This window comes from Rhinolophus sinicus, chromosome 16 (genome assembly GCF_057876585.1).
Source record: "Rhinolophus sinicus isolate RSI-liver-muscle chromosome 16, RSI-T2T, whole genome shotgun sequence".
In the NCBI taxonomy this organism is placed as follows: Eukaryota; Metazoa; Chordata; class Mammalia; order Chiroptera; family Rhinolophidae; genus Rhinolophus; species Rhinolophus sinicus.
Window position 1 is genome coordinate 87,864,490 of NC_142516.1, and position 144,179 is coordinate 88,008,668.

Here is a 144,179-nt window from a genome sequence, read left to right on the forward strand (position 1 = left end):
CAAGGCTGTCTAACCACAGAAACTCCCATCAGGCCCAGGAAAATTCCCTTTATTAACTGGTATCAGCCAAGTCCACACTTATTCAACTTAACAGAAGTTGGAAGAGCTTCAGGGAGAAATGAAGCAAGATGTGAGTTTTACCTGCTGTTCTCCAGACAGGAAATTCAAAAAGTCTCGGTCAGTCACACACTTGCTAGGGATGTGTAAGCAAATGAAGGAAAGTTTAGACGAAAAAAAAGCAGAAAGAAGTTCAGAGCCCCAGAAGCACACACAGCCAGCCAAGAAGATAAGAAAGAAGTGACAGACAGTGAAGTGTATACATACAAGCCTGGGAGGCTTGGGCTGTGCTGAAAGTGTGTCCCACTTCACAGACTAGGTATATTTTTGTTAACTTTATTTTAAAAGTATAGCTCTTTTACCCCAAATTCTCTTTGATGTGCAATGGAAATGTTGAGAGTGTCGGTGTCCCCATCTGGAGAGAGGGTTGACACAGGTTGGTCTAAGACACTGGGCCCTGTCCCCATCTGCAACAGGGACCCTGCAGACCCATGAGCCTTGCTCCTTCCGGGAAGTCCATTATGTCTGAGAGTCTCCATGTGACCATCGCTCACATCACCTCTGAACCCAGTGTCACGCCCACAGGTCCAGTCATTCAGTTCTCTTCCAACCCCCTCAGTGTGGATGTGAGGAATGCCCTCGCCGCGCTGGGCTGCATCACAGCCTTCACAAGAAGGAAGAGCCATCTCTTATATCATATGTCTCTCAAGACTTCCAACCTGGTGAACTGTATGTTCTACCTTAGAAATTCCACAAGGTTCATATTTTATTAACACATATTCATTTAAAAGGAAGGACACCTAGAGAATATGTCCCAGCACTTTTCAAACTTTTACTCTGCAAAGCCATTTAGTTCAATAAACAACCTTCAGGCCAAAAGTAGACACAACAAGAAAACAGCAGTTACCAGAGGGTAACGAGGGTGGGGGGGTGGGAGATGAGGGTAAGGGGCATCAAATAATATGGTGATGGAAGGAGAACTGACTCTGGGTAGTGAACACACAATGGGATTTATAGATGATGTAATACAGAATTGTACACCTAAAATCTATGTAATTTTACTAACAATTGTCACCCCAATAAATTTAAAAAATAAATTAAAAAAATAAAAATAAATAAATAAAAAGAAAACAGCAGTGGTTCCCACAGTTCTCCTTCCTCACCCCTAGTTGTGAGTTATCTATTTCCTGGTCTCCATAACAAGGCCAACAAAAAGGGAGCAGTAAGTAGAAAGATAGCTATGCAGGCAGTAAGCCCTCGAAACACTCACTGAGGACTGGCCACCAGGACATGACCAAGCAGGAGAGCAAGTAGGGGAGGCTACCTGGGCAATGAGCACACTGGTGACTAAGAGTTAGAAAGGACTTCGGCAGTGGTGGTTCAAGCAGCAGGATCAAGATGGGTCAAAGTCAGAGTGGTGGTCATGTCCTGGAGGTGGCAAGAGGATGACAAGGACAAGAAAAAGAAATATCAACCTCCCGTACCAACTAGAATGGGGAAAAAGAAGAAGAAAACAAAGGGACCAGATTCTGCCAGCAAACTGCCACTTGTGACACTTCGCACGATAATCACTGCTAAAGATGACCTCCGTGGTGCTGATGCCAAGGCAATCTGTACAGAAGCTGGTCTGATGGCCTTGAGAGAACATAGAATGAAGACTTCTAAAACATCTAAAGAAAATGTTCTTTATAAAAAAACAGGAAGGCACTCCTGAGGGGCTCTATCTCTAGTGAACCACAGTTGCCTTCAAGGAAATGGTTGGGGTTCCTGACCCTTTAGAGGGGTGAGGTTGGGAATTGATGTTCCAGTTAATCTTCATGAGCAAAACCTCCTGTGTACTGTGTACCTTTCTGAACATGGTGCGCAGTGCTCTCTTCCCAATAAAGCATATTCTTTCTCAAAAAAAAAAAAAGAAAGAAGGAAGGAAGGAAAGAAGGAAGGAAGGAAGGAAGGAAGGAAGGAAGGAAGGAAGGAAGGAAGGAAGGAAGGAAGGAGAGAGAGAGAGACAGAGAGAGAGAGAGGAGTTAGAATATATTCTTCAATAATCAGGATGACCAAAACTAATGAAGATATTTTCCCTGCTACATTATCCAATAAGCATGGTTGTATGTCTAGATATTTGAAATATGGTATAGCAATTAGGATTCTCCAATGAAACAAAACAAGTAGGAGAGATGGGAGAAGGAGAGGGAGAGGGGGAGGGGGAGGGGAAGAGGAGAATTGGTGGGAATAGGGAGGTGGATGAGGATAGGGACGGGGAGGAGAAGGGAAAGGGAGAGGGAGAGGGGGATGAGAGATGGGGAGGGGCATGGAGAGAGGGAGAGGGAGAGATGAGGGGTGGAGGGAGAGAGAGATTTAGTTTAAAGGGCCCATGCAACTCTGTGATTATGGGGCAAGTCAGAAATTGGTAGGGCATCCCAGAAGCTGGAAACTTGGGCAAGAGTTGATGTCCCAGTCTTGAGGCACGATTCCTTCTTATCCAGGAAACCTCAGTTTTTGTTCTTAAGGCCTTTAGCATGATTGGATGAGACCCACCCACATTTCAAGGACAATCTCCTTTACTACTTGAAGCCAACTGATTGTAGGTGGTAGTCACATCTACAAAACACCTTCACAGCAATATCTGGACTGGTTTGTTCACCAATCAACTGGCACCAAAGCAAGCCAAGTTGACACAAAATTAACCATCATATAAGCAAAGAGTCATTTTTTCTTTCAAAGGAAAGTGACCTAAGAAAGATGGGTGGGGAGATCTCCAGGGAAAGGGGTGTACCTAGGGAAAGGGAAAGAAACAGAAGCAGGTGAAGAGGGGACAGGGGATGGTACTTTATACTAAGTTCATGTGTTTCCTTCATAAAGGAAACAGAGAAAGTCAGTGGTGTCGATAGATTTCTCAGGTGCTAAGAGGTCAACAAGGCCCATTTCATGCACTTAATGGATACTCCTTCTTCGCGGCTAAGCAACATTGTCAGAGTAAAACATTGAGTAACCTTCCATCTCTGTTGCCTGTTTCACTTTCAAAACAAAGATGGCCTTCCAACCAAGCTGCTTTATATTTTCCATGATGGTGTTTGACCTCTGATTTCTCAGCCCCTTTAATTTGATCACAGTGAACAAACCACAGAGCACCTGAGCGGCTGTTTTGTGCGGCAGAAATGAAGGGTGAGTTGTAGGGTCACTTGGAAAATGAGTGGATGGTGGGCAGACCGTGAAGAGGCAGGCAATGCATTCATCCTTTAAAACCAATGTGGAGAAATTTCATCCAGTCCAGGCAAACTTAAATAGAAGCTACTGGAATACATATGTTCCTAAAAAGAAAAGCTGCATTACAATACAAATACCTTTATTATCCCAAATTAGCTGCGAAATTCCCTTTAGAGATTTGACAGGAGGTGAAAAAGGGGACTTCTTCCAACATCACAGAAAAGAAAAACCCCAGGATAAGAATATTCATACAATACAATTTTGTTTCCTAATACATTCACACAGTCTTTTAATACCCAACAATTACAGGGAAGGATAAGAATGAAAGTTGCTGCGGGAAATGAGAATGAAAAGCAAGAGAATTCACACAAACATTAAAAGATAAAAGAATCCTAGTTAAAGTCCCTTAGGACTCCGACCTTCTGGGGGTCAGCATGAGGGGGTGTCAGCAGGATGAAATTTATTTCAGGGTTCATCCTTGTGTGTGGGACACCTTTGTCCTTGGCTTACTAGTCAACATACTTTTAATTAATTCAAACTGTATGTGAAAGGCAATGGGCAGCTGCTGATTGGGGCCTAAAGATAAATAACAAATGGCCGTGTCTTCCAATATCTTATAATGTAGTAAACATTCACTTACTTTTTCTGAACAGTCTTATAGCTTTTTTAGAGTCTTCTATGTTCCCCAGAAAACTGACTGGTTAGAAAAAAAAAAGGCATAAATGATGTCTATACAAGACCCCTACTTATGTTACAGTGTTATAAAGATCAGCCCACACTGAGGATGGTCCAGTCCTGCCTTAACATGAGCCCATCCGATTCACCTCAGGGCTAAGTAGAAGACACTATATTGGCCTCTGTGGATTGCATAAAAAGAAAGTGGAACGCATCTGTTGACCTCAGACAGCGTGCACTGCGGTGGAGAACACAGACGTGCACATAAACAATGGTGAGCAGCAAGGAGATACAAGCGGAGTGGGACAGGGACTAGGAGAAAGGCTACCACCACACTGGAAGCTGGGGAAGTTCTTGTGGAAAATGGAAGCAGGAAACTAACACTGGCTGAGATCATGATATGCGTGCAGACTGATGCGTGCAGACCGCTGCTGATGCTACGACTTAAAAAGGACTTGAATGTCACTGAGTAAAAGTGTTCCAGGCAAAAAGAACAGACCAAACAAAGGTGGCAGACAGAGTGGGAGGGGGCAAGATGTCATGAATATACTGGGCTCACTAATGGCAGCGAACTCTGCCTCGTGCTAATCACAGAAGGCTCTCTCTACAGCCTCCCTGAGCTTCAGTTTCCTCATGGGTAAATTGTAGATGTGTAAAGGCCTTTGTCAAATGCTGATGATTCAATGAGATGTTCACATACTGCCTGACCCCTTTAAGTGCTGTATGTTTGTTTCAAAACAAAAGCCATGTTTTGTTTTGTTTTTTTGGTCTGTTATTGTTGTTGTTGCTGTTGTTGTTGTTGTTTTTATTAGGTTGTTTTATTAAAGCATGCTGCTAACAGGTTTTTTAGCTAGCCAATCACACTCCTCTAATTAGTTCCTATCTGCTCCTGTGCAGTATTCAATGGGCCTGTTTAGCCTCTGTCTGCAGTTGGCGTATCAAGTGTCCGTGGGCATTATCACGGTCCACACAGTTCCAAACTCACAGCTATTCCCTCATAGTCCCAACATGAGCCTCGTGTACAAGTGCTCCAGAATACTTGCTAACTGTCACCACTGCCTGCTGGACAATTATAAGAGAGGCTGAGAGGGGCCTCCAGGAGCTGCTAGCCATACTGCTTTCCTTGAAAGTAAAAATCTCTATGTGAAAATTACTGAAATGCTACAGACTAAGTTACGTGAGGTGTTAACAAGGTCTCTGAAACCTTCAAAATGCCTCCTAGGCTAATGTCCAAACCCACATTAGGAGGCTCTGCCAGCAGAAGAAGGAGCTGTGTTGAGCTGCTGAAATGGCTCATGGGACTGCTACAGCAACAAGGCAAGACGGACAGTGCAATCCACCAAATGCTGTCACTTTCACAGCATTTGCCCCAAAGCCTGGATTTAAAAAAAAAAAAAAAAAAAAAAAAAAAAAGTACTTTACTAAACAATCTATTTATGTGGTTGAATAAAGGTAGATGTCAACCAGCCATAAATAGGTTTTAAAATAATAAAAAGATATGGTGTCTGATGACTTTGAAAATATGTCTAACGCCATGTTTTGTTTTGTTTTTTGTTCTGTTATTGTTATTGTTGTTTTTATTAAGTTTATTGGGGTGACATTAGTTCACATTATATAAGTTTCAAGTGAACAATTCGATAACACATCACCTGTATGTTGCACTGTATGCTCATCACCCAGAGTCTAGCCTCCTTCTGTCACCACAGAATTGGACCCCTCTACCCTCTTCATCCTCTACCCACTCCCTTCCCCTATGGTAACCACTAAACTGTTGTCTGTGTCTATGAGTTTGTTTGGTTTTTTGTTGTTTGGTTGTTTGGTTGGTTGGTTGGTTGGTTGTAAAGCAACGTTTTTAAATTTTTAAAAAATTTAAACTCTCTGCTGATTAAAAAGAACAATAAAAACTCCTCTATCCATTCCAAAGTTGAACATATTTACCTTTTCTCTGAAACTCCATGAATAGTCTGCACCCATTCGCACCATTCCCCCTCATACACATAAGTGGGTTTCCTATGCAATGATAGTACATATGTACACAGATACACAGACAGATATTATATAAACCGGGCTTTTCCCATATACATTTACATTGACTTTTCTCCAACTGCACAAAGTGAGAGGTGTCATGAAAGTGAAGTAGTGTTTGCGTGGTAGGAGGTGACACATACTGGACAATACTGTCTTCAGCATACTCAGATGCCATGGGCCCTTGAAAGAAAGATTAAAAAGTTCCCCAAAAACATGGTAGGTGGCATCTTCCAGCTTCAAGACCTCACCTAAATTGACAGTAAAGAAATGAAGGGATTATAAACCAACAATGATGCAGGAAAGGAGAGGGAGGAGAGAGTGCAGCAAATTTAGAGGAGTGAGAAGCAGTGAAGAAGGTGAACTGACAGGCCAGCACACGGCACCACAAACAAGAAAGAGAGCATGTGAGCCACCGAGCTCAGGAGGGTGGTCACCCAGGCAGAACTCCAGAAATATCAGGACTGAGAAGGATAGTGCCTAGGAATCAGAGCAGATGGCCCCCAACTCACAAAGCATTGATTCATGATGGTGCCAGGCACCCCAGAATCTGCAGTACGACCCTCCCACAATGCTGGGCAGAGGTAGCCAGGTGATTCTGCCCAAGTGCCAGCTAATGCAAGTGAGCACATGTAAGGTGGGCTGGGCTCAGCTGGGACATCTGGAGGTTAGATGTATCCAAAACATTTTCAACTTACGATATTTTCAACTTACAATAGGTTTATCAGGATGTAACGCCATTGTAAGTTGGGGAGCATCTGTGCAGTCAAACCAGGAAAGCAGAGGATAGAGGGGAGAGTTCTGGGGAGGAAAATGAGGAAATGATTGGAAGTTATTTTAAGGAGGACTCAATTCCACATACTTTGATTTCCAAGCAGGAAAATATCTCCAGGCAAAAACGTCTAGAACTTCACCCTGAAACATCTGACCACTGCAGGAGAAAGGACGATATATTCCAGTACACAGAAGTCCCCCAACAAAGTGCCCCTTCATTTGGGGTTGGGGGAGGTGTCCAGGGAAAATTAGACTGAACAGGTGATTACATAGATTGGGAAAATTTGGTTAAAACTGAGAATGTGATAAAGGCAAAAGGACAAAAGTAAAAGAAGTAAGAAACTCCAGTAAAAAAAAACAAAAGGATGAACAAGAAAGAAAATATAGGGCTTTATTTGGTTCTGCTTTGAATAGTATTTGCATATTCACAACAATGAACTACGTGTATATTAATTTTCAACTTAGATACTTAACCTATAGAGAATGAATGGATGAGATATTTATACAGAACAAGATTAAAACATTATTAATCTTGATATTTTTAGAAGTAAGAAAGAAATGACAGAAGTTAAGAGGCAAACGAGAAAAAAGAGCTGAAGGAGAAGTCAGGGTGCAAACACCAGGGTGCAAACAGGGGCAGCCCTAGGACGTGCGACCTGGCCGTCACACAGAGCCCCATGTCTGCAGGGCCTCAGGCACGGTTTAATGCTCTTTCAATATTCATAATAACTTTTAAACAAGGATCCCTAAAAATTATGTAAGGAATCCTGGGGCTGAGTGCAAAATTAAAAGCTGACATAAACACAGTACTTAATAAAAGTACACGCTAAGGTCTACTTATACTTCTTACACTTACAAAGCATCCGACAATGAAGGTGTGTTCTGGCCATATTAAGATATTGGGAGGAAGGTGAGGAGACGTGTACATTACCTAAATCCTTATCTTCCCCGTCAAAATACAGTACAAACATGATATTTAGGAGTTGGCAATACCTCACAGAAGAAACAACTGAGACTCAAGTAGAGGCTCCTGAGGAGGGCGGGCCAGGAACCACTGCTTCTTATTAGAGGTCCTGATACGCTTTGTTTTATTTTTTCAACCTTGGGCTTATATTACTTTCATTTTTAAATTAACTTTTAAAGGATAATTTAAGAATCATAATATAGCAAAGATACATTCTATGAACATATTGTAAAATACAATTCTATTAAGCAACTAACCATATATATAAACTTTCTAATTTATTTAATACAAATGTTACATAATTTATGTCTTAGAACATGTATGACATAGTTTTTGCCCTCAAGGCACCACTCATGTTATAAATCACATTATCTCAGCCAATCAAGGTCAAGGCTACACGGAAGAAATTAGCAAAGCTGAGTTGCTTATAGTGGTCACATTTGCTTTAAAGGGCAATTTGTCCCATTTTACCATAACATTGTTTTCAAAAGGCAGGCATTTGCAAATACCTGTATGCTTTTCAGCAACTGGTCCCTGTTTTGGTGAAGGACAAAAGTAGAGCTCTTATACTCTGAAAACTACCTACTTACTTATCATTATACTAAATAAAAATGGGGGCAGTGGGAGACATGAGGACACAAATAAGGACTCGGACCCATCAGCTGCTGTCCATGACATTTCCCACTACCAGATGCAAGCACAACAGGACTTAATTTTCAGCAAGGATGAGTGACCTTTCACAAGTGGTTACAATAACCACTTTGTGAATGTAGATTCAAAATATGAAAGCAAAGTGTCTGGAAAGGAAAGGCTTGGGTGGCACTATGAACACCCATGCCATGCACAGAAAGTGGAGTGGGCACTGCACAAGCACCCCGTCCTGGACACTCACCTCAGACCAAAGTGTCACAGAAGCCATACACACCCCTGCTCCCAGGTGCAACAATCACACAGGTTAACCAACTCTTAAAAGCTCTACAAGCTCCATCAAACTCCCCTTCCCAGCACAAGGTTTTAAAAAGAACAAAAAAAAGAAGACATACAGATGGCCAAGAGACACATGAAATGATGCTCAACGTCACTAATCATCAGGGAGATGCAAATCAAAATCACAATGAGATAGCTGGTCAAGATGGCACAGTAGGTAATCACTGTGCTTACCTTCTCTCATGACCACATCAAAACTACAGACCCATCACAGAGAATCACCTGAAATCTTGCTGAACCTAGTCCTACCACTAAGGACATACAGAAGAAGCTACTTTGCGACTGGTTGGAGGGACAGTGATACAGACCAGGCTGGTCCCACATCAGCATGTGACCATTAAAAATTGGGAGGGATATCTCAGCTGCGGAGGACCCCCAGAGAAGCAAGGAGTCCCAGTCCCTTCCCAGCCCAGGGTTCCAGGGTTGAGTTCTGGAACCCATGAGTTCTGGTTGTGAAAACCAGTGGAGATTGTGGCTGAGTGAGACAGACGGTGGCTGGATTCCTAGGCGCTCCTCTTAAACGGCCCATGCACAGACTTACTCAATGATGGAATCACAGGTTCTGAGTTCCAGCACTACAGCAACAGCTAGAGATTTGATAGGGACGTACGGTGGTATGGAACTGAGTTATCAGGCTTCAGGACGGGGCTGGAGGGGCAGCTTTCTCCCAAACAGAGGAGCTGGTGGAAACCATTGCTTCTTTGTTGAGCTCTCCCTCTTCCTTGCATGCAGACACAGGCAGCTGCCATATCTGAATCTCCATCATGCTGGCTAACACCTTTCATCCACCCTACCCTAGGGATTCCCTGAGACCATGCCCCCATACCCCTTCAGGTACACCCAAGCCACTTCCAGTGGAACCCAGACAAGCAGCATTTGGCTTGAGCATGTCTGATACCTCTGGCTGAGCAGTCCTAAGCCTAGCACTAATTGCAGCCAGCCCTGATTCATGGCTTGGCATCTTGAGGCACCTCCAAGCATGGTGCAGGCTGTTTCCAAGGACAACACACCTAAGGAGCAGATTGGGCAGTCACCAGATCCCTGCTGAGTCAGATCATGCCCTTTAGGGTCAGCCCCTGCACCACAACTCCTCCACTATAGTCATGGCCAGTCCTCACAACAAATGGGCCCAAGGGTCAATCCCGCCCATTGACATGCAAACAGCTACCAAGGCTCAACTACAAGAGAAGGGAACACAAAACCCACACAAAAGACACACCTGGAGTGCATGGCTCAGGTGACCAGGAAGACTGTGCCACTGAGCCCCACAGCATACTTACTACATAAGGCCACTCTACTAAGACCGGGAGACACAGCAGCCCTACCTAATGCATAGAAACTAACACAGGGAGGCAGCCAAAATGGGGAGACAAAGAAACATCTCCCAAATAAAAGAACAGAAGAAAGCTCCAGAAAAAGAACTAAGCAAAATGGAGACAAGTAATCTACCAGACACAGAGTTCCAAACACTGGTTATAAGGATGCTCAGTGATCTCAGGGAGAACTTCAACAAAGAGATAGGAAATTTAAAAAATGGACATAGAAAATGTAAAAAAGAACCAGTCAGAAATAAAGACTACAATAACTGAAATGAAGAATACATTACAGGGAATCAACAGTAAATTAGATGAAGCAGAGGATCAAATCAGCAATTGAGAAGATAAGGTAATAAAAAACAAACCATCAGAATAGCAAAAAGAAAAAAGAATCCAAAAAAATGAAAGTGCAAGGGGCCTCTGGAACAACATCAAACATAACAACATTCACATCATAGGGGTACCAGAAGGAGAAGAGAGACAGCAAGGAATTGAAAACCTATTTGAAGAAATAATGATGAAAAACTTCCCTAATATGATGAAGGAAATGGATATTCAAGCCCAGGAAGCAGAGAGAGTCCCAAACAAGATGAACCCAAAGAGGCCCACACCAAGACATGTCATAATTACAATGCCAAAAGTTAAAAACAAAGAGAGAATCTTAAAATCAGGAAGAGAAAAGCACTTAGTTACCTACAAAGGAGCTCCCATGAGACTCTCCGTTGATTTCTCAACAAATACTTTGCAGGTCAGAAGAGACTGGCAGGAAATATTCAAAGTGCTGAAAACCAAGGTCCTACAACCAAGATTACTCTACCCAGCAAAGCCATCATTTAGAATCGAAGGACAAATAAGAAGCTTCCCAGACAAAAAAAAAAAGCTAAAGGAGATCATCACCACCAAACCAGTATTACAAGGAATCTTAGAGGGATTTCTTTAAGACCAAAAAATAAAAAAATATGAATAATAAAACGGCAATAACTATATATCTATTAACAATTACTTTTAATGTAAATGGATTAAGTGCTCCAATCAAAAGATAGGGTGGTTGAATGGACAAGAAAACAAGACCCTTACATATGCTGCCTACAAGAGACTCACTTCAGATTGAAAGACACAGACTGAAAGTAAAGGGATGGAAAAAGATATTTCATGAAAATAGAAACAAACAAAAACCTGGGGTAGCAATACTTATACTACACAAAATAGACTTTAAAACAAAGACAAGGGACCCAGTAATCCCACTTCTGGGTATTTATCCGAACAAACCCAAAACACTATTTCAAGGGGACATGCTCATCCATATGTTCATTGCAACACTGTTTACAACGGCCAAGATGTGGAGGCAGCCTGGTTGTCCGTCGGTGAATGAATGAATAAAGAAGAGGTGGTACATATATGCAGTGGAATAATACTCAGCCATGAAAATGAAGGAAATCTTGCCATCTGAGACAACACGGATGGACCTAGAGGGTATTGTGCAGAGTGTAAGTCAGACAGCAAAAGACAAATGTCACATGATTTGACTAATAAGTGGGATCTAAAGAACAAAAGAAACAAACAAAACAGAAACAAACTCAGATACAGAGAAGAAACTGATGGTTACCAGGTGTGAGGGGGCTGAGGGCTGGGTGAGAAAGGTGAAGGGATTAAGTACAAATTGGTAGTTACAAAATAGTTATGGGGATGTAAAGTACAGCTTTGGGAATATAGTCAATAATATTTTAATAAATCTATAGTGCCAGGGGGATAACTTCATAAACTACTGGGGTTGCCAAAAAACATATACAAGTGGACACTTTGGTCAACGGTGCTCAAGCATTAGTTTGCCATAATCAAAAGCATCTGGACGCTGATGGTAACCACTCCGAGCACCTCTTGTAATTGCAGATGTCAAATATGACTTGTATTCATCTTTTGTCATCGGCATATATCGAGTATTACAATTTTAAGTTTTCCTTTCTTAGTATGTATACATTTTTTTGGCACCCTCTGTATATAAATGTCTAACCACTACACTGTACACCTGAAATTAATATAATATTGAATGTCAACTGTAAGTGAAAAATTTTTTTTTTTAATTTAAAAAACAAAAGGACAAAGAGATCCTGGCATGAGAACCAACGCCCACTAGGCACGTAAACCAAAACTTGGTGTCTCCCAGGTTTTGCTCAGTGACTGTCTTTTTGTAAGTTGTCTGACTGCTGCGATGACCACATTCCCTCAGTGTGAGAGAGTTCTCATTATCGATCACATGATGACCCCTGGTGTTGTTTTAACCTAGTTGATGTCACAGCCACTCAATGATGTCACAGAACATAGGCCTACGATCGGGCCACAGGCAACAGAAGCCAGGTGGGGGCGGGGGTTGAAAAGAAAGTACGACAGCACACATTCTTCCAGACTCTGGTGGCCTTTGAAGTTTGGAGACCTGCCACATACCTCAATGTGAAGGACATTTTTTGAGGACATAAGTTGGAGAAAGAGGAAAGCCTTGGTGTCTGGTTATTCCAGAGGAAGCCAATCCTGTCCCAACTAAATGGCAGTTTCTGGGCAAAATAAAAGGCCTGCCCCTCAAGCAGTGGGTCAGTGCCATGCAGCCTGACTGCACATGCCCAGAGCATGGAAGGAAGGTGACAACCACACAACAGGACACATGGCAGGAAGCAAGCGGGGGAGGAGGGCAGCTGGCCGAGTCTCTCACCTGGAGTCACTGACTGAGTAGGAGGACAGGCACCAAAGCAACGTCAGAACCAAAACAAAGGCGGACACGGCAGGACGAGGCACAGGAGGTGGCCACCTGCAAAGGCTGCAGGAACACGAGGCAACAGGGTCACTTCGGGCTCTGGAAGGAGAAGGTGGAACATTAGAGAACAGAAGAGATGGGCTGAGACGTAAGTTGACTTTCTTACTTACCTCCCCCTGAACTGTGGTGCTCAGTCACTTCTTTGGCTTTTAACCTTTCACTTGGAAATAATTTCATACAAGTTGCAAAAATAGTACCAAGGACTGCCACACACCCTTTACTCAGGTTCACAATTTAACACTTTTCCACTTTTGCTTTATCATTTCCCTTCTACATATATTCATTTGCTGCCTGGAAAGCAGAAGAAATGTTACTATTTATCAGAAAGCAGTGGAGAAATAAAACAGGTAATCCTCAAAAAAAAGGTAGCAGAAAAAAATGTTTTCATATTTTTATATGTTATATACCACATAACATAGCCATTATATTTTTCCTGAACCTTTGGACAGTGGGTTGCTGATCTCTGCCTCTTCACCCGAAACCCCTTCATCACGCATTTTCCAAAGACAAGGACACTCTCTTCCATTACAATAAACAATTCAAAGCTCAGAAAAGTTAACTTTATTTGATAGGGTTGTATCATCCACAGCCCATATTTAGATTTCACCAGTTGTTCCAATACCATCTGGTACATCAGTTTTACCCCAATCCAGAATTCAGTGTAGGACCATGCATTGCACTTAGTTGTCATGCCTCTTTAATCCCGTTGATTCTAGAAAGTTCCTCCACCTTTCCTGCTCTTTCACAACATTGGCACATTTGAAGATTTCAGGCCTGTTGTCCCTCAGCTGGCATTAGGTTCAGCTCATGCGTTTGGGGCAAGAATGATAGGTAAGAGGTGCTTTACGTGCTCACAACAGGAGCTGCATGAGTGAGCTTGTCCTGTGATCGGTGATGCTTGGATTGCTGGGTTCATGTGGGGTCCCCCGGCTTCTTCACTGTAAAGTTACCATCTGCACCTTTGTAATTAATGAGCAATCTGTGGGAAAGACTTTAGGACAATGTAAGTACCTGGTTCCTCTCCCAACTTCCATTCAGTAGTTTCAGCATTGTGAGTGGTTCTGGCCTGAATCCATCCTCATTCTGATGGGTATACACGGTGGCTTTCCAGCTCCAGGCTTTCACTTTCTACTTTAAGGAAGAGCTTTCCTTTCTTCCCCATTTATCTACCTATCACCACTGTGGACTCGGGGTTTCTTACACAGGGTTCAATGAACGACAAACCTTTCCTGTCATCTTTCATTTTGATGTTCAGATTGCCCCTCACTTGGCCAGTGAGAGCTGCTCCGGTCTGTCCCCATTTCCCTGTGACATGTCCCCATCACTTTGTGAGCACATCCTACATGCTGACACAACGAGCTGTCCAGCTGTCGCAGACGCCCCTGTATTATCCCTCCCCGGCCCCAAAACCAGACATTGCTCCAAGGAGTGCTAGTTTATTTTGTGGAGCATAATATTTAGAAACCAAGATGTAAACACACAGTGTACTCACATATTACCAGTTTGTAATGGGGGAGCATTCGAGGTAAATAGAGGTCTGGGGGGTGGGCTTTACAGAAGGAGTTTCTAACCACTTAGATGCAATTTAGTCATATTTTAGCAAGTCTGGGGGAAGTGGTGTCCACAGAGTCCCTGTTTTCTTTTCCAACAGATGTTGCCGTGATGGCCAGGCAGAGGCTCAGTGGTCCTTGCGTCCCTGGTGTGGCCACCATGGCAGAAACACCTGCAATCTGGCTGTAGCTGGCCACTCCTCTGACCATGCACTTAGCCTCCGTGCTCGTCAGGAACAGGGAACCGGCCCACTGGCTGTCCCGTCCATCTGCTTTTGGCGAGGATGCTGTAACCCAACACGCGCAGCACACTTGTGCTGTACCCACGGAGCCCACCGACACCGTGAACTCAGGCTCTGAGCACCATGGTCACACGCCAAGTCAGCCATGGCAAACATGCCCCTGTGCTCTGAAAACTTCTCCCACACTCCCCACCAATCTTCTTCCAGCCTTTCTGGGTCAACCTCCAAATCTAGCTGCTTCCCAACTCCTGCTGCCACTGGCTAAACCTCACCACATAAACCCAAATGTTCAGTGACATGTCATTTCAGCAAACACAGTACAAGTAATTTGGGGGGATGTGCATGGAGTAAGCCAATCTCACGAGTGGGGTTGGCTGATGTTGCTGCTGCCGCTTCACAAACGTGGGAGGACGGGTCTAGACTTCAGCAGCCAGGGGACATGGGGACAAGAAAATATTCATTCTATACAGCGAAGTCCAGCAAGCACTGTAAAAATTTTGCTTCAATAAATTGCATCTCATGCCATTTTAATTTCTAAAATTCTTCTCGCAACTTAGGGCAGGAAGGCTTCGATGGGAAACTGTTTCACTGAGACCTCTTACAGACGTCCTGCCTATTAATTCAAAAGAAACTGAAATGAAGACTCAGCTTGTCACAGATTGCTGTCTTAGGTCCATAGAGAGATTTCTACCAGTGTGGTAATGATTTTCATCACTCAATGATGAAATTGTTTCATATTCTCTTATCTTTTGCTCCTCAATTTTCTACAGTGTAAATGTGTTACTGTTGTCAGAGACTCAAAAGATAATAGTAGACATGGGTTTCCAGACAATGAAAAAACAAAAGAACTGGTCATTTCCAGTGCAGTTGAGACTCACTGCAGGCTGGTCCAGGATGCTTGTGGGGATGGCACTTACCAAGGCCAGTGACAGATTCCACAGCTGAACGTGAATATTGTAGACAGATGAAACTTCTTAAACAGCAACTACACAAGAACTCACCAGTCTTACACTCAACAGTTTTAGTTTTGAAAGACTACTTTACCTTGTCGGACCCCAAGAAGACATCAGCTCCCTTGGGACCCTGGGGGCCTGAGCCTCCGCTTGCCTGTGGATAAGGGTCCCCGCCGAGTGCCACAAGGAGCAGGAAGAGGGTGCCACACACGATGGTGCTGCTCTGGCTGCACCAAGTGCCCCAGACAGCCCCTTGCACTGTTCTGTGTCACCACATCAGAGAGACACAGTCATTCGACCAATGTTTCCTCAAGACCTGCCAGGCTCCCTGCTAAGCATCAGATACAAAGGTCATGGCATATGGTCCCTGTCCCCAGGCTCTGAGCAGAAAGCACAGGATGAGGAAAGCAGTACACTTAAAGAAGAGAGGGCTTTCTGAGGGAAAGCTCTTTACAAGAGACAGAAAAGAATGAATGAAAAAAGGAAGGGAGGGAGAGGAAAAGGAAGGAGGAAGGGAGGGAGGAAGGGAGAGGGAGGGAAGGAGGGAGGGGAGAGGTGGAAGAAAAGAAGGAGGGAGGGACAGGGAAGGAGGGAGGAGGGAAAGATGGAGGGAGGAAGAAAGGAAGGAGGGAGGGAGGAGGGGGAAGAGGGACTGAGGAGGGAAAGAGGAAGGGAGGAAGGAGGGAGGAAAGAGGGAAAGAGGGAGGGAGGAAGCAGAGAAGGAGGGACAGGGAAGGAGGAGGGAGGAGGGAAAGAGGGATAGAGGGAGGAGGGAAGGAGAGAGGAAGGAGGAAGGGAGGAGGAGGGAGGGAGGAGGGGAGAAAGAGGGAGGGAGGAAGAAGGGAAGGAGAGAGGGAGGAGGGAAAGGGAGGGAGGAAGGATGGAAGGAGAGAGGGAGGAGGGAAAGAGGGAGGGAGGAAGGATGGAAGGAGGGAGAAAGGAGGGAGAGAGGAGGGAGGGAGGGGCACGGAGGACGGAGGGAAAGACGAGGGAGACCCCACACTTGTCGGTCCCATGCATGGTGCCGACTTGTGCTTTGTGTAGGTGAAGGGCAGCCTCTCTCTCCCCACCAGATGGACACCACCTGATACATGTCTTTTTCTGTCCCCCAGAGTATAGAACAACTCCCGCATCCAGTTTAATACATATCTGGCGAAGGAATGAATTAATTGACATTTTGAAGTGATCATTTGGAAGAATAGACCAAGTAACTCAACATACGGAATGCTATTGATATCACCCTCCCATGCTTTCTCTACCCTGCAAATCATACTACACACACACACACCCAGCAGGCACCTTACCACTGACACAAATAAAATCCTTAGAATAGGCATTAGGGCAAAGGGACTACACCTGGATCATGATTTTGCAGCACAGTGTGCCAGTATCAGATACCCTCCTGCGTTTGGACCCTACAGACAGGTCCTGGAAGCACTGGGAACAGAAAGCGTGTCTGTGGTGTTGCTTGGCCCCATTGCCCATCTGTCCTCTATACCCGCCAAATGACCCTGGCTAAGTGGCGTTACTGGCCCTCACTGTAAATTGGGGCTCACTGTGAGGCAGTGTGGGAAGCTGGCCTTGGCAAGCGTGTTCCTGTCACAGTTCTTGTCATACTTACGTCTCCGACTGTGCCCAGCCCCGTACCCACCACACTGAGAGCCCAGAGACATCACCCATCTACTAATTGAAGCCAGCCCTGTTCCCAACAGTGCCCTTCAAACATGACTTGTGGAGACACTCATTTGATCACCAGTACTTACCATGAGCACTTAGCAGGTGGCTGGTGTTGTGCTGGGCACTGAGAAGCAGTGTCAACAGGCCCACTCGACACCTGCCACCAGGAAGCTACCAGGGTGGGGGCACAGGGGTATCCACTGCAGTGGGGACAGTGCGGGGTGCTTAGTGACACCGGGAGGGACCTGGACAAAGAGCTCCTGGAGACGAAGGCTGCATGGGACCCCGTCAGGCGAACAGTGGGAAGGCTGCTCCCGATAGATGGGGAAGCAGGTGCCAAGGCCCACAGGTCACTGTGCTGCCTCAGGGTGCAGGACAGTCGTGCCAGGTAGCCAGATGGGCTGCGGCCCCCTGAGCCCACAGGGGAGCTATGCCATGGAGGTGGAGGGAGAACAAGTGCATCAGGTTAGAGCCGCAGGACGGATGCATCACGGGACGAGAGCCCAGGACAGGAGCAGAGCCCAGGACCAGTGAGGTGCTGCTGTGCTGAGTCCAGCAGGCCCTCAGGATGGCTCGACAAGGGCAGCGGCCACGGGGCAAAGGGACAGGAGATGGAACTCAGAGATGTTTAGGAGGAAAACCATGGAGTTTGTGGCATGGGGTGACAAAGAGGACAGTGTCAAGGATGACACCCAGGGTCCCTGAGACAGGGAGAACAGGCGTAGGAGCAAATCTGGAGGAGAGACCATGAGTCCTGCTTGGGGCCTGCTGAGAAGGCCCATCCCCCGGGCTGTGGCCGTGGACATGGCGCCTGGATGCGGAGGAGGTGACATTGGTGCTCAGAGATGAGGTCTGGGCTTGCTAGGACACAGGCGGCGGTGACTGGCTCCTGGGAGTGATGAAGGGGCAGGCTGTGCACATGCCTTCAGGATACTAGCAGAATAGGAACAGAAAAAAAAGATTCTGAAAGAACTTCACATTTTCTATTTCAAACTGTGCAAGAGACTTGTCCTCTGTCCTCGTGGGGAAGTTCAGTGCTGGCTCGAGCCACTGTTACGTCTGCTTTGCGGTTTGAAATGCATCTGCATTTGGGTTTCTTGGGCCAGGGAGGGACAGCCATCAGCTCGCTCAGGGCCCTAAGGATGCTGGTCCAGCTCTGAACACAGACATCATCCCTGTGACCACAGAGCCACCATGAGAAACACGGGCTCCAGAAAACAGAGGGGTGGCCCTCTGCACAGGTGCTCACTGGGTCCGCAGGTGACAGCATAGCCAGGAGCCAGGTGGGTGATGGTGGCACTTCCCGAGCCCCCACCTTCAGGATTTTGCAGGTGCCACCTATTTAGTTGACTCTGTAATTCAGAGTATGCGGTCTGGGTGCTGACATGTTAATTCATGCCTCTTTAACGTAGAATTTCCCCATTTAAAGCTGAGGTTTCTGAGGCCACATCTAAAACGAAGTCCAGACCTGGATGGGTCTTAAGGACAGAGGCCCACACCCTCCTGGTCGGGGGCTGCTCTCCTGGCAACTGCCCAGCCACACCACACAGGTGGCCCACTGCCTCCGCCCGCTTGTGTCACAGAGCCACAGGGGAGCCACCACTTCTCCTCTGTGCCCGTGGCCTGGATGGCGCTCAGACCTTACCCACTACCCCATCTCGAGGCCACTCTGGCTCTACAGGGGCAAGCTGTTTATAAAACTTCTGAAAAGTTGAGGTGAGGGCCGACTTCCACGTAACCTTCAGTGTTTACTCAGTGGCAGCCCACCGTGGCTAAGGGTCAGCATGGTGGCAGGGGAGGGCCCCGCGCCCATGAAGCTGCCTCTCCATGCGGGCGTTCTCAGGAAAGTGCACCCTGGGCCCTCGTCAACAGGCTGTCCTCTGTGGGTGTCCGCGTCCTCGGAGCACAGTGAGAAGCAGAGTCCCCGCCAGCTCAGTGCATTAGCAGTGCTCTGGAGCCCCTCACTGAGATGGTGTCGGGAGAGGGGGTGGGGAATTCTGCTTGCCTGACGAGTGGAGTTACTGCTTAACCAAGCCATGCTCAGCATGAGTGATAAGAGACCAGAAAGTCAGAAACAGTTTTCTTCCTTGGAAGTTAGCAATTAACTTATAAAAAGCACAGAGATTTGCTGGGCTGATTGGACAAAGGTTCTAGAAGGTGGCACTCACCTTTCACTCACCCCATGTCAGCAACTTGCCATGTTGCAAGGAGAAAGACCCAGGGCACCTAACTGAAGTGACCTGCGTGGACTGCACATCTCCTGGCATGACGAACATGAGTGACACCCCAGGGTCCACGGGCAGTTCTCCCCTCGTCAAGCTCAGCACACCCAAAGAGGCCGCCTCGTGCCCTGCACAGCCACCCACCATGTGTGCGTGCTCCCTGAGGCTGCCGTGGCGTGCCCTGAGGCCTACTGGGAAGGAAGGCCACCTCTGGGTCGCTCTTCACATGAGAAGTCCCAAACCCACACGGGGATAGTCTCATTCAAGTTGAATTCTCGAGAACCAAAGGGTAAACTCTTTTCTGGTATGGTCTTCTTCTAAGCGACCGTGGAGGTCTTGAACTTCAGGCACTGTGACAGTGGGTGACACAACATGCAGAAGAGCAACAGACAACGGGGAGTATGGTCACAGCGCACCCTTCAGAGATGTGTATATTCACTCACCTCAACGCATGGCCTTGGAAAACACCACAAACTCATGGTGAGAAGCGAGCTATTGGCCAGTGGTGCAAAGGGCCCCACCAGGCAGGCGTGGCACCAGCTGGCCGCGAGAGGGCATGTGCTTAGGCACAATGCACGAGGCATGGTGTGAGGTGCGGTGAGCCAGATTGCTTCAAGGACCCCGGCACACTTTTCTCTCCTCCTATGTTTAAAATTGTGTTTTGGGCTCTGCTGTCACTGGGGGTGTGAACTCTCCATGTGTCTCCATTATCTTTCCATTCACTTGCTTCCTGAGGCATGGCTTCAACACAGAACACATTCACTGGGGACTAGACCACCCTGGTCAGGACTCTGTGACAGCACTTGTGCCTCTCTGTCTGTTTAGGTGAGTTCCAGGTTCCCACACTTATTTTTAAAAAAGGACATCATAACAGGGAGTTTTATGGACTTGGTGAGAAGTCTGGGGAAGTCCCACAGTCTGACCAAGGACATTATCAGAGTGCTGTGGGCAAAAACTCAGGCGCACATAAAACCTAGATGAAGGAGCCACTGTAATTGCAGTGTGTCTGACGGCCCCAGCTGCTGAGAGCCACACACACCTCACCTTTGCACTCCCCCCACTTCCTCTCCATGTGCTTCCAGATGAAATTAAATATTTGGGAACCTGCAGAAGACACATTTGTGGCATTTATCTTGAAAAGCAATCAACCAACCTTCTAAAAGAAAGAGTTGCCACCTCTTTCGCATTGGCTGACTACCAACACTAAATTTCTGGTTCTGTTTGATGGTCTTCAAGTGCCCCGTGTGGGGGGCATATGTCGCCCACCTGAGAACTGTCATATCTGTCAACACCTCCAAGCCATCTCAGCTGATTCAGGCAAATACTTGGAGCACCAGGATAAAGTCACAACATTCCAGTAGTTGATTCAGCTTTAACTAAACCAGTGGACTTGATATTTGAAGTCATGAAAATACGACCAGGGTCACCTATTGACATGGAACTCAAGACCATCCACCCAAAAACAGCTGCAAAACAGTTACATCATAAAGCCCTTCCCTTGTCCCTGGTGTGAGGGACATGCATTGTCCCATACCAACTACATACGTGTACATGGACCAAGACAGATGGACAACAGGTCCCCAAAACTCACTTTACCCAATGGGAAGCTTTCTGACTCTTCAGCCTAGTTCTAAAGCTCCCACAGAACGAGCATAGCTGGCAATGGTCCTTCCAGTTGCCCCTCCTGGTTTCAGAAGAATTGGTGTGATCTTCCAGTGTACATGCCATACCCTCCACCACACATGTGCCTAAGCACACATGGTCATGTACACATGCATATGTGTACACACACACACACCACATATACATGCATGTGTACATGCTACACACACACGTGCTTATATATACACATATGGACATGTGCATATGTACATGCATGTGTGTACATCACACACATGTATACACACCACACACATATACACATATATATACATACACCATGCACACATATATACACACACCACACACACACATATAAATATATACACACCACATACACAGAAACACACACCATACACACACATATTCACACGCACATGCACACACAGCCCCACTCCAGGCCCAGCACTCCCTAAACCTCCCTGAGTCCCTGGCCAGTGACACAAACAGTTCCTCCAGTTGGCACATGTTTCTGCTCCTTGCCCGGATCCCCATCTGCTCAGCTTCTCCCAGTGCACCCCACCCTGTCTCCAGACAAGTGCTTTCCCTCAGGCCACAGGTCTAAGTGGATTTCCGGCTCTGAAGTCTGGCTTGCATTTTTCTACTAAATATATCATTCCTGTCTTGTTTTTTTTGTTTTGTTTTTGTTTTTTTGTGTGGTTTTTCCAATTCTCTGAGTTCTTGGGTTATACAGGCGTATCTGTCATCTTAGTCAACTGCCTGTCAGTCTCCTTTTGCCATTGGTCTCCTCAATATAAATCTGTACACAAATGCACGATAACTTACAAATGCAGCCCAGCAACAACCACCATCCCAGAACCCCAGTCTCTCCTCAAACACGACCCCTCTCAAGGAACCCCAAGGAGTGTTTGGGGCCACAGCCCCTCGGTGCCCCCACAGAGCCTGTCCCCTCCCTGCCCCACCATTCCTGCTCCAACCATGCTCTACCACCCACGGCTCTGAGGGCCCTGAAGCAGCCACGCTGTGCGAGCTCACAGCACACTAACCCTGCCACGGCCACCGCAGACTGCACCGCTGGGGACATATTCCCAGCTGTCTGCACAAAAGCTGTCCCTGTGGACGGCAGAGATGTGGGTTCCAAGGGACCACCCCTACCCCATCCCCCACCAGCCACCAAATACAGCCTCACTTCAATGGCAATAGAAGCCACTGGACAGGCCTGCCCCATCCCTGCCAAGGGAGGAGCGTGTCCCCGTCGCCGTTGTGGGCACTGTCTTTGCTGTGGGGCTCAGCAGTGAGTGCCCCTGAGGCCTAGGGTGCAGAGACTAGCAAGGCAGCATCTCCTCCGTGTGTCCCCATCTGCGCGTGGAGCCCAGACACTAATCTGGGGCAGGCTCCTGCACATGTGAGCAGACACCATATGGTCTGGAAGCTGGTGTCCCCCGCCCCGAGCAGCCGCCCAAGTCCCCATGCAGCTCCCAAGCAGGGCCCATTGCTCCAGTCTCAGGCTTCACTGAGATGGATGTGTTGTGGGACACCGGCCTGGCCACCCAGACACGCTTTCTCCCACACTTTTCTCGCCATCATACTTTAAAGTATGTTCCCAGCCTCTGACACAGTGATTTTCTAAGGGTGAAGGCATGTGTTGAAAACGCGAGTGAAATTAATGAGGCAAAGAGGCGACATCTGAAACAAGCAGGGATGCTTTTCACCAACTCCGATCAGCCATGCTTCCCAAAGGAAGCCTGGTACCGCGGAGCCCAGCTCCACCACGCACCCCGGGAAAGCACTGGCATCACGGGCCGGCTGGTGCTTGTTAAACACTACAGAGCCCCAGGCCCTGTTCATGTGGGGCTGCTCCCCCGTGTGCTTGCTCTCTGAGCGCACGTTACAGATGAAGGTACTGATCCAAGGAAGCACGAGCCCCAGGGACACAGCTAATGGTGGCTCAGATCCGCCCGTGCTCTGTCACAGAACCGCAGCTTTCCTCAGCACCAGGAGGTGTGCTAGGAGAATGGGGGCGACGCAGCAATACCTAGGGACTAGGAAGGCTATTCCGGAAGAGGTGACTGCCACTTTGTGGCACCATATCTGTCCTAACGGAAGCATGTCGGCCCCTGGCTAGGCCTGTAAGTGTGCATCCCGCTGGTCTCAAGAGTTAAAACCTCCCACGGGGACAGTCTGCAGCTCACCCTCCATATCAGGTCCTTGGCACCTGTCACATCATGAAATCTCCAGATCACTTAAGATCAAGCAACATATGGAACAGCTCAAAAATACTCTACAAATTCATACAATGTGGGGAGAGACCTCTGCAACTCCTGGCAGTAGCATCTTCCTGCTGCCCGAGCAGAAAGGGAACTCCAAGTTAATTTTAAAAACTCAGTCTTCTAGTGGTTACCAGAGGGTAAGGGGGGTGGGGGGTGGGAGATGAGGGTAAGGGGGATCAAATATATGGTGATGGAAGGAGAACTGACTTTGGGTGGTGAACACACAATGGGATTTATAGATGATGTAATACAGAATTGTACACCTGAAACCTATGTAATTTTACTAACAATTGTCACCCCAATAAATTTAAAAAATAAATTATAAAAAAACTCAGTCTTCGATGAGAGCTAAATAAAGACATCCCTGCCCCATCCCTTCCCACTCTGGCGGAGTGCTGGGGCCACATCCCATCCCAGCGATCACAATCCGACCCTTTAGCCTCTGGTCCCATCCAAAAGTCTAAACTAAAATACATGAGATTTTTCACAGAGTTGATCAGTTCCACCCAAAAGCTGCTGGTTCTGCAGTTCTAATGCCTTCACCAAACAGAACAGGAAACAGTTGCTGACATGACTGTGATAAGGACTATATGAGATAGAAAATATGAGTGTTTTTAATATTTTCAAGGATGTAATCCTCACAATTAAACAACATGTACCCAATTAGTTACTTCAAACCATGCCCCCTTCTATGTAGTTTTATCACATTTACTATCTCTACAACTAAATATCCAGTGGATGTGCAAGGAAAATTATATATATTCTCTGGATCCATTATACTAAAAAAAAAAACAACAAAAAAAACAGTTGTTTCATCCAAGTTTTTCTGGTTCTTAGGTGCTGGAGGACAGAAAGAAATGTATGGATCTCCATGAATATTTCTATTTAAAATGAACTCTAGCCACCAACAAACTCACTTAGCATTTCTCTTTAATCCTCCTTTCCCTTCCTAAACCCTCTCTCTGTTACACAATCTGTGTAACCACTCAGAGCAGGGTGCAGCCAGCATCACATACAGCATTTCACAGACTCCTGTTTTTCTCATATTCGTCCAATTTCTGATCCCCACTCAACCAGGGAGAGATAGAAAGAAAGATAGAAGGCACTAAAGAAAGACTCTATTAATTTTACAGCCATTCAATTAAACTCTTCCTCCTGCAGCTTCTAAGTTCTCATCTGGCCATCTGGGAGCAAGTGCCAAGACACAACCCTAAGACAACAAGCACAAGGCTTGCTTGCATTTTGCAAAGAGCTGGAAACCAAATACATGTTTATCACCGGTAAATTCCATGAGTGCCCTAATTAAACATCATATGATTCTATACGTATATTCCAGCCCTGATTTGGCAGTGGGAAGAAGGAGAACACTTTCTTCCTCCCCTCCACCTTTCCTATGCCCAATGTTAAAATTCTGTTTAATTTAAATCAACAACACCAAAGATTTTTTTAGACATAATGTAACATATTGGTTACAGCACAAATTCTGGAGCCAGAACTCCTGAGTCAGAATCCTGGCCATGTCACTTACTAACTGTGTATATAACCTTGTGCAAATTATTTCACATATGTGTGCCTCAGTTTCCTCAGCTATCAAATGGGGGTATTACAGGATATCTACATCATAGAAGCCATGAAGATGAAATAAGTCATCCTTTGTAAAGCCCGAAGTCCATGTGTGGAGACAGGCAAGGGGCCATATATCTGTGGACTCTCAGCCCATCCCTAAACAAGCACACACACAGACACCCACACACAGAGACACACAAACACACACAGACACACAGACATACAAACACACACATACACACACACAGAGATACACACACACACAGAAATAGACACACAAACACACACAGACACACAGACATATAAATACACACATACGCACACAGAGATACACACACACAGACACACACACACAGAAATAAATAGACACACAAACACACACAGACACACAAACATGCAGACACACACGCACACAAACACACAAACAAAAACACATACACAGACACACAGACACACAGAGACACACGCACACACACATACAAACACACACACACAGAGACACACGCAGACACACACACACACTTCCTTTCCACCATCTTTCCAATTCAATTATACGGGAATTTATCTTTGACCACTTTTCAGAGATTATATTCTTATATCAGTGTAAATGCTATTCACAGATTATCCATGTTATATTACTTTCCTTTGCTGACACAATGATTTGCTTTCCCTGGAAACACTTTTTTCCTTTACTTATTTTACTTTTAACACTCTCTCCCTTTACTTACACTTCTATGTTCTTATTAATTCAATTGCAAATTCTCCTCTCACTCAGGAAACCTCCTCACAGCACATCCAAGTGCAAGTGTGCATTGTCTCCTCCCCTCTTCTTTTTGACCTGGTTGTACATGTTTTTTTAACAGCATCGTCTCATGGTCCACTTAGCAGTGCTACCGGAGGGAGGAGAGCCGAGTGTGGACATTCGCGCTACCGTCCTTGCCTAGAAGCCCAGAATCATTTAACACAGCCTACACCTAATACCTTTACCAAATGACGGCTTCATCGGGGTTGAGGCCCTTGGGAAACTGAAAGGAGGAGGAAGAGATGCTGCTGAAAATAGAGATGAGGGATCCGTTTTCAGAGCCCCTGGTTTTAAATTTCCTAACCTGAGCTCTGGATTGATCTGAAGGGTCTAGTGGGAGTGAGCCTGTCTGAAGGAAGATGGCCATGCTTGCAGGAAACATGGGCACAGCCTCACACACAGCACTGATCTTGCCTCTTTGCCCTTGGCCACCACTGTTTCCTGAGGTCACCTTCAGGCAGACTTCCCTGTGGTGTGGCATTCCTCAGACTACCGCTACATGTACCTGTGTCTTCTGTCTAATAAAGAGCTCATGAGGAACTGTTTCTCTATACTCTGTGAACCAACTTCTTCTCTTTCCAAGCATATCCATGTTTATCACTAGATGACACATTGTTGGTGCCCCAATTCCACAGCCCTCAAATGACCCAGGGTCCAAGTCTGGTCCTAGGATACTTGTAAGGTAGGGAGAGTGTGCCACAGAGAGGACCCCATTCTTCTTTCTGGCAACTTTCTTCCCATTCAGGGCTCGCTCCCAGCCACAAGTCCTGGCCTGCATGTATTAGGAAGAGCACTGGCTGAGTAAGAAAAGTCTGGACTCCTTCAACTACCCATGGGCAAGTGATCAAACTTCTCTTAAGCATTTACCTACTTGCCAACTGGACATAACCATGCTTGCCTTCAAGACTATTATGATATTTATAGTTAATAAATACAGAATTTCTGTTTCTAACAACATTAATGATTTAATAACCTGAAAACATACCCACTATAATACAATTTAAGATACTAAATATGAAATTACTTTTGAATGCCTATCTGGGTTCTCAAAAAAAGGGGGGAAGAGGGGAGCTCCCCAAAGGCCAGAAGTGAAGAGGGAAACAAAAACCAGAGTGAGAACTGTGTGAGCCCCACTGTGACAGCAAAGAGCACTGGAGGGAGGAGCAATCTCAGGTACCCAGAGGAGCCTGCAGGTGAAATCAAAACTCACACATGAAGATACAACTCTCAAAGAGAACTCAGAGAAACAGTTGACTAGGGGACAACTCACCCCCAGAACAGACAGAGAAAGAGAGAAAGCATTTCTATCTCTGATTGGGTTTTAAAAATAAGGCCCCTCTGGGAATTCAAGCCCCAGGTTAGGTCTCTCAGAAGCTAGGAGATCATGAAATCTTGGACCACCTGGAAAACCAAAGCACAACTTCTCTGATTCTCAAACCCCAGTTCATACCAGCATACGAAGAAAGAAACCACCATCAATGGGAGTCAGCAGACAAAATAAACAGCAGGATTCAATTCTTAAGAACTTCTGATAATAGAACTATTGTATAAAGAGGAAAAAATAAAATTTTAAATAATTTAAGACAAAAGCAAAACGTAAGAATCATAAGATGCTATTTTTGAAAAGGAATAGGCAGGCTTAACTATACATAGAGCTTATAGCAATAAAAAGTAAAATTGATTAAAATAAAATATCCCAGTGATGAGTTCAAGACACTATTAGAACAAAAAAAGGAATTTAGGTGACGTCATAAAAATAGCAGAGTGAGATGAGACTTTTGAGCTCTCCACTGGAATTTACAACAAATTGAACAACTATAACTCCACAAAGGACTCCCTGCGCAGCAGTCAGGCAAGACGAAGAGTCTCACTACTGAATTCACCTAAAGGTGGGCAAATTGCATGAGCAGGGGAGGAGGGAAGGGAGAAGTGCGGAGACGGAGCAGAGCAGGCACAGGACGCCGACCTAGCTCAGTGGTCTGAGCTCGCTGCTTCCCGGAACTACTGCAGCTGCGGGAGAGGGAAGAACTCGGACTGCTAGGGTCTGTTTATGACCCACGGGGCTAAAGGAACAGCATATAACACGGCTGAACCCAACGCTCATGGCAGAGACCTCAGAGAAAAAACTGAGGGAAGAAGGCTGAAAATGGTGGTTTAAGCCCTCACTGCCGAGCAGAGAACGGAAGCCTTAGGCACTGAGAATAGCAACCCCCTGCCTACCCTCCCAGAGCTCACCTGGCCCCCACCTGCCCAGTGCTAGAAACGGAACAGTAGCAGTGTCAGATCAAAAGAACAGAATATTTGCAGTTCTGAGAACTGTAGTCTGGAGACACAGATTCAAGCAGGACCGTCTGTGGTGGTGGTCGCCGCCATTGCTCTGGGCCACCTGTCACAACTGACCCAGCCCCTCTACCCATCTATTTGGGTGGATCCCTGCAGGAATAAACAGAGCTGCTGAAGTACAGGTTCTGAATCTGGTGCAGGAAGAGCTCTGGAACCTCAGAAGCTCTCCACATGCCCCCACAGAGGCAGTACCCTATGACCCAGGGAAACTGTTCACAGAGGAGAAGCCTGCCTTCACGGAATCCCCCCATTGTCTGAGACGCAAGAATAGTGAAGAGATAACATGCCGCTACAGTGTGAGAGACAAAAGGCTGCAGTCAGAGAGAAAATAAAACATTCTGCCAACACTGACTAGAAAACAAAAGAAACACCTCTTTCTATCAACCTGTTCCAGAACCCAAACCTGTAGATGTCTAGGAAGAGAAATAATAAATCATTATTTACCATGAATAACCAACACAGCAAGACAACTCAGACAGAAAATGAAAAGTCTCCAGAAAATGAACTGAAATATATGGAAATATGTGACTTAAATGACAGAGATTTTCAAGATTGCAATTAAAAAAAAAAAAAAACTCAATGAGATGCAAGAAAACACAGACAGGCAGTTTAATGAACTCAGAAACACAAACAATAACATGAACATTTTACCAAAGAGATTGAAATTTTAAAAAGAACCAATAGAATTTCTGGAGATGAAGAACTCAATAAAAGAAATGAAGAATAAAATAGCCAGCTTAGGTAATAGAGATGAACAGATGGAGGAAAGAATCAGTGACATCGAAGATAGAAATCTGGAAATGACACAGATGGATGAAGAATGAGACTTGAGACTTAAAAGAAATGAAACAACTCTACAAGAACTTTCTGACTCCATCAGAAAGAGCAATATAAGAATAATGGGCATACCAGAAGGATAAGAAAGAGAGAACGGAACAGAGAATATATTCAAACAAATAGTCGATGAGAACTTCCCAAACTTGTGGCAAGAACTAGGTCCTCGAATCCAAGAAGCAAATAGAACACCTAATTACCTCAACCCCAACAGGCCTTCTCCAAAGCACATTGTATTGAAGCTGTCAAAAATCAATGACAAAGAAACAATCCTCAAGGCACCCAGGGAAAAGAAGACAGTAATCTACAAAGGAAAGCCCATTAGAATATCATCAGATTTTTCAGCAGAAACTCTAACAGGCAGGAGGGAGTGGAACCAAATATTCAAACTATTGAAAGAGAGAAATTATGAGCCAAGAATAATATATCCATCAAAGATATCCTTTAGATATGAAGGAGGAATAAAGACCTTTCCAGACATACAGAAGCAGAGGGAATATTCTAACACATGACCTGCACTACAAGAAATACTAACAGAGGCTATTTGACCAGCATGAATTGGGATAATGTGTGACAACCAAACATAAAAGGGGGGGAGAGTAAAGACCTGAACCAGAATATGGCAATGGAGAAAGTAAGCATGCTGAAGAGAATGGAATACTCTAAATATCAAACTTTCCTTTACATAAACTTAATGGTAACCACTCAAAAAAAAAAAAAAAAATCCACAACTGAAATATATAATGTAATAGAAGAGGAAAAACAGGGGAAAATCACAGAATACCATCACACAGAAATAACAGACAACAGCAAAAAGGCAAAGAAACAATGGAGAAACAGTCTTACCAGAAAACTAAAGATACAATGATAGGAAATCTCACATATCAATTATCACCCAAAAAGTAAATGGACTGAACTCACCAACAAAAAAACACAGAGTAGCAGAATGGATCAAAAAACTAAACCAAATCATATGCTGCCTCAGCTACAAGGACAAACATACACTCAAAGTGAAAGGGAGGAAACTGACACTCCAAGCAAATGGTATCCAGAGAAAATCAGGTGTAGCCATACTGATATCAGATGAAACAGACTTCAAGATAAAAAAGGTAACAAGAGACAAAGATGGACATTTCATAATGATAAAGGGGACTATACAACAAGAAGACATAATAATCATGAATATTTATGCCCCAAATCAGGGAGCATTGAAATATACCAAGCAACTAGTAACATAACTAAAGGGAGAAATAGACCAAAACACAATTATACTAGGGGACCTAAATACATCCTTGACAGCTATGGATAGATCATCGAAACAGAAAATAAACAAAGAAATAGCAGCCTTAAATGACACATTAGATGAAATGGACACAACTGACATTTATAGAGCACTTCATCCTAAAACATCAGGCTATACATTTTTTTCTAGTGCACATGGAACATCTCAAGGATAGACCATATACTGGGACATAAAACTAGCCTCAGCAAATTTAGGAAGATTGAAATTATACCAAGCATATTCTCTGATCACAATGCTTTGAAATTGGATATCAACTACAAAAAGAAAGCAGGAAAACCCACAAATGTGTGGAGATTAAACAACATACTTTTAAAGAACGACCAAGTAAAAGAAGAAATAGGAGAGATCAAAAGATACATAGAAACAAATGACAATGATATTACATAATTTGGGGGATGCAGCGAAAGCAGTTTTAAGAGGGAAATTTATATCATTACAGGCCTATCTCAAGAAATAAGAAAAATCCCAAATAAATAACCTCATGTTACACCTTAGAGAACTAGAAAAAGAAGAACAAATGAAACCCAAGGTCAACAGAAGAAAGGAAATAATAAAAATCAGAGCAGAACTCAATGAAATAGAGAACAAAAAGACAACAGAAAAGATTAATGTGAAAAAGAGCTGGTTCTTTAAAAAGATTAATAAAATTGACAAACCCTTGGCTAGACTCACTAAGATTAAAAAAAAAAAAAAGACACTAATAAAATCAGAAATGAAAGAAGGGAAGTTATCACGGATGCCACAGAAATACAAAGGATCATCCAAGAATACTATGAAGGACTATATGCCACCAAATTCAATAACCTAGAAGAAATGGACAAGTTCAAAGAAACATATAGTCTTCCTCGGCTGAACCATGAAGAACTGGAAAATATACATAGACCAATCATCAGTAAGGAAGTTGAATCAGTCATCCAAGACCTTCCCAAAAGCCAAAGTCCGGGACCAGATTGTTTCACTAGTGAATTCTACCAAACCTTCAAAGAGGATCTAATACCTGTCCTACTCAAACTCTTCCAAAAAAATTGAAGAAGAGACAGTACGCCCTAACTCATTTTATTAGGTCAACATTGCCCTGATACCAAAACCTGATAAGGATAACACAAAAAAAGTAAACTACAGACCAAAGTCTCTGATGAATACAGATTCAAAAATCCTAAACAAAATTCTAGCAAATCGAATGCAACAATACGTTAAAAAGATTATTCATCACGATCAAGTGGGGTCACCCCAGGGGCACAAGGATTGTTCAACATACGCAAATCCATCAATGTGATATATCACATAAACAAAACAAAGGACAAAAGTCATATGATTATATCAATTGATGCAGAAAAAACGTTTGACAAGAAAAAACATACATTTATGATTAAAACACTTAATAAAATATGCATAGAAGGAAAATAACATAATAAAGGCCATATTATGACAAACCCTCAGCTAATATAATTAATGGTGAAAAACTGAAGCCCTTTGCTCTACGTTCAGGAACACAACAGGGCTGTCCCCTATCACCTCTGCTTTTCAACATAGTGTTGGAAGTCCTTGCCAGAGCAATCAGGCAAGAGAAAGAAACAAAAGGCATCCAAATTGGGAATGATGAAGTTAAATTGTCACTCTTTGCAGATGACATGATGTTATATATAGAAAACCCTAAAGACTCCACCAAAAGGCTATTAGAAACAATAAACGAATACAGTAAAGTTCCCAGCTACAAAATCAACGTACAAAAGTCCATTGCATTCCTATATGCTAATAATGAAATATCAGAAAAGGAAATAAAAAAAATTCCTTTTGCAATTGCAAAAAAAGAAGAAAATACCTAGGAATAAACTTAACCAAGGATGTGAAAGATCTATATGCTGACAACTATGAGACATTTTTAAAATATATTGAAGAAGACACAAAGAAATGGAAAGACATTCCATGCTCATGGATTGGAAGAATCAACATAGATAAAAAGGCCATATTACCCAAAGCAATATACAGTATTAATGCAATCCCCATCAAAATCCCAATGGCATTTTTTAAAGAAATAGAACAAAAAATCATCAGATTTGTATGGAATCACAAAAGACCCCAAATAGCCAAAGCAATAATAAGAAAAAAGAACAATGCTGGAGGTATCACACTCCCTGACTTTAGTTTGTACTACAGGGCAACAATAATCAAAACAGCATGGTATAGGCAGAAAAACAGACACATATACCAATGGCATAGAATTGAGAATCCAGAAATTAAACCACATAAATATGGACAGACAATTTTTCACAAAGAAGCAAAAAACATACAATGGAAAAGAGACAGCCTCTTTAATAAATGGTGCTGGGAGAATTTGAAAGTCACGTGCAAAAGAATGAAACTGGACTGCTATCTGTCACTATGTACCAAAATTAATTCAAAATGGAGCAAAGACTTAAGCATAAGACCTGAAACAATAAACTGCATAGAAGAAAACATGGCTACTAAACTTATGGACTTTGGGATCAAAGAGCATTTTATGAATTTGACTCCAAAGGCAAGAGAAGTAAAAGCTGAAATAAATGAATGGGACTATATCACACTTAAAAGCTTCTGCACAGCAAAAGAAACCATTGACAAAATAAAGAGGCCACCAACTGAATGGGAGAAGATTTTTGCAAACAGTGCCTCCGATAAGGGGCTAATATCCAAAATATACAAGGAACTCACGCAACTCAACAACAAAAAAATAAACAATCCAATTGAAAAATGGGCAGAGGTCGTGAAGAGACATTTCTCCAAAGAGGACATACAAATGGCAAATAGACATATGAAAAAATGCTCAACATCACTAATCATCAGAGAAATGCAAATCAAAACCACAATGAGATATCACCTCACCCCAGTTAGAACGGCTATCATCAACCAGACAAATAGTAACAAGTGTTGGAGAGACTGTGGAGAAAAAGGAACCCTCATACCCTATTGGTGAAAATACAGACTTGTGCAGCTGCTATAGAAGGTAGTATGGAGGTTCCTCAAAAAATTAAGAATAGAATTACCATATGACCCAGCAATCCCTCTCCTGGGTATCTACCCAAAAAATCTGAAAACATTTATACATAAAGACAAGTGTGCACCAGTGTTCACTGCAGCTTTATTTACAGTGGCCAAGACATGGAAACAACCAAAATGTCCTTCGATAGATGAATGGATAAAGAAGTTGTGGTATATATACACAATGGAATATTTTCGGCAGTAAGAAAAGATGAAATAGGACCATTTGTAGCAACATGGATGGATGTTGAGCTTATAATGCTAAGCGAAATAAGTCAGACAGAAAAAGCAGAGAACCGTATGATTTCACTGATACATGGTATATGAACCAAAAACAACAAAAGAACAAGACAAACAAATGAGAAACAAAAACTCATAGACTCAGACAATATTTTAGTGGTTACCAGAGGGTAAAGGAGGGGGGGGTGGGTGTTGTGGATAAAGGGGATAGAATATATGGTAAAGGACGGAGAACTGACTCTGGGTGGTGAACACACAATGTGATTTATAGATGATGTAATACAGAATTGCACACCTGAAATCTATGTAACTTGACTAACAACCACACCAATAAACTTTAATTTAAAAAGAAAAGAGAGAGAGAGAGACTATTAGACAAAGCTGAAGGAAGAATTAGTAAATTGAAGATGAACATGAGGATATTATACAGAATACAGTACAGGAAGAGAAAAAGAGATGAAAATACATGGAGGATAAAATGTCCAACAAATATCAAACTAAAATTCTACAAGGAATGGAGACTGCTATTAAAAGAGACATTGTCTGAAAATGAGGTACCTAAGGTACTTAATACATTAGACTCCTCATAAATAGTACGATTTTCTTTTTAGTCTTATATTTATGGAATGCTGCAGCTCAAACACTATTAACAACAAGAGCTCAGAGATTTCTCTAGACCTTCTACAATGTGGTATATTCATGGAATATCATAAATGGAAAGAACCCTAGAGGTGACCTAATCATACAACTTAATGGATCAACCTGAGTTGTGATCCCAGCTCTGTCACTTATTAGCAACGCATATTGCTTAACACTCTGAGCTTCAATTTATTCAGCCATAAAATGGGAATAAAAACAACTAATCTTCAAAAGAATTGCTGTCAAGATCAAAAGAAAAATGCATATAAAACACTTAAGAGAGGCTGGCACAGAGTGAGCATCCAACAAATGAAAGATGTTGATATTTCTCATCATTAGTTTTCACTTTAAATAAGAAAAATGAAGCCTGGAAAAGTTAAATACTTTCTGAGGATCACACAGTGTATTAGCAATAGACCAAGAATTAGAATCCAACCCTCTCAATCCATATTCCTCTGCCTTTTCTGACACTCCACTGCCTCTCAAACACAGAGATTACGGACCTTGTGGCTGCTTTTGAAAGAGCCAGAGGGTCCAAGATGTTTTCTCCCTGGCTTAAGATGACACATAATGTGTGAGGACACAATACATTTTCAAGACATGCACAAATGAATATTTGATGATGAAATGACAGGTCTCTGGGGAAGACATTTCAAGCAGAGGAGTGAGGAGCAAATCCAACACTTCAAGGGAAGATCAATGGCAACTCTGCTTCACAGAGCGCTGAGGTGAACACAAGCACTGTCCCTGGCTCTGACGATCCCAGGGCATAAGCGCACTCAGGAATATTAGGGACACAGGTGCCTCACCTGTGGCATATTGCAAATAGACTCGAGCACAACTGGAAAAATCAGTCGATATCAATTTCACAGAGATTTGTGTGTTTAAGTAGCACACAAATCAAATTTGAAATTGTTTTTCTGCCAATACCATGTTGTTTTGATGTTGGAGAGGCTGTGGAGAAAAAAGAACCCTCATACACTGTTGGTGGGAATGCAGACTGGTGCAGCCGTTATGGAAGGCAGTGTGGAGGTTCCTCAAAAAATTACGAATAGAATTGCCGTATGACCCAGCAATCCCTCTCCTGGGTATCTACCCAAAAAATCTGAAAACATTCAGAGATAAAGACACGTGTGCTCCAATGTTCACTGCAGCTTTGTTTGCGGTGGCCAAGACATGGAAACAACCAAAATGTCCTTCGATAGATGAATGGATAAAGAAGTTGTGGTATATATACACAATGGAATACTATTCGGCAGTAAGAAAAGATGATATAGGAACATTTGTGACAACATGGATGGATCTTGAGAGAGTAATGCTGAGCGAAACAAGTCAGACAGAAAAAGCAGAGAACCATGTGATTTCACTGATATGTGGTATATAAACCAAAAACAACAAAAGAACAAGACAAACAAATGAGAAACAGAAACTCATAGACACAGACAATAGTTTAGTGGTTGCCAGAGGGTAAGGGGGGTGGGGGGTGGGGGGTGGGAGATGAGGGTAAGGGGGATCGAATATATGGTGATGGAAGGAGAACTGACTCTGGGTAATGAACACACAATGGGATTTATAGATGATGTAATACAGAATTGTACACCTGAAATCTATGTAATTTTACTAACAATTGTCACCCCAATAAATTTAATAAAAAAAAAAATTTGAAATTGTTTATGGTCAGAAGTAAAGGTTTTTGCTGTGACCAAGAGAGTTTGCAAATGTGATGTCATTTGTGCAACCAGGAGACCCAACAAATGCTGCCTACAAGAGACTCACTTTAGATGTAAGGACACAGAGAGACTGAAAGAAATGATGGAAAAACATTCATGCAAATGCAAACCAAAAGAAAGCAGGGGTAGCTATACTTATATCAGACAATACAGACTTTGATACAAAGACTATAATAAAAGACAAAGAAGGTTTGTTGCATAATGATAAAAGAGTCAATTTAACTAAAGGATTTAACACATGAATATTTATACACTCAACATAGGAACACCAAAATATACACAGCAAATATTAACAGACCTAAAGGAAGAAATAGACAGCGACACAATAATAGGAGGGGACTTCAATACCCCACTTTGATCAACAGATAGATCATCCAGACAGAAAATCAATAAGGAAACATGGACATAAATTACACATTAGACCAGACAGAGGTACAGATATTTACAGACCATTTCATCAAAGAGCAGCAGTATACACATTCTACTCAAGCCATATGGAACATTCTCCAGGATAGACCACATGTCAGGCCATAAAACAAGTCAATAAATTTAAGAAGATTCAAATCAAATAAAGCATCTTTTCTGACCACAATGATATGAAACTAGAAATCAATTACAAAAGGAAAATGAAATTTCACAACTATGTGGAGATTAAACAACACACTCCTGAACAACCAATGGGTCAAAGAAGAAATCAAAAATGAAATTTAAAAATATCTTGAGACAAATAAAAATGGAAATACAACATATCAAACATAGAATGCTGCAGAAGCAGTTCTAAGTGGGACGTTCACAGCAATAAATGTCTGTGTTAAGAAACAAGGAAGATCTCAAATAACTGAAATTTAGGCCTCAGGGAACTAGAAAAGAAGAACAAACAAAATCCAAAGTTACTAGAAGGAAGGAAATAACAAAGATCAGATCAGAAATACATGAAATAAAGACTAAAAAGACAATAAAAAGATCAATGAAATTAAGAGCTGTTTTTATGAAAAGATAAATAAAATTGACAAACCTTTAGCTAGATTCACTAACTAAAAAAAGACTCAAATAAATTAAATCAGAAATGTAAGAGGAGACAATACATTTGATAACACACAAATACTAAGGATTATAAGAGACTACTATAAGCAATTATATGCAAACAAATCAGATAACCTATAAGAAATGGGTAAATTCCTAGGATCATACAACCTACCAAGACTGAATCAGGAAGAAAATCTGTACAGTAAGGAGATTGAATCAGTCATCATAAACCTCCCAGAATGGGAGAATATATTTGCAAATCATATATTTGATAAGGGATTAATATCCAGAATATGCAAAGAACTCCTACAACTCAACAATAAATCAAATAAGCTGATTAAGAAATGAGCAAAGGTCTTAAATAGACATTTCTCCAAAGATGATATACAAATAGCCAATAAGCATATAAAAATTATGCTCAACATCATTGATCATCTGAGAAATGCAAATCAAAACCACAATGAAAAACCACTTCACACCCTTAGGATAGCTACTACCAAAAATTAAAAACAAAAAAAAAAAAAACAGAAAACAACAAGTGCTGACAAGGATGTGGAGAAACTGGAACCCTTGTGCACTATCGGTGTCACTGTAAAATGGTGCAGCCGCTATGGAGGTTCCTCAAAAAATTACAACTGGGGCTACCATAGGACCCAGCAGTCCCACTTCTGGGTATTTAACAACAACAACAAAACAAACAAAAAAAGTTGAAAGCAAGGTCTCAAAGAGACATTTGCACACCCATGTTCATAGCAGCACTATTGACAATTGTCAAGGGGTAGAAGCAACCCATGTGTTCAACAGATGGATGGATAAACAAAATGTGGTGTAGACATACAATAAAGTGTTAATTCAGCCTTAAGATAAGAAGGAAATCCTGTCACCTTCTTACATCATGTGTGGACCGTGAGGTCATTATTCTCAGTGAAATAAGTCAGTCACAGAAGAACAAATACTGTGTGATCCCACTTACATCAGGCAATTAAAGTTGTCAGATTCATAAGGACAGGAATTAGTATGGTGGTCTCCAGAGGCTGGGGGCAAGGGTTAAGGGACTGCTTAACAAATATAAAGTTTGAGTTTTACAAGAGGAAAAAGATCTGGAGACCTGTTTAAAACAACATGAAGATGCTTACCACCACTGAACTGCACACTCAAAAATGGTTAAGATGCTACATCCTATATTATGTTTTTTTAATCACAATTTTTTTTTAAGTGGAAGAAAGAGTCCAAATCAGAGTGATGCCCTCCAAGGACCCCACTGGCCCTACTGGTTCTGAAGATGGAAGCACAGGCACAGACAGACTGGGGTTGGTCTCTCAGACTCGCTGGGGGCCAGTGGACACTGAGTGGAAGAGCTAAGAACATGTTTAACTGCCATCAACTCAAAAACACCTACTGAGCTCCCCTTGTGTGTCAGACAGTGCATCAGGTGTCCCGTCTTCCCTGCCCTTGGAAAAGCCCTGGTGTCTACGTTGGCTCAGGCTGCTATAAGAAATACCACAGGCAGGGAGGGCTCAACAACAGACACATTCCTCACAGTTCCGGAGGACAAGTCCACAGTGAGTGTGCCTGCATGGCCGGTTCTGCTGAGAGTCCTCTTCCAGGCTATAGTCGTGCGGCAGACAGAGGAGGCTCTGACCTCTCTCCTTGTATGAGGACACCAATCCCACCATGGGGCCCATCCTCATGGCTTCATCTAAACCCAGTCACCTCCCAAAGGCCCCAGCTCCTGATACCACCACACCAGGGTTATGCAAAAATATTTCTAACTCCACTGGGTTGGATCTTTTGGTCCAAAACAACACCCGCCATAGGGTCAACATGAGAATGTTAAAGACAAAGAAGGTAATGAAGACAGGACAAGGTGTGAATCCAAGCGCCTACCTCCTGGCCCCCACAGGTATGCAGATAGCAAGGCCTGATCTATAACACTGTTTCAAGACACTTTCCTTTTGCACCCTCTCTTATAAAACCAGTAGCGTGTGTCGTTGTTGTTGTTGTTGTTGTTGTTTTATCATTTACCATGTCTAGTAGGTATCTCTCTGTTCTATGAAATACACTTACAAACGCTCTGTAGTTCTGATGCGCTGAAGGTGACGGATGTGCTTCAGTCCAGCTCACTGTCTAGGTGCAGGCTCACTCTCAGTGAGCTGCCACATCTGCCTCACCAGCTTTTTATTTAAAAAGCACTTTTCCGAGCCCTCCCCATGAGTCGGAATCTACACACGTGGGGCCCAGGAATACGTTTTAAACAAAGTTCCTGTGTTAGTTTGCTCAGGCTGCCGTGACAAAGTTCCACAAACCAGGTGGCTTAACACAACAAAAAGTTGTTGCCTCACAGTTCTGGATCTGTAAGTCTGAAGTCGGTGTGCCAGCAGGCTGGGTTCCCTCTGACAGCTCTGGAGAGACGCTGGCCTCGGCTTCTAGGTCGTCCCTCCAGTCTCTGCCTCCATCGCCACATGACCATCTTCCTTCCACATCTGCATCTTCACATGACTTTTCCCTATGTCCATGTCCAGATTTCCCTCTTCTTAGAAGGACACCAGTCCTTCTAGGGCCCACCCTCATCCAGTTATCACCTCATCCTAACTTGATCACATCTGCAAAGACCCTAGTTCCAATGTAACTGAGGTTCGGACATCAACACATACTTCGGGGGAACACAATTCAACCCATGAAAGTTCCCAAGTGAGTTTTATGCACATGAAACATGGAGCCTCTAGGAACTTTGGTGGCAGAGCCCATAAAAGGCCCATTAAGGCACAAGTCTCCCACAGCTACACAGCACCTGACAGGCTGGGGCTCTGCTTACCTGGTGTGATCCTGGGGGACAATCAGGGGGCAGGAGCTAAACCCCTGGGAACTCTCTCTGTGGAACACTCACATGGGCCTGGGGCCCCACCTTGCAGATCAACCCACCCAGCTTTCCAGCAGTGTGCACCGTTCAGTTTTCTAAAGGAAGGGTCACAAAAAATCCATCAGAAAAGACATCTTATGTTCACCTTAAGACTGAAACCAGAGGCAGAGCTCTTCCTCACAATGAAATATGCCTGCACTATGGATCTTAGTCTGCAAGTCTACCTGTCGCACAGACTAACGTGGACCCCTCGTCTGTGTGTACAGTAACAGGTTCAGGGAATGAATGATTTTTCAGGCTCTGGCGTCAAATCAGCAATTACTAAGAGACCTTAGACCATGTGCACAAGCCTCAGTGTCCTCAACTGTGAAATGGGTATGACAACAGTACTATCTGCTAGTTAAATGAGATAATACGTGGAAAGCTCTTGTCACATCATCAACGTTTAATCCACATGAGTTTTTCTTTCTATGCCCGTTATCACCATAGCTGCTGTTGACACACTTATGTGAACTTGACTTTGGGAGCTCCAGCACTTGGCACCATTCCTCCATATGACCATGTAACTTGAAACCAATAAATGTTCTGAGCCAAAACTCTCCTCTGGTGTCAATGAATCAAGTCAAAACAATCCTGCGGCTACAAAGTGTGTTTGGGAGAAGACTACTTGATAAACCAAAGTACTAATATGTCTCCTTGGGGACGAGAGGGGAACGGCTGGGTCTTGGACCACATATTCATTTTACTCTCAATCGCCTACTTAGAATTGCTATTTATTGAAAAGTTTTATTAAATGTCCCATGAAACGTGATATGATTTACTCATACATATTAAAATAAAATAGCAACATTTCTTTTTAAAAAAAGAGACTCCTCAGGATCTCTCACCTCCCCCAAATCAGTAGAACCCAATGAACACATTGCCAGGTTAAAAGGAAGAAGTCGGAATAAAACAGAACATTGCCAGTGTGATCAATAAACATGAAGTTGCAGAGGTTTGGGGTTTGTTTGTTTTCTGATCTGAAATCTCGTGGGTCAGACGTTTGTGAAATTCATTTAGAATGAAAGTGGAAGTGGCCCTCGGCATTTCCCACAGAGGCTGCTGTGGGTGCTATTACTGTGTTGACTCAGCACACCACGAGTCACATCAAATCTGACTCGTGAGATGAAGAGCCAAGGTCTCCCAGAAGCCTTGTGTCTCATCCTTTTAATGCTGCCATCCACGTCATGGCACTGTAGCCTCTGGCATCAGAACAACACAACAGGACTGGAATCACGTCTTTCTTGAGCAGAGGCATCACCTCGGCTGCTCCCTACCCACATTCGATGACCCACTTTCTGTCGGAGCCAGATGAAAGCTGGTTACACAACACCAGATGTTTATTTCATGGTGGGTGTCTGCCACAGGCCATGCCCCTGATGGAACTGAGGCTGCTCTCAGTGCTGACGCTCTGCAAGCAGGTTGCAGGCTCACAAGGGGGTTAAATGGCTGCTCGGCCAGCTCTCCAGTCCACAGCCCATTGTGGGCTGCAGGCAAGCAGAGCAGGGGTGTGGGTTTCCCGCCATTTTAAGTTTATCACAGAACACTGAGTAGGCCATACATGCAGTCAATACCAATAGTGGTCCTGGAGACAGAGGTGGGCAGCAGTGCTGTGAGCATCACGCTCCCCACCCCTGCTGCCTGTGTCCCTGCCCCCACCTGCCTCAACTCAGTGACCCTGGGACAGCTACTGAGACCCGGTTCCAATTTGCCGTGATTCAGGCAAACACGCAAAAGGTGGAGAATCCACTGAAGTAAATCCACTTGGAGGCATTTCTGTGCCTGCTACATGCTGGGTATCGATTCTGTTGAGTCATGGGTATCCAAGAGAACAAGCAGCTATCAGCGTCATGCCACAGTGCGTTACGGAGGGCATGGGTGAGCCTCAGAGCACAGAGGGACCAGAAAAGGAGAAAGAATGGGTGTAGGGAGAGAGATGAAGCTGGAACTGAGACCCGAGGAGGGCAGGAGCATGGTATCCAACCCAGGGTAGGCGGCAGGAGGGCTCAGGATGGGGGTGGGGGCTGCACAGAGACCTCGGGGTGCTCCCAGTGCCAGAGTGGAGTGGGCTCACGCCACCCCAAGGAGAGTGGACTTGGCCCTGAAGACAGTGGAGAGTTTACTCAAGATGGGGGCCACACTGTCATAGAAAACTCCCGAGCACTGAGGGCAAGTAGGAGGAGGAAGGGGACAGAGGGTGTCAGCTCGTCCTGAGGCCACAGTGTGGGCAGACAGGGCTGAGTTCTGGAGAAACTTGGATGAGCTCTTGGGGACCAGCTGCATTGCAGTGAGCATCCTGCTAAGCTCTGGGGGGTCAAAGGTGACTAGGTAATATTTAAGCAGGAGGTGACTACGTCCACATCACTGTTTTCCTGTTCTGAGGAGCTTTAGGACGTGGTCTGTGAGAGGGAGGCAGAAATGCTTACAAATTCCAGCAATGCTCCCAACGCTTCCCACATGCAGCACATATAAATATTGTCTCTGCTATGCAGCTGTTCCTTCCAGCACCTGGCTCTGTTTGTCACCCTCCCCCCTGCAGAGTCACCCTCTGCCTCCGCTTGCTTCTGGCTGCTCTGAGCTCAGCAGCTTTCCTCCAGGCCACGTTGTGAGACCTGAGTGGCAGGGGGACTGAGGGCTGGTCCTCTGCCTGCCTCGCCCTCAGCCCCTCATTCAGGCCCTGCTCTGTCCTGCAGGGAATGACTTCTCCCACCAGTCCCCAAACACGGGACCCACTAAAGCTGTTACCACAGATGCTGACCCCCCACTAACTGACAGGTTCACGGGTCCCTATGCTTTGCTGATATGCGTAGCTTTAGTTGTTGGTGCAGCTGGAGTAGAGCCTAATGGTCAGGTCCATTCCCTCGGGCAGCACCTACTGAGTGCATGTCATCACCCTGGTACAGTGTATGCAGGATGCAGACAGGTGCATCGGACCGTGTGCAGGTGTGGGTACTGAGGCCTTCACAGAGGGCTGTGTGACACGAGGCAGCGAGAGGCAACGGTGGGCAGGGGAGACCTGCCCGGCACAGACATCGGCCCATGGGCATCGGGCACACTGCTAATCACTGATGTGCAATTTTCAGTGGCCACATGTTCAGGAACTTTCAAAAGCAGTGTGCAGCCAGGAGTAGTGTGAAATCAGCCGTGATAAGAGTGTTTACACCATGGAAATCAACAAACCCTGCACACTGGGCCTCCCCATCCCTCCCCTCACCCACCCCCACTCCCACCCCCTTCTTCTCTCTAGTTCTGGGTGCAGCAGGGAGACTCCAGGATGGCAGCTAACACCAGAATGGAGGCTGGCAGAGTCTGTGCCAAACCTGGGGTGCTTAAAGCTTGATGCTGTGAATGGCAGAGGACTGGGATGTGGGGGGCCATCTAGCTTCTTGCCCCCTTAACTTCAACCATAGAAGTGGGGGTTCCATACCCTGGCGATGGATGGTGAATAAGGCATGATTGCACGGGATTAGGCTGCTGCATCACAGCCCAAGAGGAAACGGGAGCAAGGTGGGAAGGAGGGCCCAACCAGGGTCTCTGCCTCAGCCTCTGTCTATGCCTCGGTTTCCCCATCTGTAAGATGGGGTGCTGTCATCTGCTCAAGGACCTTCAGAACTAACCAATATAATGCCTGGAGCACCACGACCGCCAGAGCAGAGAAAGTCCTTACCAGAGATCAGGAGAATGTCAGGTGGTCCCTCCTCTCTGAAAATCCCAGTCATTCTTATGCCATGATAAGACTGGACTTCCAAAAGTTCCCTAACCAAGAGCCCCAAAGCATCTCAACCTCAGATCCTCCTGGGAAAGTCCTGAGGGTACAGACGCAGATGTCCTGAGGAGAACCCTTGGAAGCTCCTTGGGGCTCCAGGTGCAGGTCAGTATGACCCCTCAAGGGGGTGGGTAGTGGAAGGTTCTAGGTGGGGATGGTCCTTTTATTTAGAGGGTTTAAATCTGGGACTTGGGAGATCTTTGCAATAAACGTGTGTGCCTCTTTACAAAGTAGTGTAAACCAATAACAGACTCCAATTAATGCTACTTTTAAAAGGCTTTAAATAACTTTTTCAATGCAAAATAACCCACTGGAGCAGAGTTAATTCATTTTATGGGACAGCTGAACCTCTAGGGCCCCAAGAACCACACTCAACCAGGAAAGGGAGCCACGTCTGCCACCACATACCGTGTTTCCCTGAAAATAAGACGGGATCTTATATTAATTTTTGTTCCAAAAGACACATTAGGGCTTATGCTCAGGGGATGTCATCCTGAAAAATCATGCTAAGGCTTATTTTCCAGTTAGGTCTTATTTTCGGGGAAACATGGTAGCAACTACCATGTTTCCTCAAAAATAATACCTAGTTGGACAATCAACTTTAATGCATCTTTTGGAGCAAAAATTAATATAAGACCTGGTATTATATTACATATTACATTATATTATATTATACCTGGTATTATATTATTATTATATTATATTGTATTATATTATACCCAGTCTTATATTATAGTAAAATAAGATCGGGTCTTATATTAATTTTTGCTCCAAAAGATGCATTAGAGCTGATTGTCTGGCTAGGTCTTATTTCTGGGGAAACACGGTAACCTGCGAGGTGAGACCCATAGGTCCAGGACATGGTCCTGACCAACAGGACAGTGTCGTGGGGCTTCCTTCTCTTGGGGACAGTGGCGGGCATTGTCCAGAGAGAACGTCCTGTGTTCTTCAGCGTGTAGGCTTCATGGACCCAAACAAGCCCTTCCTCTGAGCCTCCCCGACCTGCTGACCCTGAGATAAGTTCTGTGGATGTGTTTGCCTGATAAGTTAATGTTACAGGCTTCACACCGGTGACCTCAAACCCACAATGAAATCAACAGTGGTTCAAGCTCCATAGCCATTCACTGCCTTTTAATTAAAATTCCAAGTTGGTGTTTTGTTTTCAAGGGACCCATGACGCACGGCGTGCTGCTGGGAGGGACGCCTGGCTGCAGGTTCACACCCCAAAGCTGGGGTCAGCCCGCTGTGGCAGGTAGCAAGCATTTCCAACAACTTTCGGAGCGTTTTCCAGACGTAAATAGCCTCCACGGCGTGATCCACTCCAGCAAGAACAGCACAAAGCTGGGCGCCTGACGGCGGGTGCCTGGCTTCCGTGGGAGCGGCGTCAGCAGGCCACTCAGCGGGGCAGGCTGTTCCGGCTACATTTAACATCCATTGATCAGACTGCAAACAGTGCTCTTTAGGAAAGCCACATAACTCAGAGAAGGGACGATCACTGAAATGGATGGAGAAATCACTGTGATCAATACCTGTGTAAGCCCCTGCCATCCCACCTGTTGTCCTGGTTAACAAAGGTGGATACTGAGCACACTCCCTCCCAGAGGAAACCATCCTCCCAGAGGAGCCGCGGGCACCATAGCCCCAGACTACCTGACCAGCCACTCCCGGAATCAGAGAGGAAAGAGCCCTATCAGCCAGCAGGCTCCCGGGATTTTTTACCAGATTCTCAATTCCATGTCATTTTGTTCTTTCTCATAGCAGAATCATTAAATATAGAAGCAAATGTGATTTCACATTTACTCCTTAGCAGAATTTCCCATAAAGCCATGGCACCAGAGACTTGTCTGTTGGTCCTGGTCCTGAGGTCAGTTGGTTGGAAAGCTCGTATTGAGAATGAATGTGAATGGAGGACAGCAAGCTGGTCCACGTGAGAAGCAGTCTGGCCAGGCATGTGTCCCTGGAAAGGAGGACAGACTGACCATGACTCTAGCTGCTCCTGGCTCCTCATGGAGCCACTGATTCTGCAGCCGGCACACAGTGACAAGGACGCGAGCAGACCCAGTACCAGCTCAATCGCTGTTCGTGTGGCTGTAAACAAAACCTTCCAGCTCGCAGCCTTTGTGTCCTCGCGTGTCAGATGCAGGTAATCAGAACAGCTGCCAGGAGTTTTTAGGAAAATAAAAGGAAGAAATACAGGTCCAGGCACTTACCTGGAACCTGGCACGTAGTGAGTGCTCAGGAGATGTTAGCTATTATCATGCTAGATGCTGGTGACTCCCCAAAGGACAAAAGGGTAATGGAAATGGGGCCCAATTGAGGATGCTGACTTTTGAGCTCCGCCTGACGTCCTTACAGCCGGAGGACGCCGCACAGAGAGGACCACACACAGCTGTGCTCCCCATGCCACTGGGAGAACCATGGCTCACACCAGTATGAATGGAGGGCCTCCAGAGCCTGAAGCGTTTCGTGAGCAGGCATCATGCCTGTGCCTTTGTCTCCCATCTTACAAAACGGGATACAGTCTTCAGGCCTCTGGTGAAAGATTACAATGAAATAAATCCAGTCCACTAATTGACTGGTCTTAACGTGGCTCGTTTCCATTTTTCATGGTAAAAATGTGGATATTAGTCATGGCACACAATTTTCAGAAATAAACTGAGCCTGAGGAGATGTCAGTGTAATTGGGACAAAGCAAAGGCCTTTTGTGCTTTGAATAATAACACAAAGAGACTCAAAATAAGTGTGTGTGTTTTTCCACCTTAAAACTTAGCATGTTTTAACCACTTCAGAACACACAGCAAGCTGTAGCTGTTGAATGAAACAGTGCTTAGTAGTGAGGAGAAGGGTCCTTTGCCGACAGTAGGCAGGACCATCCCCTAATATGCTAAGATCTAAGGAAAGAAGACGAGGGTGCCTGAGCTCCACAGGACAGTGGGACTGGCTGGTATGGGAAGCAACATGGATGGTGGAGGCCACCCTCCAACCCTAACTCTTCGCTTTGTGCTGTGTGAGTCACTCTGAGCAAATCACGTAACCTCTGCACGCTTTAGTTTCGTTATCTGTATAATTGCCAATAATGAGGCCTAACGCCAAGGTTTCTGTGGGATTAAATGAGGGAACACGTTTAACGGAGCTGGCACTTAGTCGGCATGGGTATAAAAGTGCTTCCTCCCTGGGGAACAGGCTGGAGCCCACCCGGTGAGTGAGGAGTTTAGAGCAAGGCCAAGCACAGGTGTTCCTGCCTCATCTGCACCCCAGATCTTCACACGGATGAACCTGGATTATTAGAAACATCAAACCAGTACCTGAATGACTTCTGCCCTTACCACTCTACTAAATTCTGCAAAACTTTCTAATCTGCACAGCAGTGGCCTTTGGCCGTGATTCCCTCTCCTCCCTTCTCTGCAGCATTTGACTCTGGCTGGTTTCCAGCTTGAAATTCTTTGTCCTTTGGTTCCTGTGCTGCGCTGCTGCTCCGGGTTTTCTCCCGCCTGTCCAATGCTTCCCCTCCACGTCTGCATTACGGCCTCCACTTGTCCTTCTGCCCAACATGCTTAGACCTCTTCTCTATTGTCCCCCCTCAGACTCATGCATTTCTATGGCACCAACTCTCTGTAAAACCATGGCTCCCATATCTGTATCTATGGCCCTGACAAGTTTTCCAAACTCTGCAATGAGGCTGAACACCCACATATCTGCAGGGGCTGGGCAGGTAATACAAACAACAGGCTGCACTAGAGGTGACAGGGAGTAGCACGCACTCCACTCCCAATTCTAGCCAGTTGTCTTGCAAGAATGAGGGCTCAGTGATTCTAAATCTTAAGATTTTCCTAAAGTCAGATATACAGATTTTAATAAGCAATTAATTAACAATTCAATATTTTAATTGTGCAGGCTGACCCATTCAAGGCCATCAAAATGCACCTGAAGGTCCATGAATGTGCCACGTTATTCTTAACTACTCATTTTAAGCCTCACTGGAACCTCAAATTTAACATATTCAAACCCACCACCATCTTCCCTAAACCAGCTCCCCTTACCGGTCTCTAATTCAAACACTGCCAATCCCGTTCTCCCAGCACCTGGCTTTGAAGCCATCAGTCATCATCAATGTTTTCTTCACTTTCCTCTCAACTGACCAGCTCTCTGCTATGTTATCTTTGCAATGAGCCTTGAATGTCTACCCTCCTCTCTATTCCCAATGGCACATTAATTCCCCACCACAGTGCTGCAGCAGACATATTGGTCTCTCCACATTTATCCATCTATGCACTACTGACAGATCAATCTTCCCCAAATCCTCCTGTTCACATAACTCCCTCCTCAAAGCTTCACAGCTTCCCACAGCCTCGGAAGTTTGGTGTCCTCCTCAACTCAGCATTCAAGGCCCCACACAACCTAGGGCCGATGCCACTAGGTGTCCTTCAGCAGCCCTGCTGTCCTCCTTCTGTGGTAAAGGAGGTTTGCTGGGAATATGAACACCTGAAATAATGAGTACATTGCTCAGGATCCCATGCAGCGAGGTGTGGTCATGTGACTAAGCCCAGCCAATGGAATGAATGGAAACTCTACATAGTAGTTTCTAAGATCCCTCTCTAAGAGATAGAACACACATGCCCTTCACCCCCTTCTTCATCCCGTTCTCCATCCTGTCTAGAATATGATACTATAATCTTGGACCATCAACTAAAGGCCCACACTGTGGAGTAACAAGAAAGAAGGAACCCAGGTCCTGACACAGGGAGGTTCACAGCAGCCCTGGAGACCACTGGAGTGTACATATTTATGCATTGTTTAAGCTGTTGTCACTGTCGGTTTTCTGCCAATCTCAGCCAAACCTAATCTTCACTAATACAGATCCCACCTAACATACCTCTCCCCACTGTCCTAACCTTATCTCGTCCATCACTCAAACCAGTTACATGTTGTTCCCCAACACTCATCTACTTTCCTACCTCTCCACCTTCTCTCACAAGGCACCTGATTGCTTTTCTATTGTTGAAATGCTATCCCTCTCTCAAGACCCACATCAACTCTCATATTTCACTTCCATAAAATCATTCATCCTCGCAACAGCATGTGATTTCTCTAAGTCCCACCAGCATTTCATTTATTCCTCTCACATTATATTTATCAAAATACATACATGCACACACCCACATGCACACACCCACATGCACTCACACCCATGCACTCACACATACATGCATGCAAACACATGCACACACTCATGCATGTACACAATACATCCATGCACACCCACATGCATGCACTCATGTATGCACGCACAGCACATGCATACGTGTGCACACAACATACCCACATACCTGAATGCACAGGTGCATGCATGCACATGCACACTCACACATGCATGCACATGTATGTGTGTAACACATATCCACATGTACATGCATGTACATGCATGGATGCATGCACGCAACACATACAATGAACACAATGCATGTATGCACCTATATGCATGTAACACGTGTACATGTGTGCAATGCATGCACACACGTGCACATACAGGCACGCGTATGCATGTGCACGTGCATGCACACACACATGCATGCACACATACACACTGCCAGCATTATGCCCAAACATTGCTGGTCCTATGACACTGAACAGAATGGGCCCGTGATACAACCTGTCTAAATGAATTGAGAAAACATCACCCGTAAGAGAACAAATGGTTGAGGACTGTGTACAGTAGTCACCTCCCAGGTCTTGGGATACCTGGGGACAGGGCAGTTTTGTGGGCAGGCTCTGTACACCTCAGCTGAGCTGTTGTTTGAGGCACCAGCTGACAGAGCCATCTCTACGTCCTTCTTAGAGCCACATCACCCCCAAATCTAGGGGCCAAACAATCGCATCACATCCCGACTTTGTCCATGGCTCTCCCTCTGCCTTGCTCCTTTCCAACCAACCCCTGGCCAAGGGCAGCCCCAGCATTAATCACATAGTCAATGGGCCACTTGACTTTATATTTGATCAGAAACACATTTTAAAACTTCCAACTTGGGCATAGCCTCTATTGCACCTAAGTGCCACAAACCCTTCTAGATTTTTCTTTTGGAACCTGTCTCTGAATGACAATAAGAATAGCTTGGCTTGGCAGAGGGTCCAGGTTAGGATGACATGACATATGGCCCTTTTGGATGCAAGCCACACTGTCAGATTATCCAGGTGGCTGGTCCTTGCGCCTGTGAGCTGCTTACCTGAGAACCCTATTACCTCCTCACCACAGACCTCTGGCAAAGGATGACATTTGAGTATAAATAGCAAAGAAAGTAGTTGGAAGAGAAGACAGAAACATCCCCTGTCCAAGCGCCAGGCCACTCCGAGACTGAGCCTTCAGGGAGGCAGTGCCCACTTCCGAGTGAGCCCATTGCTTCTCTCCCAAGCAACATATGTTCTCTCGGGCCCCTCACAGCTCTTCAGCCGGCTGTGCAGGAGGTTTGCACCATCTCTGAAAAGACAGGCTTCTTACCCAGCTTCTGCCCCCAACTGCATGTCTTAGGGTTTCTAAGCACAGTTGAGCGTTGAGGGAGCACAGACGTGAAGGAGAGAGTATCCACATCCCAGGCTGGATGCAAGAGATTCCTGCACAGGGAGGACGAGGCTGAGCAGGGAGGGAGGGACAGGGGAAGGAAGCGGAGAATGGGAGGCCTTGGTCTCTGTAAGTTGAAAGACAAGCTTCCCGCTATGGCACCTGAAGGTCTTCGTGTCCCTGGCTCCCTGTCTGCTCCTGGCCATTGAGCCCACTGTCACTGCAGACACAGAGAGCATTCCTCTGGGCGCTTCAGACAAAGACCTTGGCTTGGACCTTGGGTTGTTTCTTAACAGGTCCTTTGCTTTTACTATGTTTTCTATTTTATGTTCTACTTCAAGTCTTTATTACTATTCACTTATCATTTCATCTTTTATTTACTTTGTTTTAGTGGGAACAAGAAGCAACTGCTTACAGTGTCAGGCACCATAGGGTGGTGCCTGTAAAATGTATTAGACCCAGATCAACAAGCCTTTTCTGCGAAAGGCCAGGTAGGACGTGTGCTTAGACTTCAGGCCATGTGGTCTCTGTCACAACCACCTGCTGTAGTAGTTGTAATGTGAGAGCAGCCATAGACAATACATAAACAAATGAGCAGCTCTGTTTTCCAATAAAACTTTATTTATAAAAACAGTCAGCAAGCAGATTGGAACTGAGCTATAGTTTGCCAACTCCTGCCTTAGATACAGAGCTGAGCCAGAAACAGAGAACCCAAGAAATGAGCAAGTGAGGGAACTCATGTCATCAGCCTTTCACCAGACACACACTCCTGTTCCCAACTTTCTGAGACTCACGGAATCTCTTTGCTCACATCTGAGCCTCTTAGGAACCATATTTTTGATCTTCAGTTATCCCCCAGAACCCTACTAATCAGACCATGGACTGGCCTGTTTCATTCTCATCCATTACCAGCACGGACCCCACACATGCCCTAGTTTTCATTTCCACCGAACGCCAGACCATGGGTCTATTTCTGGACAAAATACTAACGGAAGCATGAAAGGACACAGCAATAAAATGTTCCCCATGGTATCACAAAAGAAGACACAAAAGTGACATGTGAGCCAGGTCTTTGCCAGGCACAGAAGGAAAAAAGTAAATTCCAGGTAAAAGAAATTACTAAGTAGAAAACCAGCATGATAAGATTTTGATTTTTGAAAGATAAATGACTACAATATGGAAGGACAGAAGAGGGTGGGACCAGAGTAAAGGAGACAAAACAATGGGCCATTACAAGAGCCCAGGCAAATTAGGATGAAAACCCCAGTGACAGCAGGGGCAGTAGAGCTGGTGTTACAAACTCCATGTTTGTCTCCTGGACTCTGTTTATATCCCCCCCAAAATTCATGTGTTGAAATCTTAACCCCCAATGTGCTGGTTATTAGATGGCGGGGTCTTTGGGGGGTGATTAGGTCATGAGGATGGATCCCTCATAATCGGATCAGTGTCCTTATAAGAAGAGATTAGAAGGTTTGCTTCCTGTCTGCTCTCTCCACTATGTGAGAGAGAACAAAATGAGTCGAGAGGCCAGCAGTCTACAAACCAGGGAGAGGACTCTCACCCAACACTCATCTCCTGGCACCTTGATCTTGGACTTTCCAACCTCCAGAACTGTGAGAAATAAATGTTTGCTGTTTAAGCCACCCAGTCTGTGGTGTTTTGTTATAGCAGCCGAACTAAGAGAGCTGGAAAGTTATTTAATGTGAACACTTTCTATCTTAATATTAAAGGAATTAATAGGGGTGGTGGGAGAGAAGAAAAGGGGGTTAAAAATAGGTTAGAGGTCTCTACATTTAGGAGGTAACTTACAGATGTCCATGTGTGTCTTACTTTAATTGGTAGTACATTAAATAATGCTAGATTTTCCAATCAATAGCATCTTGCATTTTATGTAATATGGTGAACGTGTTTAAAACACAATAGAAAATCAAATGACTCATGTTAGTACAGAGGAAGCAAAACCATTGTTGGTGTGTGTTGTTAATCAGATTTTTAAATCTTTTATCTTAAGGAAACTTTTAGAGATGATGAAGTGCTTCTTTACAAAAAGCGAATCAAACTCACTTATGTGTTCAGTGCACATAAGTCCTTTCTGAAGGGACCACAAAGGGCTGGGGCGCTCACTTGGTGGTGATTCGGCAGCAGTGTAAAAGAATACATCAAAATCAAAGAATAAAAACCGAAGAGACTTCTGCAAAAACAGAATGGAGTTCTTGAAAAGAAACTTACCTAAGAAATGAAAGAGAATATATAGGAAAAGAAAATATGACAGTAAGAGGTATGGAAGTTTAGTTCAGGAATTTAGCAAGCAGGTAAATTCAGTACCTGACTGAATTCTTGTGACTCGTGACCAAACAACTCTATGATCTGAGTGTAGTCAAATAGGTCTTTTGTTGTTGTTCAAACCGGACTGTGTGAGTTATCTAATAAACAGTGGGTCATGTGAACATGTTAACTGCCTGAGTCTGCAAGAGTGCTAGGAACCTTGAAAGGGGCCTAGGGACAAGAAACACAAACCTGTCTGAGAAGGAATTGTTTCCCTGTTTCCTGGTTGTACTTCTAGACGAAGGCAGCCACCTCCTGATGATGATACCTGACTCCGATCGTGTCTGCTCCAATGCTTCCTAGGTCAGTCACACTGCTTCTTAAGGACGACTTTCATGTCACTCTCATGTGCCAAAACCCTCATGGCTCCCTAGTGTGTCACAAGTATTGTCCAAACATTTCTGCCTGATGGGTACGGCCCCTGAACAGGTGGGTATGGTTGACACTACCTCCCACTGCTCCTCTCCTGTGTCCTCTGCTATCAAAAGCTAATTTCAGCCCATCCTCTGTAGACTTCTCTGAAACACTCCTTTTAAAACTCCTGCCCACCAAGTTCCACTCTTTCATAGAGGCTTCCCCAGCTGCAGTCACTGGGCCAGCCAAGGTTCCTGCCACACCTGGAGTTCCCCTACGACGGAAACCTTTGTGTCCCCAATCCTGGTGACATATATTTCAAGGGGTTCCTTCTGCATACGTGACAATGTTCTATATGCTTTGGTCAAAGCTAATTGGGTTAGTGTGAGCTCCTAATCTAGGCCAGACAGTCAACAGACTGGCCAGATGCCGATGACTTTGAAAGGTGCAAAAACTGCTTAAATAAGGATGAGGAGGTGTAGGTAGACCAGTGAGGCCCTCTCTCTTGGCAATCTTAACAGGAAGAGGAGAGAGAGGGGGGAGAAGACGAGAAGGGGGGAGAGAGGAAGAGGAACTGACAGAGAGAGAGAGAGAGAGAGAGAGAGAGAGAGAGAGAGAACTTAACATCAGTGACTGGTCAAGTTATATGTTAACAGTAGAGCCTTAGACAAGAATCAGAATTCCTACTGCTTCCAGGCCACAAGTCTGCCTGTTACTGGAGCAGCTTGGGTCCAGTACAACTTCACAAGTCCAGTTCCTATGGAGCAGCTGTCACTGAATTTGTTTTCTCTAAGAACCCTGTCTTTGTACCTTTCCCTGGAACCATGTGCAGTCTGAAGGAGTCCTGAGATTGCTGTCGCCCATGTATGTCCATAGGGGTTAGGAAATGAGTATTAATTCCACAAAAGAACCTAATGCACAGAGTGACCTTCATCAGTCCCTGTTTCCTGAACATGTACAGTATTTCTAGCCTGAACCATACAATTTGGCACTTACACATGTCTTCTCAAGGTCACTAATTTTGCATATGGTTTAATTTTGCTTCCCAACAGATCACACACTTCCTCAGGGCAGGGTCATGGCTCATGTTTCTTTTTTTATCTCTCATGCCCTGTATGACCTTGACTAAGTTATTTAACCTCTCCAAGTATCAGTATTCTCATTTTCAAAACTGGCATAACAATAGTACCTACTTTAAAGATTGTAAAGAATACAGAAGAACATATCTATAAAGTGCTGGGCATAGTTCCTGGCACATGAGTGTTCAGTAAGTGCTGGTGGAGGCAGTGATGGCAATGGTGGTAAGGCTGCTGATGGTGGCACTGGTGCTGATGGTAGTGATGCTGTTGGTGGTGGTGGTGCTGATGATAGTGATGTTGTTAATAATGGTAGTGGTGATGGTGATGGTGGTGGCGATTGTGGCACTGGTGCTGATGGTGGTAGTGGTGGTGGTGATAGTGGTGGTGGTGATAGTGGTGGAGGTGGTGGTGGTGATTGTTGCAAGGATGATAGTGATTGTGATGGTGGTGATTGTGATGGTGGTGGTGGTTGTGATTGTTGGTGATGATGGTGGTGGTGCTGATGGTAGTAATGTTGGTAGTGATGGTGGTGGTGATGGTGGTGATGGTGATTGTGGTGCTGGTGCTGATGGTAGTGATGATGGTGGTAATGATGGTGCTGGTGTTAATGGTGGTGGTGGTGGTGGTGGTGATGGCAGTGGTGATGGTGATTGTGATGGTGGTGCTGGTAGTAGTGATGTTGGTGGTGCTGATGGCAGTACATAATGCACATCATACAGTTTTGAATATGTGGTAGATAATTTAGGAATATCCACTGATATGTGACTATATGAGTTATAAAAGAGAATAAGAGATAGAAACGAACAGAAGTGAAAACCAACATTTGTGAAGCACCTGCTCAGATATCAAGCACAGTGAAAAAACATATTATCTCAACTTATACCTCACAACAACTCATTGGCAGGAACTCTAACTTAAAAGATGAGAAAAATTAGGATCATATAAATTAAATGACTTGCCCAATTTTACAAAACTAATTAATGGCACGGCCTGGGTTCAAGACCGTGTGACAGCAGTAGCGGGAACATTTTCCGTTGCACAGTGCTATGGCGCAGACACGCCTGTGAGAAACTGACAGACGGCCTCCAGGGAAGCCCACAGTGTTTTTCCAAGGCAGTAATGGCTTCAAAGTACAGACTTAATTTCTTCAAAAAGGCCACATTTATGCACACTAAACATACCATTTGCACCCTAGTTTTTCCCATTGAACTCCATTTTCCATATACATGATTGAGTCTTAAGTAAACAGGAGAAATAAAGTTGAATTACTCCATTTCAACTCTGACCTAAAAAGGAGGAGGAAAAAGAAAAGTGAGGCATCAAGAAGTGGAGCTACCGCAGGTGGCAATTGGCCATTACGATCCACTTCAAGTAACGCTCCTTTTAGAAATGTCCTCAGAGACTGGCTAATTCTACCCCTCGGAATTAAAATTTAAAAGGTCTGCTGTCAGGGCCTGTCTTACTGAGCTTTGCATTCTGACTGTAGTTCGGGTAACTCTCGAAGCTGCTTTCTGAGCAGTGAGTTGAGGGAGGAGGGGGAGTGATGACATTTATTAAGTGCCCACTACCTCCAGAAAATTAGCCTTCATTCACTCATTTAAAGACCTCAGTGGTCCTCTGAGGTTCCACGATTTGTCAGGATGAGGCAGTGAGGCCCAGACAGTGCTAGCAGTGATGCCTCAGTGTGTCACCGCTGACACTGTACTTCATCCCAGCACGCTCTGCAACAGTGCAACCCTCTGTGACCGCCGCCTGCCTCTCCTGCCCCCTGGTTAGATGCGCTGGCTCCCCGAGAGCAAAAGCTTGTGGTCAGGCTGGCTGGGATTCAAACCCAGCTGTGCCACCTCCTGCTGGGTGACTTCCCCATACTTACCTAACATCTCTGAGCCTCAGTTGCCTCAGTCCACGGAACTGAATGATGATGAGTACTGAATAGGAGAAAGTAAGTCTTGTAGCACACAACCTCGCACAGCCAGTCCTCGCACGGCAGTTAGTGCCCATAACTATACTACCAGATTTGCTCTGTTTTAGGGGCTCTGTTCTCGATTTCTCTTCCTCGAACTCTTGGTGCTGATTCCTGACTAAAAGCTAGAAGCTAGTAAAACCGTTGTAGAAATTGCAAAGCCCGTTCTATCATCCAGCAACCACTAAGGCCCCATGAGAGCCAGCAGGGTGATGGTGAGTTAGTAGAGCTGATACAGCAGCAAAAGGGCTAATGTAGTGTTGGGCTTTGTTCCCAATGGTTCCATCAGCAACAATGGAGGTGAGAGTCCCACTTTAATAGCCTCTCTTGAACTGCCACCCCCCCTGGAAACTTACATTAAATTCCGGGCACTTCAATACCATAAAGATGTAGAAAAGCTGAAGGGACTTCAGAGAAGAGTAATAAAAATGATGGGGAGGTTGGGAGAATTGATTTACTAGGGAAGATTAAAATAACTAACTATGCACAGCACGTCTGGGTGGTGACTGGTGAGGGGCAAAGGGGAAAACATAGCAGCCTATAAATAATGGAAACACGTAAACACCCGCGGGAAGAGCTGTTTAGCTGGTACAAGGAGGCACAGCCCCGTAATGAGGGTGAGATGAAGAAAAGGACAATTTATGAAGGATGTTGGAAAAGTTGTGTTGGGAGTTTTTTCAGACAGAGAGAGAGAGAGAGAGAGAGAGAGAGAGAGAGAGAGAGAGAGAGAGAGAGAGAGAGAAATAAAGGTACCGGGGAGTAATGTTTCAATTGAGCAGGAGGAAATCTTATTTTTCTAAATCATGTTGATTTCCAGTCCACCCTGAATGCCTACTGCCCTAACCTATATTTCACTTTATTGTCATCCCTCCCTCCCCAGCAGCCTGCACACTCAGAGAAAGTGCAAATGCATTTGTCATGCTCACTGTTGACCCAGTGAAGTGCCCACCTCGTTATCATTGTCCCATAAATACTGGCCGAAGGAAAGACTGAATCAATGACCAGTACGCAAAGAAATAAGATGAAGTGAAGTATTTGCTACCCAAAACAAAGGATAATGATGGTGATATTAAAGTACCAAAGACTTAGCAGGGTCATTGCCGTGGGCTGTACAATATAGAATTTTAGGGTTATAGCAGGGCCATTAAAAGTCTTGTATTTCAGTGATTCTTAACTTTATTTTTCCAGAGCAGTTCATGTGTGCAGCTATGTTTATGCACAATTTCCAGTACACTAATAGAATTCCATCCCTTTCTTTCCACCATAAGAAATGCTCATCAGAATGCAACAAAATGAGAGTGCCATCGTCACATGGATCACCGTGAAGCCACTCTAATCTATTAAAAACAGAAGGTAAAGAATTCACAGGCTGTGCTTGGTAGCCTTCCCTGAGCACCCTTATGTGTTGCACACCCACAGCCCGTCCCCTTGTTGCACACCAGCCTCCATGTGGGCAGGGGTGCCCAGCCCTGACACCAGCCACACATTCAGGCGCTCCAGTGCTCACACCTGGTTGTATACAACATTGTATACAATGTTGAGATAGAACAGACAGGACTGTCCTTCCAGCTCAGCACTGCTGTGAACCGGCTAGTTGGAGTGACGTGCCCCAGGCAACTCAACTCATCCCACAGCCAAAATGACAGGGAGTCCCACTGTGTATGTACTGAGCTTACCAGGTACCATTCTTAGCATGTTACATTATTTACCAATGAGGAAACTGACGCTTAAATAACTGTCTCAAGCACGTGGCAGAGCTAAGGCTAGGCCCACCAAGCCGGCTACAGAGCCCACCTGCCTGCCTGCCACAGCCCGGGTCCCTGTGCAGCAGCTTGCCGAGCAAAGCTACTGGTAAATACAGGGTTTTTTCTTTGTCAGTTTAGCCCATGCTCACAAGTTGTGATTATGAAAGCTGGAGCAAAGGCCAGACACCCTGGATGCATAAATGGGTTTCTGAAAAAGTCAGCTTCAAAGACTGAAGTCCACCCATGGAATCCCAATGCCTCATTAACACCCACAGTAAAACACTAAATACATTCCAGGGAGAAAGCAAGGAGATGGAGTCCTTTTGCCAAAGTCCTCCGTAAACGGAAGGGCGCCGGGCCCCAAGCACTTTGCAGGCGCTGGCTGCTCCCAGAGCCCGGGGCACAGAAACAACCCATTTCACTGCAGCGTGCTGTGCAGCTGGGCCAGCGAGGGAGAGTCTTGTGAGTAAAGACCCTGAAGCAGGCGACTGGGACAGAAGTGAGCCTCAGAGTGTGGCCAGCAGGGGAGCAGGGGAGCAGGGCACTGCGAGAAGGAACAGCATGAACAGAGGCAGAGTCAAGAAACAGCATCTGGGGAGCCGCTAGAGTTTCAGGGGCACTGAGCAGAGAATGAAGGAGCGAGGCCCAGGCAGACCAGGGTACAGCGACCTGGGAAGGTGCATGGGACTTCATCCTGCAGGCTGAGAGGGCCATGGAAGGGCCTCACGTGGAGAGGGCCGTACTGCGACACGTCACTAAGAGTGCACAACTCGGTACCCAGCAAGTTCAGAACATGAAGTCTAACATTTTAGGGGACAAACTCAGACCCCCTCTGATCTTAGAGCCACCAAACCCGGCCTGCACTGGTCTGAGCCATAGGTGGGCTTCACTGACCAGCTTACTAGGGTCAAGTATTTTGAGCAGCGACATTAACGTGTTGGATGGTGAAGTGCTACCCAGATCCTGCAGGGATCATGTGTGGCATGTACACCATGTCACGTTCCTCATCTGGAACATTCCAGGGCAGGGGCCAGGGTGGAGATGGGAACCCAGACCAGCTGTGACATTGTGTCCAAACAATGAGGAAGAGGCTGAACTGGGGCACGCTGGGAGGGAGAGAGAAGGGAACGATTAGGAAAGTGACTGGAAGATAAATCCACAGGATTTGGTGACTGTGACGTACACGCTTGGGGCAGGGACATAGACTCCCGAGCTTCCTGCTGGGCACCCTCTTGGGTGATGGTGTCACCTCTGACATGGTACTAGCAGAAAGCAGAGCAGGATCAGGGAGTAAAGCAGTAGTTCCATTTGAACATACTGAGTTTGAAATTCCAAGGACACATCCAGAAAGAGCCGTCCAACAGGGAGTTGGACACACAAGTCGTAAGCGCAGGGGCGACATCTGGCAATGCACAGGGCAGATCAAAATTTCATAGACTGAACCCGAGAAGAGGCAGTTCAGAATGCTTCCCACTGAGCCAGGAGAGAGGAGCAGGGACGTCCGGCCTTGTGCTTCAGACAGTCCCTAAAGAAGGTTGTCGTGCAGTTGAGGTGGATTCAATTCAAGCACATAAGATAGCAATAAAGTAGAAGCATGTTGTCTGCTCTTTTTTATTGAGTTAAGAGGTGGGAGGATGTGGCTTTGTACGTCTTCTGAACTTGGTACAAGAACAAGTTACAGAATCTTGTAAGCTGACTTTTTATTAAATATCGGCAGATATAACAACATGACAATCATGTAGCCTCCCACCAGCACATTTTTGTTCATGCTTGCATACACAGTTTTAGTCTTTTCTAGATAATCTCCAGAATGGTTTCAAAAGTCCTCTATAAAATGCAGGTGTGGTCTCCAGCAATAAGCTACCAAATTCTAAACCGGGAGAATGTGTAACAATGCACTTGGGAAAGAGCCACTAGCGAGGGGGCTTTATTCCCAAATGCAGTTCTCGGTGGGAAACTAAGCAACAGGATTACCAAAGATTGCAAAGACCAACAATTCTCTCAGAGAATGGAGATGACAGCATTGCTTATGGTCTATTTTCTTTTTTGTCTTTAGAATTTGTTACTTAAGTTAACAAAACTGTTGTGAAGGACCCAGCAGAAGGCTGCTAGAGATAAAGAACCTAGGGGCCCTTTCTTAGGAAATGAAGAGATCTCATCATACAGTGTCAGTAATGTCCTTGCTTATTTCTCTCTGAACAGCCCAAGTAGGTGGCGGGATGCTCTACTCCACAAGGAACTGGGGTTTCCTCTCCCTCACATCCCCACCATCCCACTAGCCCCCAGGACACTCACTGGCTTGTCTGCATGTTGTGTCTCAAGGTCATACGTGTTCCAACTCCCAGGAAGGAGAAAGATGGGGGAGTGCATGTGTGATGTTTGAGGTCCATTCTCAAATGCCATGAATCTTTTCTGCTTGTACTCCGTGTCTAGACATTTATCAGGTGGTCAACCCAGCTGCAAGGGAGCTTGGGAAATGCAGTCTCTAGCTGGGTCGTGATGGGAAGAAAGGAAAAAAGGACCTAAATTGAAAGCCTGTGGACCTCACCCAGTGAGCCCAAGGACAAGTTAAGCCCAGGCAGGTCCTGCCCCAGGATTCCTGGTCCACCCGTCTGGCCATAGCTCCTCTGCATGGAGAAGTATAAGTAGACTTAGAATACTGAACAGAGGGACTGGGTGTTTTATGGGGATACATAAGAGGAAATTAGATGTTTCGTCTTCTAAGTTAGACTATTTCTCATTCCCAATGAAAAATGAACCAAATCAAGTCACTTCCCTTCTCTAGCTTTTACTTGTTTCCAATTCAAACAAAAGAAGCTAGTGCTGGGCCATCGCTTCCATTCTCTGGGATGTGGTGAAGGTAAGTAAAATGCTGTCTGCCCCCTGCTTTGCATTCAAGGGACACAGAGCTTGCAAAGGACATTCTAGAATGCACATTGCACAGCTAAGGCAGAGTCAGGAGGAGCACACAGAAACCCATTATGATGGCAGGAAAATGCTAGGTGGGAGTTTCCAAAAAGTAGTCATTGTAGTGGACGGCACCCATTGTGACATAATGTGATGTGCAGGAGAAAAGCGAAGGCCAGGGTCAGGAAGCCTGGCACAAACTTAGCACGAACCAGCTAGTTTATCTGTAAAACGGATAATCAGTCCCTCATGTACTTTTAAGGACTCAGATGTAAGGTGTGTAAGGAGAGCTGAAACCTGATGAGTGCTTACTGGATAAAAACATGTGTGTAGGGCCCTATTCAATCCTGACAACCTTGCAGATGGAAGGGGAGAGGACCGAGCTAAGGCACAAAGAGGTACGTAGCTTTGTCCCAGGCTGCAGTTATAAGAAATGGTGGGGCTGGGATTCTAATCCAGGCAACCTGATTACAAAGTCCATACTTTTAAACACTGTTAAACAGCTTGGAGAAGAATGAGCATTTAAGAAATGTTGAAGAGTGACACTAATGTTAACTTCCACTACTCTTAAAATACTGATCAGTCTCATTTATCTTCCACCCCGTGAGAAAACGCAAATAAATAGTCTTCGTAAACTAGCATTACCCAACATGAACTAACATCAGTACAAATGATGACTATTTCAATGGGTCCAGCCTCCTTTTTATGTAGTTAAGCACCACAGTTCCCATGCAGTTGACATACGATGCTATACCCTGCAAGGCACAAAATGGCCTGATTCCTATGGAGACAGAGCATCGCTGAATTATTTACTGTCTTCCAAATGAAAAATTCACATTCTAGTTAAAGAAAACAAAAAGACGGCTTTGATTGGACTTCCTCTCCTTTATATAGAACTTGTTTTCAGACCATGAATCCATAATACTACGGTCTTATCCTTCTTGTCATATCTTAAATACAAAATCCTACAGTCCCAAGAATGGGCAATGCCGTCATTGGATTACATGTTGTATTAATTCTTTTCTCTAACCTCTCGTGAACTTCATAGCATAGTCTGAATTCTGGCATTTGCTGCAAATGCTCAGCCCTTTCTAAGAGCAGTAACTAATCAAATGGGCTTATAATTTGTTCATACATTTGTCACACAGCCCTTAATATAGCTCCCAGAGTGTGCTCAGGAACCACTGGGTGTGGTTCCCAATTTAGCCTCGTGACAAACTATCACGTGTTTGAGATAAAAACAGCTAAACAGGAATTCTGAAACTTAATTCCTGTTCTGAACTAAAAATACAGAACTAATCATCATGAAGCATGCCAAAAAAGGTATCCTATGTATTGCATATATGTCTCCATTTTGTTTTTTTGTTTTACTTCCACGTGTCCTCTATTGCATGTTGTAAGTCAAGCCATTCTTTCCTATGAAGTGTGCTGTCCCCACATGAAGGTTTAGCTTAGGATCAGGGTGGAGGACCCCGCCATCACCCACCAGTAAATGCCCTCCTGTCCCCAGAGTCACCTGCGTCTCTGGCCAAGGACTCCAGTCTACAGAGCTGAGCTTTAGAAAATGGTAGTCAAGAACAGATGTCCTAATATGTCCCCCTCCTCTGAATGCTCCACATCCCTGCTTTTCAGCAAACTGAAGTGTCTCTTCCTTGATGGAAAAGCAGAAGTCCAGGGACCTGACTTGCATTTGGGCTCCCTGACTGCCAGGATCACACCAGCATCCATTCTCTCATTGTATCTATACAACAGCTCTGGAAATCAATATTGTTTGTAATCATTTCATATAATAGCTTTTAAAGTTTTGATGTGGTATAATTGGCACACAATAAATTGCACAAAGTGTATAATTTGATAACTCTGACATATTTCTATACCCAGTAAATCAAGATCAGTAACATACCCACCCCCCAAAGTCCCTTCATGCCCCTTGGGAAGCCCCACTCTGCCCGTCCTACTCCTCTCCTGGCAACCACTGATCTACTGTCTATAACTTTTCATTAGATTTAATGTTTAAGAACTTTATTTAATTGGAAACATACAGCACGTACTCCTTTTTGTCTAGCTCCTTTCATTCAGCACAATTATTCTGAGATTCATCAATGCTGCAGTATGTCGCAATAATTCATTTGATTTCATTGCTGAGCAGTATCCACTGGATAGTTGTACCATGGTTTATTCATTCACCTGTAGCATGCTTTTGGGCTTTGCCCAATCTGGCTCTTATTTTAAAAGCTGCATATGTCTCTGTATGAACATATGCTTCTATTTTTACCGTGTACATGCACAGGATTGGAATGGCTGATCATATAGTAGACAATGTCTAACATTTTAAGAAACTGCCAAAATATTTTCCTGAGAGGTTGTACAATATTACCTTCCTACCAGCTGCATATGAGAGTTCCAGTTCCTCCAAATCTTCACCAACATTTGAATGGTCAATTTTTAAAATTTAGTCATTTTAACAGGTATCCCCTTGTGGTTTTATTTTGCATTTCCCTAATGAGCAATAATGTTGAGGATCTTTTTCAGGTACTTATTTGCCATTCATATATTTGTCGGTTTACTATTTTGCACATTTTCTTGAGCCTTGAGAGTTCTTTATACATTCTGGATATAAGTCCCTCAGCATGTAAGTCTGGACATAATTTGCAAATCTGCTCTGACAGCCTGTGGCTTTTCTTTTCATTCTCTTAATGGTACCTTTGATAGAGATTGTGTTCTTTCTGTGTTATGTCTGAGAAATCTTTACCCAAAGTCACAGATATCTTCTCCTATGTTGAATTCTAAAAGTTTTATAGTTTTTGGCATGATGTTTAGGTCTATAATTGATTTTGAGTTAATTTCTGTATACGGTACTAGTGCAGATTTAATTTTTTGAATATGGATATCCAATTGTTCCCTACCATTTGTTGAAAGGCTGTCCTTTCTCCACTGAATCCCCTTTGCACTTTTGTCAGTAATTAGTTCTCCATGCTGGTGAGGCTGAGGGGCAACAGGAACTCTCACTCACTGCAGGTGGGGATGCAGATGGGCAGCAACTGGGAAGACAGTTTGGCAGTTTCTTATAAAACTAAACATACTCTTGCTGTACGATACAGCATTCATGTTCCTTGGTATTTACCCAAAGGAGTTAAAAATGTACGTCTTGAGTGACGTATCCCGGAACATGGGAATGGAGAAAGCAAGCATGATGCAGAAAATGGAATACTCTAAATATCAAACTTTCTTTTACATAAACTTAAGGGTAACCGCTCAAAAAAAAAACCCAGAACTGAAATATATACTGTAATAAAAGAAGAAACAGAGGGAAACATCATAGAATATCACCACACAGAAATAACAGACAACAACAAAAAGGCAAAGAAACAATGGAGACACAGTCTTACCAGAATACTAAAGATAGAATGATAGGAAATCCTCACATATCAATAATCACCCTAAATGTAAATGGACTGAACTCACCAATAAAAAGGCACAGAGTAGCAGATTGGATCAAAAAACTAAACCCAACCATATGCTGTCTCCAAGAGACACATCTCAGCTACAAGGACAAGCACAGACTCAAAGTGAAAGGGTGGAAATTGACACTCCAAGCAAATGGTACCCAGAAAAAATCAGGTGTAGCCACACTGATATCAGATGAAACAGACTTCAGGGTGAAAAAGGTAACAAAAAGCAAAGATAGACATTTCATAATGGTAAAGGGAACTATACAACAAGAAGACATAACAGCCCAATCAGGGATCACCGAAATATACCAAGCAACTACTAACAGAACTAAAGGGAGAAATTGACCAAAGCACAATTAGACTAGGGGACCTAAATACATCATTGACCGCTATGGAGATAGATCATACAAACAGAAAATAAATAATGAAATAGCAGCCCTAAATGACACATTAGATGAAATGGACTTGGATGACATTTAGAGCACTTCATCCTAAAACATCAGACTATACATTTTTTTCTAGTGTACATGGAACATTCTCAAGGATAGACCATATATTGGGACATAAAACTAGCCTCAGCAAATTTAAGAAGATTGAAATCATACCAAGCATAATCTCTGATCACAAGGCTTTGAAGGTGGATATCAATTACAAAAAGAAAGCAGGAAAAACCACATACACTTGGAGATTAAACAACATACTCTTAAAGAATGACCGGGTCAAAGAAGAAATTAGAGGAGAGATCAAAAGATACATAGAAACAAATGACAATGAAAATACATCCTACCAAAATTTTTGGGATGCAGCGAAAGCAGTTTTAAGAGGGAAATTTATATTATTACAGGCCTATCTCAAGAAACAAGTAAAATCCCAAATAAATAACCTCATATTACACCTTAAAGAACTAGAAAAAGAAGAACAAATGAAACCCAAGGTCAGCAGAAGACAGGAAATAATAAAAATCAGAGCAGAACTAAATGAAATAGAGAACAAAAAGACAATAGAAAAAATTAATGTGACAAAGGGCTGGTTCTTTGAAAAGATTGACAAACCCTTGGCTAGGCTCACTAAGATAAAAAGAGAGAAGACACTAATAAAATCAGAAATAAAAAGGGGAAGTTATACGGATGCCACAGAAATACAAAGGATCATCCAAGAATACTATGAAGGACTATATACCACCAAATTCAATAACCTAGAAGAAATGGAAAAGTTCTTAGAAATACATAGCCTTCCTAGGCTGAACCATGAAGAACTGGAAAATCTAAACAGACCGATCACCAGTAATGAAATTGAATCAGTCATCCAAAACCTTCCCAAAAGCAAAAGTCCGGGACCAGATGGCTTCACTAGTAAATTCTACCAAACCTTCAAAGAAGATCTAATACCAATCCTGCTCAAACTCTTCCAAAAAACTGAAGAAGAGACAGTACTCCCTAACTCATTTTATGAGGCCAACATTACCCTGATACCAAAACCTGGTAAGGACAACACAAAAAAAACTACAGACCAATATGTCTGATGAATACAGATGCAAAAATACTAAATAAAATTCTAGCATATCGAATTCAACAATATATTAAAAAGATTATTCATCTCGACCAAGTGGGGTTCATCCCAGGGGCACAAGGATGGTTCAACATCCGCAAATCCATCAATGTGATACATCACATAAACAAAATAAAGGATAAAAATCATATGATTATATCAATTGATGCAGAAAAAGCATTTGACAAGATACAACATCCATTTATGATTAAAACACTTAATAAAATAGGTATAGAAGGAAAATACCTTAACATAATAAAATGTCTGATAATTTTGGCGTTTTTGTATCATTTTTCTTATACTTTAGGTATAAGACAAACCCTCAGCTAATCTCATAATTTAACGGTGAAAAACTGAAGCCCTTTGCTCTACGTTCAGGAACACGACAGGGCTGTCCCCTATCACCTCTGCTTTTCAACATAGTGTTGGAAGTCCTTGCCAGAGCAATCAGGCAAGACAAAGAAATAAAAGGCATTCCAATTGGGAATAACGAAGTTAAATTGTCACTCTTTGTAGATGACAAGATGCTATATATAGAAAACCCTAAAGACTCCACCAAAAAGCTATTAGAAACAATCAATGAATACAGTAAAGTTGCTGGCTACATAATCAACGTACAAAAGTCCATTTCATTCCTGTATACTAACAATGAAATCTCAGAAAAAGAAATTTAAAAAAAAAAACAATTCCTTTTGCAATTGCAGCAGAAAGAATAAAACACCTAGGAATAAACTTAACCAAGGATGTGAAAGACCTGTATGTTGAAAACTATCAGACATTTTTAAAAGAAATTGAAGAAGACACAAAGAAATGGAAAGACATTCTGTGCTCATGGATTGGAAGACTCAACATAGTTAAAATGGCCATATTACCCAAAGCAATATACAGATTAATGCAATCCCCATCAAAATCCCAATGGCATTTTTTAAAGAAATAGAACAAAAAATCATCAGATTTGTATGGAACCACAAAAGACCCCGAATAGCCAAAGCAATCTTAAGAAAAAAGAACAATGTTGGAGGTATCACACTCCCTGACTTTAGCTTGTACTACAGGGCAACAAAAATCAAAACAGCATAGTATTGGCAGAAAAACAGACATGTATACCAATGGAATAGAACTGAGAACCCGGAAATAAAAACAAATAAATATGGACAGATAATTTTTCACAAAGAAGCAAAAAATGTACAACGGAGCAAAGACAGCCTCTTCAATAAATGGTGCTGGCAGAATGGATAGCCACGTGCAAAAGAATGAAACTGGACTGCTATCTGTCACTATGTACCAAAATTAATTCAAAATGGATCAAAGACTTAAGCATAAGATGTGAAACAATAAACTGCATAGAAGAAAACATAGGTACTAAACTTATGGACCTTGTGTTTAAAGAGCATTTCATGAACTTGACTCCAAACGCTAGGGAAGTAAAAGCTAAAATAAATGAATGGGACTATATCAAACCTAAAAGCTTCTGCACAGAAAAGAAACCATCAACAAAATAAAGAGGCAACCAACTTAATGGGAAAAGATTTATGCAAATAGTGCCTCCGATACAGGGCTAATATCCAAAACATACAAGGAACTCATGCAACTCAACAACAAAAAAACAAACAACCCAATTGAAAAATGGGGCAGAGGACCTGAAGAGACATTTCTCCAAAGAGGACATACAAATGGCAAATAGACATATGAAAAAATGCTCAACGTCACTAATCATCAGAGAAATGCAAATAAAAACCACCAGGAGATATCACCTCACCCCGGTTAGAATGGCTATCATCAACAAGACAAATAGTAACAAGTGTTGGAGAGGCTGTGGGGAAAAAGGAACCCTCATACACTGTTGGTGGGAATGCAGACTGGTGCAGCCGTTATGGAAGGCAGTGTGGAGGTTCCTCAAAAAATTACGAATAGAATTACCATATGACCCAGCAATCCCTTTCCTGGGTATCTACCAAAAAAATCTGAAAACATTTATACATGAAAACAAGTGTGCTCCAGTGTTTATTGCAGCTTTACTTACAATGGCCAAGACATGGAAACAACCAAAATGTCCTTCTATAGATGAATGGATAAAGAAGTTGTGGTATATATACACAATGGAATACTATTCGGCGGTAAGAAAAGATGATATAGGACCATTTGTAACAACATGGATGGATCTTCAGAGTATAATGCTAAGCGAAATAAGTCAGACAGAAAAAGCAAAGAACCATATGATTTCACTGATATGTGGTATATGAACCAAGAACAAGAGAACAAGACAAACAAATGAGAAACAAAAACTCATAGACACAGACAATAGTTTAGTGGTTACCAGAGGGTAAAGGGGGTGGGGGGTGGGAGATGAGGGTAAGGGGGATCAAATATATGGTGATGGAAGGAGAACTGACTCTGGGTGGTGAACACACAATGGGATTTATAGATGATGTAATACAGAATTGTACACATGAAATCTATGTAACTTTACTAACAATTGTCACCCCAGTAAACTTTAATTTAAAAAAAAAAGTATGTCCTCACAAAAACCTGCACATGGATATTTATAGCTTTATTCATAATTGCCAAAACTTGGAATCAACCAACATGTCCTTCAGGAGATGATGGATAAACTGTTTGCCATCTAGACAAAGGAGTATTATCCAGCACTAAAAAGAAATGAGCTATCTGCCATGTTATTTTTATTTCAATATCTGATTACCCACTAAGATTATGTAAAAATACCATTGATTTTTAAATAGCCGTGCATATGGATTTTACATAATTGCATAGATACTGTACTATACTTTAAATAGTGTCTTTTTGTTTACATTGATTCTGACAAGAAATCCACTGTCATCCTTAACTGGCTGCTTTTAAGATTTTCTCTTATCACTGGTTGTCAGCAATATGCTTAGGATGTGCCTTGGTGTAGTTTTGTTCATTTTGTTTTGGCGTTTTTGTATCATTTTTCTTATGCTTTAGGTTCATTGAGCATCTTGAATCTGTGGTTTTATAGTTTTTATCAAATTTCAAAATTTTGTGGCCACTATTTATTTAAATACTTTTTGTCTTCTCTCTCTCCTCTCTTTGGGGGACTCCAATCACATTTATGTTAAGTTTCTTGAAGTTTTCCCACAGCTCAATGATGCTATGTTCAATTTTTTTAATTCCCTTTTCTCTCTGTCATCCATTTTAGATAGTTTCTATTGCTAAAATTTTGAGTGTATGCGTCTTTCTTTTGCAGTATCTACACTGCCAGTAATCCCATCCAATGAATTTTTAATCTCACACATTGTACTTTTCACGTCTAGAAGTTAAACTTGAATATTTTCTTGTGTCTTCAATGTCTCAAACTTTTTTAAAATGTAGAATATAGTTATAATAACTGTTTCAATGTATTTTTTTGTTCATTCTAACATGTTTGTCAGTTCTGGGCCAGATTAAATTGAATGATTTGTTTTTTTCTTCTCATGGGCTGTATTTTCCTGTTCTTTACATGTCTGGTGATTTTTGACTGGATGTCAAACATTGTGTGTTTTATATTTCTGGGTGCTAGATATTATTTATTCCCATAAATATTATTGAGCTTTGTTCTAAGATAAAGTTATGTTTACTTGAAAATACTTGATCCCTTTTTGGTGTTTCTTTTGAAATGTCAGGTAGGACTGGAACAGTGTTTAGTCTAAGGCTAATTATTCTCCACAACTGAGGCAAGACCCTTCCACCCAATGAATGCTCTGTGAATTTGGAGGTTTTCTAGCTTGGCTGTTAGGAATAGGCACTATTTCTGGCCCTTTGTGAGCCCCAAGTACTGCTACCTCTCATCCTTTAGGGCGTTTCTTTCCCTATCTTCAAGTAGTTCCCTTATCCTCATGTACTAATCAGTGCACAGCCCCTTTCTAGAGAGCAGTAACTAATCAAATATATTCATAAATTAAATATATATATATATATATATATATTCATAAATTGTTCATACATTTGTCACATGCTCCTTAATATAGTTCCTTGAGTGTGCTTAGAACCACTGGGTGTGGTTCCCAAATAAGATAGCCTCATGACAAGCCATCACATGTTGCTGAGATAAAAACAGTCACACAGGAATTTTCAAACTTAACTACTGTTCTGAACTAAAAATACAAACTAATCATTATAAAATATGCCCAAAAGGTATGCTAAATTACATCATATTGATTTCATGCATGTTTTGTGTTTCAGAGACATTCTTCAATTCAAAGTTAAAGCAAGACGGAGTTCCTCTGGGAACAATTTTAAGCATTCAGTTGAATGAGAACCAAGTGACAACACTCCATTATTTAAAATACTGGCTTTAAAGATATGGTACTCTGCTTTAAACCCATAGTAGTCCTCGTCTTCTGAAAGAAGTGATATTTTATACAAAAAAGAAGAAAAATTTATGACAATTAGTTCATGACGTTTTCACAAGGGGTAGGCATAAGTCAAGTGGGTCAAAATATATTTATACTATATATAAAGACAATTTTAAACAGTTCTGTTCCTGCTTTTATAATCCCTGAAATATGGTATATATCAATAATTGCTTGCTGAATAAATTAATGAGTTTCAATGAAAAGTTCTCTTCACTTGAATTTTGGTCTAAAGACCAATTTTAAAAGGTTTCTTTTTTTTAAAGTACCAAATGCGACCCATGACTATAAAAAAAATAACTTTTATTTATCCAAACTACAATATTTATTATTTTTATTTTATTTTTCCTATAATCTATTCTGCTATTTGTGGGGGGTGGGGGGAACTACATATGCCCAAGTGTCTACAGCAACCAGCAGATTAGGATACAGAACAACTTACTTGGATATTTCAAGATACTGGTGCATTTGGGGATACATTTAGGACCACGTGGAACACAAAATGGGGCCATGGCTCATAGATATGGGCTAGATGTAACTGGACTATATTTTCAGTCAGGTTAATCCATGTACTTCAACAAGAAGCATTGCTAATACAACTCCTCCACTTAATAATCTGTATTTAAAAGAAATAAGCATTTAGCATCTGGAAACAAAAGAAAACTTTGAGACGAGGGTAGTAGAACTTAGCCTTCCTGCATAGGAAACATGCCAGAAGAAAGAAAGAGGAAGCACATATAAAGGCGCATTAGAATCACCACAAAAGTTAAAATTGCTTCTTTAAAGCAGATTATCAGAAGAAATGGCCTGATTTCTAATTGTGCACCCACTTACCAAGAGACATTCATGACTTGAGTGTATCTCTAAGTGGCACTTCAGACTCTGGGTGAATAGAAACGTCATGAAACTGTTCTGCCCTTAGGTTCTATGCAACCAGGGACAGTCATGATGTATCTTCTGAAGGATGGAGAGCATCTTTTCTTGCCATGATGCCCTGCTTTGAATCCTGCCCTAATTCAATTAGCCTTTATTTCCTAAACCAAGCTTAAGATCATAAAACTCTTCTGGGGAAACTCTAAAGACTATCCATCGCATTCTGTCTATCCATCACATGTGCCAAACTTTTCTACTCTTTAATTGTGAGATCAGGGCAGGGAGACCCATGAGTGTGGAAAGTCACGGTACCCCTATAACTGGAAGAGGAAATCAAAGTAAGCCACAAGGAAGCCAGGAACTGACTAATGGCAAATTTGTAATCCTAGTAAAGAAAAACAAAATGAAAAGTTTTACCCTCTAACCAACATGCATAATTTCATCTCTCTGGTATTAAAGTCATGGTTATGCACCCATTTATATTTCAATGACATGGATTCTATGGGGGATGAGGTATTTTCCAAAGCTTCATTAGTTTGTTTGGCATCACTGAGTTCTGGTACCCTTAAAAGACATCACAAATCTATAATTGACACATTTTCGGAATTCCATTTCCTCTTCTTTTGGATTTTCCCAAGAAGGGGAGAATGGAGCAGCCTCCATTCTGTTTATTCATTTCCTACCAAGAAGGAGCTCATCTATTAAATCTGTATCCTCAAATTTGAGAACCCCTTTAAAAATGCTGTCCTATTAAAACAATAGGATTTGAATGGGCTGCATCCAACTGAGTTTTCATGTACCTGTATATGCATGTAAGTTGAGTTGAAGACAGGTGAAGTTCATGGAAAATTGCTAACAGTGTCCTAATTGCCTTATGATGTGGGCACCCAAGTCCCACAGCATTTTAAACAGGTACTGTGTATTTATAAAATCATTCACTAGAATCTAGCCTGGTGCTGAAGTACCAAGATCAGAATGTTGTCTGTTTTTTTCTCTACTACCGTGTTTCCCCAAAAATAAAACCAGGTCTTACATTAATTTTTGCTCCAAAAGACACATTAGGACTTATGTTCAGGGGATGTCATCCTGAAAAATCATGCTAGAGCTTATTTTCTGGTTAGGTCTTATTTTTGTGAAAACACGGTATATCCTCAGCCCTGCTGCAGGATATGTAGCAGTTGTTCAACACACATTTATAGAAAGAATGAAGTGGATATGTTAAAAATCATGTTGTGTTTTCACCTCTTTTATAGTCCTAGGTTCTAATTGCTATTATGTGTGGACTTTGCCTATGACATGAGGTAAATGTGAGGGGAAAAATTAAAGTGAGTAATATCAACAAAAGCAAAGAGAGTCAGCTTCATCTGGATAGAAACCAAGAGTAACAAACAGCATGCTGGGCCTGGCTATGGTGTAAGTCCAGGGCAACAGAGCTGGCCTAACTTGAAGATGGTTCTGACCATCTCATGAATCACTGCCCCTCCAAGGGGTAGGAAACCCTCCAGGACCAATGCTGGCCAATCAGGCTCAGTCACAGTCATCCAAAAAAATATCAGGAAAACATACAATGTGCCCAAATTCTCCAAGGACAAAGCACTCTCTTGACACATTTAGAAAGCCAGAGACTACAGCTCTCTTCTGAAACTTCTACTCACCCTTCACATGTCACTTAGCCATCACAACCTTGGGCCTCATAAGTCTGTATCAGGTGTAACTTATGTCCCACAGCCCCTGGCACCCGCCTAATCGCTGTCTTTATCACACTCTACTAGGATTCGTTTGTTTAAACCCTGTGGGTGCCATCAGGACTGTGCCTTTCTCTTTATTGCTGGTGCTAGTTCCACACAATAAAATGAAGGAAAGAGGAATGGAAAAATAGGAAGAAGAGGAGCAAGACGGCAGGAGGGAGAATTTGGTCAACTACAGAGTACAGGGATGTGCAGAGTACGGCTTCCTTCTGAACGAGCAGTTTTAACTCTATCTTCACAGACTAGGGAAAGCCCTCTTTATATTATTCAGAAAAAGAAACCCCACAAAGCTGTCACTTACCAACCCCATATATATGCATACACTAGAAGCCAGAGGCAACAGCCAGGTGGAGCTTACAGAATGTTTAGCAACATCCCACAAAATGGTTAGGAAAAAAGCCTGCGTGAGTGTCTTTAAAAATAAGTTTCTACAAATTGGGCCATGCACACTGTTAACACTTGTCCTTCCCCTGTGCAATGAGGGCAGAACCACTTGTTCAGTTCTGAACTTTTTATCCTAAGTCCTTAGTTCCCAGTAGCAAATGTTCCTGGCTAAGTCCACTACTAACAATGGGGATCATAACCAAAACCACAAACACTGTTAGAAGGATGTTCAGAAGGGGGCAGAGGGAAAAAAGTAAGAGCCTGTCACAAGCACAGCTTGCCAAGCACTACTGAAATGTGGTGGTTCATTCTACAAACCTAAGTCCCAGAATTTTAGGCTATGTAGTGAAGGAGATAGGCACAGTTAATCCTTAGAATTCCTCCCTGTTCCACTTTTAACAACAAAATGTAGTTTTTAAAATGTGTGATGTCGGGAGGTCCAAGATGGCGGCAGCATAGGCGACCCCTGACCTCGTCCCCTCCGGCGAGCAAGCTCAAATACACACGTATGCGGGTAGCGAGTTCGCCTGCCAAGACTACCAAGCCCTGGATGAATAGCTCTGGAGACTGAATAGAGAAGCTGGGAAGACAGGGAGCTCGGGAACTCTCCAGCCGGAGGGACCGGTGGCGCCATTGTTACATCCCCTCCACCTCGCTAGGGCTGTAGGAGCTCTACTGGGCTTTGGCCTTCCTGCAGGATCACCGCAGAGCAGTCACAGCCACAAGGCCTGGAGCCTTTCGGCTTCCAACAAAGGCAGCAGGAACATCAGCGCCACCACACACACCTGGCCTTCCTGCTGGAAGCTGCTCCAGCCTGCAGGTAGTACTCCGACCACCGGAAGTGCCTGCTCAGCTCCAGGGGCCAGAAATGCCTGCTCGTGAACAACGGGCCGGAAGTGCCTGTTCAGCCCAGGTGCAGGAAGTGCCTGTTGGGCTCCAGGCGCCGAAGTGTCTGCTTGCACGGTAAGCACTGCAAGTGTGGTTTCCACCCCAGGCGCAAGAAGTGTCAGCTTGTGCACCACGTGCCAGAAGTGCCTGTTTGCACACTAAGCACTAGAAGTGCCTGCTTGTGCTCTAAGCTTGGAAGGGCCTACTCATGTCTGTGGCCCCAGAAATGCTTGCTCCGCTCCAAGTGGCTTTCCCAACTTGCCTAGCACATAGAGCTTACTCAGAGGTCTCTTCTATATAGGCAACTTTCCATACAAAAAACCAGAAAGAGACGATATAGACATGGCTGGGGAGCCATGGGAGCTCTCTAGGGTTAAAGGGGATGGTGAGCACCACTATTTAAGTCCCCCTCCCCCTCCATAGGGTGGATGGGGACTCTGTCCAGGTGATCTGGCCTAACTGCAAGATCGCCACAGCCTGTTCCTGGTCACATCACCTGAGTCCCTTTCAGCCCAAACAAAGGGAACAGGCAGATCAACAGGGCCTTACAACATACACCTGGCCTCCCTACCTGGAGCTGCTCCCATTCCATGGAGAATCCCCAGACACCCTCTTGGCTCCTACCAGCCTGCCAAATCCTACTATACACACAGTCTACACAGGGTCCACTTCTACATAAGGCCACTTTCCCAAGACTGAAAGAGACAGTTATTTTGTCTAAATCATATAAACACACATAGAAAGTTAAACGGAATGAAAAGACAAAAGAATATCTTTCAAATGATAGAAAAAGAAAAATCCCCAGAAAGAAAAAAAAACCCTAAGGAAACAGAAATAAGTCATTTGATAAACAATTCAAAGAAATGGTCATAAGGATGCTCACCAAATTTGAGAGTGAAATAGAGGAACTTAGGAGAACTTCAGTAAAGAGTTGGAAAATGTGAGAAAAAAAATCAAGCAGACTTGAAGAATACAATACCTGAAATGAAAAACACCTTAGAAGGAATCAACAGCACATTAGGGAACACAGGAAATGAGTCAGCAACCTGGAAGACAGACAAGTAGAAATCAACCAATCAGAACATCAGAAAGAAACAATGATTTTAAAAAATGAGGACAGTTTAAGGGACCTCTGGGATAACATCAAGCACCCAAACATGCACATTATAGGGATCCCAGAAGGAGAAGAAAGAGTGAAAGGAACAGAAATGGTATTTAAAGAAATAATGGCTAAAAACGTAGTCCTAACTCGGGAAACAGACATCCAGGTCCAGGAAGTAGAGAGAGTTCCAAACAAAATGAACCCAAAGAGGCCCACATTGAGACATACTGTATTAAAATGGCAAAAGTTAAAGACAAAGAGACAATCTTGAAGGCAGCAAGAGGAAAACAACAAGTTATACACAAAGGAGACCCCATAGGCTATCAGCTGAGTTCTCAGCAGCAGCTTTACAGGCCAGAAGGGAGGGGCGGACATCTTTATAGTGCTGAAAGAAAGGAACCTACAACTGAGAATGATAACCAAAAGGTTATCATTCAGAATTGAAAGAAAGAGTTTGTGGGACAGCAAAAAGGACAGGAATTCATCACCATTAAAGCAGCTTTACAAGAAATATTAAAGGGTCTTTTTTATGTAGAAAAGGGAAGGCCATAACCAGAAATAAGAAAATAGGGTGGCCGGATGGGTCAGTTGGTTAGAGCGTGAGCTCTGAAGGTTAAAGGAAAAAAAGTATAAAACTCAACTCAAACCACAATAAGTAGCTAGGAGATACACCACGCAAAAAGATCTAAAATATGATGACAATAATATAAAGCATGGAGTCCTTATAGAATATATTTGAACTTAAACATCTATCAGCTTAAAATAGACTGCTAAGAATGATATACCTAAATATCACGATAATCACAAACCAAAAATCTATGAAAGATATACAAAAAGCAAAGTGAAAGGAACCTAAACAAAACACTAAAGAAAAACAGCAAACCACAAGGGAAAGATCAAGAGAAGACAGGAACAGAGGACAACTATAAAAACAACCTAAAAACAATTAACAAAATGGCAATAAGTACATACTTATCGATAATTACTTTAAATAGATTAAATGCTCCTATCAAAAGTCATACTTGCAAATGATACACTCAATAAGGGTTAATTTCCAAAATATATGAAGAACTCAAACAAGTTAACACCAAAAGCGCAAAAAAAAAAAAAAAATCCAATTAAAAAATGGACAGAGGACCTGAATAGGCATTTCTCCATAGAGGACATACAGATGACCAATAGACATATGAAAAGATGTTCAACATCACTAATCATTAGGGAAATGCAAATTAAAACCCAATGAGATATCACCTCACACCTGTCAGAATGGCTATCATCAATAAATCAACAAACAAGTATTGGCAGGATGTGGGAAAAAAGGAGAGCCTTGTGCACTATTGGTGGGATGGCAAACTGGTGCAGCCACTATGGAAAACAGTACGGAGTTTCCCACAAATTAAAAATAGAACTACCATATAACCTAGCAATTCCACTTCTGGGTATTTATTTGAAGAAAGGCAAAACACTAATCCAGGAAGATATATGCACCCCTATGTTCACTGCAGCGTTATTTACTATGGCCAAGATATGGAAACAATCTAAATGTCCACTGACAGATGAATGGATAAAGAAGATGTGGTACATATATACAATGGAACATTACTCAGCCATAAAAAGGAATGAAATCTTACTTAGCAACAACATGGATGGACCTAGAGGGTACTACGCTAAGTGAAATGTCAGACAGAGAAAGACAAATACCATGTGATCTCACTTATATGTGGAATCTAAAAAAATAAATGAACAGAAACAGATTCATAAATGGGAATAAAAATAAAATAAAATTAAGTTAATCTAGACAATGTATGTCCTAAATTGGCTAGGAGTGTTTTGAGGCCTAAGGGATATGTTTTTTAAAATTTTATGGTAATGCCAAAATAATATGTTCTAACACCATAGTTTGTTCTCAGAAACTTTACCCAAACTCAAAATAATTGAGGTGGCAAAAAAATTTTTTTAAATAAACTGTGCAATGTCTGTGGACACACATGGGTATTACATAATGTAGATAACATATATACACACACATACCCTTGAGAGGAGCTTGGTGGCCAACACATCTTTTGAATCTATCTGGCGTATTTCCCCCACCCCCACCATTTCATTGCTCTATCGTGCAAGTGACCGCAAACAGTGGATCTAAATTTGGCACAATTCAAGGTCAAATAATGCAGCAAACAGAATTTGACCTCAAACTATACGGCTTTGTCCATTCACTCATCTGTGTAGACGTGCACACACACTGCATTTTGTTTGCTGCGTGTTCACAGACCTCCATCCTTGAAGGTTACCTGCTTCTCCAGCTAGTGTTTCCAGAAAAAAAGACATCTGGATGTGTTTGTTCCTCTCCCTCCATCCCCTAACCCCACCCCTCAATATACACACAACAGCTGTAAGAGCAAGAGCATGTTTTTAAAATTCCATTGGTTCATGTAGGCACATATTTTGAAGCAGCTCCAAAATGGACATCAAGTAAAAAATACCAGTTTTCAAAAGTCTGTAATTATATATTTACACAAATTACATAATCCTGCATGTATTTACATACAATTACAGATTATCAAGGAAATCACACAAAGTCGTAGTGTTAATGAGATGAAATAGAATGAAAATACCATAAACTGAAGCCATTCATTTATCTACATGACAAGACCTGGCAGGGAGAGGTCCCCCAACTCTGACTTGGCATGTCCTTCCACACTGCCTGGGATATGCACATGGCAGATGGGGGGGTGGTTCAGTCATGCCTGTTTAGTCTCTGACCAAGGTGCATGTGTTGGCACCAAAAACATAGTGATTGGACTGCCTGAGCATCTGCTCACGAAAACCGGGACCACCCCTTCCACAGTAGCTCAGGGCTGCCATCCAAAGGGCTCTGGGTCTCTTAGGACAAGAACCCATGCAAAGCCACAAGCTGGGGGTAACTCGCTGTACTGCCCAGCAGGGCAGTGCCCACCTGAACTTTGAGCCACCTACTCTCCCAGAACATTTCAGTACATAAATTGCATAAGTCAAAATTTATTTATTTACAGACCATTACAGTTTATTGTATCAATTGCCAAAAGCATGTAACATTTGTTTTTCTTTAAAAAAAAAAAAAAAAAAAGTTACCAAAAAAACATAACTCCAAAAGTAGACACTAAAGTAGCATTTTCTAGGAATGCATGAACATTTTAGTCTTTTTCACAAATTGTTTTCTTTCTTTTAGGCTGATTAGCACCTCATGCTACTTTAAGATTACTTTTGGCTGTCTCCTAAATTCAATTTTTCAGTGCTAAATATTATACCTATGACATCCCAGAAACTTGATTCTTCCCTGTGGTCAGATGTTTAACGTTTTTCAGCCAAAAATATTAAATGCCTTTTGGAAAAATTAAAGCCTGAATATGTGCACATTTTAGCAGCAGCAAAGGGTTAAATAATAAATAAGATTACTACATCTTGGAATTAAATGCAGTTTCTGTTTAGAAAGTGGGGGAAAAAAAGAAAAAGAAAATAAATGAAGAGAACATTCTGACCTTTATCATAAATCAACTATTTTACCTTACTTCAGTCCCCTCCCCCCAAATTAGTTCTTAATTCCAAATGTTAGACTTAGTTTTCCCTTAATGTACATCGGCAGGAGGGCTCTGCTGTGTACTCCAACTTGGACCTCAGAAGGGCCACATATGTTCATGGCAATAAGTCATGGGCTTCTACTCCAAAACAACTTTAACTCACCAGTGACATACTTTTATTTTTTCATAGAGAATGTGCATCAGAGCAAAACAAAGTTGGAATATTAAATTTTAAAATTAGCTACATAAATCCCAACACACTTTTTAACTGTCACTTTCAATTTCCCAACATAACTGGCTAGAAACTGTTCTATGTGGTATGAGAATTTGTTATAAATTCCTTTTTCTTAAATATTGCTTTACGAATTTGGCTCTTTTCTCCTTAGTATATAATAAGAAATAGTCTCCCTTGCCCAAGGGCAAGTTGCAAAATTATTGCTACTAAAGAAATATGTATTCTTATGCTTTTCAGCAGAAAATGTTATAAAAGCCTTGTAAAAGATATTCTATATAGTAACCTCCCCTCTAAAAAAAACTGAGCTCTTGTGAAGACTTTTTTAAAAACAAAACACAAGTCAACAAGTATAATACTTTCCCCCTCATTGTCATTATTTGATGATTTATTAGTTTCATTTGTGAGTTTTACTTGGGTGCTATTACCACGCATTTTGACAGTTCATACCAAAAGCAATTTTCCATAAAAGATGTTACAATGACCCCTACGGTACTTGCATAATTTCATGTTTGATAACCAAATGCACAAATAAAAAGTTTACAAGAATGATCCTACTAATCTGATTCTTGTCTCTTAAAACAACAATCTGTGCTATGTAAGCTTTTTTTCTTTTTCCTTTTTGAGAATTCTAAATCAGTACAATGTTTGATATTCATCCTGTTGTTCTGGCGAGCAACTAAAATAAAAGCATGGCTACTGCTTGGCTTTGGTATATTTTGCGATAGATTTAAAGAAGTAGGATATACACAAACCTTTACGTTTTCCAACTGTGAAGTTACAATGATGGCGTAAGTCACTTAGGAGAGAGGAAATAGTACAGACACAGAATAAAAGTTTGAGACCCAGTTTGTCTTTAATCCTCTGGGATAAGCTATGAAACAAGCAGTCTGAAGAGTGAATACTCGGTGTCATGAATGATGTGCATAAGTTTACAATAAGATGGGCACAAGAAAGATTGTCGCCTTCTGCATGTTAGAGGGTCATTAGAATTTCTCATGTCCATGCAACGTTATATTTACTTGCATGAATTTACCACAGGTTGGTAGCAGACTTTGCCATTTAATGCTTACAGAGCCTAAAGCTTCCAAAATGCCTATCTGGCCTGTACATATTTCATTAAAAATAAACTCTATATAATAAATAAATATATAAAATAAATAAAATGTTGCCTTTGGAATTTCTATAAATAAATTTAACTTTTTTTTTCTTTTTCTTTTTTCTTTTCTTTCTTTTTTTTTTTTCTTTCTTTCTTTTTTTTTTTTACACTAAGAGGTCTTTACTTTAAATTCACTGGGATGGCACCAGTGAGAATTAACTGAAAATGTCTCTTAAGTGAGACTGCACCCTCCATGCCTTTGAAAATGCAGCGTGCCCTTGCCGGGCACCAGCCAAGGTCCTGATGAGTCGAAGTGTGGCGGCTGTGCTGACATAGGGTGAAGGACAACTGATCGGACATGTGAAAGCGTGTCTATTCCCCAGCATGCATCAGGCCGTCGTCCTCTCTGTGTCCTCCTCTCTTCAATTTCCCTGCGGCTCATCCACTCACACACTCACACCCCCGCTCTCAGTCTCCTCTTCTCACAATAAATCAAGCCAATGAGTACAGGCCAGCCTCCCAGAGGGCAGGCCCATAAGTGCAGAATAAAATCAGCGTGTTCCCATCCAAGCCTCCATCCTACGTTATGCATGCGACAAAGTTTGGCAACAGTGGAGCTGATGTGATGACACAGCTAATCAATAAGAACCCACCGCATGGAACCTTTATAGTGGTTACTTTTTTAAGGGCTCAAGTGAAGAAATTGTCTTTGTCAACTTTGGCTTAGAATATCCTTATATAGTTCAGGTACTTTGTCAGGGTCCACTGGTCTAGGTAAAAAATGTGTGAATTTCTGGTGCCGTTTAGTCCTCGTTCCTTCTCTTGGGGTCCCGTCTTTATTTAACGCAACATAGTATCGCCTTCCAGTGTCCACGTGTTTATACAGATTTGAAGAGTAGGTATTATACCAGTTTTCTTCAAACTGTTCTCTGAATACACACTCTTGGGTTAGTTTTTCCTGTTAAAAAAAAAAAAAAAGAAGAAGAAGCAAATAAATATTTTACAAAATTAGCTATTTTTTGTATTTGAAGCAATACTCAATTGCTACTCTGGCAATAAAATAGATTTTAACACATTTTAACACATTTTGCAAACACTGCTTAACTCTGTAATTTTTTTTTCAGTACCTAATATTTATTTAGCATTTTGCAGATTACTAAATGCCATCACAGATACTAATTTTTTTTATTTTATTTTTATATTAGTTTCAGGTGTACAGAACAACATAATGATTAGATATTTACACCCCTCACAAAGTGATAACCGTCCCCCCCAAGCCTACCAACCCTCTGACACTGTACATAGCTATTACAATTTCATAGATTGTATAGATGCCTGAACACTGCGCTGTACACCTGAAGCTAATGTAGAATAATATTGAATCTCAACTATTTTATGTATATATATATAATATATATATATATATATATATATATATATATATATATATATATATATATATATATAAAATCAGATACTTCTGATTACGGTGAACTTATATATCAGGGCTGCCAAAATAATGTATACAAGTAGACACTTTGGTCAGCGTTGCTCAAGCAGTAGTTTGCCGTAATCAGAAGTGCCTGGACGCTGATGGTAACCACTTTGAGCACCTCTTGTAATTGCAGACACCAAACGTGACTTGTATTCATCTTTATCAGTATATATTGAGTATCACCATTTTAATACAGTTTTCCCTTCTTAAAATGTGTATACAACTTTTGGCACCATATATATATATATATATATATATATATATATATATATACACATATATATATATACACACACACATATATATGTATGTATATATATATATATATAAATATAAATATAAAATTAAAAATTAGTATCTGTGATGGCATTTAGTAAGCTGCAAAATGCTAAATATATATACATGTCATGGGATGTAAAAATACCGTGTTTCCCTGAAAATAAGACCTAGCCAATCAGCTCTGATGCATCTTTAGGAGCAAAATTAATATAAGACCCTGTCCTATATTAGATTATGTTATGTTATATTATATTATACCTGGTCTTATAGTAAAATAAGATAGGGTATTATATTATATTATACCCAGTCTTACATTATATTAAAATAAGACCAGGTCTTACATTAATTTTTGCTCCAAAAGACACATTAGAGCTGATTGTCCAGCTAGGTCTTATTTTCGGGGAAACATGGTACAGCATAGTAAATAATACAGTTAACTCTATAAATGTAACACATTCGAATTTTTTGTTCAGAATAACTAAAGCACAAAAGATTCCAAATGTTTTCATGTTAGACTTTTCTGCAGGCCAATAATCGGAATGAGTGAAACAGGCAAAGGACACCTAACTGGATGAGTTGTCCTCATATTTACCCTAACACTTAGGATGGTGACCATCCTGGCGGGGGGAGCCCTGGCTGAAGCCAAGGTTCAGATAACTGCTTCACTTTTTATATATTTTTCATAAAGTACTTACTACATAGACCAGCATCAGCAACATAACAAGTGATTGTCAGATGTCATCTGCCCTTTGAGCAATGGCATTTGCGTCCTACTCTATAGGCATGGATTTTGAACATCAGTGTACACAGAATCACCTCCAATGCTTTCTTTAAATGCAGACTTCCAATCCCCAATCCTTTACAATTCTGATCCTAAAAGTCTAAAAATACGTATTTGTAACAGGCCCTTGGGGGAATTCTGCTGCAGGTCATCTCGGTCCACATTTTAGGACATAATGCCTTCTGTAGTGACTGAGTAAGTCTCCCTGAGCACAGAGAAGTAAAAACAAATATTCTAGCCCTCCCATTTCCCTGAACATCAATGGAAGGGCCTCCCACCCCCAGCCCGCCCTGCAACTTAACAAGCCACATTCTCAGGCACACACATACCTAAAGAAAAGCTGAACTCATTCCTACATTCCCAAAGCAAAGAGGTTCCACACTGTCATAAATGTGGTGCTTCTCCCTGCCCTGAGTCCCACGTGGCCCCACCGCCTGGGGCTGCTGGTCATTGAGAGGAGGCAACAGACTGACTAGCTTCTGCATGCTTCTCACCACTCCACTGACGCTTCCTAGGTGGAACTTTTAAAAAATAAACCCTAAAATAACTTTTCCCCTTGTTCATGCCCACCTGGCCCTTACATAAATAAGAAAACAGAGTAACAAACACATGTCCACACACAGTCAAAACACAGAAGAGATCAGGGCATTTGACGTGCTTCCATTTCTGTCATTCAGGCCCAGAGGACAGATAGCAAACTATACATTGCCAAAAATACAGCCATCCTTTTTTACATGCACACACCTGAGGACTCAACTTAGGACACTGAGTTCACAAGTACTGGCTGGCAGAACCCATCCTCTCCAACTGCAGGAGAGCAAAGGAGGAGAGAAAGGGGGAGCATTGGGCAAAATCTATCACCCAACGTAAGACCACCTTCTCCCCATCTCTTGTTTAATTAACTGAAGGCTTCCAACCTACTCCAGAGCTCACACGGGCATGCATTTCCAGACAGGTGCCCCCCAGGTGATCAGCAAGCACTGAGTGGCTTTGTAACAAAACGTTATCTCATTAGACAACTTTTTACTGAGTAGAAAAGGAAAAACAAAAATTAAAAATAATGCATCTGACAAGGAGTGAAATGACAGGCAAACTGGACTGCTGACGTTGGGCATATGGGGCCAAGAGAAGTTGTCCGTGCTGCCCTCCACAGCACAACTCCATGTGGGGTGCCAGCAGAAGCGTCCCCCAGGAGGAGGGGTGCCCAGTGGAGAGGCTCCCTTCGCCTCTGCTACACGTGAACCCAGAGGCACCCTATTCCCAGCAGCCACCCTGCATCCTCTGAGCAGGGGAGATTCCCCTGACGGTGACTCCCTTTCACCTCTGTTAAAACTGGCGAAATAAACTGGTGTGTTAAAGATACTAATGGCTATTTGGTCTTTACATCCATATGTAGAATAAATATTGTCCTCACAGGCAACATTATTCCTGGCTAACAATGGCTGGTTTGCGGTAATTAAGTAAATTTTCTAAACAAATGTTCACTTTTTTCTTAACTTAACAAAATGGACCAAAGTACAGGGTTGTATACTGAACCTTTAGTTCTACAAAGGACGTGAAAAATGAATTCAAATTGAGCTTTCTTTTCTCAGCAGGAAATAGTATAAGCTGACTCTTCCCTTGAAAAACAGCCTGCTTCCTCCTCCTGTTGGAACATGAGTTGTGCATAAGCTTGTATTTGCTTTGTATACATGTCACACCTAGAGGACAGTGGCCTGTCTCTGTGTGGTCACACACACAGGTGACCACAGCAGGAGACGGCTGCTATGTACAGTGGTGAGGAGTGGGGCTCTGGAACCCGAGGCCCACACGAACCCCAATGTGGACCCTCGCTGGCCATGGGCATCCCAGGGCTTATTAACGTCCCCATCCATAGAGCAGGTGAGAAAGAAGCATCTGGAGACAAAAATGCACGCAGAACACCACCGGGCCCCCCAGGATGCTCTAGACAGCTTGTACACAGCACAGCCTGTCAAGATTGGACAGGCCCTTAGAAAACAGCCAGTGCAACTTTGTCTGTCAAAAACGTGGGACAGGGAGACCCAGGTGGGAAATGATTTGCCCCCACCACCACCACCACTACCCGTCTAGGTCACAGGAACTCATATGGTAATGAAGTCACTAGAAGTTTCTGGGGCCCCTACTGAGACACATTGAGAAACCTGGCCCTTCCCTTTTTCTTCACTAAGCAACATGATGCCTCCAAACGCACTGGGTCTTCTGTCCCTGGAGCCTTCTGATGCTGCTTCCCAAAGGCTGGGAACTGGGGGGCTGCACAGGAGACAGGTTGGGGTACATCACCCCTCACCTAGCACTCACTCATGCTTCCTTCCTTCTTTGCCTCAAAATGTAGGCTTTTAAAACACCATTTTGCAGGAGCAATGTGTGGAGATGAAAAAAACACAGATAATGAACAAAATCCTACAGTGGTAGGTATATTGCAATCTAACAATGAAACACATTCATTTTCAGTATTTAAGAAAGAGTCTCATTTTATATGTTTTGGGGGTTTTTTTCAGTATATGAAAAAAAAACTTTTTAAAAAAAGGTTGAACAAGCTAAGAAATTGAACTAGTCTGTTCACTGCTCAGTAAACACTATTTCCCCTAGCAGGCTATTTTAGCATCGTTTATACACATATAACTTTCTAGGCAACCCAAAAAATAAAGTGAATTATTTCATATAAAACAGTATAATCTAATATCGGCATTTTTTGTGATTGTTAAGAGTTCAACTGCCTCATACATGGGAGGGTTGTAACTTCAGTTAACAAGTTAAATGAGATTGTTACAGACATTACATTGCAAAACCACTGGGATCTTTCAGCTCCTGTAATTATTACACAATGGGTATAACGCCACTCAGATAAGCTTATATACCTTAAAAATTTTAACAATCATTAAAAATTAAAGACCCTGTTACTTTTCTAGACCAGGTATATGCTTTTAAATAATTTCTTCCTATTTGGGATATGTCAATATGTGGTTTTTGTTTTACACAGATCCATAAAGTACAAGATTTACAAAGTAAATAATCTCTTTAATCATACTGTGGTACCTAGTGTTAAAATTTTTAGATGAGGTGGATTTATTTATGGTATGTATTTGTACTCCAAAGTGATTTTTCTAAATTAAAAATAAATAAATGAAAGCAAATTGGGACCACAGAAAATATATTAACCTTTAATTCTTATATATATGCAGAGGAGAAAAAACAGTTTCTGCCTTCACATGAACTATATACACTTTAGAATTGTAGAACTCAGATGTTTTAAAACTCACCACACGTTTCCAATGCAGACACTTTATAGAGTATTCCACTATAAAGTGATCAATTCGTGTTTTATTGTATTTCCACATTTTAATTTTTGTTTTAGATTATTTAACTATAGCTGTTTATAGCATACCTATCTTTGAACTGTTGGATTATACCACTAGGCTTGGGTGGAGAATATGGGTTTAATTCAAAAGTCTACTAAAGCCTATGGTTTGGAACAAAATCTGGCGAACGTTAGCAACTATGGAAACCCCTTTTCACTTTATATCATCAAATTCTGAGCAGTGGGAAAAAATTGAAATTAAAACTTTAAAACTTTTACCTTTCCTATTAAAACTAAAGTATGAAACAATAATGTGAAAATTATAGTACACCCCAGAGCATGTTTAGAAATGTTGTAAGACTCATACGGACACTAATTTAAAATATTACATAATTGGAAAATGTGTAATCCACATGAGCTCAATTCAATGTGCCCAATTCATATCGATAACCATTTAAAAACTGAAATCGGAATTCTTCAAAATTCGAGACTCAGTGGTTCTCATTGAAAACGTATAAACTTATATCATGTTGCTATTTTCAAACATGATTTCCATATTTGCTTATATATGCAAATACATGGCTTTAAACACATTGAAATGGTCGTACTGACTCAACTCAAGGGCTTGCTTCAGCTGTTTCAGGAACTACCACGACACATCAGCCCGAGTCTGAGCTGCACGGAACCTGACAGGACTGTAGAGTTCCGAACGCATTGTAAGTTAATGATTTGATGTCATCAGTCGTTCTCACATCCACCGCTTATTACAGTCATGGCGTTTAAACCTCCCTTAACCACAATTATTTGAACATGTGTTCTCTTCCTCATTAATAATCTAGCAGTAAAGTCTTAATGGGAGTTGTTGCAAGGATCAGGGTGATTAAATATAATGACTAAAGGGCCATTAATAAGAAGCCAGGGCTTTTAACTCTTCTCTCCTGGGAGAAGTCCCCAAGTAGATAGAAAGCAACACACACGCAGAGAACAGGCGGGCGGCACTATTTCCTGTTTTATTAGAAGCTCCAGTTCAGATCCAAACCGCCTTGTGCCCTCAGTGCAGCTCACCTTCAGACCCACCTCTCAAAACAACTTTAAAACTCCCACTATCCCAGATGGGCCCGTTAAGGATTGCCACCAGAACTGTGGGACAACTGAGTCAGTCGTGTCTGACCAAGGAAAACAAAGTGAAGCAAGTAGGCAGAAAAGTTTTCTTTTTGTTGCATCAAAATATATAGAAAATTAAGAATTCCTATTGTCTCCACTCCTCCTCCACCAAAGCAAACAACTAACCAAGCAAATAACAACAACAACAGAAACAAAACAAAATAAAACAAAACGGAAACACCTTCCCTACAGAAGCTGCTCACTTAGGTATCTGGGGACTCAAAGTTGGGGCCCAGTCTGAATCTAGGGGCACACACAGACCTCTCCAGCCTTGGGGCACCAACGCTGCCAAGGACAAAACCTGCCAGATGTACCACGGGCCTGGCCAGACACCTTAGGGGCCTTCCTAAGAAGCTGCCTACAGACATGGGCATATGCTTAGCATATCACAAAAGCTCATAAACTTAAGATTCATTTTCAGAGAGTCCCACGGGGAAAAATAACCTTACTCAAGGTATAACAGAATTCAAATTTGAGAAGTTCAATATTCACTTTAAGAACTAGTTTCGCTTGTGTCAGTGTGTAGACAATGAACATTTCATTCTTCCACAGAGAACCCTATAGGAAAAATTTACAATATTTTTTTTGGGATCTTAGAACACCAAATTAAAAAGAAATCACATGTAACATATCTTACCATAGACAATTATCTGATAACAGTAGTGTGTCATCCAGTGACCACTTAAAACGCACACCAAAGATATGCAAAAAATGAAAAAACGTCAAACTAAGTATTACTCTATGTAAAAACTGAGTCGGATGCCTCTGAAGAATCAGGATGACAATGGAGGAAATGTGGGAAGTTAAAAGGCTGATAGGCGACGTTAAGGAAATAAGGAATCAAGAAAAGGATATTATACAAAGACAGTTGAATCTAACTACTTTGTTTCCATGATAATCATCATGTATATACTGTAGTGGGTGAAATAGAAAAAGAAAAATGTACCAAAGATATTTCTATAATAGACAAAGCAGGTTAAATTCGGGACTTAGTTTGTGGAAATATGATTAGAGAAACTGAAAAAATAACAAATATAAAGACAGGATAAGCCCTAAAACAATTTTTAAAGAACTAGAAAACTCCCAGAATTTCCTTTGCTAAAGAAGGCCAAACTACACACACACAAACACTCACACACACACACACACACACACACACACACACACACACACAAAACCTGGTCACTGAGGGTGGGCTGATTAACTATGCTGGGCCTCAATTTCCTTCTCTGGAAAATGAAGGAATTGGACGAAGAAATTTCTAAGGTCTCTTTCATTTTTAGATTCCAGTGATTCAGTCTTGGAACATGAAAATGTGGAAAGCAGAGCTATCCACAATAACTCCAGGACACGTTGAACAGGAAATGGAGAAAGAAACTGCAGTGGAATTGGAAAACAGGGAAAGACACCAAATAAAATGTGCTGCAACAGTCACCACAGCAGAAGGGATGGGGCCACTGGTCAGAATGCAGCCAAAGAAATGAGGGCGCTTCTTCCAGGAAGGAAGAAGGGCAGAGAAGAAGATTTTGGCACAAGGCACCCTTTCTCTCTCATCCCTGGGAGACCATTAGGGCGATCCCCTCCTGGAAAGTGTCTTGCCTACTACTTCCTGGTGTCTCAGGGCCTGCCACTGTCTTCTTCCCAGTGTTGGCTTCCATAAACATGGCCCATTAATGAACCTGACCAACAAACCCTACATCATGAGCTCCCCCACGAGGGTTAAGGGAGTCAAAGACATGGTAATAGAAGGAGACTGGACTTCCAGTGGAGAGCACATGATAGAGTGTACAGAGGTCATATAATAAGTTGCATACCTGAAATGTTATTAACCAATGTTACCCCAATAAATTTAACTTAAAATAAATAAATAAAATTAATCTTGATAAGTGGGCTTTATGGTTAACACCTTAAAATATAATTTGAGGGCCGGCCCGGTGGCTCAGGCGGTTAGAGCTCCATGCTCCTAACTCCGAAGGCTGCTGGTTCGATTTCCACATGGGCAGTGGGCTCTCAACCACAAGGTTGCTGGTTCAACTCCTTGAGTCCCGCAAGGGATGGTGGTACAACTAAGATTGAACACGGCACCTTGAGCTGAGCTGCCGCTGAGCTCCCAGATGGCTCAGTTGGTTGGAGTGCATCCTTTCAACCACAAGGTTGCCGGTTCGATTCCCGCAAGGGATGATGGGCTGTGCCCCCCGCAACTAGCAACGGCAACTGGACCTGGAGCTGAGCTATGCCCTCCACAACTGAGACTGAAAGGACAACAACTTGACTTGGAAAAAAGGCCTGGAAGTACACACTGTTCCCCAATAAAGTCCTGTTCCCCTTCCCCAATAAAATCTTTAAAAAAAAAAAAAAATAGAGTTGCAATGATGCCATATGACTTCCAAAGGTAGATTATAAAAAATATATATATATAATTCGAGGGCTGCCATATTTTGACCAGAAGGACATTTTTTATTTTTATAGACTATTTCATAAATCTTTGTCTCAGAATTCAAACTTGCAGGAAACATAATTTCTGTGCCTCTCCCACCCATTAAGAGTATCGGAAATTGCACAGGACAGCATTCCCATCATTGCCACACATGAAGAACACTAAGGGAACAGCTGTTACTGAGCAGCCACAGTGAGCCAAGCACTGTGCTGGTCAATTTACAGGCACCACTTCCTCTAATCTTCATGGTAACACTGTGATGTGGCTTCATCAGCCCTGTCTCATAGTCACAGCTCAGCAAGTTTGAGTAGACTGTCCAAGGTCGCATAGATAGTAGGCAACAGAGCTGGGATTCTAAGCCCTATGTTTCCACTACTCCATGCTTTAATTCCAAATTCAACCTGTTCAGAAGGCAAGTACAGTCGAGTTAGACTTGACTACTCCATCAAAACACATCAAACTGAAAATCAACTTGAAAGAGAAGAAGGAAAAATAATACAACCGAGAGAAAATTATCTGAACCATACAATTCATACGGAAAATAGGTGGATTGATAGATGGATGAATGGATAGGATGGGATGAGTGGAAGGATGAAATGGATGGATAGACAGATAGATGGGATGGATGATAAATGGATGAAGAATGTATGAATAGATGGGATAGATGTGTGGGTAGATGGATGGATTGATGGGTAGATGGGTAGATGGCTGGATGGATGGATGGCTGGATGGATGGATGGATGGATGGATGGATGGATGGATGGATGGATGGACGGATGGATGGATGGATGGATATGTAGGTGGATGGATATGGGGAAGGAAGGAAACAAGGACCTAGAGAATACAAAGAAATCTAGAACTGTGAGCAGACAGCAACTGTTGAGAATGCACAGTGCAACATGTCAGCTAAATAGGCAAACATTGCTCAATGCCAAAGCAAGGCAAACACAAAATGCACCACAGGGAGAGGGGTGTCTTTGTCATGACATTGGCAAGTCTCTTCTTGGAATACTGAATTGAGCTTTGAGCACTTCATCACAAAGGAAAAGCAAATCACATGGGAAATTTCAATGAAGAATTACAACACTACAAAAGAAACAGATTAAAAAAGAAGGAGATCAACTAATGTCAGGATTTGAAGCATTTACAAGAGGACAAAGGAAGACAACTCTGTGTGTGTCTCTCCCACTTCATACTGTAACCTTTCAGTCCTGCAGAGGAGCCCACTGCAGCAGGGGTGTCAGGAACGCAATCATTTTTCTCAGTGCCTGCTGAGATGCTGTTGAGGCCACCAGGTCAACAGACTGACAAATAATGTCTTTGCACAAGTACAAGTCAGTCCCTGACATGGGGAGAGTGGGAGGATGAGGTGGCCAGGCCCTTGCAGAAGCTGCCCCCAGTGCAGTAAGTGACTACTGCAGCTCCAGTGGGGCTCAAGTGCAACTCAGGCCAGGACACAGAGCAACTTAGCAGTACCATCCTTGAAGGCTAATGATAATGACAGGCGAGAACCCTCCCAATGTCAGCAGTGTAGCCTCTTGCAGCAGCTCAGAAAACAGAAGCACAGGCAGGACTGTGGCAGAGAGGCAGAAGTAAAGATAACAGAATCAGGAGACAGGTAGCAGCCCCATGTTTCCAAACCCTGGAGCAAAGCTGCCTTCACACAAGCTTTTTTCTCTGAGAACACCTGCCTACTCTTCTCCACCCCTTCTGTGAATGATGCTGACATTCCCTCCAGCTCCCTCCTCCAAGCTCGCCAAGCCCTTTTTGTATATAATGCCATTATAACATTTATCATACCAAATGATAATTCTTGGTTTGCATACTGACTCCCCAACAAAGTTGCATGTTCTTCTTGAATCAGTTTTAAGATCACCCACAAGAGGAGGTGCCATTTGCATTTGTGCATCAGCCAATCTCATTATTCGTGGCAGTTCTGCTCTGTAGGGTCCCCAGGAACACTGAGTTAGGAAACATGGAACCATTGCTGCTGAGGGAAACACAGGGTGAGGCTCCTGCCAGCCACTAGCCATAATGCTTTTGTCAAACACTCAGTACACAACCCTGTTTTACGTATGCTTCTGTTTAACTTAATGTTGATTCATCACCGAGGAACTCACAACCAACGTTGCTGAAAGGAATGTACCTAACATGCATGCTTGCTCCACAAGGGGACATCACAGCCTTCCTGACCCAGGGGCACCAGACAGCATGCAGTCCAATGCTTTGGGGCATTTTAAACTGCAAAACCACCAACAAAAAGCACAAAAATGTGAAGGGGGAAAAAAAAGAAAAAACTGGCACTAAACAGATCCCAAAAAGGACACCTGTTTACAGTGTGAGTTGGAACAAGGCAGTGTCACCTGGTCAGACCTCAAAAGTAAAATTAGATCATGCCCCTCTGACGACTCACACTTTGCTTCTCTGTGTGCCTGTGAAGGACCACAGAAGTACCGTGGGGAATTACAAACAAATTTTAGCAAGTAGACCTGCAAATAATGAGATCAACCATATCTCTAGCACTAAAGCACCTGGCACATGTGAGCAGGAGGTGGTTTCAGTGTTGCCTGCTGACCTTGTGAGAGCAAGTGAGCAAGTGTGAGCATGCAAGTGAGTGGACGGAAGAGTGACAAGTGGAGAGCACGTGGCAGGTCTGCACGTGGCTGCCCACAGCTCTCATTGGAGGAACTCAGGAAGACTGATCGACTTAAGAGCAGCAGGAAGCTCTGTGACTGAAACAGGCCTCCACCGAGGAGCAGTCAGGGTTCTGCGTGACCAGCAGTCCACTCGAGAAAAGGGGACAACCCTGGAGAGGTGAGGTGAAGGACCAGCAAGGAAACGTGGTCATGGGAGCTCAGGAAGGGGCAGAAGGAGTGGGAGAGCTTCGAGACAGGGACTTGGTGCTTTTATTGTCCTGAACACTGTTTCCAACTGCTTGTGCTCACGTTCCCAACTGAGAGATGCACTGGGCTTCATAGGCACAGTGAGACGCAGGACTAGGAAACCCGAGTCCACATGCTCAGCGCTTTATAAATGAAATGCTGCCGCACACACATGCTGCTCTTCTCAAGTGTATACATGAACTGCTCTGTAAAACACTGATGAATTCACAGGAGTTTTGGCCATAATGTATTTTTTTAATCAAAAGACACAAGTACAATCACTATCAGGTGGGGCTCCCTGACACCCTTAATCAGAAAGGGAGCCTTCTACTCCAAATGGTCAGGTCACTCTGGTCTCCACGTCCACGCTTCCAGCCTCAAACACCTATTCAGAAATTAGGTGCTTGTAAGCCAGGGTCTGCCTGGTCTTCCTTTTATAGAAAAAATAAACAGGTGATTTGGGACCCCACTGACAACACAGTCACACATTCAATATTTATTAAGTGCCAACTGCATGCAAGATACTGTTTGAAGGACTGGCATTCCACGGGAAACAAAAGTGACCACGTCCCCACCTTAACAGGGTCCCTCCCATTTGTGACATGGATGCTCTACTAGGGGCACTGAAGAACTGAGTGCCCATCGGGGTTCCACCGCAAGAAACAGCTGTGGCAAGTGCCACTCTCTCAAGCTCTGCTCATGAGACTTCTCTGGCAGTGGGCTCCGAACACTCAGCAGTGTGGGGCAGGAGGTGTGACAAAACCCAGGGCAGGAGGAGAGGGGCATCAGGATTGTGTGTGAAAACCACGCCCATCTGGAGGAAGGTCCTGCTCCGGGACTCCTGATCTTGAGACCTGGTACCCAGAACACCCTCCTGCTGCCAAACGGGCACAACCTATGAAAACTAAATCCTCTGCAGAGCCTGTGAGCACTCCAGACTTTTGTCCTGTGCCTTTGGCAATTACTGACTCGGACATTTCAAACATGCTTCAGACAATTAGTAAATGCAGCTAAATAGTATATACTTAACTAAAGTTAAATAAATAGATACATTTTTAAAAAGATGATTTCCACTCACTAACTAATGGCCAGGAGCATAGATGCTAAGGACTGCTAAACAGACTACTAAGTGAAAACTAGGCCACTAGAAAGAAAAAAAAAAATTGTCTCAAAATCATATCTGGGAAGGAAATACTGAATTCTGCTCTAATGCATTGTTCATTCTGGCAAAAAAAAAATATTGTTTTATTCACAAAAATGGATGGCCATTCTTATACGTGTGTGTTCGGCATGGTTTGCTAATTCACCTACATTCAAATCATAGTTTGTCACTTGCTATCTGGGTGACCGTAAGGCAATAAGTAAACACTCACTGTCCTCATCTCTAAATAAGGACACTGCATAGACTAAATCAAATAGTATGGTAGAAGGTGCTCTCTAGGTGCTGCCCTCTTTGTCATCCAAGCTGGTACCTGATCCTTTGAAAACTGGCAATGTGCCTCTGCAGCATAAGCGGTGCTCTCGTTCCCCAAATCTGCAGAAAACCAACCATTCTGAGGATGCCTGCTATTGAGTAGATTACTAGCCAAATGATCCTTTGCATTTCCTTCATATGAATTACATTCTTTGGAGACTCTGCATACAGGACATGCCTGAATGTCCACCATCAAAGTCATCTGAGCAGACACACAGCACAACAAATGGCTAAGTCTGGTTGTGCTCGCTGCATGTTATGCTGTCCTGTTCCATAAACGCACAAGCTTATTCTGCCTGTTCAAAAGTTGCTCCCAGTGGCTACTGCAGCATGCCTGATGGAGACACGAAGGCCTCCCATGAACCACCAGGGTTGAGCTACCCGCCCCCGTACACCACTGACCCTCTCCTAAGGCTTTTCACACCCACTGAGGTGTTTTCCAAACTGGCATCTGCAGATCCCGGGGGAGACAAAGGATCTAATCTGGGGGCTACAGGTTTTCTACAGGAATGTTTTCACTTTGTCTTCTCATTTCATGAAAAAGCTATTAACAAATGAGCATTTCAAGGCCGTTCTGCCAACCAGCCAGGAGTGCAGTGTGCTTCAAATTACTCTCAGCGCCAAATCACGATGCGTTCACCCTCAGAGCTGAGAGGTGACAACATAATGGAATGTTATTCGGTCTCCCAATCACTCCAACAGGATGACATGGGGAGAACATCTTCCACAGGGGCCCTGGAGAACAGGTGTAGTGAGCTCAAGGCAGGCTGGGCCAGCTTGAGGGCCACCCCAACGTAAAGCAGTGTCTTAGCCTCAGTGAGATAACAGCAGCCACCTCAGTAAACCTATCAAGCCAGTGTGGCTTTTACTGGTCTTATAATTTAGTGTGGATTTTAATATAGTAAATATGTTTTGAATTGCAGTTGCCAGGGAGGCATAAGGAATTTGTGTTTGTACATATGCAAATAATATAATGAAAGCATTTAAGTCAACATGTGGTTCTAAGGACGTGATATACTTTACATTTTCTTCTTAAAGAGGTCGATATATTCCTTCAGTCTGGGACAGCTGGATCTACAGGGTCTCCCCACACTATGGAAACACCACTCAAGGAGCTTGTAGGCTCATGTATATCTACCCACAGAGACAGCTGCCTCAACGAATGGATTTTTTTAAGTTTATACATATTGGAATTGCAGTCAAAACTCACCACACCTTGGTTATTGATTACATGGATTCACATAAACGGGGCCTGATTGCGTCTCTGGAAATGTAACCACCAAATCCACTAGTAAACGCCTGTTTCACAAGCGTCTCTCTCAGGATGATAGTTGGGTTCCTGCAGGGCCCAGCTTGAGTCCCCGCTCTGCCACCTACAAGTTCTGGGCCTCTGGGCCTCTGAGCAAGTCACGCAAGCTCTCTCACTTTCAGTTTCAATAGTTAAATGGGATAACCCCTGTGGATACATGGGATGCTGTAAGCTGACATCCACATACGAAGTACTGTATCAATGCATGAAATTCAAATACTGCAGGACGGCATGTGCAGGGTCTGCCAGGCTGAGTAGCTGGGTCCCCAAACACCATATGCCAACTGCACAGACATGCACTGTTGGGCCTCCAAGAAACAGAAAGATTATAAAGACAGAGACTCAGACTCCAAAAAACATAATCTACTGGGTAAGACCAACATGAATTAAAATTCTGGGCAGAATGAAGTGACTGCTATAAAAGAGATACAAACCAGAAATCTGCATGTTGTCCTTTTGTATCAATTTTGCAGATTCCATGCTCAACTTACCTATATGATCACAATTTTAGTGATAGTGCTTTGTATTGATGAAAGGGTCAAATATCTATCCTCAAATGCAAGCTTTTTGAAGGAAATTAATTTTTTCATTGCATTTATTTTTAGTGAGGCATTTATCATAGTTAATTGTTCTTGATGTTTTGAAGTACCTTGATAACCCTCAGATAATTTAGATTAACACTCTAAAAGTAACTGAGCCTTACTTAGAGTCCCCTTGATAAGAACAAAAGTGACAGATATAAACTAACACTTTAATCCTGTAGCCAAGTATGCACGTGTGTGTGTATGTGTGTGTGCATGAGCGAGAGGGAGACAGAAAGACAGATAGAGAGAGACAGGTCTAATACCCTGCCCAAACTTCACCCAAGCAGGATATCCTAATCTTTACATTTGAAGGCTTATGTGCCCTAAGTTGTCAGCCCTTCCTTTCCCTAGACTCCTATTCATCCCTCAAGGCCCAGTTTAAATGTTACATCCAATTTGCCCAAGCAGTTATTTAAACACTCTTCTAGGCCCCAAGACATTCCTACATTCCTCTAACATAGTGCATTTTACATTACACTGAATTATTTATAAGTATATTTCTCCTACCAGATTTTTTTTTTTTTAATTAAATTTATTGGGGTGACAATTGTTAGTAAAATTACATAGATTTCAGGTGTACAATTCTGTATTACATCATCTATAAATCCCATTGTGTGTTCATCACCCAGAGTCACTTCTTCCATCACCATATATTCGATTCCCCTTACCCTCACCTCCCCCCCCACCCCCCTTACCCTCTGGCAACCACTAAACTATTGTCCGTGTCTATGAGTTTCTGTTTCTCATTTGTTTGTCTTGTTCTTTTGTTGTTTTTGGTTTATATACCACATATCAGTGAAATCACATGGTTCTCTGCTTTTTCTGTCTGACTTGTTTCGCTCAGCATTACTCTCTCAAGATCCATCCATGTTGTCACAAATGTTCCTATATCATCTTTTCTCACTGCCGAATAGTATTCCATTGTGTATATGTACCACAACTTCTTTATCCATTCATCTATCGAAGGACATTTTGGTTGTTTCCATGTCTTGGCCACCGTAAACAAAGCTGCAATAAACATTGGCGCACATGTGTCTTTATCTCTAAATGTTTTCAGATTTTTTGGATAGATACCCAGGAGAGGGATTGCTGGGTCATATGGCAATTCTATTCGTAATTCTTTGAGGAACCTCCACACTGCCTTCCATAACGGCTGCACCAGTCTGCATTCCCACCAACAGTGTATGAGGGTTCCTTTTTCTCCACAGCCTCTCCAACATTTGTTTCTATTTGTCTTGTTGATGATAGCCATTCTGACTGGGGTGAGGTGATATCTCATTGTGGTTTTGATTTGCATTTCTCTGATGATTAGTGATGTTGAGCATTTTTTCATATGTTTATTTGCCATTTGTATGTCCTCTTTGGAGAAATGTCTCTTCAAGTCCTCTGCCCATTTTTCAATTGGGTTGTTTGTTTTTTTGTTGTTGAGTTGCATGAGTTCCTTGTATATTCTGGATACTAGCCTCTTATCGGAGGCACTGTTTGCAAAAATCTTCTCCCATTCAGTTGGTTGCCTCTTTATTTTGTCAATGGTTTCTTTCGCTGTGCAGAAGCTTTTGAGTTTCATATAGTCCCATTCGTTTATTTTAGCTTTTACTTCCATTGCCTTTGGAGTCAAGTTCATAAAATGCTCTTTGAACCCAAGGTCCATAAGTTTAGTACCTATGTTTCCTTCTATGCAGTTTATTGTGTCAGGTCTTATGCTTAAGTCTTTGATCCATTTTGAATTAACTTTGGTACATGGTGACAAATAGCAGTCCAGTTTCATTCTTTTGCACGTGGCTATCCAATTCTCCCAGCACCATTTATTGAAGAGGCTGTCTTTGCTCCATTGTATGTTTTTAGCTTCTTTGTCAAAAATTATCTGTCCATATTTATGTGGTTTTATTTCTGGGTTCTCAATTCTATTCCATTGGTCTATGTGTCTGTTTTTCTGCCAATACCACGCTGTTTTGATTATTGTGGCCCTGTAGTACAGGCCAAAGTCAGGAAGTGTGATACCTCCATTATAGTTCTTTTTTCTTAAGATTGCTTTGGCTATTCGGGGTCTTTTGTGGTTCCAAACAAATCTGATGATTTTTTGTTCTATTTCTTTAAAATATACCATTGGGATTTTGATGGGGATTGCATTGAATCTGTATATTGCTTTGGGTAATATGGCCATTTTAACTATGTTGATTCTTCCTATCCATGAGCACGGAATGTCTTTCCATTTCTTCGTGTCTTCTTCAATTTCTTTCAAAAATGTCTTATAGTTTTCAGCATATAGGTCTTTCACATCCTTGGTTAAGTTTATTCCTAGGTATTTTATTCTTTTTGCTGCAATTGCAAAAGGAATTGTTTTTTGTATTTCTTTTTCTGAGATTTCATTGTTAGTATATAGGAAGGCAATGGACTTTTGTGTGTTGATTTTGTAGCCAGCAACTTTACTGTATTCGTTGATTGTTTCTAATAGCTTTTTGGTGGAGTCTTTAGGGTTTTCTATATATAGCAGCATGTCATCTGCAAAGAGTGATAATTTAACTTCTTCATTCCCAATTTGGATGCCTTTTATTTCTTTCTCTTGCCTGATTGCTCTGGCAAGGACTTCCAACACTATGTTGAAAAGCAGAGGTGATAGGGGACAGCCCTGTCGTGTTCCTGAACGTAGAGCAAAGGGCTTCAGTTTTTCTCCATTAATTATGAGATTAGCAGAGGGCTTGTCATATATGGCCTTTATTATGTTAAGGTATTTTCCTTCTATACCCATTTTATTAAGTGTTTTAATCATAAATGGATGTTGTATCTTGTCAAATGCTTTTTCTGCATCAATTGATAGAATCATATGATTTTTGTCCTTTATTTTGTTTATGTGATGTATCACATTGATGGATTTGCGTATGTTGAACCATCCTTGTGCCCCGGGGATGAACCCCACTTGGTCGTGATGAATAATCTTTTTAATGCATTGTTGTATTCGATTTGCTAGAATTTTATTTAGGATTTTTGCATCGGTATTCATCAGAGATATTGGTCTGTAGTTGTCTTTTTTTGTGCTGTCCTTACCAGGTTTTGGTATCAGGGTAATGTTGGCCTCATAAAATGAGTTAGGGAGTACTGTCTCTTCTTCAATTTTTTGGAAGAGTTTGTGCAGAATTGGTATTAGATCCTCTTTGAAGGTTTGGTAGAATTCACTAGTGAAGCCATCTGGTCCCGGACTTTTGCTTTTGGGAAGGTTTTGGATGACTGATTCAATTTCGTTACTGGTGATTGGTCTGTTTAGATTTTCCAGTTCTTCATGGTTCAGCCTTGGAAGGCTATATGTTTCTAAGAACTTGTCCATTTCTTCTAGGTTGTTGAATTTGGTGGCATATAATCCTTCATAGTATTCTTGGATGATCCTTTGTATTTCTGTGGTGTCCGTGATAACTTCCCCTTTTACGTTTCTGATTTTGTTAATCAGTGTCTTCTCTCTTTTTATCTTAGTAAGTCTAGCCAAGGGTTTGTCAATTTTGTTAATCTTTTCAAAGAACCAGCTCTTTGTCACATTAATTTTTTCTATTGTCTTTTTGTTCTCTATTTCATTTAGTTCTGCTCTAATTTTTATTATTTCCTTTCTTCTGCTGACCTTGGGTTTTACTTGTTCTTCTTTTTCTAGTTCTTTAAGGTGTAACATGAGGTTATTTATTTGAGAGTTTTCTTGTTTCTTGAGATAGGCCTGTAATGAGATAAATTTCCCTCTTAAAACTGCTTTCGCTGCATCCCAAAAATTTTGGTAGGATGTATTGTCATTGTCATTTGTTTCTATGTATCTTTTGATCTCTTCTCTAATTTCTTCTTTGACCCAGTCCTTCTTTAAAAGTATGTTGTTTAATCTCCATGTATTTGTGTTTTTTCCTGCTTTCTTTTTACAGTTGATATCCAATTTCAAAGCCTTGTGATCAGAGAATATGCATGGTATGATTTCAATCTTCTTAAATTTGTTGAGACTGATTTTATGTCCCAATATATGGTCTATCCTTGAGAATGTTCCGTGTACACTAGAAAAGAATGTATAGTCTGATGTTTTAGGATGAAGTGCTCTATAAATGTCAATTATGTCCATTTCATCTAATGTGTCATTTAGGGCTACTATTTCGTTATTTATTTTCTGTTTGGATGATCTATCCATAGCTGTCAATGATGTATTTAAGTCCCCTAGTATAATTGTGTTTTGGTCAGTTTCTCCCTTTAGTTCTGTTAGTAGTTGCTTGGTGTATTTCGGTGCTCCCTGATTGGGGGCATAAATATTGATGACTGTTATGTCTTCTTGTTGTAGAGTCCCCTTCACCATTATGAAATGTCCATCTTTATCTCTTGTTATCTTTTTCACCTTGAAGTCTGTTTCATCTGATATCATTATGGCTACACCTGATTTTCTCTGGGTACCATTTGCTTGGAGTGTCAATTTCCACCCTTTCACTTTGAGTCTATGCTTGTCCTTGTAGCTGAGATGTGTCTCTTGGAGACAGCATATGGTTGGGTTTAGTTTTTGATCCAATCTGCTACTCTGTGTCTTTTTATTGGTGAGTTCAGTCCATTTACATTTAGGGTGATTATTGATATGTGAGGATTTCCTGTCATTCTATCTTTAGTTTTCTGGTAAGGCTGTGTCTCCATTGTTTCTTTGCCTTTTTGTTGTTGTCTATTATTTCTGTGTGGTGGTATTCTATGATGTTTCCCTCTGTTTCTTCTTTTATTTCAGTATATATTTCAATTCTGGATTTATTTTGAGTGGTTACCCTTAAGTTTATGTAAAAGAAAGTTTGATATTTAGAGTATTCCATTTTCTTCAGCACGCTTACTTTCTCCATTCCCATATTCCAGTTCAGGCCTTTACTCTCCCCCTTTTTGAGTTTTGGTTGCCACAAATTGTCCCTGTTGATGGTGGTCGAATAGCCTCCTTTAGTATTTCTTGTAGTGCAGGTCGTGTATTAGAAAATTCCCTCAGCTTCTGTATGTCTGGAAAGGTCTTTATTCCTCCTTCATATCTAAAGGATATCTTTGCTGGATATATTATTCTTGGCTCATGATTTCTCTCTTTCAATAGTTTGAATATTTGGTTCTACTCCCTCCTGGCTTGTAGAGTTTCTGCTGAAAAATCTAATGATAATCTAATGGGCTTTCCTTTGTATGTTACCGTCTTCTTTTCCCTGGCTGCCTTGAGGATTCTTTCTTTGTCGTTGTTTTTAGACAGCTTCAGTACAATGTGCCTTGGAGAAGGCCTGTTGGGATTGAGGTAACTAGGTGTTCTATTTGCTTCTTGGATTCGAGGGTCCAGTTCTGTCCACAAATTTGGGAAGTTCTCATCGACAATTTGTTTGAATATATTCTCTGTTCCCTTCTGTCTTTCTTCTCCTTCTGGTATGCCCATTATTCTTATATTGCTCTTTCTGATGGAGTCAGAAAGTTCTTGTAGAGTTATTTCATTTCTTTTAAGTCTCAAGTCTCTTTCTTCTTCTATCTGTGTCATTTCCAGGTTTCTATCTTCGATGTCACTGATTCTTTCCTCCATCTGGTCAACTCTACTACCTGAGCTGGTTATTTCATTCTTAATTTCTTCTATTGAGTTCTTAATCTCCAGAAATTCTATTTGCTTCTTTTTTAAGATTTCAATCTCTTTCGTAAAATGCTCATACTGTTCTTTGATTGAGTTTCTGAGTTCATTTAACTGCCTATCTGTGTTTTCTTGTATCTCGTTGAGTTTTTTCAGAACTGCAATCTTGAATTCTCTGTCATTTAAGTCACATATTTCTGTATCTTTAAGTCCCTTCTCTGGAGATTTTTCACTTTCTTTCTGAGCTATCTTGTTGCCTTGGTTATTCATGGCGATTACTGGTTTACTATTTCTCTTCCTAGACATCTACAGGAGTGACTTCTGCAACAGGTTGATAGGAAGCGGTCTTTCTTTTGTTTGCCAGTACTTGTTGGTAGAATGTTTTATTATTTCTCCAACTGCAACTTATTTTTCTTCTCCCACACGGTAGTGCTATTTTCTCTGCACTATTCCAACTTCTCACACAATGGGGGGATTCCCTGGGAGACGGGCTTCTCCTCTATTTATAGTTCGTCTAGGTCACAGGGCGCAGTGTCCCGGGGGGGTATGCGGAGAGCTTTTGATGTTCCAAAGCTCTTCCAGCTCCTGATTCAGAGCCCGTATGTTTCAGCAGTTCTGTTTACTCCTGCAGGGATCCGCCCAGATAGGTGGGGTCAGGGGCGGGGTGAGTTGTGAGAGGTGGCCCAGAGCAATGGCGGCGACCACCACCACAGCCGGTCCTGCTTCCACAGGTCTCTCCCCTTTGCCGGAACTAGTTGGGCTGTGAATTTGTGTCTGCGGTACACAGTTCTCAAAATAGCAAATTTTCTGTTGTTTTGATCTGACACTACTACTGTTTCGCTTCTAGCACCGGGCAGGTGGGGGCGGGGCGAGCTCTGGGAGGGGAGGGAGGGGGCGGCTAGTCTCAGTGCCTAAGGCTCCGTTCTCTGCTCGGCAGTGCGGCTTAAACTACCGTTTTCAGCCTTTTTCCCTCAGTCTTTTCTCCGAGGTCTCTGCCGTGAGCGTTGGGTTCAGCCGTGTTATATGCTGTCCCCTCAGCCCCGTGGGCCACAAGCGGAGCCCTAGCAGTCCGAGTTCTTCCCTCTCCCGCAGCTGCGGTAATTCCGGGAAGCAGCGAGCTCGGCGCACTGAGCGAGGTCTGCGTTCTGCGCCCGCGCGGCTCCGTCTCCGCGCACTTCTCCCTTTCCTCCTCCCTCCACTCGCGCGAATCTCCCACCTGTAGGTGATTTCAGTCGTCTCCTACCAGATTTTGAGGTATTTGTTGCATTGTTTTGTACTTAGCGCAGTACTAGGCACAAAGTAGGTATAAATGTTTGTAAATGAATGAGTGAATGAATGAATTAGCACATGATACAATAATTAAACTCCACCCCAGAGCTAGAATTACTCAGGTTTTCATTAAATCACATCATGATACACATTAGCAATATAGTTTTTCCTACTTTCACTTTCTAATAGGACATCAGAATCCTATACATATATTTTTCGGAAGAAATATTACTTCATTCACAACCAACCTTTTAGCTCTATTCCCAAGATAAACCTGGAGACAAAAAAAAAAAAAAACTACATAGATGAAAAAAGAAATAATCCCCATTTCCAAAATACACTTTAAATTAATTTTTGCTACAGTTACACATTCATTTACTTTATACAAGCAACTGCTATTTATACAGATCTCCTATATACCTTCTTTCTTAATAAGATAAGTCTTTTCAAGGTTTCCTCAATGTTGAGAAGCACACCTTCTCCACTTTAGTTTCCTGAGTTTCACACAACTTCACAGGTAAAAATTATTTAAGCTACAATTCTGAGTTTACTAATAGATTTAGAATTAGCACCTGTTTCTTTCCTTTCCTTCTCTGAGTCTCATCATAATGAAATGTGATATTTGGTTACTTCCCATTCCCAGGTGTAGTCACCACAGGCCCAGTGGGAACATGGTCCCTGGACACAGAGGAGCATGGACATCACACTCACTCTTCCCCTCTCTTGCATTAGGTACAGACCAGAGGGAAAGCCCAGGGAGCTCTCCTCCCAGCTATACATGCAGGAGCCAAATAGCTCACCGCACCATTTTGTGTGCACAGCAGCACCACAGACCAGGCACACACCACTCAAGAGTGAAGCTGGAAAATCCAAACCCTAAACTTTGGAGATACAGAATCGGAAGAGACATGGCAGACAGCTAAGTCAAGCTCATCATGTCACAGACGAAGAGAACAAAGGCCAGCATCTCTCTGGAGGCTGAGAAAGAGCAAGACCCAGGTCTCCAGACACCTGTGGCTGGGTTCTCACCACTGTACTATTTTTCTTTCCAGGCTCAGCTGGGTCTCCCTCGGGCTGGACACATCAGGGATAACACATCACTGTCCAATTCAGCCTGGGAACAGAAGACAGAGATTCTGCCTTCCAGCAGACTCCTAAGTATACACTGACCATACAAGCAAAGATACAGCAAGGTCCAAACCTGTATGTTTAATGAAGCACAGAAAGAAATCACAGTGTTTAATTCATTTCAATCCAAAGAGCATCAATGGAGCACCATCCACACACAAGGGTCATTGCTGTGTGTCAGGCATCATTAAAAAGAAGCAACTGGCACTCTGAGCTCCAGTGCTAGGGCAAAGGCTAGAAAAGTGCCAGGGACATAGGGGAGGAACTGAGTTGTCTGGCTTCAGAGCAAGGGCAAGAGGGGCTGCTTTCTCCCAGACAGATTGTTGCTTTGTTGAGCCCTTCCCCTTCCCAGTGTGCAGACACAGGCACCACAATAGCTCAGTCTCCATCAATCTGGCTAACACCGTTCACCCCACCCTGGTGATGTCCTGTGACCCCACCCCACCCAACTTGCATGGTGACCCAAGCTGCTTCCAGTGACTTTTCCATACAAATGGCTGTCTTGGCTTATGCTGCAGCTTTCCTAAAACCTCTCAAAGGTTCACAAACCCAAAGCAGCATCTGGCCTCAGTGTGTCCTGTACCTCAGCTAAGCAGCCCTAAGCCCAGTACTCACCACAGCTGGTCTCGGTATGTGGCTTGGCTTCTTGAGGCACCCCCAAGCCCAGCATGGGTGACAGCCATATTTGGATTGCTTTGAAGCTCATGCCTGGTGGCCCTGGGCAGGACACAGGTTGTGGCTGAACTTGGCCTGTGGTGGGGCCCCTCCCAGTGGCCCTGGGAACTGGCACACCAAGAGGCCAGCTTCAGACTCAGCCAGAGCATCACCCAGCAGCCTCCAAGAATGACACACCAAAAAGGCAGACTGGGCAGGCACCAGAGCCCTGCTAAAGTGAATCCTGCTCTGTAGGGACAGCCCTTGAACAACAGCTTCTCCACTATAGTCATAGCCAGTCCTCACAACCAATCAGCCTGCGGGTCAATCCCTCCCTTGTCATGCCAACAGCAAACAAGGCTCAACTACAACAGAAGAGCACACACAAGGGACACACCTGGAGCACCGAGCTCAGGTGACCAGGGAGACTGGTCATGGCCCCACAGAACACCTACTATATGAGGCACCACTCTACTAAGACTGGGAGACATAGCAGCTCTACCTAAAACATGGAAACAAACCCACAGCAGGGCAGCCAAAATGAGGAGACAAAGAAACATGTCCCAAATGAATGATCAGAACAAAGCTCCAGAAAAAGAACTAAACAAAATCGAGCAATCTACCAGAAGCAGAGTTCAAAACACTGGTTATGAAGATGTGCAATGATCTCAGGGAGAACTTCAACAAAGAGATACAAAACATAAAATAAACGGAGATAGAAAACATAACCAAAATGAATACATTAGAGGGAATCACCAGTAGATTAGAGGAAGCAGAGGATCGAATCAGCAATTTATAAGATAAGGTAGCAGAAAACACCCAATCAGAACAGCAAAAAAGAAAAGAGAATCCAAAAATATGAGGAGAGGGCCTCTGAGACAACATCAATTCACATCATAGGTGTACCAGAAGGAGAAGAGAAAGAGAAAAGAATTGAAAACCTATTTGAAGACATAATGACTGAAAACTTCCCTAACCTGGTGAAGGAAATAGACATACAAGCCCAGAAAGTGCAGAGAGTCCCAAACAAGATGAAAACCAAAGAAGTCCACACCAAACACATCATAAGTAAAATGCCAAAGTTTAAAGACAGAGGGAATCTTAAAAGCAGCAAGAGAAAAGCAGTTAGTTACCTACAAGGGAGCTCCCATAAGACTGTCAGCTGATTTCTCAACAGAAACTTTGCAGACCAGAAGGGATATTCAAAGTGATGAAAAGCAAGGACCTACAACCAAGATTACCCAGCAAAGCTATCATTTAGAATCAAAGGACAGATAATTTTCCAAACAAGAAAAAGCTAAAGGAGTTAATAACCACCAAACCAATGTTACAAGTAATCTTAGAGGGACTTCTATAAGATGGGGGATGAGGGTGGGAAGATCAAAAATATAAATGGAATTGTAACAGCTATATACAATGTCAGAGGGGTAGTAGATTAGGGGAGAGGGTTTATCACCTTGTGAGGGTTGTAAATGTCTAACTATTACATTGTTTTGTACACCTGATACTAGTAACAAAAAATCCAACTTGAGTTAGCAAAAAAAAATAATAATATATATATATATATATATATATATATATATATATATATATATATATATATATATATATAATGGCAACAACTACATGTCAGCAATTACTTTAAATGGATTAAACCCTCCAATCAAAAGACATAAGGGAGCTGAATGGATAAGAAAACAAGACCCTTACATATGCTGCCTACAGGAGACTCACTTCAGATCAAAAGATACACACAGACTAAAAGTAAAAGGACGGTAAAAGATGTTTCATGAAAATGGAAATGAAAAAAAAAAAAAAATGCTAGGGTAGCAATACTTATACCAGACAAAATGGACTTTAGTGTATAGCAAGAGACGTAGAAGGACCCAGTAATCCTACTTCAGGGTGTTTATCTGAAGAAACCCAAAACACTACTTTGAGGGGACATGTGCATCCATATGTTCATTGCAGCATTGTTTACAGTGGCCAAGATGTGGAGGCAGCCTGGGTGTCTGTCGATGAATGAATGGATAAAGAAGAGGTGGTACATATATACAATGGAATATTGCTCAGCCAGGGAAGAGAATGAGTTCTTGCCATCTGCAGCAGCATGGATGAGCCTAAACGGTATTGTGCTGAGTGAAGTGTCAGACAGATAAAGACAGATGCAATGTGATTTCATTTATATGTGGGATCTAAACAACAAAATAAACAAACAAAACCGAAACAAACTCACAGATAAAGAGAACATTTTGATGGTTGCCAGATGGGAGGGGGTTGAGGAGGCAGGTGAAAAGGGGAAAGGATTAAGTAAAAATTGGTTGTTACACAGTAGTCATAGTATGTAGGGTATAGCATAAGGAATATAGTGAATAATATTGTAATAATTATCATGTCAGATGGGTACTAGATTTATTGAGGTGATCGATGGGAGGGCAGTTGGAGGACAGGGCAAAAAAGGTAAAGGCCTTAAGTATAAATTGGTAGTTACAAAACAGTCATGGGGATGTAAAGTACAGCATAGGGATTATAGTCAACAATATGGTAATAACTATGTACAGTGCCAGGAGGGTACTAGATTAGTCAGGGGGGGATCACTTCTCAAATTATACAAATGTGTGACTAACCACTATGCTGTACACCTGAAATTAATATAGAATAATGCTGACTATCAACTCTAACTGAAAAATTTGAAAAGGGGTAAAGGTGAAGGGGAATAAGAGGTCCAATTTCCAGGTATAAAACAAATAAGTCACAGGATGTAATGTACAACATGGGGAATGTAGTCAATAATATTGTGATAGCATGGTACGGTGTCAGGGGGTTGCTGGACTTATCATGGTGATGACTTCTTTAGGTATATAAATGTTGAATAACTATGGTGTACACCTGAACCTAATATAATATTGTATGTTACCTATATTTTAATAAATATCTTTTTTTTTAAAAGAAACACATGGTCCATGCCCTTTTGATACATTAGGGAATACAGAAATACAACTAACTACACTATAAACTGTACTGTTGCTTGTGTGATCAGGGAAATACAGACAAAGTATGACAGGGGCCCAGAGGAAAGCACCAGAGAGGCTAACCAGAAAAACCGGGGTTCAATTTAGAGGTGTGGTGAGGGCTTTGCAGAAGAGGCAATATCTTTATTGAATCTTAAAGAAAGAATGCTGCTTCCTCCCACAGAAAAGGCAGGAAAAAAGCATGCCACACAGAGGGGCTAACTTGACCACGTACCAACGAGACAGAACAGCAGCGAGACGGCTCAAATTACACGGGAAGAAAGGACAAGAGACAGACTGGCAGTGCTCTGTGACAGTACTGAGGGCTGCGGTAAGCATGGGGACACTGACCTTCAAAGGCAAGTGCGGGAGGGGTCTGAGCTGAGGGTTGGAAGGTACTTCTCCCGTGAGTGTGGAGGGTGGACTGGAGATGGGAGAATCAGGGTCACGCAGAGATGCCACATCGGACATTTTTCCACAAAGGAAATCAGAGTATGGAAAAGCAGTGTTCCTTATTCCTCGTTACACTCCTCCAAGCAGTGTCCAAGCATGAGGACACAGTTGGGAAGGTATGCACTTCTCAAGCACAAAAGGAAAAAGAGCTGTTTCTGCCTTTTCTCAGCTTGTCCCCTTTGCCTAGCCAGCATTCAGTGATTGGGACTGTCAGCTAGCTGTGCAACCATGTGGCCATGTGACAGTGTGACCACGTGACTGTGTCACTGTGTGGCCATGGAGTGAAAAGTCCACTCCTAGCCCCACTCTCAAGAAGGCAGTTGGGAGTCACAGAAAACCTGCCACGATGTGGTTCTCCAACTTCCTGCCCCTTGTCACCTTTTCAGGCAGTGCTCTCACTGATATTCACTGAGGGCCCGAGCCCTCACTCTGTCCCCAGCCTGTGCTACAGTCGAGGCCACACAGGCCAGAGGCAGCTGGATGAGAGGTGAGACAGGTAAAGAGGCCACTGAAAGAATCCAGAGGCACAGACAAGACTGACCTGGGACAACCAACAGGAGGCCCCTGTGCTGAACACAAAGTCGCATCTGCTCCTGGTCACCCAGCAGACCCCAGGGCTGTTGTGTGGCCATTTCATCTGAAAGACGGGTCGTCTCTCTACAGGGACAGGTATTCCAGAGGGGAGTGTAAGTGGGTCCGCGGAATGGGGAGCAGACAGTACAGCCTCTGTGTTTACTCAGTCATGGCACCCTTTACAAATGTTTACCTTATTATGTGTTTTATAAAATAAAATAACACATATGAACTATATTTTACATTTACAATTTTTAAATAATTTAATATGCAATGCTGAAATCCAAACTCAAAAACATTTTTTTGGTGGTGGTATATGAGCAAGAGTTTGGAGACCATTGTGATAAAACAGTCCCTTCCACCCACCGAAGGTCAGACTGTGTCCTACACACAAAAACATTTTATTGAGTTCAGCTGTGACCGACTTAAATCCACATCACATACCTAAAAGTGAAAAAAAAAATTTGAGGGGATAACAAAAGGAGAACATCACTTTGTGTTTAAAACTTGAAGAGCTTCCTTACATTTTGTGCAATTGCAGTTAAAGTGTTGACAAAAATAATTTAGGAAATAAATAACTTTATCAAACCAAGAACTGTGTTTAAACAGCTAAACTCAATCCTAGGCTTAAAAACATATTTTTAAATACTATATTCTCTCAAGGAAGCACTTTCTTAAAAAGGCTTAACTATCTAACAAAATCAACCCATTTACATTCGTTTTACCAAGGCAGAAAACCATCCTTGTGTCACGTATCATTAAAAATGGTGTGTGCTATATTTAAATTACATAGGCCACAATTTACTGTTACCTGGAGTTTTTGAGTAAAAGTTTGATACTACCTCCAACCCTTGTATGTATATACACACACGCACACGCACGCACACACGCGCACACAAACACACACTGGTATAGAAATAGGAAAGGAAGATACCTAGGTATCTAGGAAATATTTCTCCTGCTCCTATGTGAACATGCTCTTCATTTTTCTGGACAGATGACTCCAGAACTTCTCTCACTCTGAGCTTCTTTTAATTTTCAACTTTTTGTAGATTCTAATCAAAGTTCTCATATTGCAGAGAATGTGGATTAAATTCCCATGTGACCACAAATGGGAAAGAAAAACTAAAGGTTGTTTTCACTACAAGTTTTGTGCTGAAAACTCAAGTTAGTATAGAGTAACTAGTCATCTACTATTCATACTCAGATGCTTAGCAAAAATGTATTGAGTGCCTACTGTGCACCATGAGCTGTGTTTTAGAAACTGTGCTGGCAGGAGTCTGCAGACACAAAGACTTAAAGTCCGTCCCCTCCTGGTAACGCAGAAGCAAGGGCTTCCTGCCTGTCCCTGAGCAGCTAGAATGTGCCTGGCACCGGGTTGGCACCATGAACACGTCACTGCCTACCCCACACCCCAAGCAGCTTGCAACCAGTGGAGATGGGAAGTGAGACAAGGAAAAAACGAAACTCGTAATACTCACAAATAATTACAATACTTTTATATTCTTATTCACATATAAGAATATCTAACAATAATTTCCATCTCCCTTCTCTCTCTACATAATGAAAATCGTATATAGCTCAGAGAAAGGGTTTCTGCTCCCTGCATGGTCTATTTCTAGTTTTAATTACAATGCCTAACAAAGCTTGGGAGAAGATAATTTCAACTCATTTCAAAAATAACTACCATTTAAAACAAGACGATGGGATTTTTCACACTTGTGAATTTTTTATGTTCTTGATAATGAAAATGGTTTGGCATATGAATAAAGCCTTTTTTTAGAAACTTTGGTCTAGTGAAGATCCGGGACTAATATCTACGAATAAAAATGAAAGAATTTGCTTCAAAACCTGAAAAGTCACACTCGCCTTCCAAACAGGCTGGGCTTCAGCTCCAGATATTTATAACCTGGAGAAAAAGCAGTTGGGCCCCAACGGGAGACACGGGTGTGGCGACTCACAGTACTTACCGATCCATACAGCTCCCCCTTCTCATTCATCCCCAGATAGAGTCCACTGTCCACGCCTCGGATGCTGACCAGGCCCACGGCTATACTGATAAATTCCAGAATGCCTAGGAGACAAAGGGCAGAGGCACAGGACGATCAGAGCACAGAGATGGCCTTGGAGTCTCAGCGTCACCAGACCTTCCCGGGAGGACACTGAGCCCAGCTCCCAACTTAGACAATCTCACACTCATTGAGGAAGTGTCATTTCTTAAAACCACTGCCCAAAAGAATTGATTTTTTTATAATAATGGTACAAAATACTTATCAACATGACACATAAACATTTTAAAAATAAGAAAGCTAGTATTTACATAGATATGCTGACAAGTGACATGACAGATAAACTAGTGCACATATTCTAATTAACCTAAGACAGTATAATTTAAAAGAAAAACTTCCAATTGTACTTCCAGTTTAGAAATGTGAAATTAAGTACTTGCGTATGGGTATAGGTCAGAAAAAATTCTAATCAGAGAATGACCTTATATCCTTCAAAATACAAATATGAGGTGCTAATGAAATACTTTGTTGGTTTATACAGAAAGTTATCCAGCTCTCTACTGTGTAACATTATTGAGCTCCATCTAGAAAACTAAAGTAGCCTGTACACATCCCAAATGTTTTTGCTTAAGCAAAGTATTGATTTTTGCTGTTTTTATCTAAACCTCACACAGACAATTAAGCAATTACAATAACACAAAGTTCTGGTTCCAAACAGCTCTTGAGTTAAAATAGTCACAGAATACTTTATCCCAAAAACAAGTCAACAAAATGATCTTTTATTTCCTCCTTTCTGCTTGCTTACCTCACTAAGAATAACAATACCTACGCTGGGCATAAATCTAGAATTTTATGGCCATACAACAGCAGCTTCAATTTCTCTATATTGTCGTTCTAACATGATTGCCCAGCAGGATATTTGGGACAATGCTAATCTTACTTGCAATGAGCCATTTTCTCAATTTTGTTATAAATTGCCAGGCTTTATGTAGACCTTGAGTTAATGCATACCAAATAATGAGTTCTTGTTTTTTTTAAAAATTTTCAAATATTGAAAAATTTACTTACATTTTAGTTTAGAAGAAAACTAAAGATAACATGAGGCTATAGTCAGTCTCATGTGACTAATCAAGAAGCACTTACGTGGATTTTTAAAGAATTAATTTTGCAACTCTCACAAAATAGACTAAAAAGAAGACACGACAAACACATGGTGATAGAAAAAGACTAGACTCTGGGTGGTGAGCACATGATGCGATATACAGATGATGTATTTTAGAATTGTACTCCTGAAACTTACATAATGTTATTAACCAAAGTTACGCCAATAAATTTAATTTAAAAATTAAAAAAGACATGAACTACATAAATATAATAAAGCAAAAGTTTCCAAGGTGATGTAAAAAAGAAAAGATATTTCTTCTAAAGGATATTTCTTCCTAATTGTTTTGTAAGCACAAAATACAACAAATACCTGTGTTTACAGTTCACAGAGTATCTATCTGGACCTGCAACACTATTTATTTTTATAGAATGTGAAATGTTGTTTGGAAAAATATAAAGAAAACCTACAAATTACGTTTTAGATCTGATAACCTATAACGGAAGATACATCAAAAATAACCAAGTTTATCACTAGCCTTTCCTACTCACAAAGCTAATGGAAAGATAAATAAGGCAATATTTCCATGAGACTCATTTCACCCTGATTGATGTAATCAGTTTATTTCATTGTACTACTTCTTACTCCTAGGGTTGAAAATAATTAATATTGTACAATTAATTACCATTAGGAGTCACATACATGTGAATCTCTTCTTAGCTACCTGAAAGCACACCACAATCAATATAGGTCAGCGTTATCCCAAAATTTGTGTCAGGAATTCATTAATGTCCAATAGTCACAAAATGAAAGACAGGAAGCATTCAGCCCCCTTCGAGATCTGAGCAATAGGTAAACCATGTCAACAGGGAAAGGCTTAATCACAAAGACTAAAAGATACTCGAATCTTCTGAGAGGATATTGGATGACCCTTCTGTCTTCCATAGACATGAGGCAGCTCTGAGAACTAATAATGTATGTCAGCTAGTGACCATCGGGCCCAACAAGGAATGGTGTCTGTGACCTCACAGACCCATGTGACCACTGGTCACTGAGCATCAAGAACAATGGCAGTCTAGTAGCAGACATGCTTGGGCATTTAACTGAGCCCAGAGGGGCCTCCTCTCGTGCAATCATCAGGCATTAAAATATTTTAATCTCGTTTACAAATGGGAACACAGAGATTTAGGGATGTTAAACAGCTTCCCCCAAGCAGACTCCAAAGCCTATCTCATCTATTACACATATCTTACCATCGGTATTACTATTTGTCATGTATCCAGGATTTCTGTGCCATTTTGATATCATTATTACATGACTATAGATGAGAAGATGTTGCCTAGATGGGACCCACAGACCCCGTGGGCAGGACTAGGAGCAGCAGAGAGAAGGAAGAATAGGTAAGCAGTGGGACTGCCTGTGTCCTCGTGCAGGGCTTGGAAAGGCAGACACCTCATGTGTCTGTGGACTATTTACTCGAATTGTTTATGTGCACATAGCACACAGCTTCTTCTGCCAAAGGACTTAAGTTCCAAAATTATTATTATATACTTTGGAAATCAAAGTATTTAAAATATATAACTTGTTTCTTTTTCTGACATCAAGATAGCTAATTCACTGCATGGACTTTTCAGTCAAAAAACGATTATAGACTGACTATTCTAAGGCAAGCACCATGGCATGTGTTGTATATATAAAGATGAATAAGGTATAGCCTATGCCCTGTACCGTCAAAGCCTCCCCATCCGGTGGGAGGAAGGATGAATAAACAGATAAATATGATAATGTGATGAATGCAGTGAGAGGGACCTGTTTAGGGGACTGTCAGTGTCCCAAGATGGGTTTGGGAAGGGGAGTCAGAGGGGGCTTCCTGAAAGAAACAGGACATGAGACAAGCCCCCGAGGGGCTCACCAAGTGAGAAGGAATTACCTATCTAGTGACCCCAGGTGAAAAGATTTCATCACCTCAAACACCATCCATATATCTACAGCTCCTTGAAGAGAGAGTCCTCAAAAGAACGGCCCAGCTTTTCATGAGGTCACCTCAGTGATCTGAGGGCAAACGGAACACCCAAATGTCTGAGTTACAGCCATTCCTTCAGGTCAGAAAGACCTGACAACAAGATCTACACACACAGACACACACACACACACACACACACACACACACACACACGCCCCTGCCCAGTCTGAAATCCTTACCATTCCTGGTGCCATCTTGTCCCCAGTGAACTCTGTAACCTCAAGCAGGTCAACTAACTGGGCCTGAGCCAGAGCCAAAAACGTGCTTCCAACTGTACTCATTCAACCCACTCCCCATCATATGTTTATACAAGTGCAATACAGAGGGGTGCCAGCTCAATAACAGCCCATGAGAAGGCTTCCTGTGTGGAAACATTTAAATATTTAATGACCAACAGGAAGGAAGGGGACAAAGGAAAGAGGAAGGGAAAGAAGAAAGAAAAGCAGGGAGAAGGGAATGGTGGGATTGTGCCTAAAGTTAAAACTGTGGCCGTCTCATGTGTACCCTGGTGGCTCTCTCTCCTCTTAGGCAAACACCCTAGGCATCCTCAGTTCAGACAGGCTCAGTAAAGGGTACTACTGATGGAGTGACCTGGGAAGCACAGGGTTAGTGCCTAGTATCATTTGGCAATTCCCTTCCACAGCAGCCAACAGTTTCCACTGGGCCCCGGGGGCTTTGGTGGGGTCCTGGATCATCCCTGGTCCACCAGAAGCCAGGTCAGTTCCTGAGACCACATCAGGAAAAGGACCACACTAGAACTTCACTAGGTATCAGTGGTCAGCCCCAGAGCTCTGTTCAAATGGACCAATGAACAGAAAGCTGGCCCAGCACCCATGAGGCCCCTGTCCTGGGCCTTACCGCCACAGCCATAAGAAGGCCACCCCGGAATGCAGACTGGTGCAGCCGTTATGGAAGGCAGTGTGGAGGTTCCTCAAAGAATTACGAATAGAATTGCCGTATGACCCAGCAATCCCTCTCCTGGGTATCTACCCAAAAAATCTGAAAACATTTAGAGATAAAGACACGTGTGCGCCAATGTTCATTGCAGCTTTGTTTACGGTGGCCAAGACATGGAAACAACCAAAATGTCCTTCGATAGATGAATGGATAAAGAAGTTGTGGTACATATACACAATGGAATACTATTCGGCAGTGAGAAAAGATGATATAGGAACATTTGTGACAACATGGATGCATCTTGAGAGAGTAATGCTGAGCGAAACAAGTCAGACAGAAAAAAGCAGAGAACCATGTGATTTCACTGATATGTGGTATATAAACCAAAAACAACAAAAGAACAAGACAAACAAATGAGAAACAGAAACTCATAGACACGGACAATAGTTTAGTGGTTGCCAGAGGGTAAGGGGGGTGGGGGGGGGAGGTGAGGGTAAGGGGGATCGAATATATGGTGATGGAAGAACTGACTCTGGGTGATGAACACACAATGGGATTTATAGATGATGTAATACAGAATTGTACACCTGAAATCTATGTAATTTTACTAACAATTGTCACCCCAATAAATTTAATTAAAAAAAAAAAAAAAAAAAAAAAAGAAGGCCACCCCGGGAAGAGGAGGGCTGGCTGAAGCTGCTCCACTCTAGCCCAAAAGCCCCCAAAAGCTAACAGCACTGCTTTCTTCAGAGGACAAGAATGTAGGCAGACTGGAGAGAGGCTTTCCAAAACACATGGAACCCCCTCCTACAGAGTCCCCTGCTCACCCAGAGAAGGCCACACCAGGGCTGCCCAAGTATTCATCTCAGCCTCCACCGGGCAAGTCCAGTCTGCAGCAACTGGAGCAAATCTCAGAGGTACTTAAGAATGACTGAATGGGAGTTATAACCCCACCAATTTTGCAAGAATCAGGACCAGTCTTGCAAGCAGCTCTTTAAATACGCAGTCATTCCCTTAATGAGCCGCTCGAGAGCCAGATACATGGAACAGTTTTCTGAAGCTCAAAACCCTGCAAATAAGATTGATTTAAACTTTTGTTTTAAATCATGTTCCTCCCCTCTCATACAACTTCCACCTGACAACTGGACCGTTTAAACCGGCAGCTAGAGTTTGAGCGTTCACCTGGGGTCTTTGCAGAGCCACCACTGGAGGCCAAGAGGCACAGCCCAAGAAGCAGGCCATTTTTCTGCCAAGGCCAGGGTCAACTGCCCAGGCTCCCCTGTGCAAGAGAAATAGCGGGTCAGGCCCAAAGGCGATTTTCTTCTTGTACATGACCATTTCCTCAATTGATGTTCGTTTCGCTTTTTTCTGTCTAGCAACTGCTTTAAAAAAGAAAAAAACAAGTGAAAGGAAATATCTCTCTCCCCCAGCCTGTACCCCAGAGACACAATCCCAAATTCCTTTTCTCCACACTATCGCTCCCAAAGGGAAAAACACTGGGCTCCCTCAATGTCCCACCTAAGTTGTCACGGCCCCAGCTTCTGCTGGGTCGACGGTAAGATCCCCGCCCCCACGTTCCCTGCACAGCCGCTGTGTCACTGTCAGGCTCGCCCTCAGCCGCAGTCACCTGCGGCGGCGTGGGGGTGGGGTGGGGGTCACTTTTCCAGCACGTTTCCTCCTGCCGGTTTATTTTAGGTGGAAAATGCGCTTTCTGTGGTTATCAAGGTGTAAACTCAGCCCTTCCCTACCCACAACTACTCTTTCCCAGAGACTGGGAGGAGAAACTGAGGGTGAGGAAGGCGATCCCAGCGGGGAGAATAGAGGGAGGGGGACCGAGGTGAGGCGGCCGCGGGGAGCCGCGCGCCAGGTGTGACGCGCTGCCGCAGCCCCCAGCCCCGCCCGCCGCCCGTCTGCCCGTCCTCCCGCCCGCGCGCGCGCCGGGTCCTAGCGCCGCCGACTCCTCCGGGAGGGGCTGCGCAGCGAGGGCAGGAGGCGCCCGACGCGCGCACAGAGCTGCAGAGGTTGCTAATATTGGGACCTGCCGCAGCGATAGCAGCAGGAGACCGCGGCACTGCTGTCACCCCGGGGGCCGTTCTCACTGCAGCCGGATGAAAGACTTAAATAACCCTCCTTCCCCACCCCCACTGCGTACAGCCACCCACTCAGCCACATTCAAGCCAGGGAGAGTGGCACCGCAGAGCTCCAGGCGAGCCCTTCCCCCGCCGCGGGCTCCCGGCCCACCCTCGAGCTCTGGGCTCCGCGCCCCCTGCCCCTGACCCTGGCCGGGCCTCTGCTCCCCTCCCTCCAACCCACACTGCCCCTACCAACCCGGCCAACAGTGCCAAGCGAGTCTAAGCAGTAGAGATGTCACTTCCTTGACGACACCTTTCTCCAACCTCCAGGATTGGGGGGTGGGGAGTGACGAGGTCTCGTTTTTTGTTGTTGTTTTATGGTCTTTATTAAGCCGCTGTAGCAGGAGTCCTTGTCGGTTGACCCCAGAACGCGCCTTTGGGTTCTCCCCACCCTCGCGGTCCCCACCTTCCCTTCCTTGCATCCTCCCTCTCCCCGTGGCAGTTGCTGGATTTACTCGACTGCGTGCAGCAAACGTCCTACCCTAAAGGTGACTGCATTAAAATAATAATAAAAAGCTTGGGGTGGAGGATCCCCACCGATACATCTCACAGTCGCTCCACGCCGGGCCCCGGCGGTTCCGAGGGTCCGTCACCCACCGGGCTCGGCCAATTTACACAATGAGGCCGACCATGGCCCTGGCCCAGGCCAGCCCGGTGCAGCCCCGCCGCGCGCCCGGGGCTCCCCGCTCCGAAAGGGCGGCCCACCCCCGGCGGTGGAAAGCGGGCCGCGAACTGCGAGCTGGGCTTTGGGAAAGCGGTTAACAATAGCCCGCCGCCCCTCGCCGGCCTCCGCCCGCCTTTGTCAGGCGACCCATTCCCTGCTGCTCGGCCTTGCCGGGCCGGGGCCCGACCCACCTCCCGGACCCAGCGACTCTCCGAGCCCCGGCTGTGCGCTTCAGAAAAGGGGAGAACGGTCCGGGATGGGACGGGGGTTGGTCAGGGTCCGACCTCCAGCTTGTCCTCAGTCCCCGCCACCAACTCTCCCGCCGCGGCGCGCGCCTCCAGTGGTTCCCACACCGAAAACAACCGCGCAGGCAGGGCGGCGGCTGTCAGCCTCGCGGACCCACTCACACAAAGAGAAACGAAGGAGCTCAACTTGGGCCAAAAAACCTAATTCCCCAAACGCGGCCATCAGTGTGGCAGCCCCCGCCCGTAGCCCCGGGCCAAGAGTCGGGAATCCCGCAGTACCGCAGGGCGCAGCAGCCTAGGAAAAGGAGAGTGACACGGAGCGCGTTAGGACCGCGCGGAGCCGGCCGGGCGGCCGCCGAGAGCGCCCCGGGCCGGGTCTGCGGAGCCGGCACCTGCCGGCCGGGAGCGCGAGGACCCGGCTCCGCCACCCAGCTCAGAGGCCCCAGCCCACGCCGTTCGGCCCCGCGGGCGCGGCCCCGACGCCAGGGCGGCGAGCGCAACCCGAACACTCTAGCGGTCCCACCCATTGCGCCCACCGCTCGCGTCCTGGTACGAACGCTAGGCATGGTGGCAGCCCCTACAGTGGCCCCAGCGCAGCACTTGTAGTCAAGTTTAGTCTTCGCTGTGCCACTACCGGAGCTGTGTTCACTTGGGGCGAGGGCGGGTATGTTTCAACTGAATAATTGCAAAGCCAAGAGTTACCCCCCCCTTTTTTTAAGCCAGAAATATTTGCACTAGTAGGTTCAGTTTGGGGTTGAGGGTCGGTGGGGAGCAAAAGGAGAAAATGCTGGGCCACCCCATCTCAGGCCTGCCGCCTCCTCGCCTTCTGGCCTCATCCGCAGCCCCGCGAACCTAAACAGATAGTTTAGACTGTGGTCAACATCTGGCACGAAAGCATGAGGAAGAAAATCACCGCAGGACTTTGTTTTTTACGACCCAGTTTAAATGTTGTCAGGTGGGTCCACTCAGAAGTTAACTCCTTCCAACAGTCTGGTTGCTCAAACTGCCGCTTTTCATTTTATTTTTTTATTTTTTTGTGAAAGGAAAGAAAAAAAAACCCAGAGTCCCCCACGGGGACTCTGCTGGCTGACCGGGTGCCGCTGGGCTCAGGGTGGCCTAGCGGGCACGTGTGTGCAGGCATGAAAGGGGACGGTCACTAGCCCTCGGGTCTGCAGCCTCAATGCTGAGTCACAAGTACCCTCCTCGGAAAGTGAAATCCTCAGAATTGAATGCCCTTTAGAATTAGCTCGCACCTTTTGCACGCGCGCACACACTCACACCGGAGAGCCACCGAGGAACCCCACGCAGGCTGCACACTACGAAAATTACAGAGCATAAGTAACAACTTGACGGCTGGAAGGACAAGCGCCTCAAAAGAGCGTCCTGTCCCTTCCCAAGTCTAAAATGTGACTTGAGTCCTCATCCCCACGGAACCCTCACGGTGGGAATCAACTATACGCTTCATGTACAATTCAAGCAGGATACTTTTTAGAGGAAAGAGGAAGGGGCAAAAACTTGTTTTGGGCACAAGATGATAACCTCTGCCTTCAGGAAAATGCATTTTTAAGTTCTCAGCAGTTAATCATTAAAGCTTTAAACTCAGTCCATTCAAAAGAAACTTCCTAAACCTGATCTCCCCGGGTATCTAATGCAAAGAAACGAGGGACTTGTGTTATATTTATAAACCATGCCCTCCTTTAAAAGGGGGGGTCATGTAGACTTACCACGATGCCAGTCGCAGATCTGCAATTCCGGAGGCCCTTTTTTTTAAGCTGGCGAAACAGAGACAGAGACACAGAGAGAAGGAGAGACACCTTCCGCACCCCCGCCCGGACACCCCTTCTTGGCTGTTATAATCCTGACATGTCACGGCACGGATACTAAAGGGTTAATGGTACACCTACCGAAGCGGCTGTGGTCTTTCCTGGTTCCCTGGATAGTACCATTGGGGAAGATTTCCAAGTGAAATCCAGTCCTGCAGTACAGCTGCCTCCGCCTGAGAATCCCCTTTAAATGATCCAAGTCCGTGACTGCCGGTCCCCGGGGAAGCCCCCCTGCTTCGGACTGACCCAGGTGGTCACTTAACAAGACCGGGCTGTCCACCGGCAACACCGGCACATTCCCAAACGGTACCGCATCCTGCACACCGAAATAGTTCCCAACTTCACCTATGGGAGCCATCAGAAGGCTGGGCTGTTGGAGCACAGGAATAAACAATAATGATGGTGCCAACCCGGGAGATATTCGGCGAGGTATATCCAACTCCCCTCCCTTACTGCGGTTGCAGAAAGAGGGAAAAAAAGGTTCTTTTCTTCAATCCATGAAATGCATAAATAAAAGTAATCTGCTGTTTCACTGGCACAGGTTCAAGGTCAAACCACTAACAGTCTAAGAAACCCTCGCTTTATACTCACACACTGACATACTGATAAACATATCTAGTATGTATCTCTACTGACAGAGCCCCAGCTCCTAGCAGACAAGCATGTCTTCATCCCAGCCGGCCGTCATAAGGGAAAAAATCCGTAGTTTCTCCATTTGGTTTCCAGATCAGAATGACCATAGCAACTTCAATGCCTAGGCGTTATTACAGGATTTTTAAGATGCACGGGCTACGTCAGAATCCACGGGTCCTGACTCGGGGAAGGCATGCGCCGTTTTTACTCTAACCGACTCTGCAGACATCAGCAGGAATCCTTCCAGGGGGAGAAAAAAAATCTTACGTTGGTGGCGGCGAAGAATCTCCCCTCCCGGTTCCCCCCTCCAAAAAAATCAATAACAATAATAAAACAAAAAGGAGGAGAAAACTTTAGGCGTCCAAAGCTAGGATCCAGAGTTGTGCAGCGGCTCGGCGGAGGTCCATTGGCTTAGCAAGGGCGGCAAGCGGCGAGCGAGGGAGCAGCGTCCGGGGCTCGCGTGCGCTCTGCGGCCGCGAACAGGTGTTGCCGCGCCGGCTCCAGCCTGGTGGCGGGCGGAGCGCTCGTCCTGCGCAGCCCCGCCGGCGCGCCGAGTGGCGCAGCAGCGGCATTGGGCCGGGTTTAAGGTAGCGCGGCGCCGCCCGCGCGGCCCGCGGTCCTAGCGCCCGCCCATTCGCCGCGCCGTGCTGCGGCAGGCCCGCAGACAGTCGGGTGCGACCTTCGGGGACAGCCGGGGACCCGCATTACAAAGAGAGACGCCCCGACCCTGGCTGGAGGGACAAGTCCTGAGACCACGCAGAAATGGAGCCTGGACCCTGAGATCTGGCTCCGTGCAGTGATGGAGGTTCATACTGGAATGGGGAACTAGTTTCGCTTGGACTCAACGTTGCATGAAAAATACAACTTAGTTGCGAGAGTTGCAGGGAAGGGGCATGATTAAATAACACTGAAAGCACAAGGCAGTTTCTCCTTCATTCCTCTACCAAACGCAAGCGCAAACTGTACTGCAGGTGAGACCCGGCGGACGCGACCCCAACCCCTCTCTGTCGCGCGCGCGCGCGGACACACACACACACACACACACACACACACACACACACACACAGAGGCAGGTGTGGCCTCCCGGTCGGTTTCGTCTGGGCTTTCTGCGGGGTATCTCTGGTCTGCGCTCTTCAGGTCCTGCCCGCGCGGTCCCCTCTGCCGAGGCTCAAGCGGCAAAGGGGGAGTCAGAGACCCGCCTCGGTCCCGGAGTTGGACCCGCGCGCATCAGTGGAGAGTCAGGGCGGAGAGCGCTCCAGTGGCGTCCTCTGTCCCCAGACCACGCTACTCGGGGCGAGCTCGGGCAAAGAGAGGCCACTCCAGTGTCCGCTCTACGTCTGTAGCCCCGGGAGGCCGGGCACGTGGGGGGCCTCCCGCTCAGCCCTGCAGGTCCACGCGTGGAAGCCTGAGCTCCAGAGCCCGGCTCAGGTTTCTGTTCGCGGCCGGCGGCCTCCATGCCCCGCCTGGGTCGGGACAAAGCAACCCACCGCCCCCGGCCTCGAGGGGCCCTGAGGGGCCAGGCTCGGCTACAGCCCCCCGCGGCGCGCCCTGCGCGGGGTCCCCGCGGTGGTCCCCCGCCACACGCGCGCGCGCACACACATACTGTCCCCGCAGTCGCCCGCGGGTCCCTCTCCCTTTTCCTCTTTGTTCACATTGTCCTACAAATGGCCCGGCTCGGGTCAGGATGGTGAAAGTTGGCCAGACTTGCTCGCAGCCCCAGACTGCGGGACGCGTGGTAAGAAGCGAAGTCCGAGCCGAGACTGGACCCCTGCGGTGGGAAAGGGAATCGGAGCCTTTTTAGGGGAGAAGTCGGACCCACCTTAGCTGGCAGCCTCAGGCTGGCGGGGAAGAGCCGGGCTGCCCTATTCAGGCCAGAAGGTTGGGAAGATGAAAGGGAGCGATGAATTTGCAGAATGCTGGGGCGACCTGGGGCGACCTCACCCTGCCCCCGCGTGGACAGCGTGCTCGGGCCAGGCGAGGAGGAAAGACAGGGACGAGGTGACCCTCCCTTCTTCCCATTCCCACACCCATTTGCCACAATCCCGGGTCAATGGGTGTCCGGCGCTGACTCCGTGTGTCCTGCTCACGTGTTTCTGAAGCACCAGCGCCCTGCCCTGTGGTATTTCCAGCAGTCACATCCACGGTGGGCTTGGACATTAACTGCTAGGTAGCAGATACAAGAAGCTGAGAAGGAAGTGTCACTTCTCATAAATCACTAGAGTAGCTCGCATTCATCTGGGGGCAGCCAGAGGCGCTGGGTTAGGCAGAGAGTGTTCCTGGACCACTTGGGTACAGTGCACGGGGTTGGTTACTTTTTTATAAAACCTGATGAAGAAAGAGAGACAGGTAGAGAGAGAGAGAGAAATGGAGACGGGGAGATGAGCAGCACATAGACATTTCCACTGAAGACAGCACTGGGACAGTTTCCACCAGCTGTCTCCCACCACATTCTTTCGGTCTGAATTTAGACTGTCAGCCAATGAGCAAAGACCATTTCCACTTCTGAATCCAGAAGCCTCGTGACTGTCACTTTAAAAAGCAATGCAGCAATGGGAGCGAGGGCTAAGTAGCTGATGGAGCATTTTTCCACTTAGAAGCAGCCTCCTCTGGGCATCTCTTTCCCACTGCAGTTGCTTTGGTCCACCTTTGTCCACATCCCTGGCTCAGCTGCAGGAAGACTTCTCTGCTTCCTCGCCCCTTTAAGTTTCCCATCAAGTTTCTCTCCCTGCGTGTTTGGTCGTGTTTCCTCTTACAGCCATAGAAACAGGGTCCTCCTTTCACTGATCACATCCCATTTTTTCAGAACTCGCCCACTGGCTATGGCTGATTTTTCAAGATTCCCTCCCACCTCTGTGGAGAGTAGCAGCTCCTGTGTCCCAGCCTGTATGTGTGTTTTACAATATTCTTCAATTAATATATAAATGCTAAGCACCAAGGCCACAGGCCTGCCTTTCTGGAGACATGTGGTGTAATTGGCATAATAATGCCTGCCTTAGAAGACTGTTGTTAGGAATAAAAGAAAAAATGCACATAAAACAGGCAGCGCACCATAGACATTTAAGACATGGTAGCTATTGTTATACTATTCCTAATATAGTTCCCCAGGGACTTCTGCTCATGGGGGTCTTGGGCAAATACTATTCTTGATTTCAACCCCAAAGCTTTCTTGGGCTTGGGCTATCTCTTCCCAAAATATTTTAATCCTTCTTGTTTTCCCTTCTTCCAGTTTGTCATCTGTCTTTTCTGCTGACAGTTTAGTAGTTAGGCCCAGATGGGAATAAATGACACGGGAAGTAAAAAGAGATCTGAAGGAATGGGCACCAGCACAGGTTAGGGAGCAGCAGATCTGGGCCTTGCTCCCCCACCTCCACCCACCCACTGTGATTTCAGGTCCCTCCTTTATGATACATGTATGTAAAAATGGCCGGTAAGCTATCAAGTCCCTATGAACTTAAGGGGACCGCTTGAGAAAAGTGTTCTGTTCGCCTCCACCACTTTGTTCGTTGACATGCGTCTTCTCCTCTGATTTCCTCCTACCCCAAATGCAAATCATCACCGAATCCTTTCATTCCTTTCCTACAACAACAAGGTGTAACTGGGCCTCTCTCCTTCCATCGCCATTTCCCCAGCCCCCCACCCCACTCTATAGCCCCCAGTCCGGCTGTCGTTTGGGAACTGTGAGGGGTGTGGAGTGCAGGGGAGAGGGCTGACCCCAGCCAGTGCACTAGATTTCAGGTTCAGTTGGAAGAGCACAGAATTGTTGTAGCCAGCAGTTATTCACCTCTCACTGTGTTCCAGATACTCTACTAAGTGCCTTTGTGCTTTATCTTTTTAATCCTGAAAACCACCTTATGAGGTAGGTACTATTATTATCCCATTTGTCATATGAGGAAACTGGCTTATAAAGATTAACATGCCTATTGCCACAGCGCTATCAATGGTGGAGCCAAGTTCATAGACCTCAGAACCCCACTGTGTAGCTGCCCTGTTATAATAGGCATATATCTTTATAAACAGCATGTTTCCATAAAATAAGTACATAGACATAAATAGCTTATATACCCATATAAACAACCAGGAGACATAATGAAGAAATAAAGATCCCAGTTACAATAGGGGGGGAAAGAAAAGAAAAATAAGATTCCTAGGAATAAAATTAATAAAAAATGTGCGAGATCTAAATGAAGAAATATGTTTAAAGCTCTCTAGGGACACAAAAGAAAACCTGAACAAACAGAAAGGTACACAATGTTCTTAGATTTTGAAGAACCCAATTTCATAAACATGCAATCATCCTAAATTAATTAAAAAACTCAACAGGATCACAATAAAAAATACCAAAAAGGTTTTTTTTATTAGAAACACTAATGTTAAAGTTAATGCAGAAAATTAAATTTAAATTGACCAAAAAATGTTTGAAATTCACAAAGAAAATAAAGGGGTACCCAGCCATACTTTTAAATATTATTTTAAAGCTACACTAATTAAAACTGAGTAGTATTATCATATGAATTATTCATATTAGCATATGAATAAATAGATAAATTAATAACTGAATAAAAATTATAGAAACAAGCACAAATACATATTGGAATTTAATACATGATAATCAATCAATGGGGAAAAAATGAACTATTGAGTAAATGGTTTTGAAACAACTGAATAGACAACTGGAGAAAAAACAGTAGTATCTATTCTTCACACTTGGCACGAGGACAAAACCTAAATGGAGCAAATATTTATAAAAACTAAACCATAACAAGTACTAAAAGAAACAATGGAAGAATTCCTCTATAATCTGAGTTGTGAAGGCCTTACTACAAGCAGACCTTGGAGATATTGCAGGTTAAGTTCCAGACCACAGCAATAAAGCAAATATCACAATAAAGTGAGTCACACAAACTTTTTGGTTTCCCAGTCCACATAAAAGTTGTATTTACACTACATTGTAGTCCATTAAGTGTACAATAGCATTACATCTAAAAAAAAAAAAAAAATGTATATTTCTTAATTTAAAAATACTTTATTGCTAAAAAATTCTAACCATCATCTTATCCTTCAGTGATTCATCTTTTTGCTGATGGCAGGTCTTACCTTCAATTCGTAAAAAATGCAATATCTGAGAAGTGCAATGGAGCAAAACACAGTAAAACGAGGTCTGCCTGTAATTGCATTACAGAATTCAAATACCTAAAAGAGAATAATGATAAATTCAACCACACACAAAACATTTGTTAGCTGCATGGGGGTGGGGGGACACAAATTCAAAAGATAAACGACAAAATAGGAAAATGTGCATCTGATATCAAGATAAAGCACTAAATTCCCTAACACATAAAGAGCTCCTACAAATCAATAAGAAAATACAACTTCTGTTCCAGTTTGACATGTAAAGAATTGGAAGTCATCACTCCATTCCACCAATAAGAAAAAGGTTGAATAAACTGAAAGTAACAACTCTTAGGTCCATCAAAGAATTGAGGTCACAGGACAAACTGCTGCCCTAAAAATGGGAGAGACAGACAAATAGATAAAGAGAACCATAGCTTACCAGAGCAGAAAGCCGACAGATGGAACATTTGAAACTGTAATTGATGAATTGCTGAGAGTGGACAAGCCTGAAAGTTAAAACTTCTGAAAAGGCCCAGTCTTAGAAGGAATCCTATAATTTCCAAAGATTTACCTCCAGAAGCCCTACCAGGTTCTCACTGAGAAAAATTCCCTCCTGCTTCCTTCAGGAGTAGGGGGAATGTGACTATTTTGAAGCATGCCCAGAGCATTCTGTTCTCCTTAACAAAGTCTGCCCTCAGTGGGAATTATTTCACCAGCACCTAACTAACCTGGAGGAGGAGAAATAGCGCACTCAGGTTTAGAACTTAGGGATAGAGAACACTTGCCCTATCCTCACACCTTACCATCACGTCCATAGGGCTCCTGTATAATAACAATGATTAGAGCTAAAATAACTCCAAGACTCAGACGCTATTTAAGGAGTCTCTAGGGAAACCCAAAGACAACAGGGGAGACTAAAACAAGGACACCAAAGAAATTTCAGCTCCTGATACCACAGCTACTGCAAACAGTAAAAACAGCCTAACACCTAGCAAGATAAATAATAATAAAAAATTTGCACTAAAGTCCTATATACTTTAGTAATTTTTACCCCACACATCACAGTCAGCTTTCAACAGAAAATAACAAGGCATGCCAAAAGATTTTTTAAAAGCCAGCATCAAGAGACAAAAAGCAAGCATTAGAACCAGACTCCAATATGGTAGAAATTTTGGAATTATCACATGAGTAGTTTGAAATAACCATGATTAATATACCAAGAGCTCTAATGGAAAAAGTGGACAACATACAAGAACAAATGGACAATGTAGCAGAGAGATGAAGACTAAAGAAAATGCTAGAAACCAAAAACACTGTAACAGAAATGAAGAATGATGAGCCTGTGATGGGCTCATCAGCGGACTGGACACAGCCAAGGAAAGAGCTTGAACATATGTCAACAGAAACTTCTCATACTGAAATGCAAAATTGAAAAAAAAGAAAGAAATGGAACAGAATATCCAAGAACTGTGGGATAAAAATAAAAATACACATACTGGGAATACTAGAAGGAGAAGAAACAGGAAAAAAACAGAAGAAATATTTGAAGTGATAACCATTGAGAATTTTCCAAAATTGATGACAGACTCTAAGTCACAGATCTAGGAAGTTCAGAGAATGCTAAGTAGGGTAAATGCCAACAAATCTACACTGTATATCATATTCAACATATATTCCATGTATACTATGTAGACAATTAAAGACAAAGAGAAAATCGTGGAAAAGGCCAGAGAGGAAAACAAAAATCTTACCTATAGAAAAAACAAGGATAAGAATTACATCAAAATTCTTCAGAAACCATGCAAGCAAGAAGAGTGGCACAAAATATTTAAAGTGTTGAAAAAAATAAATACCAACAATAGAATAAAATAGTTTACAGGAAAGGAAATACAAATGGTTCTTAAACATATGCTCAACTCCATTCATAATAAAAGACATGCAAAATAAAACTGCTGGCATGCCATTTTTCACCTATAAATTTGACAAATATTAAAAAAATATATGAAACACTATGTTCGAGTTTGAGGAATTCAGACACTCTCATACATCACAGTGGAGATGAAATTGACACATTGTTTATGAAGGGCACTTTGGTAATATTTACTAAAATTACAAATACACAGATCTTTGAGCAATCTCTCTTTGGAAACTTAAATATTTATGCACACATATGTGCAGAAGATTCCTTACTGTAGCACTCTTTGTGGTAGCAAAAGATTGGAAACAGCCCATGTGTCCATCAGGAATGACTGGTTACAGAATTATAATAAATCCATAAGATAGAATCTTTAGAAGCTTATTAAAGGGATAAAATAGGAAAGTTTTTGAATACTGCTATGGACCAATCGCCAACAAATATTTTTAAGGAAAAAATACAATTCAGAACAGTGTTTATGTTATGCCATCATTTGTGTCCTTGTATATTTATACATATAAGAAAATCTCTGGAAAGATATACAAGAAATAAATACAATAGCTGGGGGATGAGGAGTAGGAAAGAGCATTTTCCTGATATACACTTTCTTACCTTTTTGAACCACATAAATGTAGCATTTACTTACAAAAACATAAACATGGTTTAATTTTTTAAAGTAAGAACATATTCCTCATTGAAGGAAATGGCAGTACAGAGCGTGATGCAAAGATGTTGAGAGCAACCGCAGAAAATGTTGTAATTAGGGACCACCTTTCTCCACACAAGTCCTGGTGCACAAATTGACACATCTCTGAAAATGCGATAAAGTCAAACTCATCAGGTGCCCAGGGAAGCTCTGCAAGATGCTGCCCCTTTGCGTCTCTTTCCCTATATTTCTTGCCTTTTCTTAGCCATGCCCAGCTTTTGTCCTGTCCACTTTACCTTCCTGCCTCTCCCTGTTTCTCCTATCACAAAGTGTGGCTAACAGCCCTGGGACTTCTTTCACTTACAATCATCCCACTGTTCCATCACATAGCTGGTTCTAAATGCCCTACACCCACTCCACATTCATCCTCATGGCCAGCAGAGCTACCCAACTTCCTAACGTCACCTCCCCTCCTTGTTTGCCTCTTTATATCCACTCCTCTTCACTTGACTTTGGGTCACTCCAGCATAAGCCATTTTAACTTTTCTTGCCTATTTCCCTACTTTTAGAATATACGTGAGGCATAAATAACAACAATATTTACCAAACACTCATTACAGAGAAAGAACTTCACATACATTATTTCATTTAAACTTCATTACACTACGAATTAGACATTATTATCTCTGTTTGTTAAGATTGAGGAACTGAGCCTTAGAGAGGTTAAGACAATTGACCAAAGATACACATCTAGGAAATGATGAAGCAGGATTCTAACACAGACCTTCTGTGGGGACAGAATCCCAGAGAGAAGTTTCCAGGCTCTCAGAGTCACATGGAAAGGTGCTGGCTAGAGTAGTAGATGGCCATCAGCTGTGACTGGTTGGCCATCAGCTGTAGCCAGTTAGCAATTGGCTACTGGTAACAACTGCCGTCGCTAAGCTAGCAAGCACGGATTGCAGTTAGCATGGCGGATTGCAGTTAGCAAGTGGGGCTGGTTGGCAGAGAAGCGGATCGTGTGGCTCCTGCTTCCTGTGTCTCCAACCCAGCCGCCAGCGAGAATATAGTGGTATGACTCCCCTATCTATGGTTGCGTTGGTGTTCCTTTTTGGCCTCACCATGTCCTGCGTTCTTGTGTGGGGAGCAGGACCAGAGACCCCACATGACACCTTCCAACACCAAATCCTGGGTTCTCTGCTACTTTAATACACTTTGGAATTTAACAGTAAGTTAAAATATGGTTGTTGTTGTTTTTCTGTTAAATAGCTAGCTTAGAAATTCTTCCATTCAACCTATGAGGGGACAAAGCTGCCATTGCCCTCTGCTCTACTGGCCTCTTCCATATTTGCTTCTTCCTTTATAGTTGATGGAATGCTCCCAAGATTCTCCAAGGATGATTACAAACAAATAACATATTACTTCTTGTTGGCACTGCCCATTAATGTCTAACAACATAAAGCCAGAGGAGAGTTCTCAACCTACTCTACTGCCTTTTCAGCTGAATTTGACAGTGAATCACTCTTGTGGCTTCTATGACTGCAGACTTTCTCGGTTTAACCTCCTACTTCACAGATCATGTTCTCTGTTTCCTTTGCTGCATCTTCCTCTCAACATCCAACATTTGGAGTATCCAAAGGCTCTGTCCTCAGATCTCTACTTTATGCTTATTCCTAGAGGACTTCATCTACCCCCAGGGCATAAAATGCAGTCCATTAGCTGAGACTTCCCAGGTTACAACTCTAGCCCTTCCCTCTCCCCTAAACAATAATGATTTCCAGGAGTTCGTGTTATTCCAAGTGTAATGCACAACTGTGGTGATTGAGGATGAGTCCCTTAAAAGAATCCACAGACTATACAGTGCAGTGACTTCACTTTTTAAACATAAATTTTAAGCAGGGTTTTCAAATACCATGGAAATACTCTGTCTAGAATTGTATTAACTCTCATTAGAATACTTTCCCAATTCTTTGTCTTACTCGTTATCCTGTCACAAGATTGTGTTTTCCCCGAGATTTCTCCACTCCCACTTCTCCCTAACTTAAGCTTGATTTGTGATCAGTCTACCACTGAGTTATCTATTTACTTGTATATTCTCCTTGTTTACAAACTCTGCTTTTTATTACCATTAACAGGAATGCTAAGTTTAATGGAACATCTATCTGTTTCATTCTTTCTAGACCTATCCTTTTCATGATTCAATGGATAATTACCAAGCTACTATTTTTAAAATAATTTCCTAAAATCATAAGACATAGGAAGTAGAAAAACTGTAAAAGCATAAATTAAGAAAAATAATATTAGAGGTATGACTTCAATTTCTAGAAGTCATGTATCAAATGTGGTGAAGGATGAGTGAAAAAGAAAAAAAAAAAGAGAAGGGTAAAGAGAAATTTATTCAAAAAGAAGGTAAGGGCACCTATTCACCCTTTCCTTTATTTCCTCGTACATTTCCCTGTTTTCATCTGGACACATTGTCCCTCTGCCTAAAAAACTCTCTGTGGTTTTTCTTTTAGTGGAGCCTCCTAGCCACAAATTCCTTGTTTTTGTTTGCCAGAAAAATACATTCGTTTCACCTTCGTCTTTTAAGATATTTTCACTGGGTATAGAATTCCTGGTTGACAGTCATTTCATTCTACCACTCTAAAGTTGCCATTTTGTTTTACTGTCTTACAGTTTCTGTAATTTCAGTTGAGAATTCAATTGTAAATCAATATTGTTGCTACTTTGCAGGTAAATGTGTCTTTTACCTCGAGATGCTTTTAAGAATTTTTATATTTGACGTTTCAGCAGCTGCAATATGTTGTCCCTAGATATAATTATTTTTTGTGTTGATTCTGGTAGGTGTTTATCAAGATTCTTAAATCTCTAATTGTTGTCCTTCAGTTTTGGAAAATTCTTGGTCATGTTTTTCAATATTAATTATTTCCCATTCTGTCTTTTCTCTTTGTCAGGACTACAGTTATATATATGTTAGACATTTTTGTTTTGGTTTCTATTAGTGTTTCTGTTTATATTTTAGTTTGGATATTTTCTAATAATCTCTCTTCCAATTCACTCATCCTAATTTCTACTATGTCCATTCTGCTGTTAAACCATTTCACTGAGCTCTCAATTTCAGATAATGTTTCTTTTTTCAGTTCTAGAATGTCCATTTGATTTTTTAAAATAGATTCCCATTCTCTGGTAAACTTTTCCATATTTCCATCTCTCTCTCTCTCTCTCTCTCTCTCTCTCTATATATATATATATATATATATATATATATATATATATATATATACACACACACACACACACACACTCTATATATATGCACACACACGCACACACACACGGTGTCAAAATAATGTACACCCATTTTAAGAAAGAAAAAATTGTATTAAAATTGTAATACAATGAATGATGCTAGCATTCATTTGATTAATGCCATCTTTTGAGTGACCCTCATACTACATATTGCAGCCATAATTCAATTTAACTTTGAAAAGTAATATGAGGTATGACAATAAAGTTTGTGAACTCATCCTACAAAAAGTGCTACATACCTCATTGCTGAATATCACTGTGGTCACCTGCAAAGTACTCCCCTTGGGAAGCTATGCACTGACGCCAGTACCTAATCCACCCTTCAAAGCAATTTTGGAATTCTTTTTCTGGAATGGCCATCAGAGCTGTCATTGTATTATCCTTGATGTCCTGAATATCATCAAAATGTCTTCCTTTCAGTATTTCTTTTCTTTTTGGGTAAAGAAAGAAGTCATTGGGGGCCAGATCAGGTGAGTAGGGAGGGTGTTCCAATACAGTTATTTGTTTACTAGCTAAAAACTCCCTCACAGACCGTGCCGTGTGAGCTGGTGCATTGTCGTGATGCAAGAGCCGTGAATTGTTGATAAAAAGTTCAGGTCGTTTTTGTCTAACTTTTTAACACAACCTTTTCAGCATTTCCAAATAGTAAACTATTTGTCCAGTTGGTACAAATTCATAAAGAACAATCCCTCTGATATCAAAAAGGTTAGCTAGCAACATCGTTGCAACAAGTTCACAAACTTCATTGTACCTAGATAACATCTCTTAAAATGTGTACCTTATTTTGGTACCCCCGGTGTATATACTCATACATATTCTTCAACATCATTTTAAAGTTCTTATCTGATAACTCCAAGACTTTTATCATGTGGTCTGCTTCTGCTGTTTTTTGTCTCTTTATCATCCTTCATATTTTCTTGCTTCTTTGAATGTCTAGATATAGATTGTATGTCAGAGTTGTATGTAAAAAGCGTGCCCCCCTCTCCACCGTACTGTAATTGGATCATGTACATTTTAATTGAATGATCATGTTTGGGATTGTTTAGTGTGGTGTTGTTTACTTCAATGTGTTCAACACATAGTGAAGAGCACAAAAACTTCTTTTTTTCTTTTAGTTTTACCCTAATATGGAGAGATGCTGCTGCTGTATTTTGAATCAGTTCTCATGTGAGATCCAACGACAATGCCTAGTCTTAATCTTTGAACATTTTCTTAACAATGGCTGGGTTTTCCTTCCTTCCTTCTTTATTTGCTTATTTGTTTTATTTTCCAGCCTTCCAGTGGGGTTGGATGATCATAGCACTTTTTCCCTGTTTCAAGTGTGTATCTGATTATGTGGATTTCAAATGGGATAGTTAGCAATGACTGGCCCAAAGCCTACAAACTATGGCTTTTCCCTCAGTAAAAATTGCTGGAATATGAACTAAATTGGAAAACATAAGTTGAAGGAAAACATCAATAGTCATGCCCCTAACAGAAAAGAGGCATGCCTCACTCTGCTGAGTTTTAGAAAAGCTCACTGTGTGATACAGTATGGAGCCAGCTACTGAGTCTTTGCACATATTCTTTCCCACAGAACAAGATGAAAAGGAATGCTCTCCCACAATTCATAAATCCCTTTATCGGCCAAAGAAAAGGAAATATGAAATAAGCAAACAAGACAGTATAGCAAAGTAGAAAGAGCATATTCCTCAGGAGCTCTGGCTTCATACTAGATAAGCTCATTAGTAGTTCCAAGACCAGTTTCCTCAAAAGTACAATAAGGGTGATAATAATACCGGCCACATACTTGTTTTGAGGATAAAAAGAGATAGTCCAGGTAAAATACCTGGTACCTAAAAAGGGCTCAATAAAAGTACATCTTATTCATGAGCATAAAAAACTTTTACCTAACAGTAAAGCTATTTTCAATAGGAAAAAGAATAAAGAGAAAATGATATTTATGAAGACTAAGTAATAGCAAAGGGAAAGACAGAAAAATGTTTAAATAGAGTGTGATTACCACTATACAAAAACTACATTTGCATGGGGTGGGGATTCAAGAGAGAAGCCTGAGGAAACTCACCAAAATGCTGCCACCAACTGTTATGGTCATAAACTTATTCTTGTCCTCTGTTTTCCCAATTTTCAGCAGTCTGCTTAATGTTACTTATATAATGAAAAAATATACCTTTTTTTAAATTTGGATGCTAAATGATGCCTTTTTGTAAAAATTACCTACTTCCTAGCAGAGACATTCAAAATAATTGTTTTATATAATTAAGAGCTGTTATGCATGATTACTAATGATTTCATTCAATTCATCATTTGTTGAGAGCCATGTGCCCGACTCCAGAAGTAAACAAAATAAATGAGATAGCGTCCTGTCCTTATGATGTCCCTTGATCATAATGATGGTGGTGGTCCTGCTGTAAATCAGTTTGTTCATTAAGGCTTATGGAGAAACAGAAAGAAGGCAGGGGAGGGGGAAGAAGAGATTTACTGCAAGCAATTGTGGGGGCTGGCAGGGCCAATTCAAAATCTATAGGGCATGCCCAAGGACTAGAAACTCTGAGACAGGACCTAATGCAGCTAGGGCAGGCAAAATGTCTTCTTCCTCAGGGGACCTCAGTTCTGCTCCTAAGGCCGTTAAGATTATTGGATCAGGCCCACCAGCATGTCTAAAATAATCTCATTTACTTAGCCTTCTGATTGTAGGTGTTACCCACATCTACAGAATACCCCAGAGCAACACCTCCATGGCTGTTTGATTGAATAACGGGTCTGTAGCCTGGCCAAGTGGACACACCAAACTGACCCTCATGGTCACTCATTTCCCTCTACTTCCTATTTTACTTAAAACCACCGGGATCTCAGCTCATTTCAGACCCCACCAAAAACAAAGTGTTCAGGAAATACTGTCTTTGCTCAACCCTGTCTCCCTTCCCAAGGCCAGCATGACACAATGCTCAGTGGATTGGAACTTTACACCCAGCTGAACCATCATCAACTCAAACACAGTGTCATTATTACTGAGGTTCACAGGCTCTCACTAGAGAATGCCTTAACAAATTAGGACAGTACTCTTATTCTGGGGGGGGGGGGGGGGAGGCTGTTGCTTCAATCCTGGTTGAAACCAAGAGAGGCATTAGAAAAGTCAATGAAAAGCAAAATCTACTTCCTATTAACCACAATGTCAAATGTCAGGGAGGAAAGGTGCAGACAGGCTGTGAGTCCCACATGTAGTCTCCAAATGATTTGTGGTAGTTGCCCTTTCTTAAGACTATTATTAGGCAGTCTCTTATTTATTTAAATTTATTTTAGGCTATGGTCCCATACTCATTGACATAACTGGCCTTACTCGTGCCACATGTATCTATTCCCCAGTGGTTCTCAACCAGGGCAGCTTTGCCCCCCAGGAAACATTAGGCAATGTCTGGAGATACTTTTTGGTTGCCACAATTGGCCGGGGGTGCCATGGCACCTGCCTTTTAAAATTGTGTCAGGATTTTTAGTGATTTGGGAAGGATAAGATGAAGAAAATATGTCCATTTTTCAATTAGCTGGAAATTCTAATGTTCTGAGTAAGAGGGAGTTATTTCTATTGATTACAGTTAAACTACTAAAACTTTGAATATAATCACATGTATAACATGCTACAGCACAGTTGTTGGTTTATCATGAAACATAATTTATATTAATATTTTAAAATAATATAGTTCATGTGATTTATTCAATTTTCACTTATTCTTTAACTGGACTTATATTAAATATCATTTACTCCTTTCAAATTCTATTTCATCTCAAAAGTGGAGTAAGAGGAAGTTTTCTAGATTGTAACTGTAGCATCCTCATGCCCAGTGTGTCTAATTTACAAGCACCACAACATATATTTTTCTGCTAACAATCCAATATATTTGTTATTGAGAAAAAAAAAAGAAAGACTGAAAACACACTAAAAATTAAATTTTTTTATTGCACCTTGTATTAATCAGGGTTCTGCAGAGACACAGAATCAAGATGATATATACATGTGTGTTTATATATAGCTATATACACATATAAAGACAGAAAGAAATAGATATTTATTACATATAATTATATGTATATATATATCATATATAATTACACATATATACATTTATAATACATATAATTATAGATAGATAGATAGATAGGTTTATTATAAGGAGATTGCTCATATGATTATGGAGGTTGGCAACTCCAAAATCTGCAGTGTCAATGCCACAGTTCAAGTCCAAAGGCTGGAAGGTGCTATAGAAACAGGAAGAGCCGATGTTCCAGTTGGAAGGCTATCAGGCAGAGAATTCTGTCTTACTCAGGGCAGAGTCAGCACTTTGTTCTATTCAGGCCTTCAGCTGATTGGATGGGGCCCACCTTCATTAGGGAAGGCACTCTGCTTTCCTCAGTCTACCGACAGAAATGATATCCTCAGCCAAAAAGTACCCTCACAGAAACACCAAGAATAATGTTTGGCCAAATATCTGGCACATTAATTGACACATAACATTAACCATAACACCCACTGAAGAAAAAAACACACACACCAGGAAAAGAGAAGAAAAATTCAAAATAATTTAAATTTCAATACTAGGGCATCAGTTAAAAAGACTAATTCAGCCACACACTAATATATGTAAACCATTATTTTTTCAGTGTGGCAGAAGTTGTTTAGTGTCACAGACAATGTTCTTAGACACCCTTGACCAGGCTTTGCCATTATACACATGACTTCTTAGAGTACCTTGAGACAGAAGTCATCCTGTTTAGTGCACTCAGGGATGCACTTAACAGAGCTGGAGTCGTGTAACGGAGGGAACGCTGTGGTCATCTCATGCAAATTCCTTCAAGAGTGATAAAGAAAAATAAGGTGGTGTTTTAGATTTATCTTAAATTATTGATGGAGCCTTGGTTTCAGATACTAAAATAATAAGCATTTAAATGTCAGACTGGGATTTGATGCTGAGCACCAAAATGAATGGGAAAAGTACAAACCTGTTCTGTAAAATAGTGTTTCACTATTCCTACTTTTGGCTGAAGTGAGGATTACATAAGGTATTGTTATCAAAGGAAACCCCAGAAGTAGGCCTCAGACCTGCCTTTGCTCAGGACCACATGGGGAATGACCTAAATAGAATTCCTTGGGACCCATCTCAGACTTAATGCTAGGATTTCCCTCCCTTCTACTGAAAATGCTGACCTAAACCTTTACTTAAACTTCTGACTTGCTTTACTTAGACATACCCAAAGCAAAATGTACAAATTATGATTAAAAAAAAACACAAAACAACAACAAAAAAAAAACAGGCCTACAATTTCAGAAACAGTATTTTCACAACTACTTCTTTCCACCGCCAAAATAAAGCTTTGTATCAGAGGAAGTCTTACTAACATCATTTCTGAAGTTAATCACAAAAACGAAAAATCATTAGAATATTGATTTTAACTCAATATCTGGGACCAGCATTTCAGAATCCAGTTATAAATTTATAATACACTATGTGTTAACAATACTTAAAGATTTCAATGCCCCCCCCCCCGTTAGAGTTTAAAGGTCTGATATCAATAACAGAAATGTTTTTTGTGTACCGTTTAGCGTGTGTGAACTGCAACGAGGCCTACAGGAACACTGGTTCTTCTCTCTGGAATGTGACATTTCATCATGAATCTGCTACTTGTGGACTGAAAAGTGAAGACAGGAACATTTACAAACTCTGTCAAAACCATGATGAGAAGAATGCCTATAAAATACATTAAGATCCTTGGATAAAAGTTTCCACGTAGACACAAACTGAAGTTACAGCATTATTATACCTACAGTAATCAACAGAATCAGAAATTTTTTGCTTAGTTTGGCAACACCGGTTACCGAACTCCATAACCTTTGTTGGGAAGGTTGATGAATTAAAACTTTTTTTTTTTTTTAATTAAATTTATTGGGGTGACAATTGTTAGTAAAATTACATAGATTTCAGGTGTACAATTCTGTATTACATCATCTATAAATCCCATTGTGTGTTCATCACCCAGAGTCAGTTCTCCTTCCATCACCATATATTCGATCCCCCTTACCCTCATCTCCCAGACCCCCACCCCCCACCCCCCTTACCCTCTGGCAACCACTAAACTATTGTCTGTGTCTATGAGTTTCTGTTTCTCATTTGTTTGTCTTGTTCTTTTGTTGTTTTTGGTTTATATACCACATATCAGTGAAATCACATGGTTCTCTGCTTTTTCTGTCTGACTTGTTTCGCTCAGCATTACTCTCTCAAGATCCATCCATGTTGTCACAAATGTTCCTATATCATCTTTTCTTACTGCCGAATAGTATTCCATTGTGTATATATACCACAACTTCTTTATCCATTCATCTATCGAAGGACATTTTGGTTGTTTCCATGTCTTGGCCACTGTAAACAAAGCTGCAATGAACATTGGAGCACACGTGTCTTTATCTCTAAATGTTTTCAGATTTTTTGGGTAGATACCCAGGAGAGGGATTGCTGGGTCATATGGCAATTCTATTCGTAATTCTTTGAGGAACCTCCACACTGCCTTCCATAACGGCTGCACCAGTCTGCATTCCCACCAACAGTGTATGAGGGTTCCTTTTTCTCCACAGCCTCTCCAACATTTGTTATTATTTGTCTTGTTGATGATAGCCATTCTGACTGGGGTGAGGTGATATCTCATTGTGGTTTTGATTTGCATTTCTCTGATGATTAGTGATGTTGAGCATTTTTTCATATGTCTATTTGCCATTTGTATGTCCTCTTTGGAGAAATGTCTCTTCAAGTCCTCTGCCCATTTTTCAATTGGGTTGTTTGTTTTTTTGTTGTTGAGTTGCATGAGTTCTTTGTATATTCTGGATACTAGCCCCTTATCGGAGGCACTGTTTGCAAAAATCTTCTCCCATTCAGTTGGTGGCCTCTTTATTTTGTCAATGGTTTCTTTTGCTGTGCAGAAGCTTTTGAGTTTCATATAGTCCCATTCGTTTATTTTAGCTTTTACTTCCATTGCCTTTGGAGTCAAGTTCATAAAATGCTCTTTGAACCCAAGGTCCATAAGTTTAGTACCTATGTTTTCTTCTATGCAGTTTATTGTGTCAGGTCTTATGCTTAAGTCTTTGATCCATTTTGAATTAACTTTGGTACATGGTGACAAATAGCAGTCCAGTTTCATTCTTTTGCACGTGGTTATCCAATTCTCCCAGCACCATTTATTGAAGAGGCTGTCTTTTCTCCATTGTATGTTTTCTGCTTCTTTGTCAAAAATTATCTGTCCATAATTATGTGGTTTTATTTCTGAGTTCTCAATTCTATTCCATTGGTCTATGTGTGTTTTTCTGCCAATAACCATGCTGTTTTGATTATTGTTGCCTTGTAGTACAAGCTAAAGTCAGGGAGTGTGATACCTCCAACATTGTTCTTTTTTCTTAAGATTGCTTTGGCTATTCGGGGTCTTTTGTGGTTCCAAACATCTGATGATTTTTTGTTCTATTTCTTTAAAAAATGCCATTGGGATTTTGATGGGGATTGCATTGAATCTGTATATTGCTTTGGGTAATATGGCCATTTTAACTATGTTGATTCTTCCAATCCATGAGCACGGAATGTCTTTCCATTTCTTTGTGTCTTCTTCAATTTCTTTCAAAAATGTCTTATAGTTTTCAGCATATAGGTCTTTCACATCCTTGGTTAAGTTTATTCCTAGGTATTTTATTCTTTTTGTTGCAATTGCAAAAGGAATTGTTTTTTGTATTTCTTTTTCTGAGATTTCATTGTTAGTATATAGGAAGGCAATGGACTTTTGTGCGTTGATTTTGTAGCCTGCAACTTTACTGTATTCGTTGATTGTTTCTAATAGCTTTTTGGTGGCGTCTTTAGGGTTTTCTATATATAGCATCATGTCATCTGCAAAGAGTGATAATTTAACTTCTTCATTCCCAATTTGGATGCCTTTTATTTCTTTCTCTTGCCTGATTGCTCTGGCAAGGACTTCCAACACTATGTTGAAAAGCAGAGGTGATAGGGGACAGCCCTGTCGTGTTCCTGAACGTAGAGCAAAGGGCTTCAGTTTTTCTCCATTAATTATGAGATTAGCAGAGGGCTTGTCATATATGGCCTTTATTATGTTAAGGTATTTTCCTTCTATACCCATTTTATTAAGTGTTTTAATCATAAATGGATGTTGTATCTTGTCAAATGCTTTTTCTGCATCAATTGATATAATCATATGATTTTTGTCCTTTATTTTGTTTATGTGATGTATCACATTGATGGATTTTCGTATGTTGAACCATCCTTGTGCCCCGGGGATGAATCCCACTTGGTCGTGATGAATAATCTTTTTAATGCATTGTTGTATTCGATTTGCTAGAATTTTATTTAGGATTTTTGCATCGGTATTCATCAGAGATATTGGTCTGTAGTTTTCTTTTTTTTGTGCTGTCCTTACCAGGTTTTGGTATCAGGGTAATATTGGCCTCATAAAATGAGTTAGGGAGTACTGTCTCTTCTTCAATTTTTTGGAAGAGTTTGTGCAGAATTGGTATTAGATCCTCTTTGAGATGAATTAAATCTTAACCGTAATTCAATCACGCAGCAAAGACTCCTCCTTCCCACAGTGAACAGCTTTCTGTAACTGGCTACTTACTGAGCTAAGTCTATGCACCAGTGGCCCCTGAACTTTACCTGGAAATCACTGGGGATCCTTGTTTAAAATGCACATCCCTGAGATCCAGCCACAGAGATTCCAATTCAGTATGTCTGGGGTGGGACCAAAACATCCACATTTTTAACACGAACCCTAAGTGACTCTGGGTAGCAATCAGGGGACCCTCCCATGGATGGACACCGCGTGCCATGTATGTAGCTTTTGGCATGGTTCACCTGTAATGGTTGTTCTGATGGTTCTCATTCCCTTGTCTAGTTTTCGCCAGTGGTTTTCAACCTTGAATGAGCACTGGGAGCAGCTGGGAGCAGGCTCCACCCTCCGGATTCTGAGTAAGCTGGTCCAGGTGGTGGTCCAGATGGAGCCTACCTGGTGCATTTTTTTTAAAACTCCCAGGTAGTGGTCCAGTTTGAGGGTCCAGCTGGTAGTCTTCAAACCAATGGTAATGGTCTCATCATCTCGTTGTGAGCACCTGAGAAATCTGCTCATTATGGTCCCCATGGCCAGGATCCTACATCAGAGGACAGCGAGGTCATGGAGATAAGGACTTTCATGGGAAGGAGAAAGAAGCCCATCTGAACTGAAGCCTCCTCATCCTGGACGCAAGTGCAGAGAGGAGCTTTGGGGACACTGCCACATACCCCTCACCAAAAAAATACAAACCCAACCAAATGATAGGGCTTTCAGTCACGGAAAATGGAAATTTTTTACTAGTTAAGTATGGTCTCTCTCACTTTCGAGAACTGTTCTGTTTTAGCTCCCACGGATAATTCAATAAATCGATAGTTAATAAGTAATAACTATTTAATGTGTATATTTGCGTGTTTATTCTCGGCTCCTAAAGCAGAGCAGTTCTCATGATGGAATCAGGTTCCTTTTCAATGTATACGAGATCAGACAACTAAGTTCGCAAACCCATGCCACCGTGTTTCCCCAAAAATAAGACCTAGCCAAACAATCAGCTCTAATTCGTCTTTTGGAGCAAAAATTAATATAAGACCCAGTCTTATTTTACTATAATGTAATATAATATGATATAATATAATATAACAATATAATACCAGGTCTTATTTTACTATAACGCTGGGTATAATATAATATAATACCAGGTCTTATATTAATTTTTGCTCCAAAAGACGCACTAGAGCTGATTGTCCAGCTAGGTCTTATTTTTGGGGACACAGGGTACATACCTCATTGCTGAATATTACTATGGTCACCTTCGAAATACTCCCCTTGGGAAGCTATGCACCGACACCAGCACCTAGTCCAGCCTTCAAAGCAATTTTGGAACTTTTTTTCTGGAATGACCATCAGAGCTGTCATTGTATTACCCTTGATGTCCTGAATGTCATCAAAATGTCTTCCTTTCAATATTTCCTGTCTCTTTGGGTAAAGAAGTCATTGGGGGCCAGATCAGGTGAGGAGGGAGGGTATTCCAATATAGTTATTTGTTTACCGGCTAAAAACTCCCTCATAGACAGTGCTGTGTGAGCTGGTGCATTGTCGTGATGCAAGAGCCATGAATTGTTGGCGAAAAGTTCAGGTCGCCTAACTTTTTCACGCAGCCTTTTCAGCACATTCAAATAGTAAATTTCGTTAACTCTTTGTCCAGTTGGTACAAATTCATAAAGAATAATACCTCTGATATCAAAAAAAGGTTAGCAACATTGTTGCAACAAGTTGGCGAACTTAATTGTCAGACCTCATATATACATAATGCAGACATTATTGAAAAGTAATACAAGCTTGCTGGAAGATATTCAAACAATTCAGAAGTGCATGAAGTAGAAATGAAGCCTCTGCCGGGATCTCCTAGGCACTCACTAGTACCTGATGTGTACCCTCCCAGGCCTTTTCTCAGTCCTGCATGTCCATATAAGGTAGTTTCTTTAAGTGGGAACAAGTCACACATACTGATATCAGCTTGCTTTTGGAATATCAGTGCTGCACCATGGGCCTCCTCCCATGCCGGCACGTGTAGACTCACCTGCTTGTTTTTAACAGCCACTTCATTTTCTATAGTATCATAAGTCAACAACTTCCTCTTACTGACAGGTGTTTGGATGCCAGTCTCCAGACTATGCAACAGGGAACACCCTTCAGACTTAGTATAGTTCCTCCTGCCATCAGTGCCCACCTTGCACAATGTGGCCCGTGCTCTGAGAAGCCAGACATTGCCCTGGAGATGTGGGGACAGACCTCCCAGAGTGGCAGTCTGTTGGCATAATTCTCAACATCACAGTTCTCCCCATGAGCCCTTCCCTACCTGTTTGTAATGTTCAGCTTCAGTCAATAAACACAGATTGAGCTCCTACTAAGCGCAAAGCCCTGGTAGATGCTAGGATTCAACGCTACGTAAGACTTGGTCATTGCCTCACTTTTCTATGTTCCAGGTCAGAGTCTATCAGATACGTAAGTTATACCCCCAAAATGAAATGCTCCTGTCCTGCTCATGGCTATGCTGGTCATCAGGATGTGTGACGACACTGTTCGGCCATCTGCGTGAATACAGGGGAGACATATTGAAGTTCTATAAAATAATGCTTGTGACTACTTTCCAAAATGGTGCTCAGTCACTCAAGGCATTTTATGTGCGTTAGCCTTGATGTTGTGGTATTAACTGTACCTTCGACCACATTTCATTTCTGGTTTCTATAAAGCAAGGTGATGTTTTTGTGCCAAGCCCCAGCTTGGCCATCCTGGGTGAGGAGCATGTCAGTGAACATTGACACCTGTGTCAAAACCCACTGTCTGAACAAAAGGCTAATGCTAACATTTTTTTGTTTTCCTTTGTGAGCCACTATTTTCTACTCAACTTACAGGGCACAGTGATTTCTGGAGGGACGTCTTTGGCTTTGAAAAGCTGGAGTATGTTGACTCTCAGATAAAATAAAAGTTACTTCCTTCACCTTCCCATTAGTGTAGGTAGGTTTGCTGTTGTTCCTTAGATTATGGAGAAAAGAGAGAAATCCCTACCAAAGGACTCTGAACAACTCTGAAGTTTCCTTTGGACCTTGGCAGAGGTCCAAGGAGACCACCAAGCTTGCTCATAAATGCAGTGTCTAATAAAAAATGTGATGATGGTTATTATTATACATTTATTGAGCAACAAAAACGTGCTAAATTTAAAATTGTATGCATTCTTATTCGTATCTCCTGACGAGTGTACAGAACGGCTAGCTGTTTGTTCTCCCCAGACCCGGCGCAGCGGCCCTCACTATGCTCACGTGCAGGAGGCTTTCTGTGGACCCGTCACCTCACATGGTTCCACTCCATCACGAACTGAGTCCCGTTGTACAGACTGAGTCACTGCAGGACAAGAATGTTTACTGGGTCCATTGGGCTCTCATTTATTTCTCCAAAGGAAAACATTTGTTAGAATTTTCAAAGTAAGGAATTTGCTTCTTAACCCAAAGATCACACACAAAAATCACCTTGTATCTTAAATCTACTTCTGATTGAGACTTATTGCCATTTTAGGCTAACTCCCATTCTATTTGGAGAATAACAACAAAAAGTTAGTTCCTCAGGAAATTCGAGAACTCCCCCAACACCATGACTTTACAAGCACTGTATCAACTCTTAGGCAAAGTGTCTTAGCAAATGTTTAACAAGTGGGAAACCACAACTTATATTTCAAACCCAAAATAGGTGCTTTGTGAACTGCTCACTTTCTCTAAATTCTGCAGTGAAAAGAATAAAATCAGTCACCGGAAAACTCTCATTTTAAATGAGGTGACGTCTGCTTTTCTTCTTTGTGCCTCCTCCTCTTTAAAGCTGTAAGTCTCTAAAATGACTCAAGCAAAGCAGACAGCCAATATCACAGAAGCCAACCTGACTGGGCATGACTAGCCCAGCACACCTGAGGCTACTCATTCAAGAGCTCCCCTTCCCTTTTGGCACCTGCAATTATTTTCATGCACAAATAATGGAAGATAAATTGGTCACTTGTGAGCTGAATTCATCACTGGATCCTAACTGCAACTGAATCGGGGATTTTCTTCCAGTGAAATGGTTTTGTACGAGCCATTTCTGTGTCTGCATGCTATGGCTGAAACACAGGCTTCACCCTGAAAAAGACAGCAAACTTCGGACACTAAATGTATTTGTTGCTTCCTCTTATCCTTACGTTTCTAAGATGACACCTCAGCAGCTATCACACACGCACAAATTCCAAAAGCGAAAAGAAATTCAAAGCTTCCCGTTTTTCTCTATCCTGCCAAAACTGTCCAGATTTGAACCCATCCATTATGCTCAAGGAAAATGATGATGGTGAAAGGAGCTGGCTTATCGCTTAACCCACCCAGTATACATACTGCTGTCTTAAGTTTTCTTCTTACATAGTTTTCATATTTAAAGATATTTAACAATTCATGCAACACTGAGGCCTTTCTACACAGAAGAAGTAGTATGTGTCTATATTATGGCAAAGGTACCAATGTATTAAGTTCAATTGAATCAAATTATTTAGAGGAAGAGTGATTATGGCTAAAACTGAAGTGGTTCTTCTTGGAGCTGGGGCGAGGGTGAGATGAGGCAGCCACAGGGCAAAGGTGAAGAGGTCCTCCATTGAGGCTGACCCGGCGATAGCAGGATCCTGAGAGGTGACATCCCTTCCTCACCTCCCCCAGTCCTGGTCCTTCGGGGCTCAAGCCACTGCTGTCCCACCCTGGCATGGCTGGCCACTAGAACGGATCCAGTAAAGCCAAGCCATGTGACCTTAAAGTATGGTGGCTGTCCCAGCCAGGCCTGGGAGCCCCCGCTTTTTCACCCTCATGGCGTTTAAACCTGTGACGGGAACCTGGTTGATGACTCACAGCTCCCGTGACCCCAGCTATCTTTCTGGATTATCATCACGAGCACATGCTCTGCCTTTTGTCCCTCATTTTCTCTTCTGAAACATTGCAGGTAAATCTGAAGGC

The 144,179-nt window shown here is 42.8% G+C and overlaps 1 protein-coding gene across 4 annotated transcripts; it reads right to left on the minus strand.

Moving 5' to 3' along the window:
• Nucleotides 1-12,596: 12,596 nt before the first annotated feature.
• On the minus strand, nucleotides 12,597-120,153 carry FGF9 (fibroblast growth factor 9). 4 transcript variants are annotated; one of them, XM_074330149.2, is made up of 4 exons: nucleotides 119,051-120,142; nucleotides 110,045-110,148; nucleotides 74,677-74,743; nucleotides 12,597-12,847 (listed from the first exon to the last, which is right to left on the minus strand). In XM_074330149.2, exons 1-4 carry the CDS (start codon nucleotides 119,325-119,327, stop codon nucleotides 12,750-12,752), a joined length of 546 nt encoding a protein of 181 aa, XP_074186250.1. In that variant the 5' UTR covers nucleotides 119,328-120,142; the 3' UTR covers nucleotides 12,597-12,749. The 4 variants fall into 4 exon arrangements, with proteins under 4 accessions (XP_074186250.1, XP_074186252.1, XP_074186251.1 ...); XM_074330151.2 differs by lacking the exon at nucleotides 12,597-12,847 and adding an exon at nucleotides 16,550-18,163 and having other exon boundaries at nucleotides 119,051-120,138; XM_074330150.2 differs by lacking the exon at nucleotides 12,597-12,847 and adding an exon at nucleotides 44,645-45,003 and having other exon boundaries at nucleotides 119,051-120,141.
• Between the last annotated feature and the right edge of the window lie 24,026 nt (nucleotides 120,154-144,179).

Coding starts and splice junctions, on each gene's coding strand:
- FGF9 (XM_019715677.3), bottom strand. CDS start 119,327: ATGGCTCCCATAGGTGAAGTTGGGAACTATTTCGGTGTGCAGGATGCG. Junction 110,149..119,050: donor GAAAGACCACAGCCGCTTCG/GTAGGTGTACCA, acceptor TTTGTCTCCTAG/GCATTCTGGAATTTATCAGT. Junction 80,646..110,044: donor AGGGGGAGCTGTATGGATCG/GTAAGTACTGTG, acceptor TTTTTTTAACAG/GAAAAACTAACCCAAGAGTG.